General features: G+C 32.3%; 14 protein-coding genes and 1 non-coding gene across 18 annotated transcripts; 11 read left to right on the forward strand and 4 right to left on the reverse strand.

Moving 5' to 3' along the window:
* Positions 1-4,000: 4,000 nt before the first annotated feature.
* LOC114402125 (protein MAIN-LIKE 1-like) lies at positions 4,001-5,997 on the forward strand. Its single transcript, XM_028364648.1, has 4 exons — positions 4,001-4,264; positions 4,378-4,893; positions 5,144-5,731; positions 5,821-5,997. Exons 1-4 carry the CDS (start codon positions 4,001-4,003, stop codon positions 5,995-5,997), a joined length of 1,545 nt encoding a protein of 514 aa, XP_028220449.1.
* Positions 5,998-6,754: 757 nt separating this feature from the next.
* LOC114402241 (primary amine oxidase-like) lies at positions 6,755-10,245 on the forward strand. The gene is made up of 5 exons (XM_028364742.1): positions 6,755-7,588; positions 8,185-8,569; positions 8,684-8,797; positions 9,004-9,542; positions 9,870-10,245. Exons 1-5 carry the CDS (start codon positions 6,804-6,806, stop codon positions 10,072-10,074), a joined length of 2,028 nt encoding a protein of 675 aa, XP_028220543.1. The 5' UTR covers positions 6,755-6,803; the 3' UTR covers positions 10,075-10,245.
* Positions 10,246-12,957: 2,712 nt separating this feature from the next.
* LOC114402291 (primary amine oxidase-like) lies at positions 12,958-17,990 on the forward strand. Of its 2 annotated transcripts, none has more exons than XM_028364805.1 (5): positions 12,958-13,803; positions 15,985-16,369; positions 16,462-16,575; positions 16,871-17,409; positions 17,608-17,990. In XM_028364805.1, the coding sequence occupies exons 1-5, from the start codon at positions 13,019-13,021 to the stop codon at positions 17,810-17,812; spliced, it is 2,028 nt and encodes a 675-aa protein (XP_028220606.1). In that variant the 5' UTR covers positions 12,958-13,018; the 3' UTR covers positions 17,813-17,990. The 2 variants fall into 2 exon arrangements, with proteins under 2 accessions (XP_028220606.1, XP_028220608.1); XM_028364807.1 differs by having other exon boundaries at positions 17,527-17,750.
* Positions 17,991-24,689: 6,699 nt separating this feature from the next.
* On the forward strand, positions 24,690-28,535 carry LOC114402704 (primary amine oxidase-like). The gene is made up of 5 exons (XM_028365359.1): positions 24,690-25,607; positions 25,901-26,285; positions 26,396-26,509; positions 27,349-27,887; positions 28,177-28,535. The coding sequence occupies exons 1-5, from the start codon at positions 24,817-24,819 to the stop codon at positions 28,379-28,381; spliced, it is 2,034 nt and encodes a 677-aa protein (XP_028221160.1). The 5' UTR covers positions 24,690-24,816; the 3' UTR covers positions 28,382-28,535.
* A 1,266-nt stretch (positions 28,536-29,801) lies between these two features.
* On the reverse strand, positions 29,802-32,335 carry LOC114403012 (primary amine oxidase 1-like). Its single transcript, XM_028365722.1, has 4 exons — positions 31,920-32,335; positions 31,716-31,829; positions 30,632-31,170; positions 29,802-30,202 (listed from the first exon to the last, which is right to left on the reverse strand). The coding sequence occupies exons 1-4, from the start codon at positions 32,160-32,162 to the stop codon at positions 30,046-30,048; spliced, it is 1,053 nt and encodes a 350-aa protein (XP_028221523.1). The 5' UTR covers positions 32,163-32,335; the 3' UTR covers positions 29,802-30,045.
* A 3,942-nt stretch (positions 32,336-36,277) lies between these two features.
* Positions 36,278-40,232, reverse strand: LOC114401729. The gene is made up of 7 exons (XM_028364309.1): positions 39,899-40,232; positions 39,630-39,747; positions 39,132-39,220; positions 38,971-39,017; positions 38,804-38,892; positions 38,131-38,264; positions 36,278-37,558 (listed from the first exon to the last, which is right to left on the reverse strand). The coding sequence occupies exons 1-7, from the start codon at positions 39,995-39,997 to the stop codon at positions 36,920-36,922; spliced, it is 1,215 nt and encodes a 404-aa protein (XP_028220110.1). The 5' UTR covers positions 39,998-40,232; the 3' UTR covers positions 36,278-36,919.
* Positions 40,233-62,884: 22,652 nt separating this feature from the next.
* LOC114401159 lies at positions 62,885-67,817 on the forward strand. 2 transcript variants are annotated; one of them, XM_028363579.1, is made up of 9 exons: positions 62,885-62,969; positions 63,589-63,812; positions 63,925-64,396; positions 65,070-65,187; positions 65,830-65,951; positions 66,367-66,452; positions 67,018-67,127; positions 67,200-67,232; positions 67,398-67,817. In XM_028363579.1, exons 2-9 carry the CDS (start codon positions 63,722-63,724, stop codon positions 67,458-67,460), a joined length of 1,095 nt encoding a protein of 364 aa, XP_028219380.1. In that variant the 5' UTR covers positions 62,885-62,969; positions 63,589-63,721; the 3' UTR covers positions 67,461-67,817. The 2 variants fall into 2 exon arrangements, with proteins under 2 accessions (XP_028219380.1, XP_028219381.1); XM_028363580.1 differs by having other exon boundaries at positions 62,922-62,990.
* A 5,824-nt stretch (positions 67,818-73,641) lies between these two features.
* On the forward strand, positions 73,642-77,326 carry LOC114403241 (probable serine/threonine-protein kinase WNK9). The gene is made up of 7 exons (XM_028366066.1): positions 73,642-73,912; positions 74,010-74,047; positions 74,229-74,456; positions 74,604-74,824; positions 74,980-75,137; positions 75,239-75,677; positions 75,798-77,326. The coding sequence occupies exons 1-7, from the start codon at positions 73,838-73,840 to the stop codon at positions 76,829-76,831; spliced, it is 2,193 nt and encodes a 730-aa protein (XP_028221867.1). The 5' UTR covers positions 73,642-73,837; the 3' UTR covers positions 76,832-77,326.
* A 4,539-nt stretch (positions 77,327-81,865) lies between these two features.
* LOC114401454 (imidazoleglycerol-phosphate dehydratase, chloroplastic-like) lies at positions 81,866-85,236 on the forward strand. Of its 2 annotated transcripts, XM_028363967.1 has the most exons (8): positions 81,870-82,209; positions 82,297-82,421; positions 82,963-83,067; positions 83,387-83,479; positions 83,978-84,052; positions 84,222-84,284; positions 84,569-84,678; positions 84,981-85,236. In XM_028363967.1, exons 1-8 carry the CDS (start codon positions 81,972-81,974, stop codon positions 85,006-85,008), a joined length of 837 nt encoding a protein of 278 aa, XP_028219768.1. In that variant the 5' UTR covers positions 81,870-81,971; the 3' UTR covers positions 85,009-85,236. The 2 variants fall into 2 exon arrangements, with proteins under 2 accessions (XP_028219769.1, XP_028219768.1); XM_028363968.1 differs by lacking the exons at positions 84,569-84,678; positions 84,981-85,236 and adding an exon at positions 84,393-84,520 and having other exon boundaries at positions 81,866-82,209.
* A 900-nt stretch (positions 85,237-86,136) lies between these two features.
* Positions 86,137-86,209, reverse strand: TRNAF-GAA. The gene has a single exon. It is a non-coding gene; the product is annotated as a tRNA-Phe (tRNA).
* A 66-nt stretch (positions 86,210-86,275) lies between these two features.
* Positions 86,276-99,959, forward strand: LOC114401713. Its single transcript, XM_028364288.1, has 3 exons — positions 86,276-87,091; positions 90,005-90,312; positions 98,982-99,959. The coding sequence occupies exons 1-3, from the start codon at positions 86,337-86,339 to the stop codon at positions 99,335-99,337; spliced, it is 1,419 nt and encodes a 472-aa protein (XP_028220089.1). The 5' UTR covers positions 86,276-86,336; the 3' UTR covers positions 99,338-99,959.
* Positions 99,960-106,367: 6,408 nt separating this feature from the next.
* On the forward strand, positions 106,368-109,330 carry LOC114403649 (FRIGIDA-like protein 4a). Its single transcript, XM_028366746.1, has 3 exons — positions 106,368-107,368; positions 107,464-107,639; positions 108,373-109,330. Exons 1-3 carry the CDS (start codon positions 106,471-106,473, stop codon positions 108,880-108,882), a joined length of 1,584 nt encoding a protein of 527 aa, XP_028222547.1. The 5' UTR covers positions 106,368-106,470; the 3' UTR covers positions 108,883-109,330.
* Positions 109,331-117,527: 8,197 nt separating this feature from the next.
* Positions 117,528-119,756, forward strand: LOC114402231 (beta-conglycinin beta subunit 1). The gene is made up of 6 exons (XM_028364726.1): positions 117,528-117,857; positions 118,127-118,302; positions 118,433-118,513; positions 118,611-118,895; positions 119,038-119,317; positions 119,417-119,756. Exons 1-6 carry the CDS (start codon positions 117,557-117,559, stop codon positions 119,611-119,613), a joined length of 1,320 nt encoding a protein of 439 aa, XP_028220527.1. The 5' UTR covers positions 117,528-117,556; the 3' UTR covers positions 119,614-119,756.
* Positions 119,757-129,251: 9,495 nt separating this feature from the next.
* Positions 129,252-129,962, forward strand: LOC114401515. The gene is made up of 2 exons (XM_028364035.1): positions 129,252-129,391; positions 129,561-129,962. The coding sequence occupies exons 1-2, from the start codon at positions 129,334-129,336 to the stop codon at positions 129,839-129,841; spliced, it is 339 nt and encodes a 112-aa protein (XP_028219836.1). The 5' UTR covers positions 129,252-129,333; the 3' UTR covers positions 129,842-129,962.
* Positions 129,963-133,018: 3,056 nt separating this feature from the next.
* LOC114402323 lies at positions 133,019-134,630 on the reverse strand. The gene is made up of 2 exons (XM_028364841.1): positions 134,412-134,630; positions 133,019-133,468 (listed from the first exon to the last, which is right to left on the reverse strand). Exons 1-2 carry the CDS (start codon positions 134,590-134,592, stop codon positions 133,293-133,295), a joined length of 357 nt encoding a protein of 118 aa, XP_028220642.1. The 5' UTR covers positions 134,593-134,630; the 3' UTR covers positions 133,019-133,292.
* Positions 134,631-142,532: the final 7,902 nt, after the last annotated feature.

The raw sequence follows: 142,532 nt of genomic DNA on the forward strand, positions 1-142,532 counted from the left end.
CCTTTTTTTAATCGTCCCTGCACTCTCTTGTTACTTTTTACATTGTAAATGAATAATTTATTTATTTAATAATAATTATAACAAAAAGTACAATCAAGATTGCAAAGAATAAATTAACGTGCTTTAATTTATTAGTTTTCTGACTATAGATAATCGTATTTAATTATTTTCTCAGTCTCTAGTTGGTATAAGAAAGGAATGATAGATATTATAAAAATATTATTATATTATATAGAATTTTATATACTTTCATATTAAATTTATACAGTATTATGTTCAAATTTTATAAAATTTAATGTATAGTCTATATTTATATTGTTATAAAGATTTTTTATTTTGACGCCTAGCTTTTTTTAAGTTTATCCTTGTTAATTGCTTACTTAATTCTTTAAAAAATAAAATGAATGAAAATTTTATACGCGCATTATTAATTATTTTAAAATTGAAAAAATATATAAAATATGCTATAACTGTTTTTATTTTTCAATGATTAGTGTTACTTATTAAAAGTTCAGCTCAAATATATAATAAATTATTATATGATAATTTATCTATGTGTCGAAATAAAACACGCTCTCTTAAAAGTTACTCATTCTCTTAGTTTAATTTTTCTTGAAAAAGTAAAATGAGTCGTTTTTTTTTCTCTTTTCTCAGTATTAAATTCAATAATTACAGGTGTTTAAAAAAAAGAATTCGTAAAGATAAGCACAGATGTTTCTAATTTTAAAATATTTTACGTACCCAAAAACTTCAACAAAAATTATTTTAATATTTTCTCAAAATTCTAGAAATAGTAAAATAATTAATGCTCGGGGTTTGGGCTGGCTTTTCGAGACCATGAAGGTAACAACATCCTTGCCTCGGCTACCTCTTGGACACCACAGCTGCTGTTATTTACAGATGTTACTTTCGAGATAGATGGTAAATGAATTCAGTAATAATGTATAAATATTTTGTTATTTTAAATTTTAAATATTTTATTAACGTTTTTACTTTTTATATCGTATTATAAATTTTATTATATTTTTTTATTTTTCTCTCTAAATATAAAATAACATAATAGGTGTTGGTGTAACATTTTTCAAAAAATTTATGATGTGTGGAAAGCTGTTGATAGAGAGATGCTCGTTCTTACCTGCATGGTGTGATTGAAGACTGCAGGAAGGATACTCGCAACCAAGTTCTAATTATGAAGCTTGTGTTCACTAAGTGTGTGGGAAATATGCTAGCTGATTCTTTGGCAAAACTTGTCTTTTATTATCATAATAGGTGTTGGATAGAGGATTTGCCTGTACATAGTACAAGGACTAGCTTTTTTGCATTCTGATGTACATGTCTGATTTTCTTCTTGAACAAAATATTCTCACTTTCCACTCTAAAAAAAAAGAAAAAGAAATAGTACTAGCATCTAAAAAATACTTCATCTTACCTTTCTGATGAAACTAAGAAAATAATCCTAGTAAAACAATTAATGAGATGGAATATCCTAGTAAAACAATTAATGAGATGGAGTACGTGTCCACGTGGGTGTTTATCAGGAGAGGTCATGATTGACTGATCACGGTAGTCTTCCTTCATTATTTTTAATAAAAAAGCTGGCTACCTTTATTTATAAACTTTTTAAAAAAATAACAAAAGAAATGCCGTACACAAATGGTGAATGAATTAAGGGAGTTGTTAGGTGCACCCAGCACTAAACGTGAAAAGGCAGAAATATCCCTGTTATTTTTTTAAAACATTTTTGTGCACCTAGCCTTTTCTTCTTCTGCGCATTCCCTTCCCTTCTTCCGCGAGGCATTTCATCTTTTTTCGCGAGCTGAGCATCAATCCGCGAGGCGTTTCTTCTTCTTCTACGAGCTTCTGGTTCGTCTTTCTTTCGTGAGCTACGTCTTCATTCCCTGCGAGTGGCTCTCCTTCTTCCGTGCATTCCCGTTCTTCCGCAAGCTTTCATTGTTCCGTTCTTCATCGAGGTAAGCCATATTGTCCCTTCTGTTGTTCCTTGTGAATGTCGTTTTGTTTCCATTGTTCGTTTCTTAGGCGCAGTTGGTAGGGATGTAAAGCTTAGGGATTTAGGTTGATCCGCAATAGGATAGTTGAAGTTACGGATGAAGTTGATCAGCAAGAAGCATGCAGATCAACCTATTATGCTTGCGGATCAAGTTGATCCGTGTGAAGCTTGCGGATCAAGTGCGGATCAAGTTGATCCGCATGAAACTTTTTTAATTTTAGAAAGTTGAAATTAGGTTATAATAATGAAAAATGGTTTTTAATAAGGGTTTAGGGTTACTTTTGAAGCTTTTAACCTCAAGTATGCTATTGTATAATGGTTGTTTAAGTTATTGTTTTGAAATTTGGTTTTGAGGTTTTTTGGTTTGTATTAATGTATGAAAGTATAATGTTTGTTTAAGATATTTTGTTTGATGTGAATTTATATTTTGAAGGTTTCAGTAGTTTATTACTTTATTTATATCCTGTATGGTAGTGAATATGCAATTGAAAATAGGAACACAAACTAATGGTTGTGGCTTTACTTTGAACGCAAACTATTAAGTTTTGCTTAAATTTCTCCTACTTATGTGTTTGAAACCCTTAAATTTAGTGACTCATTAGAATCCTAAAAGGATGCTAAAAAAATTAGAACCTTGTAATCCTTTTTAAGGACTTTCTAGAGCATTCCTACTTCCCTTGTTTGAACTTAAAAAATGGACATTGGATTCTATGCAAGAGAACCCAGTGAGTTCTCAAAAGTGTACATGTACACATACCCTAACATACGAAGAGGTTGTTTCCAACATTTAAACCCATGTCCTACAAGGCATAAGGAAGCAACCATACAATTGCATTGCACCAAGGCTTCACTCTCTTGTTTGAACTCGAAATCCTCCAATTTTCCAAAACTTGTCACCCTATTAAAATCTTCACTCTTCTAATTTTTCTTTTCTTTTCAGTATCAGTAAGAAGCATTAACCAGTTAGCAAGTGCTTCACATCTTTCCCAGTGACATGATACTTTCTACCTCTTTGTTCTCAAAAACTTTAGGACCCAAGCATATCATTAAATTTCCATGGGCAAGTTTGGCTTGAATCAATTTAAAAAACAAAAATCATGATTTCAAAAGCTCTATGTGTGTCTGGAATTGGATTACTTTATTTTTCCTTCAAAACAACCTACAATCAAAATCCTAACTGAGAAATTAAAAACAAAAAAAAAATAATTCCCCTCCCCCCAAAAAAAAAAAATCTACAGCAGGCATGCACTCTCATTGAAATTTTGCTTTGAATACCAAAAAGCTTAATCTAAACACTCAAATACTTTATAATCCTCTTCAACTTCACCTTGTTACTGAGCAACTAATGAACAATGCACGTGTATTTCAAAGCAATACTCATTCCAAAATCCAGATCCAACATTGCCCTGAAATCCAAATCATCCTTCAAACCTAAGCACTACCCAACCACATATTGAGCCAAAAAGGTTGCAATCAACGAATGCACCACAAAGCACAAATTAAAATCGAGGGAAAGAACAGATCAAATAATGATGCTTGTCATATGCCTCAAAGCAGTAAACTAATTAGGTCCAAAACTTGTTGAAATTGTTGTATAATAGATCATTAACCATGAAATTGTTGAAACTTGTTGAAAAATATCGACAAAAAGTATGTCGACATTTAGGCAAAAACTATATCCAAATAATGTTTAGAAACACACATTCAACTATATCCATTACCAAGTCTTCTTCAAATTGGTCAATCATTTGAAAGTCCAAACCCAAACACAAAGCACCAAATCTCCCAAACCAAACCATATTTCCAAAACCATACACACACACACACATAAAATTTCTAAATTTCTCCTTGAGAAGGGAAAATGCAAAATACCCTTTGAAATTGTGTGGTTTAGTGATGGAATTTGTGATAAACATTTGCAGATCATGGTTAAGCCTAGAGGATTAGGCCATGTGTTAGGTAGGGTTGTTGCCAGAGGTCTGGGGAGAAGGGATGGTGATGATTCTGAGGGTACCTGTCATTTTTGCCGATGATGTGCCTGTGGTGCCTGCGGTACCACAGGCTGAGCCTGCTGTAGCTGGCGATGAACCCATGGTAGATGTTGACGCACAGGACACTAATGCAGAGACTGACGCACAAGATACCGATGCAGAGGATGCTGCAGATGAGGCTGAGGGATTTCCTAGTGGACTCAGGGACCCATCAGTGCTTACGGAGTATGCTGAGCATGTTGTAGCCAGTGTATGGTCTGGACAGGTATTTATAATATTCAATTTAAGTTATCTGTTAAGTATTATTTTTTATTGAGTTTTTGGTTACTTAAAAATATTATTTTAATAAATTGTGTGTTCCTTTATACTTCAATTCAGGAACAACCTGAGTTGAAGTTATCCTCCAATGGGAGGAAGGTGCATAAATTAGGCAGGCCTCTTCCTGCAATTGAGGAGATGGTTGCTGGGACAAGATTAAGTCCTCTGATCGCATGTTCAGTAGACACCGGCGATCAGAGAAGTATATCCTCGTTTGTCGAGAGGTGGCACCAGGAGACGAGTACTTTCCATCTTCCAGTGGGGGAGGTATCCATCACGCTGGACGACATCGCGTCTCTTCTTCATCTGCCGATCGTTGGCGACTTCCACGCCTTCCAGCCTCTACACATCAACGAGGCGGTGCTGATGTTGGTTGAGTTACTGATGGTCTCACCAGAGGTAGCCATGGCCGAGATAGGACACTGTTGTGGACCATACGTACGCTTACATTGGCTACGAGACGTATACCAGCGCAGATGTCAGACCCAACACTGGACAGCTGCAGCTCGTGCTTATCATCTGCATCTTCTGGGTTGCACTCTTTTTGCTAATAAGAGTGCAACCCGTGTTCATGTTGTACACTTAGACGCCTTGCGTGACCTCACTTAGGCTAGGAGGTATGCATGGGGAGCTGTTGGCCTCGTCCATATGTACTATCACCTTAATGATGTCAGCATCAGCACCAGCTGAAAGGTTGCTGGTTACATCACGTTGTTATAGGTAATTAACATGTTTTTCATAATTTAATTACAAAAATATTTTAATGAGGGTATTTTACTTCTGACGTTCATTTGAAATTCGTATGATTTTCATGTAACCTCTATAGTGTTGGATATATGAACACTTTTCGTCTGTTGCAGAGTGCAATGCTGATCCAGACTACGACGAGGTGTCACCACATGCGTGTCGATGGATTGCCACAAAGAAGGCTGTCAAGAAGATATCTACAGTGACGTACAAGCAGCGCCTGGATCGTCTCAGGATTCCATATGTTTGCTGGATGCCATATGCGGAGCACCGACCGGTCCAGGAGTTTCATCCGATTACATGTTTCTTAGGACAGTTCCGCAGGGGGCCTGTTGTTGTCAGATACAGACCGGAGAGGGTTATGCGCCAGTTCGGATATGTCCAGTGCATTCCTGCACACCCTGTCGATTCATGGGTGTCATTTGACAATGTAGACGATAGGTCGGCGCACTACTCAGACCATCTGGCGCCAGCAGGTGACATATGTGTTGTGCCAGGTCAGTGTGCGCTCGACTACATCGACTGGTTCTTTGTGATATCGCATCCATTCATGACTGCGCCACAGACATCAGATCCTCCTCGAGATGCATCTGCGACACAGCCCAGACATATCCCTCAGGAGCTAGCACCAGCATCGACACATGCGGATGAGCCCAGATATGCAGTGGTAAGTGTTACTATTTGGTTACATGTATGTCATTTACTTGAATTATTTTAATACTAATTTGTATAATTCGTTTGTTTTCAATTTAACAGGAGGCTTACCATGCCATCGCAGAGATGTTGGAGCATCATCTTAGTCTAAATGAAGTCACGCCAGGTACATCGACACATGAGGTCATCCAAAAATGCCTCAGGATTGCCAGCGGTGTCACAAAAGACCGCAATGTGCATGCCGGGTTTCGACGTAGGCGGCGCATGAATCAGTCATAGTTTATTGACACCTTTCATATTATCAGTTTTGGACGATGTATTTGACTGAACATTTTGTATATTTTAAGTTATTTTGGTTAATAATATTAGTTTATAATATTATCAGTTTTGGACGATGTACTTACATGTTATTTTTAAATTATGTTTAAATTACTTGATTCAAAATTCATTTGAAATTCATTGAAATATTATGAATGGAAGTAACTAAATTAGAAATGTTATATTATTATTGCCTTAGTAAATTAGAAATGCCTTTTAAAAATTAAAACATATCTACATTATTTATTACTAATTAATTAATTTGATGAAAATTTGTTTAAATAAAGCTTAAATTTTCAAAAAATACAGTCTGTTGTAGATCAAGTTGATCTGCAAAAGACTTACAGATCAACTTGATTTGCAAATATAAATAAAGTAGGGGCAGTTTTGGAATTTTTAAAACTATGCTGGGTGCAATAATGCTGGATACACAGTCATGGATTAGTTATGAGTAGAGTTAACTTGTGGTTGGTCAGCAATGGGATTTCTTTAATTTTTTTAATTGCACGTGGTCATTACTTTTTCATTTGTTTAACTTAATCAGATGACAAAACTTAGCAAGGGGACTTTAATTTTTTTAATTGAACGTGGTCATTCCTTTTTCATTTGTTTAACTTAATCAGATGACAAAAACAAGTTTTTTAATTAAAGAATCCTACATAGTAGAAAGATGGTGACCAATATATAATCCCCCAATTGTAGTAACACAAGTACTACACAACACATCAATAGTTAGCTATAGCTAGCTTGGTTCAAGTTGATGAACAATGAAGCTAGAAATTTTCACATGTCTCATAACTCTCTTGTTCTTTTCCACTTCAGCATCCACCAACACCACCTTTCACCACCCACTAGACCCTTTAACCCCATCCGAGTTCAAGTTGGTCCGAACCATAGTCCAAAAAAAATACCAAGCCTCACCCCCCACACTAACCTTTCAATACATTGGCTTGGACGAGCCAGACAAAGCCATAGTCTTATCATGGCAATATTCAGACCCCAAAACCAAAGCCACAACACTCCCACCTCGTCGTGCTTTTGTCGTTGCCCGTTTCAAAAAACAATCCCTTGAGATCACCGTTGACTTGTCCAAACGTTCCATTGTCTCCACCAATGTCTACATTGGCCATGGCTTCCCCATGCTCACGTTCGATGAGCAAGACTTTGTGGCCGAGCTTCCTTTTAAGTATAAACCCTTCATTGAATCAGTGAACAAACGAGGCCTTAATATATCTGAAGTTGTGTGTTCTACTGCCTCGGTTGGGTGGTATGGGGAGATAAAGAGCAAAAGGACACTGAAGCTTCAGTGCTTTCACACACAAGGGTCTACTAATTTGTTTGCTATGCCGTTGGAGGGTATTACGGTGGTTGCTGATCTTGATGAGAGAAAGTTAGTTGCATATTTTGACAGGAAGATTGTTCCTGTGCCCAAGGCTGAGGGAACTGAGTACGTAGCTTCAAAGCAAAAGCCTCCATTTGGACCAACGTTCATTGGAGCAGCTTTTGTGCAGCCAAACGGACCAGGATTCAAGATCAATGGCCACTCTATCAGGTAATTAGTTCATATATATGGTGACTTTTTCAGTCTCATCACTTAGTTTTAAAGGGCTTTTATTTGCAATTTTTCTCTTACATATAATATTGATCTATTTTGTATTTGATTGACAGAGTGACAGTAGAGTTTGTAATCTAATATTCTTAGAAGAAATATTATTCTACACTACACCCTGGTTGAGATTCTAGAAATAAGAATGTTGCATTACTATAATATTTGAGAAATAAGGACACAGACAAGTTATAATTTTATTGGTGGACTAAGTTCATATATCTCTAAAATCTACCATATTTTTGAAGCAAATATAAGGAAAGTTAAAAAGCACTGAAACACGCATATATGCATTGTAGAAACTAAGAATAAATCTCAAAAAGTTGAATTTTATGAAATTTTATTTTATAAAAATTGTGTTTATATCTTTTTTTACATAGAGTCTCAATGTCTAATCAATACTTGCAAATATTTATAAAGTGAAAATTAAGTACAAAACGAAGATTTAATATGCATGGTTGGACCAAAACATGGTTGTAAAAGTCTCACAAGACCTTTAAGTATATATGAATGAACTTTGATGTTTTTAAATGTATGAGCAGCTGGGCAAACTGGGAGTTCCACCTGGGATATGATATTCGAGCTGGTCCAGTGATATCGCTAGCATCAATTTATGACATTCAACAGCAAAGGTATCGCCGAGTGTTATACAGAGGATATATATCAGAGTTCTTTGTTCCATACATGGACCCAACATCAAGTTGGTACTTCAAGACCTTTCTTGACAGTGGTGAATTCGGGTTTGGCCAATCCATGGTGTCACTTGAGCCTTTCGCTGATTGCCCATCCAATGCTGCATTTTTGGATGCATATTTTGCAGGAGAAGATGGTGTGCCAGTTAAAATAGCTAATGCATTTTGTGTTTTTGAGAAGTATGCTGGGGATATCATGTGGCGTCACACAGAATCAGAAATCCATGATGAAGAGGTAGTAGTCCCTTCATTCCCCCGAGAGCCACACCATTCATGTGTATTAACATTTTTAAAACTTATATTCTAATTAAATGTATATATGTATTGATAAATAATTGGTTCTCGACAGATAAGGGAGGTTAGGCCTGATGTGAGCCTAGTGGTGAGAACTGTCTCAACTGTGGGCAACTATGACTATATCGTAGATTGGGAGTTTAAGCCAAGTGGTTCCATAAAAATGGGGGTATGTATGATACAAATTAGAGTTTTATTATTATGCATTATAGTAATAATTCATTTTACTCTGTGAACTAATCAGAAATCACATAATGTATATCATAAAAGTTAATAATGCATATACTATTAATTATTCTTCTATAAATTAAATACAATGTGTGGGAATTTAATGTTTTCTACTGCTAACTAGAATTTTGTGTGCGTGCGTGACAGGTTGGTCTGACAGGAATTTTGGGAATCAAAGCAACAGCATACACCCACGTGGATCAGATAAAGGAGGATGCCTTTGGCACATTGCTAACAGACAACACCATTGGTGTGCACCATGATCACTATCTCACATATCACCTCGACCTCGACATTGATGGAGAAGCCAACTCATTCGTCAAGACCAATTTGGAGACCGTGAGAGTAACAGATCACAGTTCACCAAGGAAAAGTTACTGGACCGTGGTGCGTGAAACTGCTAAGACTGAGGCTGATGCTCGAATCAAACTTGGTTTGAAGCCATCCGAGCTAGCAGTGGTAAATCCCAACAAGGAAACAAAGCCTGGAAACAAAATGGGGTACCGTTTGTTCCCATTCACAGTGGCAAACCCACTTTTGGCCCCTGATGATTATCCACAACTGAGAGGTTCCTTCACTAATTATAATGTGTTTGTTACACCATATAACAAGTCTGAGAAATGGGCAGGGGGGTTGTACGCTGATCAGAGCAGAGGAGAAGACACTTTAGCTGTTTGGAGTCTCAGGTACATTATATATTATACATCTAATATGAATAATTCAAATGAATATCTATAACAAAGATTAGTAATCATAGGTGGCTAAGAAATAATATTACGTAAAAAAGATGTAAGTTTGATTTCTATTATATCGATATGAGGATTTTGTTAATTATAATCTGTGAATATTTTTAGAAGTATTTTTAAAGTTTTGAAGCCTATCGATCCTAACTGATCTTGATGAGTCCTTGAGACACAATTTACCTAAACTTTGCACTAAAAAATATAACAAAGATAAATATATTATTGTGACTGTATACTTGTTATTAAATTCGCAATCTTATCATATTGCAGGAATAGGAGCATTGAAAATAAGGACATAGTTCTGTGGCACACGGTGGGGATTCATCATGTGCCTTGTCAGGAAGATTATCCTATTATGCCAACACTGAGCGGTGGATTTGAGCTAAAGCCTACCAATTTCTTTGAGAGTAATCCGGTTCTTAAAGCCAAGGCACCAAAGCCTGTGCATTTGCCCAAGTGCAATTCTAAACCTTAGTTGATTTTTTCTTTAAATTCTACTTTGGGGTGCAGTTAGCGTGAAGGGCGGCCACAAGAGGGTTGTGTTATGCCATCCTTAAGAGATTCACACGTGATGTGCTTTTGCAATAAAATAATTGGAAAAGTTTGCTCTGTTTCAGAATTATACTCCCACTTATGGGGTTAACAAGCATGTGCCATCCATTTTCAAACATAATACAGGTTAAATTAGTTTTTTCTTAATTTATTATTTAGATTTAATTTAATTCTTTAATTTTTTTCCCAATTTAATCCTTTAATTTTTAACACTATTTTAATTTTTTCCTTTTTAAAAATCGATTCATTTTTTAGAAAATATACATTTTGTAATGATTTAAAATCATTTAGTAACAGTTTTGGATCGTCATAAAATATGATTTATTTTTTATTTATTTTATGAGAAAAAAGATTATACACTGATAATAATTTCTTTTTATATATTCATTCAATCACAATTTATTATGTATTGTAAATTTATTAATTTTTAAAATAATTTAAACTGTAATTTGTGATTAATTATGTATGATTTTAATATTCATTATATTTGTTAAATAATGACATGACAAATTAATAAAATGTCATATTATTGGTTAAATAATAGTACGACATAATAGGTAATAAAATATTTTAGGTAATAAAATAAAAAAAATTAAGTAATAAAATCAAAATAGACGATATTATATATATATATATATATATATATAAACATATTTAAGAAAAAAATAATACTTAGTGGTTTTCCAACGCCGTCGCAAGAGGAAGTAAGCACTGTTGTTAGCTCCGTGAGGATCTTCTCTTCCACGGCAAGGTGGTTCATGACTAGCTAGAAGAACCAACTTAGCGCCACTGACGATGTGTCCCTATCGACGAGGAGGAGGTTCGACGCAATCTATCGCAGTGAAACAATACTTAGTGGTTTTCCAACGCCGTTGTGCTCTATATGAAAGAGAGGATGGTAGCGTTGAGGCCGAAGTTGCGGGTTACGAGTCAGGTTCACGAAGCCGAAGTTGTCGGTGGCACAACTAGTGATTTGAAGGAGCATGGTGGTGAGCTTGCCAAAGGGGAGAAGGTGTGGAGGTTGGACTAGGAGAGGAACTGGAGGAGGACATAGTAGCAAAGGACGTTAGCGAGAGCGATAGGGAAGATTTGGTGACAGGAGAGGTGGTTGTCGGTGACAAAGTAGGCGTTAAGGACGACGAGAATTGAGAGGGAGGAGTAGTCTAAGAGATTTGCGACGAGGGACATGACAAAGTCAAGAAGGGAGGTGAATAGGAATTATATTTTTACTTTTGTTAGACACAGGACAAAAAGTTGTAATGAGGTTTAGTGAATTATAAATTTTTGGATAACTATCCCATCCATCATTTTTTATTTTGTATTATCTCTCAATCATTTTTTAAATCAAAGGTTTGGACAAATATTTTTGTGTTATCCAATCCCTCATTTTTTAGCAAATCAAACACACCCTTTAAGTGAAAACATATAAACAAATAAGCAATTTATTAAACCGATAATGTTGCTCTATCACATGCTTTGTAACTACACAACTTTTCTATTTAATAAATAAAAAGATAACACATGAGAATATTGTTGAATTATTATTCAATGAATATAAATATTTAGCGTGTGTTTCATGCAACAATACAATAAAAGAGAATAATACATGAGAAATATTCAAGTAATAAAATAATTTTTTATTGGTTAAAAACAATTTTTTTATCATATACATTATTTGGAAGACAATGAAAAACACAAATGAAATAATATGAAATTTACTGCAATACTCTTATAATTTTAATTATCTTAATATAATTCATATTGCTATTATATATTATAAAATAATATACATTGTTGTATAATTTAATATATATTATAAATATTATATAATATATATCATAAATATTATATTATATATCGATACGTATATATATATATATATATATATATATATATATATATATAATACAAAATAATATAATATAATATAATATAATGTTAATGTTATTATATTGGTAGGAAATCAATTGGCCAGAGCAAATAAAACTTGAGATTAAAACATCAATACAGAGATAGAAAAACAAATTAGAATCAAGATATTGGACGGTTATTCCATGAGAGGCTGTTGGACAGCTATTAGATGACAAATTAGATGGAAATATTAAATTTTGATGAATAATTTTAGCCAAACAAGAAAAAATATTATAATAAATTAAAATTTAAATGTAAATTTCACCTTAGCCACCTTGAGCATCATAATCGAGGTGCAAGAATGTGAATCATCCTAATCATATTTTAAATATATTTTTTTCTTCTCTACGGGCAAATCGTCACAAACTCAAATAATAATACTCCTACGTTTTATTTTAACATTATATATATATATATATATATATATATATATATATATATATATATATATTATTTACTTTTTTTAAGGAATGTTATCAATTAAGCAATTGCATGTGCATCAGATAAGGCAATCGGAACAGCTTGACGAGGTAAATCCTCAATCCAGTTCATATTGAATTATCCGCCAAAGCATTACCAGATATTTTAACACATTATTTCTACAGAAATATTAATAGTTGAAACAACAGCAAGTTAAAGCAGTATCATTGATAGTCTTCAACAATTGCTAGTAGCTATATATATATATATAGCTCCTATCCAATCTCCATTATGTTTCATCTTCCACACACACACACACACGAGACACACGTATATATAATTTGGGCAATCCGTTTCATACGCAACACCTTCCGTTTATAATTTTTTGCAACAGTAAAAATGGGTCTCTTTTATAATTTTTTATTTTTTATTTACTTTAAAGGAGAATATAATATTTCGAAGATGAAGCCAATGTTTTGCTAAATTATTACAATATAAGAACAAGAGCGGGGGGTCTTGAGTTTGATAACAAGAGCATGGATGCAACCACGAAGGTTACACTGTTCTCAATCCTCATGCTCTTTTGGAGCCATGCAGAATGCAACCATCTTCTTCACCCACTAGACCCTCTAACCCCTTCTGAGCTCAACCTTGTTCGAACCATTGTCCAAAACTTTTATCCAACCTCTCAAAACCTCACCTTCCACTACGTAGGCTTGGACGAACCCAACAAGCCCGAAATCCTCAAATGGCTATCCTCAAACAACTCAAAAATCAAACCCAAACCACGACCACCTCGCCGAGCCTTTGCCGTAGTCCGGTTCCAAAAACAGTCCCACGAGATCACAGTGGACCTGTCCACGCATTCCATCGTCTCAACCAAAGACTGCGAAGGAAATGGCAACCCTATGCTCACCTTTGGCGAACAAGCCGTGGCGTCGCAGCTACCATTCAGCTACGAACCGTTTAAAGAGTCTTTGAAGAAAAGGGGTCTCAACACGTCACAGGTTGTTTGTGCTTGTTTCACTATTGGTTGGTTCGGAGAAGGCAAGACCAAAAGGAACGTCAAGGTTAAGTGTTATTACGCAAATGACACTGCCAATTTGTATGCCAGGCCATTGGAAGGTGTGGCTGCGGTGGTTGATTTGGACGACATGAAAATTGTTGGCTACAATGATAGATATGTGGTTCCGGTTCCAAAGGCAGAGGGCACTGAATACAGAGCTTCTAAGCTGAAACCACCGTTTGGTCCAAAGCATAAGGGAATAGCTGTCACGCAAGACGGTGGACCTGGTTTCACCAAAGACGGCCATTCGGTAAGGTACGACTTCCTTCGTTCATATACTTCTTTCAATTATTTCAAAAATAAAATATCATGTCAGGCCATGATTGCAATCCAACTCAATCACGTGCATTTTGTTGAAAGTTGAAAAAAAAATACTTTTTATTTATAAAAATGAATGTGTAGTCCATTTGAATATTTTTTTATTATCATTTTTACTGTTCGTGTTCAATAATAAGACAATATTTTTTAAATGTAATAAAATCACTTTAAATATTTTAACATTAAATCAATGGTATTTTATTTTGAGGTTGATTTTAACATATACAATATTGTGATTATTATTAATTAATAAGATGGCATTTTATTTTTTATTTTAAGGTAATAATTGCAATAATGATTTTCCATCATATATCAATTCAAAATTAATTGACTGCATAACTCATGTTGCAATAAAATCCTTTTATTAGTTTTAACTTAAATGATAGTCAAATTTATAGTGGGTCTCTCGTGCATGCGTCGTTGTCATTTTGTCTTTTTTCTTTTGTTTAGATTTAGTAGATAGAATTTGATTTGAAGAAAACTCAGTTTTTTCTATGAAATGAAAGAACAAGAAAAACTCAATAATAATTTTTCAACCATATCTCTTTGAACTTCTTTTATCTAACCACATGTTTTTAAATCCTAGAGATATTTTTTGTCTTTTAAAATAATATTACTAATTTAATATCTTTTAATTTTATTTTCTATTCAATCAAATAAATAGAGAAAAATTCTTTTTTTTCTTCTCATACCAAATAATAAAAAATTTCATTCATTTTTTTTCTTCTTTCTCATATTTTAATTTCCTTGTCTACTATCACCATTCCCAATAATTAATTTGACAAGATGGACAAGGATGGGAATATATATTACAATTTTAAAATATGAAAATAATAGTTTGTGTTTTGAATCATCACATTAATTTCAAAAGATGAAAAGAATAGCGTCCAATGCCGAATTTTTCGGTGTATAATGATGTAAATGATTATTATATCTTTGTTACTTTTCATGCCGGCATTAGTTTATGATTAAATCACGATCCTAAGGGATCCCATTCAGGAAAAGAAAGCACTTAACCAGAATTAATTTATGATTCCTACAATGCAAGACTTGGTTGTGGCAATCGAGTTTTGTGTCATCATAAACAAAATTGCAGTCTGCATATTTCCTACATATACACACAGTTTTCAAGCGAAGTACAAGGACAATAAACCAAAGAGTAAACATAAGTACAGTAAATTAGTTGTTGAGATCAAGAGAACTAGTTAATTTATTTAATAAAATTAATATACAGTATTCATTTTAATATTTATTATTATAATATTAGAAATTGAAATAATGATTCAATAGTAACATTAAAATAAAAATATTTAATAATTTAAATAGCTGGATAATATTTTTATAATTTTAAGACCACTTTTCTTGATGCTTAGAATTTTAAAAACAACTTGTCCAATTACATTACCCACGTTTCAGATTAAACTAAAAGAACATTTTTTTTAGTTAGAATGACTAACTTAAAACGATTTTCTAAGATTTGTATCTTTTCCCATCCTCACCAGTACGTCTTCTAAATTTCGTTATTGGAAAATTTTTATTTGATAGTAGAAAAAGAAATGATAGGAAAGAAAATAGTGAAAATAAAAAAGAAAAGAAAAAGAACGAATTTTTGTATTGTCTGATATAAGAGGGATAAAAAAGAGAATGAAGTGAAAAATATTAAAGTCTTTCTACTTATTTGACTGAAAAGAATTTGAGAATAGAAAAAAATAGTTTGAAAAACAAATTAAAAAACACCCTTAAAATTTAAAAATACGCCGTCAAATAAAACAAGTTAAAATATATCACTGAAAATTTACAAAATCTGTCTCAAATTTCACGGATGCATTTTCCCCTCTTTTTTTGTTGTTATATTTTTATTCTCAAACAATAGCAAAGATTTTGAAATTATATTATTTTCTCCTTTATTTTTCCTTTTCAAATTCTACTATCCCAATCAAGATAATATGAAAAGAATAGTTTCTCTATAAGAGAATATTCATATTATCCCAATCAAGAAATTATATTATCTTGGTTGTATTCTTTGTTCTGAGCTAAATTAAACTATAAGTTATTTATTTATTTAGTTTACAATAACAACTATATGTAACTTTGATACTGACCTTTTTCTGCAATCAGTTGGGCCAATTGGAACTTTCACGTAGGATTTGACATTAGGGCTGGCCCAATAATTTCTCTTGCTTCAATATATGATCTTCAAAAGCAAAGACATCGTCGGGTACTGTATAAAGGATTCATACCAGAGCTATTTGTACCATACCAAGACCCAACTGAGGAATGGTATTACACAACATACTTTGATTCTGGTGAATATGGTTTTGGACAGTCTATGTCTTCACTGCAGCCTCTCAACGATTGCCCTCCCAATGCTGCATTCATAGATGCATACTATGCTGGATCAGATGGTACCCCGGTAAAAATAGCTAATGCCTTTTGTATATTTGAAAAGTATGCTGGTGATATCATGTGGCGTCACACAGAGATTTCAATTCCAAATGAAGTGGTACATTTTTTATTCTCTATTTTTTCTTTCTTTTGATTCTTGTTTCATTTTGTTTTTATGCTGACGAAAATTCATTGTGTTCTTTTTGGTAGATAACTGAGGCCAGATCTGATGTAAGCCTAGTAGTGAGAATAGTTTCAACTGTGGGAAACTACGACTATGTCATAGATTGGGAATTTAAGCCAAATGGCTGCATCAAAATCGGGGTATGATTGCATGCACTAAATTTAAATGTTTTTTGCCATGACTTAAATTTGAATCCTTCTTTTCTTTATTCAGCCATGTTATAGCAAAATTCGGATAAGCATAAGAAGTAGACTTATTTCTTATGGGACTCTATTCGATGTAGTTCTTAGTGAATGATACATTAAAATGACTTATTCCTGTGTGCTATTTATTGTGGAAACCACTCTCAATCTCTAACCTGTCCTTTCATGTGTCGTTTTTCTATAATTTATGCGTGTTGTTTAGAAGCTAACTGCATGTTATAATTTAAAATAGGTTGGGCTTACTGGGATATTAGGGCTAAAGGCAGGGACATACACCAACACAGACCAAATAAAAGAGGATATTTACGGCACACTAATAGCAGATAATACCATTGGTATATACCATGACCACTTCTTCACCTATTATCTTGACCTTGACATTGATGGTGAAGCCAACTCCTTTGTGAAGTCCAATTTGGAGACAGTGAGAGTGAAAGATGACACCACACCCAGGAAAAGTTATTGGACGGTTGTAAGTGAAACGGCTAAAACTGAAGCTGATGCAAAAATCAACCTAGGGTCCAAGCCTTCAGAGCTACTAGTGGTAAATCCTAATAAAAAGACTAAACAAGGAAATAAAATTGGGTACCGTTTGCTTCCAGGTCCAGTGGCACACCCACTTTTGCTTAATGATGACTATCCACAAATCAGAGCTGCCTTCACCAATTACAATGTATGGGTCACACCATACAACAAATCTGAGAAATGGGTAGGAGGGTCATACGTCGATCGTAGCAGAGGCGATGATACCATTGCTATTTGGAGTCTCAGGTCTGTCATTTACTAAATCACATGTTACATAAAACATTGATTTTGATATAAAAAAAAACACTATTTAACTATGTCTTAGTTTTATCTTAATTTTTATTTCATCCAATTTTTCTCCAGATAATTTAATTTAAATTTTGCGGACATAGTTTGCATATATAACGAGGTGGGAGAAATGGTCCATGTGAATTGAATGTGCAGGGATAGGGAAATTGAGAACAAAGACATAGTATTGTGGTACACAATGGGATTTCATCATGTTCCTTCCCAAGAAGACTATCCAATTATGCCAACGTTGAGTGGTGGGTTTGAGCTGAGGCCAACCAATTTCTTCGAGAGAAACCCGGTTCTTAAAACAAAATCACCCAAGCCTGTGCATTTCCCTAACTGCACTTCTCAACATTAGCTGGTGCGCATTGGACTGAAAAAACTAAATAAAATTTGATGGATTTACATATCCTCATATATGTAATTTCTTAATTTTTTAGGGTTAATTAAATTTTTATTTTTGGTCCTAAACTATTTCTTTAAGAAAATTAATCCTAAATAAATTTATTGTTAATAAAAATAGTCTTTGCCATTAATATCTTTCGTAAAGTAATGAAGTATTATGAAAGAAACAAGACAGGTTAATTGTCATATGTATGTTACATATATATTAAGTAAGTTTTATTATATTTAGGTAAATAATTAGAATATTATATGATTAAAATGTGAAAGAAAAATATATGAGTCATTATTAATTTATAGGCTCCAAACACACAAGTGAAAGAAGAGATATGTGATAATACAGAATAACAATTCATCCTATTCATCTATTAACCACATGATCACTTAAGTAGACAATTCAATCTTAATAGAGATAATTAGTTGTTGTTTAAGGATGAAATGTTTTAAAAAATAGTTTAATTATCAAAAATTTAAAACTCTCATACATTTGAACACTAAAATTTTATTAATCCTATTTTTTACCATTCACCTAAGAATTAAATATGATTTTAGTCATTGGAATTTGAAATAAATTTATATTCAATCTTTTAGATTTAAAATTAGTCTTTTTAGTAAGTGTATTTTTTTTGTGAATTTTGTTTTTGGTATTCTAAAAAAATTTAAATATATATTTTTCAATAATTTAACATTTTTTTATTTTTGTTTATGTATTTTTTATTTTAATTCTTATAAAATTTGTTTTTAATTTTTCTTCTTAGATAAATTATTTTTATTGTTTAAAATATTTTTTTACTGTTTAAAATATTATCTAGAACATTTTAAAGACAAAAAATCAAACATACATATTTTGTAAAAATTAAAAAAATATAGAAACGAAAACATAAAAATACAATACTAGTGGGAGGAAAAATACATTTAAATTAAATAAAAAAGATTCTACAGACATCTGAAAATCGAAGTTGCGTGAATTCTTGTTGAATCTAGCTAGGTGTTTTTATTCTCGATTTGTGTTCGTCCATTTGTTTTCCTGACGTGCTTTTAGATCTGAATCTGTTTGATGCATTCTCATTACAAATGATGAAAGAAGATGGAGTTACTTGTTTCTTTTTTATTTTAATTGATTCCTGCGGTATAAAAATCATAAAAAAATTAACTCAAATTTTAAAATAAATAGTGACAAATTTTTAGTGGTTAGAAACTATATTTTAAAATTTTTCATTGATATGTGATCATTTAACTAAAGATATTTAACACGGAAAAATCAGTTTTTTTTTATTAAATATTCAGAATAAATTTTTGTTCATTTATCAAATACTTAAAATATTCTTTTATAAAGGAACTAAAACATATTTTAACAAATCAAAATAAGAGTATGATATAACCTATAAATATATTTTAAATTTTTGATAAATTAACCAATTTTATTTTGAATATTTAATAAACCAATAAATAATAAAAGTAGGATAAATTTTAATTTTATCATGTGTTTAGTCAACAATAGATAACATTATTATGTTATCCTTGAGTAACAATGATCCCAGCATCAATTGGAAATATAATTGCACCCAATTGAATATATTTAGATGATCAACTTAAATATTTAGATCTCATTGTTATTAGTTCTCATTTTTTTTATTGTAAGAGGTATTGTTGATGGAAACACTGTAAATATGAGAATATTTCACATGAGAAATAACATAGTAACTTTTGATTAAAAAATAAAACTAATGATTAGGATTCTAAAAAATTATGGTTATGTTTGACAAACCTATTTAACTAATTTTTAATTTTTTTTCTACTGAAAAAATCTTTCACCTTATAACAATGTTTAATAAATAAGTTTTTTTTAAATAAATTGTACTAATTTTTTATATGTTATTTCATTTGCAACATTTTTTTTAAATGCTGCCTAAAAACATCTTATATTTTATTCTCCTTTTTACCCTTGAAATGTTTATTAGTTTCCTTCTTAATCTTTTTTAGATAAGGTAGAGTTAATACTCTTTTTTCTTTTCTTCTTTCTCTCATTAACAATATAGTTTATTTCGTTTTTGTTATTAATTATTTTTCAATATTTTTTATATCACAATGTTTATTTAACCATTACAATATCTTTTCTAATTTAATATTATACCTTAGCACATTGATAAAGATCAACGATAGGTTTGTTCTATTTCTTCTATTATATATTTTTTAATTTTTATATTATATCATTTATTTCAATATTGCACGGATCAATGTAATAAAATTATAGTATATACTTAAGACATTGATAATTGTGAAATCTGAGTTAATTTAATAGTCAATTTTGATTAATAATGATAATAATTTTTTTATATTATTACTGTTTTTAATGAAATAATGAAGGAATTAACATATGTGTAATTTTTTATTAATAAGAGTCAAAAGAAGAAGAATTGATATGCTTTAGAGGAAAATTGATAAAAAAAAAAAGAGGAAGAAAAAACATTAAAAAAGAGTTTGAAGGATTGGACAGCTCGCTCAGCGCGCAATCCAGACAGACTCAGCGCATAACTTTCTTTCGCTCAGCACACAGGTCAGACTTAGCGCGAGAAGGTCTACGAGGAAAGCCCAATGTGCATTAATATAATGTTTAGAGGGTAATGCATTAAAAAATAGTTATTTTCTAAAGAATTGAGAAATAGTATCTAAATAAATTTATTACTAGAAATAGATTGACATTTATTTTGTCCAATAAATTTGTTATTTTATCTTTGTAAGAGAAGTTGGGAGGGAGAGGATAAGTAAACTAAGGGGGTGTTTGGTTTGGTTGTTTTCTGTTTTCATTTTCATTGAAAACAAAAAACCATGATGAAAATATGTTTGGTTGGATTTCTGAAAACATTTTCAGTAAAAATGAAAACAGAAAATAACCAGAAAATGAAAACAATAAATTATTGTTTTCAGTGTTTTTAGTTGAGGACAGAAACCTCATTTTGGGTAAAATGAAATTACAGTGACAATGAATGTAATTTTAAGCAAATCTAAAAATACAAAAAGACAAAAAATCAATATATCATAAATTTTCAATATTTTTATTTCATGAAAACAAAAAGTCAAACCAAACATGTTTTCAAAATTCTAATCTTTTGAAAATGAAAACAATTTTCAGAAAATGAAAATAGAAAATAAAAATACAAATCAAACACATCCTAAGTTCTTCATGCGGAAAACTAAAGATAAGATAATTCAATAGATGTATGTGGAAACAACGATTTCATTGATTAGAGAAAATCAAAATTATAAGTATCAAGAATATATTTTGTATAACAATATAATATAAAATATTAAAAATACAGTATTTGGAACTAAAAAGTAATTAAAATAATTGATCTATAAATAAAAAATTAAATAAGTTTTAAATTAATTAAAAATATATAAATACTAAAAATATAATTTTAACAGTAAAATAATTTTAAAATTTATCTGAAATATATAAATATATATATTTTTTATTTTATATTTATCAATTACTTTAATAATAAATAATTTTATCAAACGTACTTATAATTCAATCAATTACCTTAATAGTTTTTCAAACATCAACTAACCTTTCAACTATTTTTTTTTCAAATATAACACTAGATTAAATCATATGCCTTGGTTAATTAGTTGTTAACTTCCCCTTCTTGTTCAACGTCAAATTCAAAATCATTCTAAAATTCTACAATTTTAAAATGAAGATGATATAAGAACGAACCAACGTAAATTGAAAACTAATTAACAATGGTCCCAACATTAATTGGAAGATAAATTCTTCTAATTGAGAGTAATATATGAACACAATTTTCAAGGGCTCTATATTGCTACAATGTCAATTTCCCCCCATAGGTAAGTAGAGGCATGTGTTTTCATTTAAGTATTTTTAATCTCATCTACAGTACTATCTTAATTTATGTTGTGATCCTAGAGCTATCATTATTATTAGTTCTTATTTCTTGTTAGGATTTGCCTAACCAATGCAGTATTAATACCACTCCTTAAGAAATTAAAGAGAAAAGACAAATGCTAAGGAATTAAAATAAGCACAATTTTCAAGGGCTCTATATTGTTACAAAGTCAATAATAGGTAAGTAGAGGTATGCGTTTTCATTTAAGTGTTTTTAACCTCACGTACTATATTAATTTATGTTGTGATCCTAAAGATATCATTATTATTAGTTATTATTTGTTGTTAGGATCTGCCTAACCAGTATTAATAACACACTTTAAGAAATTAAAGAAAAAAGACAAGTGCTAACTGCTAAGGAATTAAAATAGGAATGTAAAAAATTAGTCTATTTATAATTTTTTACATTCTTATGTTTTTTATCATACGTATTTTTTGATATTCAAGACATTAGTTAACATAACAAAAAAGTATTTATTGTATAAATTATAAAAAATAAAAAAATTACAAATAACATAATTTTATGTATTTTAATAAAAATATGTTTGCTTTTAATTTTTTTAAGGATAACACCAATTAACATTTGACTTCAAAGAAGAATTCTTATTTGAAACATGCTATTTGTGTTGGGTTTCAAATGAGAATTTTCTTATAATGAAAATTGAGAATCAACAATAATAACTAATGAATCATATTATTTTAAAAAATAAAAATTAGAATTAAAAAACACTTAAATGAAATGAGGTGCCTATTCTATCCTGCACTTCTCATTTAGTTTCTGTGTAGTTTTCTTTTCCCGGGCTTTTTAGCCCCGTTGAATATCCAAAATAAAAACAATCTAAGTGTCCAACTCATAAAATAAAATCTAAAATAGTGCTTATTCTCTATTTTCTTTTTTAAGATTTAGAAAAAATATTTTAAGAAAAAAAACTCTGATATTCATTTGTTGTTTTTAGTTTTTGGTCTATTTTTTAAAATATTTTTAGAGGAAATATTTTCTAAATTTTAAACAAACGTATTTCTACTCTTATTTTCTATTTTTGTTAAAAATAAAAATAAAAAACACTCAAACCAAGTGTCTGTATAATTTAAAATCACTTTCAAATTCTACAATTTTAAACAGAGATGCCATAAGGGCGACCAACATGAATTGAGAACTAACATTGGTTCGATAAAGATATTTTAATATTTGGAAGATGACTTAAATATGGTTTACTTAGAACATTTCCAAGGCTTATTGGTTAACACATGATGAGTTGTTTATTTTTAGATACGATTGATTATTTTTTTATCATTAGAGGTGATTTATATGTTATATTAAGTTGTTTAAAATTAAGGTTTGATTGATTATATAAGAAACAATTGCTTATAAGTAAAAAAAAAATCTTATTATTTAAGAATCATTTAAATGTAATTTAAAACTATCCCATTAAAGCAAAATATGTGTAAGTTGTTTAAAATCATATTGCATTGTAAGAACCAATTAATATAAGATAAATAATTTAAAATGAATTATTTAAATTTCAGTCATTGAATATACTCTTAATAATATGTATCTATAACTATAAATAAAGACAATAGTGTTCTTGTTGTCTTTCTTCTTTGCCTTTTTGTTCCCTTTGTAAAACTAAAATAAAAAAATAAAGGCTTGATTTTGTCTCCACGTTTGTTTTGATTTTTTACCCTTCAACTAATTTTACAAACTAACTCATTATATTTAGTTTTTGACCTTTCACATCATTTATTTCTTTTTAACTCCTGGTCTCTTCTTTCTCTATTATTTTTTTTCTTATTGGGTTGTCTAATTGAACCCAAGAGAAAATAGAATTAAACAACTTCATATTTAATGATCAATAAAATAAAATATAGAAAATTATCCTATATTTTGAATTCTATTATTAATTTCTATGACTATCATATTTAGCGCATCATATTTAATTTCTCTTTCCTACCATTTTTTTCATATCATTTATGTATAAAATTAAAATTTAATAATTAATATTATACTAAAATACATAAATATATGTAATAAAAATATAAAATATTAAAATTTGAATAATTATTATTTTTTAATTAACTATAAAAATCTATATTCTTTATTTACTCTAGGTAAATATTTATCATAAGAAAAAATTTAGATTAAATAGTTTCATTTATTTTCACTTTTGAAAAAATTAATTTTTTTTAATTTATTGGAATATATAAAACTTAACTTTAGATAAATAGTTCTCATTTTACATTTGAATTTACAATCCAATTTTTGTTATTATCTATATGTAAAATGAGAGCTATTTAGCTAAAGTTAATGTTTATATATTTCAATCAATTAAAAAAACTAATTTTTTAAAATTAAAATAAATGAAAAATATTTACCCAAAGCGAATATAGAATATGAATTTTTATAATTTATTAAAAAATAATTACTAAGAATTTAATATTTTATAATTTATATATATATATATATATATATATATATTAGTATAATTTTAATTATTAACTTTTAATTAAGGATTATAAAGTTTTAATTTTGTATATAAATGATATGAAAAAAAATTATATGAATGAGAAATAAAAGATGATGCATTAAATGTAATAGTTAAAGTATTAATGATAAATTTAAAATATAAGACAATTATCTGTATTATATTGATGGATGAAGTTAGTTAATCTCATTTTTATTTGAGTCAGTTAGACAAATCCTTTCTTATTTTAAAATTGTAGAGTGTCTCTCTTTCATGTACTTAATAATAGTGACAAGAAGCTAATAATCTCATTTGATTGTTAGATTATATTTTACTTATTTTACCCTTAATACTAACTATATATCTACTAAATATGGAACTACTTTTGCATATTTGTCACATATTTACCCATTAATGGCTTTAAACCATCTATAACCCTCTCAAGTATTTTTTATTTGTCAAATACAAACAATAAATACCTTTTATTCACTGTTTATTACTATTATAAAAAAATAAGTAATAGTATGTATTTTATACCATCACTTAATTATTTCTTATAATAAGTACCGGAGTTTGATCACGAGAGCAATGGATACAACCATGAAGGTGATGCTGTCATTTATCCTCATGCTCTTATGGAGCTGTGTAGAATGCAAGAACCATCCTCACCCACAAGACCCTCTAACCCCGTCTGAGTTCAACGATGTACGAACCATTGTCCAAAACGCATACCCAACCTCCCATAATCTCACCTTCCACTACGTAGCCTTGGACGAACCCAACAAGCCCGAACTCCTCTCATGGCTATCCTCAAACCCTAAAACCAAACCTACACCATCTTCTCCGCCACCACCTCGCCGGGCCTTCGCCATAGTCCGGTCCCAAAAACAGTCCCACGAGATCACAGTGGACCTTTCCACTCGTTCCATCGTATCAACCAAAGTCTACGAAGGAAATGGATACCCTATGCTGACCTTGGGCGAAATAGCAGTGGCGACACGGTTGCCATTCAGCTACGAACCGTTTAAGGAGTCCGTGACGAAGAGGGGTCTCAATATCTCTCTGGTGCGGTGTAATGCCTACAGTTTTGGTTGGTTTGGAGAAGCCAAGACCGTACGGAGCGTCAAGATTAAGTGCCATTACAGAAATGGGACTACTAATTTCTATGCCAGGCCTTTGGAAGGGGTGGCAGTGTTGGTTGACTTTGATAATATGAAAATTGTTGGTTACAATGATAGATATGTGGTTCCTGTGCCAAAGGCAGAGGGCACTGAGTATAGAGCATCTAAGCTAGAACCACCCTTTGGTCCAAAGCTTAAGGGAATAGCTTTCAAGCAAGACGGTGGACCTGGATTCACCATCGATGGTCATTCCGTAAGGTATTCACTATGAAAAAACTTTATAGTAACAAAACAGTTTGCATGTAATTTTAAAAAAATTGACAATAAAACTTTAGTGTGAGACAATTAATTATCAGTGACAAATTTTGTTAGTAATACTTTAATTTCTTGTAGTGATTATTTGTAATTTGTATTCCTTCTTTTTTGTATCTTGCACTTTTTTAAGAGGCAATTCTGTTAGTGTGGGATATGATTACGTTTATATATATACTTTTTTGTTAACACCAACGGCTGTATGTATAGCTTTGATACTAACCATTTTCTTTAATCAGTTGGGCCAATTGGGTATTTCATGTAGGATTTGACATTCGGGCTGGCCTAGTAATTTCTCAGGCATCAATTTATGATCTCCAAAAGCAGAAATATCGTCCGGTACTATACAAAGGATTCGTATCAGAGTTGTTTGTGCCATACCAAGACCCAAGTGAGGAATGGTATTACGCAACATTCTTTGACTCTGGTGAATATGGTTTGGGACAGTATATGTCTTCATTGCAACCTTTGACCGATTGTCCTCCCAATGCTGAATTCATAGATGCATACTATGCTAGTTCAGATGGTACCCCTGTAAAGATATCTAATGCCTTCTGTATATTTGAAAAGTATGCTGGTGATATCATGTGGCGTCATACAGAAGTTGGAATCCCAGATGAAGTGGTACTTTTTTTTTAACTCCGATTTTTCAATTATAGTTTTTTGTTCTGGTTCCATTTTTCACTTTGTTTTAATTTTCAGTTGATAAATATTCACTGTGTTCTTTTTGGTAGATTACTGAGGTTAGATCTGATGTAAGCCTAGTGGTGAGAATGGTTTCAACTGTGGCCAACTACGACTATGTCATAGATTGGGAATTTAAGCCAAGTGGCAGCATCAAATCTGTGGTATGATTGCATGCACCAATCTTTAAATGTTTTATGCCATAACTGAAATTATAATCCATCATTTCTTTATTCAATCTTTTAGTAGAAAAATTTGAAGAGACGTATGTCAGCATTAGACTCTATTTCTTATGGGACTTTATTCAATTTTGTTCATGGTGAATGGCAAGCCACCTTCAACAGCTTTTAAAAGGACCTATTCATATATATGTGCTATTTATTGTGGAAATGACTCAGTCTTTAAGTGTCCCTTTAAGTACAAAGCAATCAAAACTGAAATAAATGAAACAGAGTTATTCCTTTCTGTAATCCAAAATTGAGCGTAAATTGTTACATGTGCGTGATCAATTGATGTAGAATAGTCGTTTATAATATTCTTACATGCCTCAAATTTCCCATGAAAAATACCTATGATTTGGTAAAACAAAAAAAATGAGAGTGAATAACCAAGTTAATTAGCACTTCACTAAATTATATCTATATATGCAAATAAATAATTTATACTCCTTTTAGACCTAAATATATGCAACATAAAAATAATTTTAGACTTAAATATAAGTAAATATTAACTGGTTTTTATCTTATTTAATGATAATATTTTTATTATATCGAATAAAATCTTATTTTTTGTTAATCATTTATTCTTATTTTACTATGAAAGATATTTTATGAAGATTTTTTTAATTAAATATTATTAATTGAATTTTTTAATCCACATATTTTGTAGTTAAATTTATTTATATATAGGTCCAGATTTACTTATAAGTAGGTCCAGATAGTAAGTAATTTACAATTACTTATTATTTAGAAGCTAATTGCATGTTATATATTTTTTAAATTAGGTTGGACTTACTGGGATATTAGGGCTTAAGGCAGGGACTTACACCAACACAGACCAAATAAAAGAGGATATTTACGGCACACTAATAGCAGATAATACCATTGGTATCTACCATGACCACTTCTTCACCTATTATCTTGACCTTGACATTGATGGTGAAGCCAACTCCTTTGTGAAGTCCAATTTGGAGACAGTGAGAGTGAAAGATGACACCACACCCAGGAAAAGTTATTGGACGGTTGTAAGTGAAACGGCTAAAACTGAAGCTGATGCAAAAATCAACCTAGGGTCCAAGCCTTCACAGCTACTAGTGGTAAATCCTAATAAAAAGTCAAAACAAGGAAATAAAATTGGGTATCGTTTGCTTCCAGGCCCAGCAGCGCGCCCACTTTTGCTTAATGATGATTATCCACAAATCAGAGCTGCTTTCACCAATTACGATGTATGGGTCACACCTTATAACAAATCCGAGAAATGGGTGGGGGGCTTATATGTTGATCGTAGCAGAGGCGATGATACTTTGGCGGTTTGGAGTCGCAGGTGTGTCATTTACTTTACTAAATTACATGTTACACTTTCTCACTTCTTATTTACTCTTTCCTTAAACTGACCTAATTCATTAAGTGTGTTTTTTAAGTTCTGGTTCTATAATCAAAATTGGAATATCATTATTCTGCATAATAGAGGTTTAAATTAAAAACACTAAAGTGTTACTCAAGTTTTGTCTAAATCTTTACTTCAAATGCTAAATTTATAAATAATTTAGTTTAAAATTTTGAAGAGGTCTGAGAAATGGTCCATGCTTCGGTGTTGTGAATTGAATATGCAGGAATAGGAAGATTGAGAACAAGGACATAGTATTGTGGTACACAATGGGATTTCATCATGTCCCTTGCCAGGAAGATTTTCCAGTTATGCCAACATTGAGTGGCGGGTTTGAGCTGAGGCCAACCAATTTCTTCGAGAGCAACCCTGTCCTTAAAACACTATCACCCAAGCTTGTTGGCTGGCCTAACTGCACTTCTCAACATTAGCTGCTATTTATTATACCGAAACAACTAAATAAAATTTGAAGGATTCATGTATTCTCATATATGCATGCTATTTCTTCGTCATGTACCCAAAAATAATTGTTCATTTTCAACAATCCAGCTAATAAAGAAAAAACAAATACTAATTATTGAGGATATAAAATAAAATATACTTGATGAAATTGAAAATATTTATTATGTTAAAAATATAAAACTTATCTAACATTCTTTAATTGATTAATTATTTTAACATAACTCTAACTTTTTTTTATCATGTATCATAAGATTTACGATATCATCTATGCATCATATTCAACCAATTAGATTAAATCTTTTTAGTCAACTCTCATTTATTTATTTTCTAAGGTGTAGTTTGATTAATTTTATTTAAGGATTTATATGAGATAGGTTGAAGAGGTTTATTTTTGTTCTTACTCGACTTAATATTTTGATAGGATCAGTTTATTTAAACTTGAATCCGAATTGAACAAAATCAGACAATATATATGAAATAAGATTGAGTAAACTCGATCTATTAATGCACTATATTAATCTCAACATTCTGTGGTGAAATTGTAGAATAATAAGAAGTATAACACTTAAGTTACTACTTAAAAATAAATACTTTCATTATAAATATAATATCATATTATAAAATATTTTATCATCTATTAAATTAAATATTGGGGAAAAAAGGTTAGATCTTTATAAGTTATAAGTTATCTAATTAAATTTTTAACTTTCAATTAGTTTTGGCAAAATATAGCCTAATTTGAATGAGTATATCACTACTAATTTTGGCCCAAGTGGTATGTGTCGTTAAGTATCACTGTACCCTTACTGATAATATACAGTAATATATTGCACTTATGATTTTGTTCTAATGCTTCTTTTTACGAAAAAAAAAAAAGAAGAAGCGATAGTTGTAAATGATCAAGAATAAAAGAAAAAAGCAAAATTACTCATGAAAATTTATATCAGTTTAATAGGTTTATATTGTCGTGTAAAATATTTTATACTTAACTAATTGAAAATTATTATTAGTATAACTTTCAAAATAATTAATATACAAAACAATAAAATTATCCATTATTATATATCACAAATTGTGTTTGAATGAGAACATAAAAAAAAAATCTTACATGGTTAATTTATGTTTACTTTGATCCAAGAAAAAAATGAGTTTTAACATTTTTATCCTTGCGTGTAATATATTTTTGAAGTATTGAATGTTAATTTTTTTTTTGTTTTAATTCTCAACAATTATTTTCGTTAAGGAAAAACTTGAATAATACAATAATGTTAAATTGTTTGTTATATTTATATTATCATGGAAATACAAAATATTTGAGAATCTATACGTCAAATTAAAGCAATCATTTGAAAACCAAAGATCTTAACGTAATCACGTTTTTTTTAATTTAATTCTCATAGAATTCCAAGTATTCAGAATATTACTTAACATAATATGGGGAAATGACGGTAAAATTGTGTCCCTTAGTTTGACCTAAATTTTATTCAATAACATGCCTGCCCTTTACAATATTAAAAGAACAATAAATATTTAATTTTTACATAACATTTCTTCTTATTTTTCTTCATGTATAATGTATGGCAGCATGTCGGTTTGGTTAATTAGCTGAGCATTCTGGTATTAATTTATAATTTTATTCAAGCAATGGACTACTTTCGAAAAAGTTAGCTGGCCTTAGCTCAAAACCACCATGAATTGCTGGCATTGCTGCAAAATCTTCTTGATAAGGAACGTGATGGATCCCAATTGTGTGCCATAGCACTATGTCTGTATTTTCAATCTCTCTATTCCTGTATGAACCATGATCCACTAGGTCAAATTAGAATTTGATAACGTAGTTTGATCAATTAGTAGTCTTTTTCTTTTAAATGTGAACTTTAAAACTAAAAAAATTGTGACCAATCAAGAAGTTTCTTTCATATATAATAGCATATATAAATATAGAAGTTTAAATCAAAACAAATATAAATTTCAAATAACATTTCACTAATGATATATTTTGTTGGGGAAAAGAAAATAAAACACGGATATTAATGATTTATCTTACTTAATTAGAGAAAAAAAAGTTGATTCTAAAAAATAATTGTTTTCCTACATTTCTTTTAATTTAAATTTTAAAATTTTGTCTCCTTTGTTGTTTTCATCCACCCAACCAAAGTGACCCTAAAAGTATCATTTTTTTTTTTCATTTGAGACTAGGATAAAAAAAATCCCGTTACCTCTGGCTCCAAACGGCTAAGCCATCATCACCACGGCTCCTATCAGCATAGAACCCTCCAGCCCATCTCTCCGATCGGTTATAGGCAGTGACCCACAACTGATACTTTGTGTAAGATGCTCTTCTTTGAGGGTAATCATCATCAGATAGCAGAGAAGTAATTGGGTGTGCACTGATCAGCCGGTAACCCACTTCATTCCCTAGCTTTGTCCTTTTGTTGGGGTTGACTATTAACAGCTCAGCTGGCTCCAAGCCGAGCCGTATTCTCCCCTCGGCTTCCCTCTTTGCAATTTCTCTGACTACTGTCCAGTAACTCTTCCTTGGTGTTCGAAACCCAGTTGCTCTTGCCCTTTGCAACTTAGCATTGATGAAGGAGTTGCTACTATCATCAATGTCAAGGTCAAGATAGTAGGTTAAGTGGTGATCATGATAGTTGGCTATAGTGTTTTCAGCCACTAATGTTCCAAACACCCTTTCTTTTATCTCACTTTTCTGTCTATAGGGTACTGCTTTCATCTCCATGATACCTGTCAGATCCACCTATCCATATAATACAATAAATTAATTTAGGATAAATGCCCTTTTGTTTCACTTGAACTTATGCATCATGTTATAGTCATATTCTTCTGTAATTTAATAGTTTCAATTTATAACAGATCAGTCCGGTTAGAACTAAAATAATATAACTTTTATTTAAATAAAACATCTATCATAGTTATAATATTCACCACGAGTTACGAGTAGTGATAAATTTCCAATTTTCCAATTGTATGCGCTTCAAGTGGAGATGACTTAAGAAAATGTATTAGTTGAATTTGTTTAAACTTAAAAAGAAGTAATTTTAAAATAAATATTTTTTATTTAAGCATTTTTTTAATAAGCAGATAACATTTATTTTTTGAATAAAAATACAAATCTATTTATTTGAAGTATAAACAGTTTAGAAAAACATAATAGAAAATTGTTTATTTTGTTTAAAAAAATAAACGCTTATTATAAGACTGACCAAGCCACAATCACACCAAAATTCAGCTCTTTCAATCATATTATGAATCTACTCCAAAAAGTTGGCAGAAAAATCTTACCCCAACTTTTATACTACCACTTCTTAGGAATTCCCAATCAAGAACATAATCATAGTTACCTACAGTAGCAACCATTCTGACCACCAAAGTAATTTCAGGTTCTCCATTCCTTATCTGCACAAAAACAAAGTGTGTTCATAACAAAACAGCAGAGATTACAAACAATTTCAACCAAAACTGCTATGATAAAGTATAACACCTTACCAAGTTTTGGGGGTTGTTGATTTCCATGTGCCTCCAAGCCAAACTGCCAGAATTCCTCTCAAAAATGCAAATAGCCCTGGGAACCTGTTGCACCTCTCCATTAGGCCCTGCCATGTAACCGTCCATATACACTGCATTGCTCGGGCAATCAACCTTCGGTTGCAAGGTATCAGCTGCACGTCCAAAGCCAAATTCACCAGCATCCATGAAAGTCCTGAAATACCATTCCTCTGTAGGATCCATGTAAGGAACAAATGTCTCAGCAATACCCGTATAAGTTCTTTCCTTGCGTTTACAGTAAGAATAATTGATTAATTTGATTGCTTTACTTCTACAATGAAACAAAAGAGTATGAGATAATTTGCGTGCTTATCTTTGACGACATATGTTGTTCTTTCTGAATGAACCACGTGAAGTTTGAGTTTTAACTTTTTAAGAATGATTGATAACTCTGTTTTGATTTCATTTTCTCGTTATCTAATGCATTTTGTTGTATAAAGTTACTATCAATTTATCATATACTACTATTTACTTGCTCTCTCTTTTATCTTTATTTTCAGCTCTTTTTTTTTTTTTTTATCAGATCATGTATCACCTTTTCTCTTTTCATTTATTTGTTTTTTCTTTCTATCTCTTTTCCTTAAATTCATACACCCAAAAAAATAACGATACCTTTCACCATTTTCTTGGACAAGCATTTGACTTTTTATTTTATTTTTGGGGGTGGGGGTGTCGGTGGTAAATTACTTGCATTCTATGGTAAGAATGGAGGAAGCTGCATTATGCTTCATTGCTTTAATTATTTTTTTTTTATCATTCATTGCTTTAAAATAGAATTAATAATTTGGAACGTTATATATAATTATTTTAAGCTATGTTTGGTAGAGGTGAGAAAAAAACCAGTTCGAATTGAACCAAATTATAACTGAATCATTTTTCTCGAAATAGTTCAAGATAATAGGAGTACCCTGTTTTATAAAATTAAATTATTTTACAAAATCAATTTGATTAATTAAACTGGTTTTCACTTAAATATTTTTTTATTTGAAAAAAAGAGTTTGAAAATAAATTCAAAACTGGTTTGGTTTTGAATCGATTTTTATATCGTTTAACTATTTGGATATAATATCAAATTGGTTAAAGCAGTTTGAAACCAGTTCAATTTGATTTTTTTAATGGAACAACTTTTTGTACACTCTTAATGTTTGACAAGACATTTTCCTTATCTTCTAGTTTTTTTACTTAGCTGAAAAACTTGTTTGACAAACTTGCTGAAAAACTTGTTTGACAAACTTATTTAACTGCTTGCTAAACATGTTTTTTTAGGAGCTTATAATGTATTTTAAAACACTAGTTTCTAGCTTATAACGTTTTATATTTTCTTTTATTTTTATCTTCAATATATTTATCAAATTTTTTGATTATTTCTTTTAAATAAATCATAATTTTATTATTTTTTTATAATTTTATATTTATAATTATTTTAACGTTTTCTAATTTTATATTTAAATATTTAGCTTTTAATAATCAACTAACTTTTCCTCTTTATGAGTTTTTCAAATAATTTTTCGGAACATAACTTAATCCCCGTATCATTCTTAGAAATTTTAGTTGAATTGATATCTTACTGACTCTGTTTATTTAAGAGTAAATATTTAATTAACTTTACAAAGATATATAACATATTTCAAGTTGTTTCTTTGAAAATTTTAAAATAAATTATATTAAATATAAAATATATTTTCTCTACATCTCTCTATCACGTTATTTGCTTTCTCTCTCTCTACTTTTACATAAATTACTATACAAAATTAAATAAAAACACAACTATCATTTTTTTTGTGAAATTAATTTAGTCTTTCGCACTATTATATATAGATCAAAGCTGAGAATGTCCAAAGATAATTTAATGATCTATATATCTATCTGTTTCACACCCTGAGAGAACATATGGATGTCTTACAATTTTTATAAGATTAATTAATTGTTTTGGATATAGTTAGACAACCAATTTAAGTTTCAAATTTTTATTTAATTCTATACAAGAAATCTAACCCAAATCATTGACATGAAATAAAAAAATTGAATAGAAATTCCCGCAAAAATGCTCTCTACATCATTATAAAATCAAACTTGTAGAATTCTGACATACGGTTACAGGTGGATATCACATCATGACAGAGTGCCCGAGTCCAACATCTGAGTTGTAGTCAAGCCGGCTTAGATAAACCTAACTTTAAAGTTGAAACTATGACTTCCAACTTGCCAAAGATTATTAAATACAAATTCCAATTAGAAGTTGCTCTAAAAATATTTCTTTCTGGCTTCTCAACTTGTCCATACTCCGTTCAATGAATGGTGACGGTTTTTTTAACATTGTAAACCTGTTTTTTTATTCAATATTATAAACATGTTTTTGTTATTTAATGTAATTTTAAGTTGTATTAATATTATTTAGTAATTGATTGGTTTCGAAGCCACCATAATGACCCCTAATAAGAAATAACTAACAAAGAGTTAACAAATAGGTTGTTCATAGTTTATTTATATTATCAGATATGCTTTTTAATTTATTTATTAACATTCATTAGTGTTTCTTTAAAGCAAGACATACTAAAATAAACATATAAGATAAAGTAGACCATATTCAAAGATAATCAAGAGCAATTTGTACGTCTGACATCGTTTTGTACATACACAACACAGGATTGACCTTAAAGCAAATGAAAGAGGAAAATGACCAAATCAAACAAAAAAGAAAGAGTAAAAATGAACTGAAACGGTTGTTTTTGTTTTGACTTGGTAAATATGTTTTCCGTCAGACTATGGTAAAATAAGACGGGTTGTTGCAAATTTTGGAATGCAAATTTACATTAAGCACTTCTTTTTTGGCTTCCAAATAATCATTCTGAAAAATTAAAAAACATTCCAAAGTGCAGAAAGCAACATGGAAGTGGAGAGCAATAGCCAATAAGAAGATGAGGTAACACAGGGCAAGTAAGCCAGTCCAACCCAAATCTGCAATATACCTGTTTGATGGGTTGGGCTTATAATAAGAATTGCGACACACGAGATGAGACGATGCTATATCATTCTTACATTTGTATACATATTTTTAATGGTTATTATTAAAGTTAACAATTTTATCATAGTAATTTCTAACTAGATCACAATATTATAACAATACTTAACACTATCAATAAATATCTTATTTTTTTAATATAACTTTTCTGTTTATTTTTCTTATCATATTATTTATCTTATTTCAGTCTTCTCCTTCTTAATGGTAAAAGAAATTGTAGAAAAGCATTATACAAATAGAATTTGTCTAATCTAAAATGCTGGCAGTAGCACTACGGAAGAACAGACAGAGTTTTGTCCACATTGATGCAGAATCTCGGGCTAAACTACAAACCCCAGATTAGGGAGATGTGAAAGCTGAAACACTTGTGAGCAAAAACACCACAATTTGCTAACATCATCTCACTTCGAGTAACAGAAACCTTGATACCTAAACGACACATACTATACGACAAGCAACTCCAATCCCCAATATACGACATCGTATCTATTCATTTTTTCTTCCACTTCTCCCTTCTCAGATCCCATTTCCCAATATATGACTATTTTAATCGTTTTTCAAATACAATTATATTATTTTTATAACACATTTTCCCTGATAAATAATACGACCCTTTTTCAAAATAGTTTTTCTAAATATGCTATAAAATGAGTACTTAAATATAAATAAATATATTTATATATTTCACTTAGTGATTAAAAGATTTGTAAGAATGTAAGAAAATTTAAATGATTTTTTTTATTATTGTCCTAAGGTGACAAAGAAAGTCACAATAAAACTAGATTAACAATCTTTATACCCCGTATTAAAGTCATTTGACAAAGAAAAAAATCATTTAGTGAGAAACCAAAACTTAGAAGCAGCTGGCATTTATGATGACCATGTGGGCAAGCAAAGAACACAACAGTGCCTCTCCGCCATGCCAACGCAGAAAGCTCCAAACTCATGAGCACTCAATTCACTCACACCACATAGGCCCCATCACTTGTTTCTTTGCTCAGATCCTACTACACTACACTCCCTAGCTAGGTTGTAGCCCTTCCCGGCCCCAAACATCTGGATATACATTAAATGGTGAATGAGGATTCTGTTTCTTAATGCATCACTCATCACTCCTTGTTGTTGTTGTGAACCAGCTGCTACATCATATGGTGGAGAGAACTTGTAAGCTAGTAGTACCTCACTCACTCCAAGCAAGTTTTGACTTCTCACTCGTACAACCAAACCCGACACATATTCCTACCAACTCTCATCGTACAACCCAACTCAACACATGTATATTTAAAAACTATTATTGCAAACCGCCAACAAATTACAAAGCACTGCGCATCACACTACCGTACGTACACTATCAATGTTTTCAAACTCCCTTCCTCCTTTTCTTAATTATAAACCAACAAAGTCCAACCCAAGTTTGTACAAAAAAAGATTCCACTCAAAATCAAAACACCCCAAAACTTTAGTAGTATTAAAATAAAGGAAAATTACAAAGATCAACGTTGTCTTTTCATTTTCAACGCTTTCCCAATCTTGGTCTACTTGTATTCATTCCATTACTACTGCTATTACTATTTCCCACCAATGTGCACTTCTAGTGCTCGTCGTTTCGACCACGCTACCTTCTTCCCATGCAATTACTTCCAATATTGCCTCTTCCAAACACCAAAAATAAATTAACATACTGCACGCTGTTTCATACCCCACCTTGCACGCACGAGGGAACTTGAAAATTGAAATTGAGGATCAAAAAACGAATTAATGTCTACTTAACAGTAGTAATAATAATAGTACACATTCAAATATACTAATACTATGTACTGAGCAAGAAGGGGGGGAAATGGCAATGGTAAGGTAATTGGAGGCGTTGATTGCGGTGTAGTAGTATTTAGATTAAGGATTTTTGGAATTAAATAAAATATTAGAAACGCTGAGAAACGGAAACATGGCGTCTTGTGATATGAGGGGAAACAATGGAGATTAGGCCGCCGAGTGGGGGCCGCATCTTTGACCTATACACCATTTCGTCGTATGGTCTTCGGTAGAACTTCACATACGGCAAGAACGATTCCCGGCACCTCTCTCCCTTGGCGGCAACGTGGCTATCTCGCCTGAAGAACGTCGCCGGCGACTGGAGGAACGAGGTCCGCGGCGGCGCCGTCACGCGCTGCGGCAGCGGCGTTGAGGGGAAGAGGCCCTTCCTGGTGGCCGGGGGGCCTCGGGGGGTTCTCGCGACGGGCGACGCGAACGAGAGCGAGCGCGCGTTCAGCGGCGAGATGAGTGCGGCCGAAGGACTCGTGGGTCCCACTTTGGATGCTGACGTGTCGGCCAGGCTCAGGTACCAGGGCTTCAACGAGTCAAGGTGGTGAGATACGGTGAAGGAGAACCGTGACGAGGAGCACGAGCCTATCTTCGCCGTTGATTTCACGCTCGCGCTGTCGAATCGGAGGGACGAGGCTCGCGGGTACGCCGCGAAGTCGTTGAAGTCCAACGATTCTTCGAAATCCAACGATGATACCACCGTCGTCCATGATGATAATTCCACGAACGGCCTCACACCCTGCAGTCCAGTGCACCCACAATCAGCACAACACACACTATAGTAATCACTCTATTCTTTAATTAAAATACAAAAAAGTGTATACGTCTTTTTCAATACTTGCCAAAACAATATATAGTGTACCGTCGTACCCTATGAATCTAACCGAGACAAATAAAATAGGCTTTTTATTTTTTATTTTTCAATTTCAATACCATAGGACACTTAAGCAAATATGGTGTATGGTTACATTTGAATTTATAATAATAATGTTGAACAGTAACGGGAAATGGGGTACTTTTTGTGCATGGGGTACAAGTTATATGGAACTGGTTTGGATATGGTATGGCAAGGAGGAGGGTGGACCACCAAAAAATCAGGGGAAGTGGTCCAGTTATTGGCAGTGGTCAAACAAAGTAGAACATGCATGATCTGATGATATGATGATGCCAGAAAGGGCGCATATTATATTACCCAACAACAACACACACAGAGGACCAAACTAAAATGTGGTGGAGTTTAACTGGCACTTAGTAAACAGTACATGGTAGACTACCAAAATTAGGTACTTAAGGATTTTGAATTGTGGTTACCTTCCACAAGTAAGCGAAAAGCGAGGGAGGGTCTATGACAAACGCTTTGCATAGCCTTCCTGGGTAGTACTCCGCCACAATTTTCAGTGCTGGTAGTAATAGGTTCATGAATGCAGATGCTGATCTGTAAAAGCCTGCAACAACCAACCAACTAGTTAATTTAATTTACATACTTCCCAAATGTGTTCAACCTTTAAATTATAGCTTATGGTTAAATTGAGTTTAACAATGTGATGATAATTTATAAAATTTGTTGGGGGTGAGTAAAAAAGGTAAAGGGGTACTGGCAAAAAGCTAAAAAGGAGAATCATGGGTTGTTCCTCTGATGCTTTGTGCTGCTGCGAATGCATAATTTAAGGAAGCATTAAAGATTGAAATGGACCAATTCGGGTAAAGAATATCAATAATGCCTCCAATTCCCAATAATACCCTTTCTAACATGGCCATTAATTGGAGACACCCCAGGGGCACTCCGGACACTTTCTGTGTGCCCCTCAGGCCCAGCCGGTGATCCCAACAGAGTTCCATATTATCCCTGCCCTCTCATTTATTGTTCTGATCCCTCAATCTTTTTCTGTTTCATTCTGATTTCGTTTCTCCCTTTTACTTGTTTTGTTTGTTTATCAATAATTGCTTCAAAATGGCATTATCGAAATTTGACTATTGCACTTACTTGCGTCAAAAAGCATCACGAATTGTTCTACGTTTTTTGGCATGGTCGAAATGGCCACCTCTATTGTAAAGGCCAGCAAACGAGTGAACCTTCAGTATTGAAAAAAAATTCAATAAATAAATATAGCAGAAAGGGTCAAAATTTTTCTCTAGTGTTTGGTAACTTACATCTTCTGGGAATGCAACTTTTGATAATCTTGCTTCAAACGAAAAATCTGTGACCACCCCAATTCAAATCACAAATTTTATTTAAAGTCACTTGATAAAATAATACTATTAAACAATAAGGCTCAAACCCAAAGTCATGAAGAGAAGGATAATGAAATTACCATAACAGGTCTGGATTCGTCATCATGACCAGCCAAATAGGCCAACCCATCAGCCAGTTCAGCTGAGAAATCGTCTGCTATCAAGTGATCTGTTTTAAAAAAAACCATCTATGAAAATCAGTATTTTTGCATTCCACGGTTTCAATAAAAACAAGAAAACTTAACAGAAATTTTAATAAAATACAAGTACTAGTTGTACTCATTTTTTGAGTGTTATTTTGGGGGTATGGGCAGCTAAAGAAGAGAAAGAAAAAAAAGAAAAAAGAAGAGGGGCCTAATGATTACTGGTGGGGTGTGCGTTTCACTTTAACGCTTGTTCCGCTCAAAGGGAAGGGAAAAGCAAGATTCTTTGGCGAGAGAAAACAAAAAGAGAAGTCGGCTTGTTTTCGCAACGGGAAAAACTTTTGCAAGAAAAAGGAACAAAGGGTGGGGATGAAGTGGAGAAGGAGAAGAAGAAGAAACAAGAAACAAGAAACAAGAACAAGTAGTGGAATATACCAGCGATAACACTCTCTCTCCAAGCAAGACAAGCCTTGAGTTGCTTCGAAGCTTTTTTCACACTATCCCCTTTTGCTTTCAGAAACCGTTTCACACAAGCATAGTTGCAAAACTTCTCCTACACACAACAAAAACAACAACAAAAATTAACCACAATTTTTAAGTTATCCTCCAAATATAGTAACTTTGAACACTTGACATGTTAAGCAACAGAACCTGTGAGTGACCACTCAAACAAGATAAAGTAGAGGGGGAATTAAAATAAAAACCTGTTTCACAGTGAGAGGGGTTTGTTTCCTGAGAAGCTCAAGAACAGTTTCAACTTTGGCTATCTCCTTGTGATCTTTCAGCTCTGTTTTCTTCCCCATTTCGAGAAACACAAACTTAGAAACGTGATGTGTTTGCAATAATTACCAAATCTCCAAGAAGGTAGCTAGCTAGAGAGTAGAGAACACCACACAACGACTATTATTCCAAACTTCTGCTTCACGCAACCACTAAAATAAAGCTAAGGGCAGGATTCATGTCGCTGGCTGATCTCAGAGGTGAGAGAGAGAGAGAGAGAGAGAGAGAGAGAACGTTGAGATGAATGAATGTAATGTGATGGAGGAACTTGGAAGCTTTATTTATAGCGAAACGGCGGCAAATAACGCCGTTACGCACCAAGGGGGGGAAAAACATTAAACACTTATGGGAGAGAGGCCTTTTGAAAACGTCAACACTTGGTTTTGTTATGTTAACCTTGAGAGTCCACAGTTGTTTTTTGAGTCTATGTCCCAAAATGGGTCCCCACAACAACACCGCAATGATGCCCCCGACAAGGATTCGTAACGGAAAACGCCGACTTTGAGTTCTTAAACAAGTTTCACTTTTGCTAAGTGTTGAGTTTCCTTTTGGTCTTTTTAATTTTTGCGAAGGATGTGCCGAAAAGTTGCAATTGTAATTACACACATGAAAAAAAAAAAGGAAGCAAAGAAGTGTCTAGTAGAGAGAAAGGTAGAATAAAATTGGCTTAAGTTCAGATGAAATGATTTTGGACGAGATACGAGACAAATTAAGAATTTAAAAAAAATTATAGTTGTTATACCATTAAATTAAATAAGATACTAGTACAAAAAAAAAGGGATATCATTAACAGAAATCAAATATACGACTTCTAAGTTTCAGTAATCCAGCAGTTAAAAAAAACAAGTTTGTACTTCAATGTCACCAATTGACTTACGTGTCACCAGTTGACCCAATTTTCGTATATTTTTTGTTTGGTCTTTTAAAAAAAAATGTTTTTTCTGTAATTTTTTTCTTTAAAAAATTGTTTTAAAGTTTACCTTTTTCTTCTTAAAAGTAATTAGTGAGTAAGAAAATTGTTCCTCCAAAAATTATTTGAATGGTAATTTAACAGTTAATGTCTATTTACTTTTCATGAACTATATATGATAATATTTTCCATAGAATTTAAAGAACGACAATATAATCATCATTTAAATATTTATCATAAACAATAAAAAATGCTTCAAGTAAATTCTAATAATAGTTAAAAAATAATCATTAGATAATCTTCTACTACAACTACTAATGCTGACAAGACGATTTTTACATAATTATTAAATACTCTTTCCATTACATTATAATTATCTTTCTAAACTATTTTATACGGATCATGAAAAATAGTAAATAAATAAATAAAAATATAAGAATTTTAAAAAGTTAACTTGATGATCATCATTAATATTATAAGAGATATAAATATAAAAAATAATTAGTGTTGCATTAAAAAGATAGAATGACAGTTATATTTTTTTTAGAGGGGAGAGAATCTTAAATAACGATTAATATGAGACAGAGGAAGTATAATGTAAGAAAATAACAAATATAATAACATATGAATTATAACTAAAATTAAATATAGTTTAATAATTAACTATGTGCATTATTCTCCATGATATAAGTTCGACTCTCACCTAGAATTTGAAAATAATTTATATATTAACTAATTATGCTATTAAAATAATAAAATGGGTGTTATGCTAGATGTAAAATGTTATAATGATAACGCAAAAAATTCTTTAACATTTATATTTTAAGTAATTAATTTCACTAAAAAAACATATTAAAAATTTCATAGCTAATGTTTTTGGTCGCTAAGCGAACAAAATTTGTACCCTTTACTGTATAAACATTAAAATACTTTTCTGAATCATCAATTGCATGGGTCAACTTGAATTCTAGTTATATATTTGAGTTAAAAAGTTTTGTGGTTATATATATAAAAAAAGCCTCCCTAGCATTGTCTTTTATATTTTTAATTATTGTGTTTTACTATTTCAAATCTAATATATAAAAATAAATATGTAATTCATCGACATCAATAATAAAAGTAAATAATATTTCTATGAACTATAAGTATCTTCTATTAGATCAAAATTATCTTGTTTCGAGTAGAATCATTATAAATAGTAAAATTCTTCTTCCAAATATAAACACAATAACATAAATAAGACTTAAACTTAATATAATTACAATAAAATAATTTCTTTTAATTAATAATATCAAAAGTTTAAATTTTATTTTAAATATATATATATATATAATAAAATTATTTAATTGGTGATTATATATAATGATACTACTCTTAATTTAAATTAATTTTTTAGTAAAAAAAAGTTTCTGTTAACTTTTAATAACTACCACTGTTACATACCACCTTATAAGAAATGTACTTTAATCCAAACATACATATAGGTTACAAGAAAAAGTTATATCAACAAAAAAAAACATTAACACTTAGTTTTTCTTTGTGAAGCAAAAAAAGATGTAACATTAATTGCAACCATTTTTGTCCCTCTTTTTTATCGTCTTCCTTGTACCCTGCTTGGGCTTGGGAAATTATTACTACCACAAGCAGACGCATATATTCCTTTACTCATGTAGCAGTGGCAAACTGGCATTGAATTTTCACAGCGACAGTTCAATAATGATCTGTGAGACCGGAAGTGTGCTGCGTGTAGTGCAGGTATGAAGGGAAAGGCTGCAGTGATGGATTAGGCTGAATAGGAGTGTGACTGTGCGGGAGAGTAATTACACCAACAAGTACATTATCATTTTTTTCGGAAAATGGGATGATAAGAAATAAGTGTAACTACTGAGTAATGAGGCCAAAACAATAGCCGGGCACGTGAACGGATATTGCGGGATAAGTAGACGTGTATGATTAGCATGTATATGTTACAGAGAGATGAGTGGATGATTTTGTTTGTAGTAACTCATTACTCATTGAAATAATGCAGATACAATGATGTTTCTGTTTTCACTTATCTACCTATGTATCTACCTATGAGATATAGGGTATGTAGCTTCCTTTGTGATTTTGTGAACTGTGGCTTTGGTTTCCTTTGCGTGTGTAGAAGAGTAGTAGTAGCATGCATAGTGTTATTGGTTGCTTAGAAGTGGAAAATGGTGAATCCCACTTTTTCTGGTCTCAGATTGTTCTTATTGCATGGGGGGTTAAAGGGAATATTCATTTACTGGCTATCACCACTCTCTGTTTAGATTTGATGGGAGATTCTCCTCTTCTTTTAACTTCTTCGTACTACGTTGGTAACTCTTTTCAGCTCCCACCTTTTTTTTTCTTCTCTCTGCGTGCTCTCAATTCTGGATTCTTGTATGAATCATTTGGATATATGCTACATATGTCCATTGTTTGTTCAACGATTATTCTCGAATATAAGAATCTAAGTTTGTTTCCTTCAATTCGTTACTGATTGAGGCATCATGCATGCATCAGCAATGGACTATAAAACATCAAATCAAGATTTTACTAGTTTCTAGTATATATAAAAAATCCAGCACTCGTGATTTATTTAATTAATTTCCACTACCACCCACATGTTTTATTTAAACCAATTCTCTTTTGATCGGTATGCAAAGGAATCATTATTTATTTATTTACTAATTGATATCAATTTGCACTTTCAAACAAGATTATGACAAGCTACTTTTTTTAAAACCCTAATATATTTTCGTCATGATTTGAAGCAGATGTGTAATAATTAACAAATGTTGTATGCTCGTATGATAAGCAAATAAGGAGTTATTTGCTTCTCCTCAAAACACATTATATATGAATGGCACTCGTAGGTATTTAAATTTACTTTTCGCAGCATGAGTGACAATGAACCACTAACAAGGGAAATTCGTACATATGGATGCAAAATAATGCATGAAATAACTAGCTAGGCACAGTAAATCGCTCGTCATCATGCATTCCTTATATTTATCTTTATTGAACACACACTGTGCTTGGACGACAAATGCTTGTGAAAAACAGTGTTGGCAGACTCACACGGAGAAAATTGTTCAACACAAAAATAACTTTGTTCCATAAGTCAAAACCTTGATACTTGTTCTTCCTTGTTATTTAAAAAAGACACTTACATAGTAAATGATTCACTAAATAAGTCCCATGCTCATAGAAGTTCAAGCCCCGTTGTCCTTACGGCGGTGACCCACCAAAGAGGAAAAAAAATTAAGAGAGAGAAATGGATGCCCAGGACATTCTCTACACGTCAAAAATTTTAAAATGAACATTTACTATTGGTAAATCTTTTTTTTCTCTATTTTAAATAAGCGGGTTTTTAATTTATGAATTTTTTATGCAGCTATCAACCTTTGCATTTTTTAATTAATTGCATGTCTAGAAGTACGTAGCCCAATTTCGAAAGCCAAAGTCAATATATATTGAAATATAATACACAGAAATAATAAAAAAAAGGATTAAAGAAAACCAATAAAAGCATATACTCGTCTGTTAACTGAAACAAAACAATGCGTCTTGTGGGGTAGAGGGAAAGTAATTAACCAAGCTAAAGCGCTATTTAGGCTGCTAAGTTGGGCTTTCCAAGATGAAGTTGTAAGCTTTATCGTTTTAGTTAAATTAATATTGATAAAGGTAGAATTTAGTGTGACATATGTTTCACTTGTCCTCATTCAAATATTACAGAGATTCTGTTCTCTCTCTTCTTCTTTTTTTCAACTCTCTTTTTATTTTAAAATAAACCATAGCAAATAACAAACTTATACTTGGATTCTAGAAGTAAACTAATATTTGAAGTTTTGGCTTAGGATATAATTATAATATAATATAAGTTTGGGGTCAGGTTGGCTTAGTTGAGCTAACTGGTGACTCTTTGGGAAGAGATATTATACGTATGATTCTCTACTACTTGCTTGAAATAAATCTCTCCCACGTGGCCAAGGTTTACTAAAGTGGCTTCTCTTGTTCTCATTCTCACTCACCCACCTACCCGTGTAAGAAAAAGCTTTGGTTCACTTTCTCTAATTTCAAAATTTGAAACACTACCTCTCTCTCCCTCCCTGTTGCCCTTGTGAACATAATGACCCATGCATATTGCACAGCGCACACACCACTTTCTTTTTTTTTATTTTTATAACTAAAACCACATCATGATTGAATCATTACCCCTTTAAATTCAAAGTGCACATTCCTTTTATCTCTCTCTTTCTCTCTAAACAGTAGTCTTCACTGTGTGTAAAATTAGAGATCACAGCGATTTTGCTAAAATAATAGAAGCAACTATGTAATTTGACTAGAATTTGAGTGAGTGGGGCATGGGTCACTGGGTGTCTGCTTTTATGGCCTGAAACGGACAGAACTTATGAGGGTTCACATTACCTCATAGGACTATATGGATATGTAAAAGGATTCATTCTGGGACACATCAATACCACATTCATAAATGGCATGTTCCCCACCTCTTCCAAAGCAATTATGCCACCCAGAAAAATTATAAACACAAAAAGAAAATTTTAAAAACATAATTATAAATTGAATATTAATTAATGGAAATGTGTCTGTACTATGTGTGATAATTATTATAGAAATAATTAGCATCATAAGTTTTTTAAACTATTTTAATACTATTATTTTAATACAAATTTTTTAGGTAAATAAAATTTGAAGAGGAAGGAATGATACCTTAGTTGAAGGCAAGAAAATCTTTCAAAAAAATAAGGGTGAGCATGTAAGCTGCAGGAACCTATCTTGATCTATTCCATCAATTCTCCTTGGGGTTTAGTAGCTTTACAAAATGATAGTATAAAATAATTAAACAAGAATGACAAAAAAATGCAATTGTTTTGCATAATAAAGGAATGCAAAATTATAATCTTTCTCCATTTTGATGGAGCACATTGTAAACAAATATATATTATATAGACTCCAATTAAAGATTTTTTTTCTTCTTTTATGTAAGTGGCCGTGGCCGATAGGCCCGGAACTCAATTTAACAGTTTTTTTTTAAGAAAAAAACAATGAAGCGGCAAATACATAGGTCAAAAGGGGAATAAATAACTTAGTGTTAATAAATTGAGCTTAGTAATCGTTAGCTTCATATATAAGGTACTATATATATATATAAAAAAAAGTACTTGTATAGTAAAAACCTTAAATAGAGATACATGGATTCATTGTCAGCTCAAAAAGAAAGTTTAAACTTTAAAGTTTAAGCCCTAAGTAATAACCGTAAAGGCACCGAATAATTGATCAAACGGTAACTACATTATTATTAAAACTTAAAAGGTTTACCACGTCTAGTCAAACTTTTCTGATCTTAAAGACTTCAACCAAATAATTTCCTTCCACTTTGAACCTAAACCACCATATCTTTTGAGATATTTTATTTTCCCAAAATAAAAAACATTTGACTTATTTAACTATGTTGGCTTCTTAATCTTTATGAAACTAGCTGTTAATTAAGGGGAAGAAACAAGGTACTGTATACACTAGCATAAAGTAGGGTGATATTTTCTTTTCCCGAAATGAAAAACATTTGACTAATTTAACTGTGCTGGCTTGTTAATCTTTAAGAAACTAGCTGTAAAATAAGGGGGGGAAACAAGATGCACTAAAAAAAAGTAGGATGATATGGGCTGATATCGTTGCAGAAAGTGAAACAGTGGATTATGACGTGGACATTGAACTTTGGTGGGGCTTGTAACGGATGAACTGAAATTGACATCAAAATTCTACTTTTTTTTCTTTTCTTTTTTTAAGTTGAGTTTTTTTTTTGTGAACATATTGTCATGCGTGGTTCTTAACCAACCGTTGCAAAAGCGAAAGAAAAGAAAGGGGGTAAGGTAATTAGTATTGAGAACCCACCTAGCACTTGTTGGACTGAACCTTTTTATCATTTTAATTTAGAGGTAATGTAGTTGGAGCAGGCCATTATTTTGCTTTGTGTCCTCAGAGCTCAATCGATGATGCACTGTGAATAACTGTTGAAACACTCGATGCATCAACACATGCAGGAAGAAGAAGATTCTCTGCGAAGGTGATCAATCCGTATATGGATCCATGCCTTTTCCTACTGCATCTGCAATTGATCTGCAACTTGGCCCCGCTTTGAATATCAATGTTTAAATTTATCTCTCTTTTGCTTTTTTCTTTAATTATTACTTTCATATTTAGTTAAATTTTTCATGTAGATGCAAAAGCTAATTAATCAGATTCACGTTTGGAAAATAAAATAAAATTATGACATGCGGTTGGTTCATTTACTTTATATATTGGTCGTATATATACTTAACTCTATGCTGCATAGTATTATTTTTTGAAGGGTCAATTATATATTTATGCTAGTTTTCTTAGAATTAACTGTAATTATAGTTAAATTATTCTATTTGATTTAAGGTTATACTTATCTCCGTTATTCCTTTTTTGTATTATTATTTTTAAATGAGTTTAATTTGAATATATCATCAATGAATGATTTTTACAGTGTCAATTAATTAAATAAAAAAGGAAAATATAAAATTATAAGATATTTCACTTATTCAGATAAGCAAATAAAAGAGGAATTGAGGAGTGAATTTTTAAGTGTGGAACCCACTTAAAGAAAAGTTCTCTTTCTAAATGATGAGAATTTTGTACAACAATTTGTTAACAATTTTACCTTTTTGCTTTGCACAACTCTCACCGTATATCTGCTTTTTGGTTGAAATCAACCTTCCATGCTCATAGAGAAGTTTCTGAATATCCTGTAAATATTTTTTTATGAAAAATAATATAAAATTATTCTAAATAATATATAAATTATATTACATATTTAAAATGTTATAAAAATATAATATAATAGTAATCAAATGAACAAATAATAAAAACATTAAAAAATAATAAATTATATTTTAATCAAATAAACTCATAGTAATCAAATGACCAATATTGAATAAAGATAAGCTCTGGAAGCTTAAAAGAATAAAAATTATTCAATTTATTTGTATAATTCTTTAAAAAGTTTTTTAAGTTCTGTTACAATGTCAAAATATTTAGTATCAATCATAGTTGTAATATTTTTAGAATCCATATATAATAAATAAAGAAAAAAAAACACTTCATAGAATGTAGGGATAAAAATGTCTTTATATATTATTTTCTTTGTTTTATTTTTTCATTCATTCAAATAAATGTGATTGCTTTAAAAAAAAATTATTTTTATATGTCAAATAATACATATTTAATATTTTAATTTTAATTTTTTTCTCTCATTTAACTTTTCTTCCATTCAGACTAAAAATATAATGTTGTGTTTTCATAATTTGTTGTTCAAGTGATTTAATTAAATTGTAAGAGTAATTAAATTCATATTTGAGTGCCTATAATTAATTAATGATTGATGTGATGGTGATTTGTATGTGTTTAATAAGTTTTTGGTGAGTTTAGGTATGGAGAAAGATGGACTTGTGATGGTTAGTGAAAAAAGTGTGAGTTTAGCAAATACTTAGGTGTAAGAAGAAAAAATATATTTTTTTAGTCTTATATCTCCCTAAAACGTTCATTTATTCTAAATTCTCTCTCTCAACATACTTCTCTTCACAATTCTCTCTTCTCCAAAAATATCATCATTAGAGAACTTTGGGGTGTTGTGCAGAAAAAGAACTTCTTTCTCCTCCCTTTAGTGGTTGTTGATTGGTCTTGAGTGAGATAATCTTCCCTTATTTCTCTGTTTGAGTTCATTTTCATTTTCCCTAGAACAACCATGAACTCTCATGGAAAAGCTTGATTTTAAGGGACTTTGCTTCTGTTTTTGGTTGGCTTTAGAGTTGAGTTGATGTTAGTTAAGTGTGGTTGTTGTGAGATTGAAGGAAAGTTTCTTACTTGGACCCAAAGCTCACTCTTTTTTTCTTTCTTCATTAAAGAGTCATCCCCTTGGGTTTGATAAGTAAAGGAAGCTTTATACTTTGCTATTTTTAGGTTGCTGTAAATTGGTTTTAAGGTTGTTGGAAAACGAATCATGTTATTAAAAATGGAAGTTTGAGTATTTGAGGTTTTGAAATCTAGGTTGTTATTTATTTGATGAATATTGATTATAAGTTCCTATTTGTAAAGTGTTTTGATGTTGTTTATGTATTTAAAATTTATGGGAAAGAGTTTGAATTTGTTTTGGGATGATTTGAAAGTCATGAGAGACAATTTTGTAGAATTCAAATGCAGGGTTGCGTCTAGCGACCATTTTTGCGTTCAGTGATAATTTTTGCATCCAGTGTCGCATCTAGTGACCCTTTTCACGTCGAGCGTCCAATGACCATTTTGAGTCTAATGATCAATTTTGAGTCCGTTGATCAGTTTTGAGTCTAGTGATCAATTTTGAATCAAATGACCATTTTGAGTTCAATGATCAGTTTTGAATCTAATAATCGTTTTGAGTCTTGTGATTTATTAAGTCCAATGACCATTTTTAATGTGAATGTGATTAATGATTGTTTTCCTTGCATAAATTAACTATTTTTAGATCTTAATGGTTTTATGATGATATGAGATGTGGTTGAGATGATGTTATTTTATTATTAAAGGTGACTTTATGTTGAGATCATAAGATTCACATTCATATAAGTTTTTGGTGAGTTGTTTACAAGAACTCAAGGTCTTGGAATGTTTTGCTATGCTTATTGAATTGTAGGTGGGTTCATGAGTGTGATGAATATATGAATGGTGAATCTATGATGTTACAACCTCTAATGATATTCGGGATTGGTGAATGAATTTGTGATGACATATGATATTGATTTGAATGATCATAATATACATGCATTAATGAATGACATGGAATGTGAGTAGACATGTAAGTTGGGGGTGCTAAGAAAACCCTCAACCTAGTGCTAGAGGTTGTCATGGTGGCTAACACTAAATGAGCCATTAGAATGGATAGATGAATGAATCCCTAGATAGGTTGAGGTCTTTGTAAAGCTTACTGAGGTAAGTCATTACCCACACTCATCCATTTTTGATAAAATCACACTTCTTTTGCAGGATTAGTTAAGTCTTCTCGAATGGTCAGATCATAGAATGCGATTATGTTAAGGAATGCACTTAGGTTAATCACTCAAAAGGTGAAGTCTTTTGGGAATAAAGAGTCAACATGACATAACATCATAGTTAGATATGTGCATTGATAATTGTGACTTGAGAATGATGTGTTACTTAAGGAGTTGTATTAGTACATGACTGTTAAAAAAATGGAGGATTTTTGTATTTCTTTTTAACATCTTGATCTAACATTTCTTTTATATGTTATTTTCTTTTTAAAATAAGTTTACCCTTAGGTTTTTTTGTTAAATGTAATGATCATGTCATTTGATATGAGAGTAGATTATGATGTAACCTCTGAGGAGCATGTCACTCGCGATTGATGTGGACTTGGTGGTGGACTTAGGGGCGAGATCCAATCCTTTGTCATTTATTTATATTTTGTCTTGGTAGGGACCAACTTGGAATTTATATATCTTCATGGATCTAGGATGCATCTATTCCCTTGACGGGACCCTTGAGTTTTGTTTGAAAATTTATTCATGATGTAGTGCCTTGGAGCATATGCACCTATATGTTTTATGACTTGAAGATCTTTCTTTTGGGTGATGTTTATATGACATGCTTGTATTTATGGAAAAAAAAGTTACATGTATTTTCATTAATTAAACTTATTCAAGAGTTTTAAAGGGGCTAAAAATGAATCTTTTCACATTAAAATCATAATATTTCATGTAATTACATTTAAGGCCGTTATAAAATATAAATGGATTCCCCAACATTCATATTACCTCTTTACTTTTTTGTGGTCTTTATCCACTTGTTTGTTTGATTTATGCAATGAATCATATATGAATATGTATGTAAGTAGTATTTTATTTTGTTTAATATAGAGGATATATGTTTATTTTTATATAATGAAAATTAAAATAAATATTTTTAAATATATAAATTATATTATAATTAAAGTTTGCCATAAAATAAATAGTTCTGACATATAAATCACAAAAAATTTACATATTGACATACTAATCTAGAATAATATGTCTCTATAAGAGTGTGTTTGATTCACATATTAAACACATGTATTTTTACGAATACACACATGAAAATGCAATATTCTCATGTTTGTTATAAATTTTTAAAAAGTATTTCAAGGTATTATTCATTTCTAGAAATGTTAGAATTTCCTCTTTTAACATTTTTTTTCCCTCCATTTCTATTCTTATAAAGAAGGATAGATATTTGATATTTTTATGAGAATATGGGGAAATTATTGTCTAGTATACATGTAACTTCTATTTTTATTTAAATTATTTAAATTAAAAAAAACTATTCCCATAAATACTAAAATACAAGAATGCTATTATCATATTATATTCATAGGAATAATATTTTAAAAAATAAAAAAATATTTTGTAAACCAAAAACATCCAAACATTCATTTTTAGGGATCTATAAATTTTTTAGAGGTATCACATAGTGAGTATTAATACAAATAGCAGTGGGTATTACTTAAGATGATCATTTAATCTTTAGTTAACCGTTAACACAAACAAGTAACGAGTGTCATATGTTAACAAGGTCTAAGAACAATAATTTTATATTTTTTAGGAACCGGCAATTTTTTTTTACAACAAACAAAATAAAAAAGAAATCATTCATTTTACAAGATTAATAATATATTTAAAGTTTTTTTTAGAATATTTAGGTAAGTTTATGAATATATATATATATATATATATATATATATATATATATATATAATTTTTTCTCCTATTTCATAAAAAAGCCTCCCATTTTCTCCTATATTAAATAACTAAAAGAATATCTTCATTTTCTTTCATTTTTTTTTTTCATTTATTAAACATACAGTGTTTTTCCTCCAATTGTCAAAAAAGTAGCCCGAATGACTGACGATGGGCTTTCTCGAGGATAATGTTTTGTCCATAAAATAATTTTTTTTTTAAAAAAAAGGAAGCAGAGACAAAACGCCTATATAAGTCCTACAATATTACATTATTGTTTCTTTTACTGATTTTTTTTTCTTATTTAGAAACTACAAAATTTTCTAATAGGTAATTATCATGATTGAAGATAGAACTAGATGACAATTTTTTTCCGAACATTTAATACTCTTACCTACATATTTAAACTAAAATAATTCTATTTTTGTTTATCTATCTGTTCAATAATAAATAATTTAATTACATATTTATTTAGCAACTTTTTATCATATACAAATTTAGGTGAAAAATTTGATAATAACTTATTGAAATATGATAGAAAGAACTTATCTTAAAGTCATGCCAAGATGTTTATTGAAATAAATAAATTTAAATAAGTTTATCTTTCTCCTTCAGAAATAAGTTTCTCTTTCGAACACTCCCTAAATGCTAATTATTATTAACTTTAGGTACTTTTGTAAAAAAAAAAAAAAAAAAAAGCTAAAGGCACTACTACCAGATAAATACGAATATTACATAAACATGATATAACAGATCATTTTGATGGAGTACCAAAGTGATGTATACGAAAATTATCCTTCTCTCCTCTCTATATTTCTATCTTTTCTATTTGTTTCTCCTTTCTATTTCTTTCAGCAATCTAAACAGAGTGTATGTTCTTCTAAAGCGTTAAATCTGTGTATTGGCCGCCTTTATCCTTATTACAGATGAAAAAGAAAGACATGCCTATTTTAATTTTTCTGATTACGCATGAATTTGACAACAAGGTACGCATCTTATTTAGTGGACCAGAAGACAAATTGCAAAATCCTAGTGATCTAGTTTGTGAATTTTGAAATCCAATGTACGTGCTTTGAAATGCATGTTTGTAGTGTTTTTTTCAGTTTTAGATGGAGTGCTTCTTTCTGCGGTGACTTTCTTCAATTTTTGTCCAACAACGAGTGTTAGGTGAGAAATGAATAGCTTGAGCATTTATATAAATTTTGGTTTTTCTACTAATATTATTATAGTAAAGGGATTGTGACATGTTTTAAATTTTTAATTGGTCATGTGTAAGGCATGAAGCCTTGTGACATGTTTTAATTTCCCAATTGAATCCCCCCAATCCCTACTCTGAATTCTTCAAAAAAATGGGAGCATGGATCAGAGTGATACTCATAATTTATCTCTAGTTATTCATCATCCTAAGGTTTAAGTATATTAAATAACAGTTTCTTATGCATCATAAGGAAGTAACTCCATTTTTCAAACTGTTTCAAAGAGAAATAATTTGTGTTGTCAAAAACTATATGAGTCAGCAAGACATTTCAGAAATTTTCACTCTTACAAGGCACCCTAGTGGAACAGGTGGACTGGTGTGAAACAAAGCCTTGTGGAAGACTCTAACGAAGGAGGCATGTACTTGCTTGAAATGCAAGAGGGCTACCTATATGTCAAAATATGAAACCTTCCTAATGTGTTCCTTTTACCACCAAGTTATGTGCTAAATGATGGCGAAAAAATTGAAATAAATCTTGAGGAATAAGCCATTGGGAAAGGTAAAATAGGAACCAAGCCATTATGTGGTGATCATAGTGTGAGATGCACAGCTGATTGGTGGAGTGGCGTCTTCTTGTGCAAGGGAGAAAAAAGGTTTGAAAAGGACAATGCACCAGAAACAAATGTTAATTCATGACTTGGCCTGTTATGGAATTTAAAACGTCCCAAAGATATAAAACAATGACCTTGCAGAGTCTTCACCCTTGTCTAAGAAAAGCCTAGATGTTTCCTCTTTATCTCTCTTGTCCCTCTTGTTATCTCCTCCACTTTACTTCTTCTGCATGAGCCACACCCACTTCTTCACCAAATGGGGTGGCTGCAATCCCTCCTCTCTCCACTGAAGAAGTTCTGGCTCCGCCTGAATTCAACTCAAAAGAAGAGTATGTTCCAATTTCCATGATCATGATGCTGTCTGCATTCTCATTGTTTCCTCTTTTGTGTGCATTCTAGTTTTAATCCTACAATGCTTGTGTCCTGTTTTTTACTTTGTTTAAGTACTTTGCACAAAGATTCTACTCCTGAACCAATAAATCAAATACACCATTGTTCTCTTTCACTTCCATTTCCTTGCTATTTGAAATCAAATAGATTAAAAACAATCCAATTTCATGTGTTTTCTTTCTACACTCCCATCTGAATTCTGGAAACGTGTTTTTTACGCAAACATACTATACTTTTTTTCCCCCATGCTAAGGGCACTGCATGATTTGATTCCTTCCTTCCCACTCCAACGTGAATTTATTTCATATTTGTTTCCAACATTTCAGGAAGAGGGATTTACATTCTGTATGAAGATGTCAAGTCTTGCCCCTATGAAGACGTACACGTCCTCTGGTCAATACTAGTGGAATCACATTCACCTTCTTTGCCATCCAAAAAATGAAGAAGGCCTTGGGCACAATACAGAATTAAGCAGTGGCTCCTAATAATGTACATAAAAATATATATTTATAATGTCCATACCATAGAGTGTTTTATCTTACTTTTACTTTTCTTTTCTTTTTTAACTTTTGTAGCACCAGCAGCATAGAGTGACTCTCAGTTTTTGCTTTTGAAGCACCTACTAAGTTCATATATAATAATCCATTTATCTTTATTCTTGAATGCTTTTGGTTTATGCACAAGTTATTAGCCATCTATGAAACATGTCTTTTATAATACTTTTCGTCTTGGTAAGGTTTTTTAATTTTTATTGTTAAGCTGTCTATTTGAAGCTGTTGAGATGGTAGTTTGTTCCTTTTGTTTCCCTTGTTGAAGTTGACCTGTGAAAGCACAGGCTTAAGCTTAGTCAATCTAAAAATGAGTGACACGATGTTAGGTTACAGAAAAATAGGCCCTCTCATTCACTAAATATAACAAGCTCAATGTGAAAATCTTTTATTTTATACTTCTTGACAATAATGTAACAGTTGACACTGACATGCATTTAGTAGCAACCAAAACCTCTTGGCATCTAAATAATTTCTTTAGCTGCTTATTGAGTTGAAATCACTTTCAACAAACTAGAGTAATCGACGGAGGAAAGGCATTCACATATTATAACTCGGAAGAGAAAAAGAGGGGAGGAAGAATTGATGTGATATTATAATTAAGTATATGATATGACTTTTTTATTTATTATGTTATTGTTAGAGAGTATTATTTTGATGATAAATAATTTTTGTTAAAAAAGTGGACCGAATACCTTGTAAGATTCTCCCTTTTCATTTTTTATTTATTTACAAGGATTAAACCTAAAATTTTGCATAAGGGCACTAAATAAAATATCACTCGGAGGAATGCAAGGATGATAAAATAACCTGTGACAATTATATTGTCAAACCGAGGAGCAAAAATCAGAAGCATACTAAGCAGAATGTAAAGTAGTAGAGTGTTTAGCCAAAATGCAATTAGTATTTGAACACTTTTGATGAACATCTGAAGCCAACCCCCACCCCTCTAATCTTAAAGCCCCCCGGAGAATAAAAGGAATAATAATTTAGAGAATTTGTTTATTTTTTCTGAAATGAAAACTAAATCTCCTTTTTAATTGACGGCCAAAATAGCCACTTTTGGTGTTTTGTAGCAGAATGGCAAACTGAAGCATTGTGGTATACGACCGTCCAAATTAAATTAAAGAACCATACGTGTTACAGTAATTATTATTAATTAGTGGTTTCCGAAGGACTTCAAAAATTAAAATAAAATAAATGGCTTCAAAAGGTCTTTCAGTCATTCACGTATGCCCATTCATATTTGGAGTTCAAATCATGTGCTTTTATTTATTGATTTTGTAACAAAATACAGTGTAGGTATTTGTAAATTTCACATTAAGGAGGAGGATTATGAACATTCTTTACTATGAAATAATCAGATAGAAAAGGCTATAGAAGAGAAAAATATGAATATGATCAAACGTATGATGTGATATAAATGAACTGTTTACACTCATAGTGTGTCTAAATTTTTTTCCACCAAGAAGTACTTTGGAGAATGAATACGCACCTCAAGTGAAAATTCATAATCCATTAGAGGTAATTTTTAATGGAACCCACTAATTCACGGGTTGCCAAGAGGAGCATTTGGTGCTCTTTCTTTCATGTGGGACTAGATTGATGAAATAATAATAATAATATAATAATATAAGTGGGAGCTTTGCAAAGTTAAATTCAGGCTGGAGCAAAAAGGCTCTACTAATGCAAAGTTAAGAATTTCAAAATTTCAGAAAATTTAAAATGTATAAAATTTGAATTACTTTGATTTTAAGTTTCTTTATTTCTTAAATGTTTTGTTTAGATAAATCAATTTAAATTTCTTTCATTTTAAATACTTTGTTTGGATATGGTAATTCAATTTTCTCCATATGTAAAATTTCAATTTTATATTTTAAATAGATGAAATTTTAATATTAAATTTTATAGAAAATAAATACAATCTAATTTTGAAATATTAATTAAAAAAATATTTTTCAATTTTTAATAATTTATAAATATAAAATATTGATAATTTTAACTAGGGTTATTTTGCCTGACGACAACCAGTAATGTTTTTAAATCGACATCAACCAATATTTTTCGACTAGCATTTATTGAGTCTATTTTTCAATCCTGCCTAGGGTAGCTTTGCTATTCTTAGCCGGTCCCAAGCCCGGATAAAAGGAGAGGGTTGTGTTAGGCTTTCGACAGCCAACGTTAAACTTTGTCGAATCTCTATGACATGGATCAATTACGTAATAATGTGAATGCTAGGTCGTTGCCCGGAAGCAACGCGCTGTATGGCTCGAGTACAGTGTCAAAAGAGCAAGGGCCGCTGCATCGCCGCCCGGATGTAGTGAAAAGTAAGCAAGGGTTCCCACATTTTCGTGAACGGGTGTGGGTAAAGAAGCTAGTTCATGACAGGAGGATTCGCTTTGGTACATGGAATATAGGCACACTTACTGGAAAATCTATGGAAATAGTGGATGTTATGGTGAGGAGGAAGATCAATTTTATGTGCCTACAAGAAACTAAGTGGACAGGTGAAAAAGCGAAAGAATTAGACAGCTCGGGATTTAAGCTATGGTATACGGGAAAAATCAGATCAAGAAATGGGGTAGGGATTATTGTGGACAAGGAGTGGAAGAAGGATGTCGTGGATGTAAGAAGAGTAGGAGATCGTATCATAGTCTTAAAATTGGTAGTGGGACAGGACACCTTTAATGTTATTAGTGGGTACGCACCTCAGGTTGGGTTAGCAGAACACTTTAAGGTAAAATTTTGGGAGGATCTAGAAGGGGTACTTCAGGATATACCCCAAGGAGAGAAAGTTTTCCTAGGAGGGGATCTCAATGGACATGTAGGTAGCGTGGTTAGAGGTTTTGAGGGGGTGCATGGGGGTTTTGGCCTAGGGGAGATGAATGGGGAGGGTAAATCCATCTTGGAGTTTTCGGAGGCTTTGGATCTTTCTATAGCCAATACATGGTTTAAGAAAAGAGAGGAACATCTTATCACTTACAAAAGTGGAGGGACATGTTCTCAGATAGATTTCTTCCTTATCAGGAAGTCTGATAGGAAGTATTGCTTGAACTGTAAAGTTATCCCGGGAGAGAGCTTGACTACCCAACATAGAGTTTTGGTTATGGATGTAAGAATTAGAAATAGGGCAAAGAGAAGAAGTCCTCTGGTAGCACCAAGGATCAAATGGTGGCACTTGAAGGGTGAGAAACAAGGAATCTTCCAACAAAAGATATGGGAGGGTTGGTGTGGACAATCACAAGGAAGTGCAAATGATATGTGGAACAAGATGTCCCAAGAGATTATTAAAGTGGCTAAAGAGACGTTGGGTGAATCTAGAGGTTTTGGACCTAGGGGTAAAGAATCGTGGTGGTGGAATGAAAATGTTCAGAGCAAAGTTAGAGTAAAAAAGGAGTGTTTCAAGGAGTGGTCTAGGTGTAGAAATTCTGAAACTTGGGATAAGTATAAGATAGCTAGAAATGAAACCAAAAAGGCGGTGAGTGAGGCAAGAGCCCAAGCTTTTGATGGACTATACCAAGCTCTAGGAACCAGGGACGGAGAAAGATCTATATATAGGCTTGCTAAGGGTAGAGAGAGGAAGACTAGAGATTTGGATCAAGTAAAGTGTGTTAAGGATGAAGAAGGCAAAGTCTTAGTGCATGAAAAAGATATCAAGGAAAGGTGGAAGGCGTATTTCCACAACTTATTTAATGATGGATATGGATATGACTCTAGCAGTCTAGACACAAGAGAAGAGGACCGGAACTATAAGTACTATCGTCGGATTCAGAAACAGGAAGTAAAGGAAGCGTTGAAAAGAATGAGTAATGGTAAAGCGGTGGGGCCAGACAACATACCTATTGAAGTGTGGAAAACTCTTGGAGATAGAGGTCTTGAGTGGCTCACCGAACTCTTTAATGAAATTATGAGGTCAAAACGCATGCCGGAGGAATGGAGGAGAAGCACGTTAGTGCCAATCTATAAGAACAAGGGGGATATACAAAATTGTGCAAATTATAGGGGAATCAAGCTCATGAGTCATACCATGAAATTATGGGAAAGAGTGATCGAACGGAGATTAAGAAAGGAGACTCAAGTTACTGAGAATCAATTTGGTTTCATCCCGGGAAGGTCGACCATGGAAGCGATTTATTTATTACGGCGGGTGATGGAGCAATATCGCATGGCCCAACAAGACTTGCACTTGATTTTTATTGACTTGGAGAAAGCGTATGATAGAGTGCCTAGAGAGATTTTGTGGAAAGCTCTAGAGAAGAAAGGGGTTAGGGTTGCATATATTCGAGCTATCCAAGATATGTATGATAGGGTATCGACTAGTGTTAGGACACAGGATGGAGAGTCAGACGATTTTCCCATCACAATTGGTTTACATCAAGGGTCAACCCTTAGCCCCTACCTTTTTACCTTAATTCTGGATGTCCTCACGGAACAAATCCAAGAGATAGCGCCGAGATGCATGCTTTTTGCAGATGACATAGTCCTCCTTGGAGAGTCGAGGGAGGAGTTGAATGAGAGGTTGGAAACTTGGAGACGAGCTCTAGAAACACATGGCTTTCGCCTAAGCAGAAGCAAATCGGAGTATATGGAATGTAAGTTCAACAAAAGAAGGAGGGTTTCTAACTCAGAGGTGAAAATAGGAGACCATATTATCCCTCAAGTCACACGGTTTAAATATCTTGGGTCTGTAATACAGGATGATGGGGAAATTGAAGGGGATGTGAATCATCGCATTCAAGCAGGATGGATGAAATGGAGAAAAGCATCGGGGGTGTTATGTGATGCAAAGGTACCGATCAAGCTAAAGGGAAAGTTTTATCGGACTGCGGTAAGACCGGCGATTTTGTACGGAACAGAGTGTTGGGCGGTCAAGAGCCAACATGAGAATAAAGTAGGTGTAGCGGAGATGAGGATGTTGCGGTGGATGTGTGGTAAGACTCGACAGGATAAAATTAGAAACGAAGCTATTAGAGAGAGGGTTGGAGTAGCGCCTATTGTAGAGAAGATGGTGGAAAATAGACTTAGGTGGTTTGGGCATGTAGAGAGAAGATCGGTAGACTCTGTAGTGAGGAGAGTAGACCAGATGGAGAGAAGACAAACTATTCGAGGCAGAGGAAGACCCAAAAAGACTATAAGAGAGGTTATAAAAAAGGATCTCGAAATTAATGGTTTGGATAGAAGTATGGTACTTGATAGAACATTATGGCGGAAGTTGATCCATGTAGCCGACCCCACCTAGTGGGATAAGGCGTTGTTGTTGTTGTTGTTGTTGTATTTATTGAGTCTATTTTTCAGTTGATGTTGGCTAGGTTTTCTTACCAACATCGGCTAGGGTTTGTTTGGTTGACACCGACTAGGGTCTTTTCGAATGACATTGACCAAGGTTATTTTTAGCCAACGCCAGCCTAAAAAATCCTAGCAGGCGTTGACAAAAAAATCTATCAAATATCGGTTAAAAAATAGCTTGGTTGATGTCGATCAATAAAACCTACCCGACGTCCGTCAAAAAACATCATTGGTCAATGTTGACAGAAAAATCCCTAGTCGAAGTTGGCTAAAAAATAGCCCTGACCAATGTCGGACAAAAAATCCTATCCAACATCGACTATAAAATATCCTTGGTTGATGTTGGCTAAAAAATAGCTTTAACCGATGTCAATCGAAAAAACTCTAGTGGATGTCGACTGTAAGAACCTAGTCGATGTCAACTAAAAATAGTCATGCCTGATGTCAGTCAAAAATACCTAGCTGGTGTTAGCAGAAAAAATCCTAGCCGACATCAATCAAAAAACCTAGCAAATGTGGTTAAGAAATAGCTCTGGATGATGTCAACCAGAAAACCCTAGTCGATGTTAGCAAAAAAATCATAACCAACGTCAGTTAAGAAAATCTAGTTGACATCAGGCAAAACAACCCTAGCCAATATTGGCTAAAAATAGTTTTGGCTGATGTTGGCTGGAAAAACCTAGCTGACGTCGACTGAAAAACCCTAGCAGGTGTCTACTCAAAAGTTAGTCATGACCAATATCACTAGAAAAAATTTAGTCAACGTCGACCAAAAAAATCATTGGTTAACGTCAATTGAAAAAACCTGGATGACAACAACAACAAAAATCTTTGGCCGACGTTAGCAAAAATTTTCCATGACTGACGTCGATAAGAAAATAACCCTAACAAACATCATCTACAAAAAATCTTAGCCGATATCGACAAAAAATAGCTTTATTTGACATCATACAAAAAAATTATGATTGAAAAAACTTCGGCCAACGTCAGTGAAAAATAACTTATGTCAATGTCAGCCATAAAAACTTTGGTCACTCGTAGTTGTGAGTGTTAAGCAAGAAAAAGTCACGAGCAAGAACGTAAGTTAGAGTGAACATTTCCGAAAAAAGAATTTCAAATTTTATATTTTTTGAGAGAATTTGAAATCCCACTATTTTAGTCAATAAAAATGATTCATAAAAATACTAAAAATTAAATATCCTTTCAAATACTCTATCTAAACAAGCTATTTTATCATGAATCATTTTAATTTCTTTGAAAAAATGAATTCACTCCATCCAAACACACTATTAGAGCAAGAACAATGCATTTTAACATTATAGAACAATGCATTTTATTTTTATGTAAAAAGAAACATTGCATTTTATTTTTTATTTGTATTTCCTTTCTTTTTACACACATAAATAAATCCCAATCAATATAATCTCAATTTTAATCTTCATTACTTTTTTATACATTTTAAATTTTAAAGTGAAATTTTTATTAATTAAAATATAGTATATATTTATGCTATTTAATAATTGACATAGAAATAAATTAATTGAGATTAATTAAGACAAATAATAAAATAAAAAAGAGTGAGATACATATTGTGAGATCCATTAAAAAACTCTGGTAAGTTTTTAATTGGAAGAAAAAATTGATTAAATTACTTAAAATAAGAAAGCTGATATAATATTATAGAAAAAAAATATTATTAAAAATATGTTTAACAACTCAGTTGAATATTTTTATTGGAGATGCTTTTTTTTTTTCTTTCAAGTGATTGGATAGGCTATAAGTTCCTATTATAATAAACAGTTCGGACACCCAAAATTTGCTTGACTGGGTACATGTTTTTGGGCCTTGACAACAAGGTACCAGAGTTCCAGATCCAAGATATTGGTACTAAGTTAAGCCACAAACCAAGTTCGGTACAAACCCCAGAAAAATTAAAAAAAGAAAAACGTTAATATCTATTCTAATTATTTTATACACTCCTCCCATATATGTAGATTTCTGATTTCCATAATTTTTACACTTGCATGCATACTTTATGTGTAAAAATTTAACCGTTACGCTAAAATAAATAATTACTATAATATATTATTTATAATCTACTTCTATATTATAATTTAGAATAAAAATGAGATCTCCACTTTTTTAAATTAGACATTTTAAATATTTTTTAATGTGTATTTTTTTTTGGGGGGGGGGGGGGTGAATATACGTATTTCATACATTTATCTTGCAACTAACTAACTAGAAAATTTCTCCTTCAATTATTTCAAAATTTTTATTTGTATATGTATACTTATTATTTGAATTGTTTATTCTCTACTACAATTTTTCTGTCTGTTAATTCATCTAATTTAATCTTTAATTATAATTAAATTTCAGTCTTTTTTCAAAGTTATTTTATATTATTATATAAATGATTTATTACAAATGTACCACTTAACATGTGAATTATCTTATATGGAGTTGTTTCATCTTAATTATTGGAATCAAGTTGAAAGTTTAAAATAAAGTTACATTGAATGCTGCTTATAATAAAATTTGATCACTTACAATAATTTTATTGGATTCGAGTGAAACTCCTTTCCATTATGATCACACATCTACTAAAATTAGTCACTCAAATATAAAATATAATTTATATATTTAAAAATATTTATTTATTATGATATATTATCTATGATCTATTTCAATACTATAAATTAGAAGATACAATATAGAAAGTGAAAATCCTATTTTTAATTAGAGATTCTTAATATTTTTTTAGATATACATTTCATATAATTTTTTGTTACTAATTAAAATATTTTCTCTTTATCATTTCAAACTATTTTCATTTATATTTTTTTTAAATTTAATTATTTTAAGTATATATTCCTTTAATTTTTCTTAATTTATAAATTATATTTTAATAATTTTTAAAATAAATTATTAATAATTAAAAATAATCTTCTACTGTGATCTGAATTATTTATTGTACATCTAAAATATATATTTTTCTGGTACATACATCTAAATATATTCATTTACTATGATTTTTAATTATAATATAATTTATATATTTTTAAAAAATATTTTTATAAATTTAATTATATAAAAGTAAATATTTATATAATCTAATTTACATGGTAAAATACTAGTTATTCATAATCAATAGTTGTCAGAAGAAAATAAAATAATGAAAGAGTAAATAAACCCCAAAGCGGCGGCGGGGCTTGTTTCTGCTGTGTGCGCTTTGCGTCTGGTAACCTTCATCTCTTTCTGGGTTTGTTTTTCTGTAACCTGCGCTTTCCTGTTATTGTTTAATGATGCGGTTGGATCATATGCTTTCAGATGTTAATGTTGGAATTAGTTTTCCTTTCCTTAACAACACCAAAAAAGAAAGAAAAACAGTTTCTTGCTGAAATTGCTGTCACTACCTAGCTAAGTTCTAATGTCTACCCAAAATCTGTTTTTTTTTTGTAAAATAATTCTCATCTTTTTCCTTCCGCACTTGAATGTTGATCGTGGCTTCATACCTTTTCCATTGTGTTTTTTTTTTCTTCCTGAAAAGTTGTGATGTGGATTCATACCTGATACAGAGGTAAAAGTAGGATGGGAAATAATTACTCAGTTTATGAACTTGTGGATGATATATCTATAAATTAATGTGATTTTTTTTCTTTCTTTCTTATAAATTTTAGTAGGGCATAACTATGTCATTTATCAGGGTCCAGGTTTCACTCCTTGTCTTTCTGCACTGCTAAAACAACAATATTCATATGGTGTAGCTGCTTTGTCTTTTGAATTTGCTGCATCTGGCATTAGAACTTGTATCTCATCCTGATACCGCTATACACTTGACATTTGACAACTTTTTGCAGTGCAAATGAATTTTTGTTGCCCTTTTGAAGATAGTTAGACAAACTATTTTTTGGGGGGAAGGTTCAAGAGCAGTTTCATCCTTTGGACAGCTATTTGGTTTGAATTCTCCTCTCGTTGCCTGAAAGTTAAACAATGTCAGGTACAAGGTTTCTCTTCAGTAATGACATCCTTTTACGTGCCTCAGATGCCCCTCCAGTCAAAGGCCTCCTTGAAACTCATCCGGGTACTTTCAAAATGAGTAACAATTTAGTTAAATAAGTAAATGAACTCTCGAAAGATTTTTTTATACCTTTCCTTGTTTATTTTAAAACTTATTTAGCTAACTTCTGGTCTAGGTGCATACACAACATCACGCACTCACAACAATGCTTCATGGTTGTTATTTTGGGAGAGACACATGAAAAGACTTTCACAATCTATACAAATTCTATCGAATTTGGCGCCAGAGCTTCTATTTAAATCTAATAATTCTGCAATTCTGTTACCGTCATCAGCAACCTTGCCAATATGGCAACCCACCGTTCAGATGCTTGTTAATGATTCGGTGTGCAAAGTCTTGCCGATTGCATTGAAAGAGAGGAATGATTGTGAGGAATTGGCCATTACAACTCTTGTTAGTGGTAATTTGGAGGAATTAAATGCATGTGACACCTTCAGTGAGGAAAGAATGAGTAAAATTCTTGATGTGCATGTGCATGTTGAGACTTATGTTCCTCCTACATTTGGTATTTGGGGAAATGGTGTACATTTGGCTGTAGTGGGCTATGGGAGGAATGTTGCAGCTGCTAAATATTCAGATTGGGTAAGGTCAGTTTATGCAATTTGATTGGAAGTATTATTAAACTCTTCTATTCTTTTGCCTTAAATCCTATATAAGAAAAATAACAGAATATTAATGAATAAAGATACAGACACTAGAAAGTATGATTATTTTTTATCTATTATGGTTTGCTTAAATTGCTTTAATCAGTTGTCTAGACACTAGGTTTCAAGAAGTGACACATCTACGGATCGAGGACATGAACTTACACAAACAAATAATTAAAGAACTGTTAAAAATTATTTATATGATATTGTCTTAGCTCTTTCTGTTCTACCTCCAGCCAGCATGTGTTGCGTGATGACTTGGCTTCTCAGAGTTGATCTGATTTGATTTTTTTTAAGAGACACTGGTGATTTAATTGTTTGACTTCACAGAAATTATTTAGCATGTCTGTCACATGATTATGAATTTAATTATATATTAATGCACGGTTGATACCAAGCCAAGTTTTTTACTGAAACTTTATTTTTAGTGACTATAACTCCTGTAATGAATTGAGGATGATCTACTTTTCTTTTAAATTTCATTATTAATATTTATATCTGCAAGTTGTGGTCTCTGACAATGTAAAATTACATTAGATTAGTCATTTTCTTGCTGCTTGTTGTGCTGATGTTCCTTCCATTTTAATAGTTGGAAATTTTGTCTACAATGCAGGATTAGGAAATCTCTGGAAAAGCTCAGGCCTCCCTCAGTGACAGAACTGTTGCTGTCTAATGATGGGGATCAGATCCTCGAAGGTTGTGTGACAAATTTTTTTGTTGTTTGCTGCAAGGTGAGCTTAATTGATCTCTCAATTTAAATTCTAACTATATTCATGCTTATTTTATGCTAGAATTCCTTATGCCTTTTTTTTTATTATTAGTAACCATACTTTTGCATCACCCTCAACAATTTGAACCTAAAGCTGTTGTTACATAATGTAGTTGGATTGATCAAACTTTAATATACTAAAACTAATGCAATGAGCTTGCTTTAAATAGCATTGATTGTTGACTAGGACTATTCTTTGATATGATAGAGATTGACAAGCATACCTATTTATTAAAAACCTCTAAGTTCATCTGCTATTCATTTTGCAGCATGGAAAATTTCAGAATGAATTCCTATTTTTCGTCATATTGATGAATACACAGTACTCAACTACTCGCTGAGTTTCATGCCTTTATATGTTTGTGTTGTATTCTAAAATTTTAAGATTGTTTTCATGATAATTTGATGCTCACTGCACTATTGTGACTGCAAAAGTACCATGTTTTGAGTTTCTCCTGCTCTTTTGTTGTGTGTGTGCATGTGTGCATATTGAAATATTTTATGAAATAAGCTTATGTTACGCATCATGGATTTTACTTTCTAGTTCTCCTTGTGGTAGACAGGCATGTGCAACTTTTAGTGTTCATTTCCTATTTCATTTTAGGAAAGGAATTCAAATGATGAGAAGGCCCTGTGTGATTATGGAAATAAATACTCTTTTGAAGTACAAACAGCTCCGATCAGCGATGGTGTTCTTCCAGGAACAATACGCCAACTAGTGCTTGAGTATGATTTGATTATAAATCTAATTTTTCGCTGCTATACTTTCTTTGACTATAAAGAAACTGTGCCCTTGTGTACAAAATTTAGTAGAATTTATGTTATTTACTATGGTCTATAGTTTAACAATTGGCTTGATATTAGTATAAAATTTGTGTATCATAGTTATAAACTTAATTCTTAAATTCAGTTTGGTAAGAGGGGGGAGTCTTGTTTTCTCTAATATTGGGATTTTGTCTTGGCCACAGAGAAATGTTTGTGGGGTAAAAATGAAACTAGGTTATTATTTGGTCAGGAAGATGTCACGCAGGAAGTGCAAAAAAATGGGGCCAGTGTCTTATTTTATAGGATAGATAGACTACTTAGAAGCACTAACAAGTTGCATCTTATATTATCGAGCAGTTACTTGCATTATGTGCAGGATATGCAGGAGTGAAGGAATTCCATTTCGAGAAGTTGCTCCATCATGGTCAGAATGTGAAATCTGGGAGGAGGCATTCATCACAAGTATTATTTTGGTTTTTCAATGCTTTTCATTTATTTTGTGTTCAAATGCTTAAGAATAGTATTATACAATAGTTCTTTTAGAAATTTCAATATCTATGTTGACTGAGTAGCTAATGAAGCCATATGAAAGCTGTAATGCTGTATAACTTCTAAAATTGATCCTTCCTGGATCTGAATCAACAGCTGATAATTGTTTCCAATACCTTTAAACTGGATCAGACTAGTTGTTGGACTCAAGAAATGAACACACTGAATTCTAAATAAAGACAAAATTCTGTTTTTGGGCCAGGTTTGAGCACAAAGACAGGTTTTCCCCCTAACAAAGAGCTTCCTCTTTCAAAACACAGGGAATAACAATCTGACACCTTAATTTCCTTTTACAAGTCTACAACACAACTTATGTATCACTAAACTGTCGCATCATCACTTATAAATATAACTTCCTAATCCGAAATTAATATAAAAATAAATGTCCACTGACTTTATAATACAAATTTATAACTGCCTAAATCAAATGCTGGGCTATCATATTCTAACATTCACTTGGGACTAAATGTCGTTGCAGATAGCTTGAGGCTTTTACAACATGTGGATAGTATTCAGGTTCCAACAGAATGGCAATCAGCCCATTCTAAAACGTGGAAGGATATATCATGGACAAAAAAGCAATTTCAGGTGGTATATTTCTACTGGTGCTGCAATTAATTCACTTTTTTTTTTTAATGATTTTCTCAACTCGAGTTGCAGGGTGGACCTGGGATGATCACAACTATTATCCAGGTAATTTATTTATTATTTCCCCATTAATGAAAAAGGTGGAAAAAGTAAGCAAAAGAAAACTTTGATTCTGAATCAAGCTTTGCTTGCCTTTCTATGTTTCTTGTTTCTAAATTATATTCCATAACATTGCAATCAGAAAATCAAAATGTCCTTTCTTTTAACCAGGAAAAGATTATGGAGAAAGCAATTCTGGAAGGGTACCCAATAAGTAACATATATGCAGGTTGAAGATCCCACTGAGTTGCTAATATGCTGGGATGAAACGGACAATAGTTGAGCATCTAGTTCTCCCCTTCTCTGGGCTTATACATTGGCAATTCCATATTTTCTTAGCTCATCAAATAGATGACAACAGTGTGATCTCTTGGAAGATGGCCGTTTTCTTGAATCTGAAGTCTGAACAACTTCATGAATAAGCCAGAGACCAAATAGAGAGAATTGGAACAAAAATAGAGAAATCAAGTTCTTATACTGATGTCTAGCAGGATTTATTTACTCCTTCATACACCACTTGTGTGAACATTAATATCAGCTTATATCTGTTTATATGGAAAATGTCTTCCAAAATCTTTTGCTGAAAAAAAAGAGGAAGCAAATGAAACTAAAGCTAATTTCCCATGAACTGGACTCCGTCACATATCAGAGAGCATGTTATTGTGAATATCTAAGGGACAAGAGTGCCAGACCAAATTAAAATCATTAAATCTTGAGTCATGCTTAGCCAAACAATCCATGCAAGTGTTTGCTTCAAAGTATGCTCAAGTTTTACCTCCCAGTCCTTGGATGAGATTTTCCTTCTGTTATTCACAATACAAGCATTCATGTGATGGCCATTGATTCCCTGCTCCACTGTTGATTACCATTTGAGAAATAGAATGACTTAAGTTTCCTTATACCATGATTCTAAGCTTAGTGTAAAACTAGAACTGTCAAATGGCTTAAGGCCTTCATCCCACTTTAACCACTGAATTTCTAGTCCCCCACTGGGTTATTTTCAGTTCAAATTCACATTTAATAATTTTAGGGGGTTGGAACTAGCTAGGGTTTTTGTGGGTCTGAGTCAGCTCGCTGTTGGTGCTAGCCACTCTAAATGTCATAAATCCATCGTCTCAACCACAAAAAGACTGCCGGATCCCCACTGTCGCATGCACACCACCGTCAGTGACATATCTGAGCACACTACACAGACCATTTTATTCAATAATTACAAATAACATAACAAATTTCATTAATTTTTGGGATTATAAGTGTATTTTTTTTATATATATCCGAACACCCCTTTATCGAGTTTCAAGTTATTAATTTGTTATGTTATTTTTAAAATGGTACATGGATGGCACCCTCTAAGATTCAAGAGATACCCCCTTCCTAATAAAAATGTAACTTCGCATTCTGTAAACTTCATGTCTCCCTTTGTACTTTTTAGTAAAATAAAAGCATGTATAGGCCATATAAAATGTAGAAATTCTTGGAATTAAGGTATTTTTGGTTTGTTTTTTTTTTCCTCAACGTAAATGTTTTAAATCATAACTACAAAAAAAAAAGTTTTCACTTTCAATTACAAAGATGCTATCAAATTTTCACTTTGTTCTCTTTTATCCCAAAGTTTGTATAGGAAACAGTTAAAAAAAGAGAAAAAAACAATAAAAAGCTGTTCTCATTATTTCTTATACATTTTTTTAAAAGTAAGAAACAAAATAAAAAGAAGTGTAATAGAAAATGAATAAAAAATGAAAAATGTTTTCTTGAACAAACGATCCGTTGTTTTTTTCTTTTTCCATACAACTTTTTGAAGGCACGACATAAAATAATAATAAAAAATATGTAAAGATTACTAACTGTGCTGGGCTTCCGAGCTAAGCAAAAGAAATTCAAGATAAGTCAACGAAAATCTGGCTGCGTGACAAAAGAATTTTGGCCGTTAACAGATGAGACATGTTTCAAGTTCTTCAGAAAAAAAATAAAATGAAATGTCACATGCGAATATGGCAGCAGTATTGAATTTTGTCTTTAAGCCGATCGACAAAATAAGATTGCTATTATTATATGCAAATAAATGTGAACTGTGCTATTTGAAGAAATCAGATATATAAATTATGATTTTATTCGTTTGGTTTTATCTCTTGTTCTGGACATAGTGGCATCTGGAGAAATCGTACTTGATCACTCTATAACTCTGTAACATAAATAAATACATAATCCAAGTCCAAAAGATTAGTGAGTGCATAGAGAGACAAATACTTTTTTTCTTCTTCTTAAATCACACGCATTTTGTTGTCTTTTGTTCTAACCTTTAGAAATGTAAATCTTCTATGATAAATGACTCACCTCATACAAAAAGTGTTAGTTCCATAAGATCGGATTAGATAACTTTGTATGAGGATTCTTTGGCCCATTACTGAATAATAAAGTATAACAAACAAATCTTTAGAGCTAAAACATTTACAGCATGCATAAAGGAAAGAAGAGGCACAGTCTTGCTTAGTTGAGAGGCAAACAGCAGTAAACAACTTTTTGAGTTTTCTATACATATAAATTTATATTATTGAGAGTTTAACGGACCATGACATACTGGATTAAGCAAGCTTAAAAAACAAAAACGTAGAGATGGTGATTGTTAATTTTGTATCACTACTGTATATTCTATTGTTTTCATAAAGTACAATTCAACAGTTTATTTAAATAAATTTGGTTTAGAGTTTGCCAAAGTTGATTTTGATAGAATCATTTTTAAATTACAGTATTTAATATAATTGAAATGTGTGTCCAAATTAATCTACGCGCGTGTTTGGATCGCATCCGGCACCAAAAACAAACGTAAGGGACGTGAAAATGTAAAGCAACTATTTCATATTTGATAGACGTGGAGAGAGAAAATATCGATTCACGTTTTTTTTAAAATTTTTTTTTCCAAACACACGGTAAAATCATATTTCATATTTGAACGTGTATTTTAATTGATTTTATTTATTTAGGAGAAACAAAAAGTACATGATAACGTGAAGTTTATTTGAAAATATTTTCTAGGTTTTATCGTATAATGTTAAAAATACTTCATAAGACTTTATGAAGTCACAACAACATACGCAAAAACAAAAGGGCACAAATGCTTGTTAGTTGTCACAAATTTAATGTTGGAAGTTCTTGTGAGCTGCTATATGTCTTAGTCTTAAGGCAGCATCCCTTTTGCCTTATCTGGCACCGGCCTCTAAAGCCTGTTGGGGGCACCATGCATGTGCATAGCCATAGCCTTGCTTGAAAGCACTTCAAATTAATCTTTGGGTCGCTTTGGTGGGTACGTATCGTGATGTAAGCTTATATATCAGTGGGGATTGAGTTTGGTTGTGGAGTGGACTAATTTTTCATAACGTGATAAATTAATATTTAAGAGATGTTTTTTTTTCCTACATGTATTATGTATGTGACTTATATTGTTAATAGGCTAATGGATGTATTCACTCGCATGGGAAACGAGTGTCTCATAATAAATTAATTATATAAATAAAATTAATAATCAACATATTTAAAAGTTAATCTATTAGTTCTATATTTTTTTTATATAATTACAACTAAAAATATATACTATTTTTTTTCTTATACAAAGGACTTGATGGAGTATTAAACAAATCAAATCTATCAAGTTTTATACAATTCATAAACTAACATTTTCTTTCTTGCTCCACTTTGTTATGAAATATAATATACATTATTTAAAATATAAGTAATTTTTTTACTATTAAACAATATGTCTATAAATATATAAAATTTGATACATATGTTGATTGATTGCCAAGTGCACCAATGCATCTCAAGTAGTACAGTTAAAACTGAAGTTCGAGTATCATATTCATATGGACTTTGTTTGTACTTAGGCAGATGAATATTTAATTAAGAAAAAGATTTGGAAAAGGTAGTAGAAAATAGTAAATTAAATTGCTGAAAATTAAATCAACAAGAAAAAGAATTAAACATGAATTTAAATTAATTAATTAAAGATGAGAAAATCCAATAATATTGTAGAAGGCAATCTAGCATAGTAGATGTAATGTTAATGATTTTTCTCTATTTATAATTATTCCAATTTACTCTAACTTTGATTCCCCGCATGGAAGAGTCTAATTTATCTATTTTCTCTTCCAAATCCCTTTGTAAAACTAAAATAATAAATTTCATTAAGAATAAAGATGTATAACAAGCTAAACAAATATCAACTTATCCCTAATGATGACTTTATTTAGATACCATTTTTCAGTTCTATTAGAAAATAATGTTTTTCAATGTTACCCCTAAAACTTACCATGCAAATGGGTGATCAAGTCACAGGTAATAATATTAAGCACAAGAAAGGATAATGCAAAAGTAATATTCATAAATAGATAGAAAGAGAAATTACATAAGAGTAATTGGCTGCTAAGTTTCCAACACAAGGTTTTAGCCTCTCATTATCATCTTATCATGGAGACTTTGCAATTGCAAGACGAGAATATTTAGTAAGAGGGGGGAAGATAAGAAAGGGAATAGAGAGAAAGAATGACTCATATTGCTTGCTTCTACCCCTTCTCGCCTTTGCCTGTGTTCTGTTGGAATTTCTGTATATCTTCTCCTTCTTTTCTTTTCTTCTTTCATAGGTACAGATTATCAGACTTCTGAATTAGTCTGATTTCCTTAATTAGTTGTGTTTTCCTCAATTAGTCTTTTTTCCTTAATTAGTCATTCTTTCTTTGGTTAGTCTTTTTTTCTTAATTAGTCATTATTTCCTCAATTAATTGGCTTTCTTTAATTATTTCCGCATTTCTAGGCTTTATTTTACTCATTAGGCTTCATAAATCCATCAATTTTAATATTCTCTGCATAAAAATTTAAATGATGTTAATTTAACAATTATTTGCTCAAAAAAGAAAAATTAAAAAAAAATTACAAATTCTTATATAATTTAACCTCAGAATATACTCATAATTAACCGTTATCAACATATCATCATTAAGATAATATTACATAATTAAATTGTTGAAATGGTAAAAATAACTTTTGCAAAGTGTTATTAAGTGCATTCTTTTACTAAATTTGTCATAATGTTTTTAGAAACACAACTATTTGTTGTTCAATCACTAATGGATGCTCTTCCATTCATATGTTTCTTTGAGGACATCCCATAAAATTGGAACCAAATTTGACAAATAATTATCAAATTTTGTTTTTGGAAAATAGAAATACACTACTCTTAACAAAAATCTGGGAAAAATAATACAAATTAAAATTGATAACTAAGTTATAAAAAAAAGTTAGAGGTTCAAAACTAATTCTCACTAAATATATTAAATCTGAAAAAAAAATTATATTTTCTCGTTTCACATCATTTTATCATATAATATATTATCAAAATATAAACAACCTTTTGTTATTGAATTACACATATATAATTATTCAAATTACTTCAAATTTTATATATGACTTCAAGATAATAATATTACACAATTCAATAGTTAAAATGATAATAATTTAACCATTTTGGCATTCAGTATCAATTAATCCTACATCCACTCCTATTTTGGAAAGAAAAAAAATACTGGAAAAGAAGTTAGAATCCAGGACAACTAAATTAAAAATTACACAAAAAAACCAAAAAACAAAATTTGAGGCTGAAAAGCAATTCCCTACCAAAAATCCACATGCACAGTCAACTTGAAGGGTAGGCATAGCTAGAATTCAATAGCATCGGTCCCCTTTTCTTTATCAAAAGCCAGGTAACCATGGGGCCACCACCACTGATCCACCTGACTTCTTGACCAATTATCTCTACTCTCTTCATCACCACTGCTCCTAATAACTCTTTCTATTTTAAGTCCTAATGCTAACACCAAATTTTAAAGTCCACCTGTGTCCTCCACAGTGGAGAAGAACTAAAATAAGAAAGCACCCTTAGAGAAGTAACACTGAGGGCATGGCCAAATCAGAAGAACAAGTTAATCAAATTTACTAAATTAGTAATAATAACTAACAACATCCAAATTCCCAACTAGAGAGGTTTTTATAAATTTCAATGATGAAAAGTCTAACCTTCTCATAAATGCAACAGAACCCAAATTCCCCTCCCGTGCTTAGAGCACCACATAAAATGTTTGTTTAATAAGAAAGCCTATAAAATTAAAAAACATTGGTTGGTCCATGCAGTGCAAGCTGTTACATTTAGAGAGTGATAATGATTTTACAGCTCGTGATGAGATGTAAAAAGTTAGAGGAGGCTAGAAAGAGAGAGTGTTTGTCAGTTATTGTCAGAGAAGCGTGGTGGTAGATTAGAGGTATCACTCTCCTACCTTGAAAAAATTTGCCTTGCTGTATAGGTTAGTTGGCATTTGGCAATAACTTTGTCCTTTTAATGGACCTTCCTAGGCTCTTTCTCCCTCTCTCTATATCCACAGAAAACCAAATAATTAGTTATTACAGTTTCTATATTCCTTGTATATGCATTGACAAAACTACTCACTTTTTTTCTTCTCTTTTCTCGTGTTCTTTATCTCTCTCGCTAGCTCACAGAAGAAGAAGAAGTAAAAGGCCTTTATTTATAAATAAAAGAAAAGGAGAGAACAGATAATAAGAAACAAAGCATGAATGGTGCTGCATGTGTTGAGGCAGAGTGCTGTGAGTTTGTGGAAGTTGATCCCACGGGAAGATATGGAAGAGTATATACTTTCTCTTTTACTACTCATCAATTTTTCTTAGTTCTTTATATTCCAAGTTCTGTGTCTGATTATAGGATTTGGATTTCGTGTTTAACAGTACAATGAAATTCTTGGCAAAGGAGCTTCTAAGACAGTGTATGCATCAGATCCTTAATCTCTTGGTTTTCAGCACACCCTCCTCTGAATTTTCTAAACAAAATCTTTAACTGCTTTGATATGTTTTCCTTTTTGTTGTTTAAGTGAAACAGTTAACGGGGTTTCAATGAGTTTTTTTTTTCTTCTTTTCTTATAATGAGACCATATTCATTTGTTGCAGCTATAGAGCATTTGATGAGTATGAAGGGATAGAAGTAGCATGGAATCAAGTAAAGTTTTATGACTTTTTGCAGAATCCTGAAGATCTTGAGAGGTTATACAGTGAAATTCATCTTCTCAAGACATTGAAACACAAGAACATCATGAAGTTTTATACTTCCTGGGTTGATACTGCCAACAGACACATTAACTTTGTCACTGAGATGTTTACCTCTGGGACTCTGAGACAGTACGCTCTTTCCTTATTTTTTTAATTAGTGTGCGTATATATGTATGTATGTGTTCCATTCAATGCTATATTCAGGTAATTCTAGCTTCTGCTTCTTGTTTTTGGCTTATAATATGAGTGTGCTTATTATATTCATTGCGTGAGCAGGTACAGACTTAAACACAGACGGGTGAATATCAGAGCTGTTAAGCATTGGTGCAGGCAGATTTTGGAAGGGCTTCTCTATCTGCACAGCCATGATCCTCCTGTGATCCATAGAGATCTCAAGTGTGATAACATTTTCATCAATGGCAACCAAGGGGAAGTCAAAATTGGTGATCTGGGCCTTGCTGCAATTCTCCGCAAATCTAATGCTGCTCGCTGTGTTGGTGTGGAGAACAGCATCATGAAAGTCTTTGATTATATTCCAAAATATGAATATGAAAATGTTACTTATCTCTTTGATAATTAGTTCTCCATCTCTGCACAGTTTACCAGTTTAAGACTCTTGATTTGCTTATTCTTCTTCTTTGTTTTACTCCAGGCACACCTGAGTTTATGGCTCCAGAAGTGTATGAAGAGGATTACAATGAGTTGGTTGACATATACTCTTTTGGAATGTGCATCTTAGAGATGGTCACTTTTGAATATCCTTATAGTGAATGCAACCATCCTGCTCAAATTTACAAGAAAGTTGTATCTGTAAGAACCCAAATTTGTTGTTGGTTTATTTATTTTACCTTGATTCATTTTTCTATTCGGTTTTTCTTCTTGCTCCACTTATTTGCATGCATATTTTACAGGGGAAGAAGCCAGAAGCTCTTTACAAAGTAGACAATCCCGAGGTTAGGCAGTTTGTAGAGAAATGCTTAGCAACTGTGTCCCTCAGACTTTCAGCTAGGGAACTCTTGGAGGACCCTTTTCTCCAAATTGATGATTATGGATTTGACTCAAAAGTTTTGCAGTATCAAAGAGATTGTTATGAAGTAACGCCATTAATTAGACAACCTGTGAATGGAATTTGTATCATTAACAACAACTTAATGAGTGGGGACACTGATAATATTGGTGGTTATGGGCCTGTATCTGAATTGGGTTATCATCAAGACGATTTTGAAGCGACTGAAATTGGTCTCTTTGATTGTGAAGAGGACGACAATTTGGCTGAAGTTGACACCACAATCAAAGGTAGAAGAGAAGACGATGGCATCTTTTTGAGACTCAGAATAGCAGATAAGGAAGGTTAGCAGTTCACTTTCTTATTTTCTTTTTAGTCTTGATAATTTCATATTCTGTTTTTTTTTTTCTCATACTTTCTACATAAGAAAAAAAACCAAACTAACAATCCATTCCTCTAAATAGGTCGAATTAGAAATATCTACTTCCCATTTGACATTGAGACTGATACCGCATTGAGTGTTGCAAATGAAATGGTAGCTGAGCTCGACATAAATGACCAAGATGTAACAAATTTAGCAAGTATGATAGACAATGAAATTGCAAGATTGGTCCCAGAGTGGAAAACAGGACCCAGAATAGAGGAAAAATCAGAATGTTCAAGTGCAAGTGTCTGCCTCAATTGTGCTGCAAACGGTTCCTTGTTTGATTATGTATCATCAAATAATCCATGTGGCAAGAACCTTCAATTTCTTCATTGTTCTAAAACTGGATGTGCTGCAGTTCATGGCCGATTTGAAGAGATAACATACCAAGTTGAAGGGTCTGAAAATAGTGCTAGAGAAGGTGCACTGGATGAATCAAGCCAATCCAATGGCATTCAATATACAGATATCTGGGCTCAGAGAGATGAACCGGATTTATGCCATGAAGAGTTAAAAGAGATGCACTGTGACCAAGCTCATGAGGCATCAAACTCATCAAACATCAAGGAGGATAGAAAAACTGTTAATGTGGATGAACAAAGTGATCTCAATACCAAAAAGTCTTCTTCAAACCCTGCACCAAATTGTGTTTTCTTGGACTATGAAAATGAAATAAGGCAAGAACTAAGATGGCTCAAAGCAAAGTACCAAATGCAGTTAAGGGAGCTTAGAGACCAACAACTAGGGCGTAAACCAAAATTTACTAGCATATCTCCTGACCCCGAAAAATTGGAGCATTTGAAAGATGGAATTCTGAGGCTATCAGATACACCCAATTTGAAGATACAAAACAATAAACCACTATTGAGAACTATAGTTTCTGGGAAGCATTTTCATGTTGAATCTGAGAAATGCAACACTTTGGCTGATCAAATGGTTCAAAATGTTGATGAGATTTGTCAGTCTAACAGTCCTGAGCAAATGATCACAGCCAGGGATTTCTTTACAGGAGTATTGCTTCCACACTCACTTCAGAGGGCAACCTCACTTCCTGTTGATGCAGTAGATGTCTAGAAACTAGAAACCACCAAAGTTCATAATTTTCTCATCATAAGTGGGCACCAATGTATCTACATTAACTGGTTGCCAGTTTACTTAAATTTAGGGAAAGAAAATCAGAGCCAGAGAGTGATAGGAGTTACTCAAACGACCCTAGATGTAATTAGCTTGTGGGCACCCTTTTCTAGTAAGGTCACTTGACCTAGTATGAAAAATGCCATATGCAAATCATGCACAGGCTAACGCAATCACATTAATGTAAGCAAAGTTTTCCCTTGAGATGCTGAATTTCAGCTCCATCTCCTAGAGGATTATATATTACAGATCATATGAGATGCTATATTAGAAAAACCTGTGAGACTTCTCTATGATAGAAGTTTTTATCCATTTATCTTTTGTTAACCTTTCTCACTAGCATAATGTAATGGGTAATGAGGCAACTATGTAATGCTAGAAATGGGAGAAATCATTGTATAATTTAGATCATCAAATATTTATGATCAATCTTTACATGGCACGTTTTTCAATTTACAAAAAATAACTAATAAAATTTGACTACATGTTACATGAAGATTGATAAGACCATAGACATGTAGTAGTCTAAATCATACAATAACTTTTCTATTGGTGCAACAAGTATCAGTTTGACTTGGGGGATGATAATTTAGTAGCCTTGGGCCGTAAAGTTGCCTTGTTACCTATTCTGTTAGGAACTATGGATTCCAGAAATGGAGGTAAATGTAACAAGATACTTGTACAATTGGGAGTCTCTAATTTTAGTTCCTTCTTCCTTGGCAATAATGTAATTAAGTGATATGAAATATTCGTAATTTCTAGTTTGAGCCCTATGCCTTTGCCAAATAATAGAAAGAATTTTTTGAGATATATATTACTTAAAAGATCGCTTGAACACTACACTTTATTCTCCATTTTGATGGATAACGCCAAAGAGGAACCGTCTGAGACCATTGTGGGGCGGTTTCTGAAGAGCAAGGAAGAAATGGTCCATCATTTTGTGTGATGTTTAATGCTCTCTGCTAATACGAACACTTCAACATAACAGCGACGCCACATGCTTTTGTTGATGTATATAGATATTTCAAAGGCACAGATAAGATGTTGGCTCTGACAAAATATTATTTCCTTGTAAATATGCATACCCTTGGCTGGAAATTTTGTTGGCCAAATATTGAACATACCCATTAAAATCTACCAAAAAGTTTGAAGGAATTTTCGAGATTAAGATTTACTATAAACTGGATAGGTCCATTTCCATTAAAGTCACTTGTGTTAAAAAAAAAAGAATGATGTAAAGGGCTCTAATGACTATCTCGTGTCTATCTCGATTCAGTTTCAATGTTTATTGGCTAACCTACACTATGCTATAAATAATGTTATGATGCTCTACTTTTATTATCATGTCTGGTTATGTGTTATCACAACTCAAGTTGGGGGTTTGGTAACTCAATATCAAATTGTCAATTTTTTATGATGTATAGGTGTTATTTTGACGTGGCTTTGCGTCTCAAAATCTCATTTAAGTGGGTGTTTGGCCCCACTTGGAAGGGCAAAAAACGCGTATGTAGTAAACGCCATAAGCCCATAATACGTAGCTTTCGGGTTAACGTGAGTTGTCGCGATTCTAAACACACCATAAGTGAAAGAAAAAAAATGTTTTTGCTTTCTTTAATGTTTCAAAATTTAGTGATTTTAAAAATCATAATCAATTTTACGAGTTTAAATATAGCAAAAATGGAAAAATTATATATATATATATATATATATATATATATACCTTTTACTATTCTTTTCACAAATATAAAGGAAGGAAAGAGTATACATTTTGTGTATTTAAGAGTAAAAGATTTTATATTATTAATTAAAAAATAAGAATAAATGATTATTTTGATATGTGTAAATTGATGATAATTTAGTATATGTCTTGCTGTTAAATTTTTGTGGGATCATCATTAAGTTAGAATAATTTAATATTAATGTACAAAATTTACTAATCAATTTATAATTAAATTATATGATAAAAAGTAATTTTTGTTCTTTTTAGACACTCAAAGATTAAATTAGATTTTTTTATTTATTTTTTCAATGACTAATTACATATTTAGTTTAACATTCTACACCATCGTTGCTCTCCAAGTCATATCAGTTTTGAGGCAAAATTAAAAAGTTACTTTCAATGATTCACTTCCTGTCATGTAACCACATATCCAAACACAATAGATTATAATGTTTAGATATTCAAATATCAGAACAATCGTCTTTTTTGAGATGATGATCCTTTTGGTTTCATTTATGCTTTCATTCTTTTGTATTCGGATGCATAAAAAATATCAATATAGTCATTTATCCTAAAAAAAATTATTATCGGTGTGACTTTTAAAGTAATTTTTATAAAAGTAAATAAATTTATTATATATGGTGATTTGGAATTGAATAATAGTAAAAATATCCTAATTACTCAAAAAGAAATAAAGAGAGAAGTATAAAATAGAATGAACAATGGAATGAAGAATAAAGAATAAAGAACAAATAAATTATAAAATATGTTTATAAGAATTTATATCTTTAAAGAATGTAGATATTGGCAGCCTTGTTGGTTATCTCTCTTCATTCGTACATATGCTATTGATGGGGTTGGTTGGTATTGCCACTTTATACTAACAACAGACTGCTACATGGCATCCTACGAAAATAAAACATGGTAATGTGTAGGCCATACAAATGCAATGAATGTCATCATAAACACACGTAGACGGATTCCTTCATTGTGGCACTTTACTAGTAAACATTAAATTATGAAACCAGAAAAGCACTACTACAAACAGCCGTGCATCATCTCTGTTCAAAAATTAAATTATTGCCAAGCTTCCGTCGCTATAACCCCAACTCCATTCTTTTTTTTTTTTTTTCATTTTGGGGTGGACGTGGAATAGGTTAAAAATCAATAATAGGAGAAGAGAAGGTTATGGTATTCCAAAGCGATGGCGTCTGAGACAGAACCAACTGCATAATTTGGGTGCGCAAAAAAAATTGAATTTTGATGGATATCATCAGATTATGTTCAAATTCTGGGGGCAGAGCAGTTGTAAAGTATGATAACTTTATTGGCATTTGGCAGATAAGAGAATATACATCAACAGAGTTGAATTTAAAGAAGTGTCGGTTAAATCCACGTAACAATGATCACAGGCAAGGTCTATTGCTACATAATGAGTGTTCGTCCTCTTCTTGACAATTGGATAGCAAAGTGATGACTATAAGATGTAACTTGCAAGGAATAAAGGCTACCATCATCTCAATAGAGGCTCCTTATCCAACGTGCTTAGCTCTTCTATTAAAAGCCTACCAATCCACTAATGCATATAAAAGCATAGGTGTCTAAGGGAACTATAATTTTTTTTAGTGGATTGACTGTTTTTAATCAATGTTTTAAAAGACGGTTTAGGATCGCGATTTAGAGTTACCACGACAGCAATTAACAATTGTGATTGTGTCGGTTGTATTTATCTGTAATTTTCCACTGCATAAAATATAACAATAAAATTGTAATCACAACTATAATTTAAAAATTAAAATCTTGTTTTTTTTTAATTAATGTTGTTTTATTGAGATCGAACTCAGTCTGTATGATTAAATTGTAAGACAGCTTGTTAATTTGTTTTTTAACCAAGTAATTTTTTATTTTTTTTTATCAAAATGCTCTTAGGTTCCTTATGGAGTAACTTTCTCGCAGGCCAACAGAACAGAAAGAATAAATTGCCTACTCAACTAAAGTAGAATACTGTTACCACTTTCAGACTAAGTAAGCATCAATCAATAAGAATTTATCACTTATATAAACACCTAGAAGTTATGGATTAACCTAAGAGGGTTCACTAAATCATCTAACTGATAGATTCAAAACTAACTTTGTTGAACATGTTCAATTTGATAATACGAGACTTAGCCTGCAAGCTTGATCTCATGTTATCAAATTAGAGTCAACAACGTTTAAAAAACTTGCAGATGAAGTCTCATTATCCAATTAAACATGTCTTACCAGATCATACAATACGGAATTGGTGTTGGAATTAAAGCCATTTTCTTGATCTCTTTCCATATTTTTAAAATCGTACGGTAGATTGCATCTCTTTGTGGGTGAAGTGCATCCTCAACCCCAAAAATATGGACTTAATTTATCCTGCATTGAACCCAACTAAATCCTTATTCTTTCTTTACAGCCCTATCGTTCACCGACTTCCTAATCTTAACAGCATCCTCTCATTTACCCATGTTGAAAGTGTAATGTCTATATGTGTATGCTATTTTAATCGTTACATTGATTAACATAATGAAAAGTATAATGTCTATATGTTATTTTTACTTTATTTTAAATTTGGTTGAAATATTTTAAGATATAATATATAACTGCATAATATTATTAGAACACACAATCTAATAAAAATATAGCATTTGATACTAAAACATGTAATTAAAATAATTAATCTATAAATTAAAAATTACAATAATTTAATATTCATTAAAACTAAAGGTTATTTTCTTATTTTTGTTTTAAATTTAATTACATATTTAACAAATAATTAATTTTGATTATTATTATACATCAAAAATATATTTATACGAAAAGAAAGAAGGACCATGCATAAATATTATAAAATAGTTTTACTCCATCATTCAGCTATAATCATATCATATATAATAATAAGACTGTTGATACTTATACATGCATAATAATTTGTTATACATATTCACTTTTCATCTCATTATTTTTGTTTGTGATCTCAACATTTTTTTGTTATAAAAACATATCCCACTAGTTACGCTCCTTAACCTTCTATAATTTTTCTTTTTTTAAAAAAAAGGGAGAAATGGAATCCTTGTCCCTCTTTTTCCTTATGATTATTCTATTAGTGCCAGTGTATGTGTATCATTATTTTTCTTTTGGTTTTGAAATAGATCCGACCCAATTGCAGCCCTGGTCATTTTTTTCATGGGTTGGGTAAGCGTACAATTTAACTGGGCTTGTTGACTTCCTTTTCAATCCAAATTCACGCCAATTTTTTTTCCGTGGACCAAAAACAGCCTTGGAGAAAGATCGGCGTTGTGCTGTTGCTGTTGCTGTTTTGCTACATTGTGAATGGAGCTTTCTGCACCTTCTTCACCCTCTCTTCTAAGATGTCCTTCATCCCTGCTTCTGAATTCTAGGGTTAGGGTTTTCCATACAATACCCAGCCCCACACGCCCACCTTTCCAAGCTTCAATCTTTTCACTCAACCAACGCAATCTCACTCCAATGGATCTTCCCAGAAACGTCTCCTCCGCTGCCTTGGTGGGAGACAACGCTTCGGCCACGACCACTTTGCCAATTGACTCAGGTCGATACAATCCTCAGTTTCTAATCTTCATTTTTCTCAGATTTTAGATTTTCCAATGCGTTTGAATCCCTTTTCGATCATTTTCAGATGCTAGAATCGGAGAGGTTAAAAGGGTCACCAAGGAGACCAATGTATCAGTCAAAATAAACTTGGATGGTTCTGGGGTGGCTGATAGTAGTACTGGAATTCCCTTCCTCGATCATATGCTTGATGTCAGTAATTTCAACTCAATTTTAGTGCCTTTTTGTTGCTTCATTTACTTTTTATATCCCATTGTTGCTATCTGCCTTAAAGTGTAATATAAGATTTCAATCATTGTTCATATACATATATGTTCACGTATGATCCAGAAAATAAATGTTGTGAGAGCCAAAAAAATTAGTTAATTAATTTTAGTATTATACACTGAATAATCCTCTGTACATTTGATGTTAGCTTAGTAAAATACATCCAAAATGAAAATGCATATTATTCCATCGAAGTTCTTGCTATGATAGAATAATGAGCATGGTCATGTGGAATGAAAGAGATGAAAGGCTAGGCGGATGTGAGATGAATTTTGAATTTGTCTAGAAAAGAATGTATCTCCTTGGAAAGATTTGCATTGTTTGAACCTGGTCATAAATGAGGAGTCTTTTGTTTTCTGCTTTGTATCTTGACAACTAAACATTAAAGGCTACTAAGGATGTAAAATTATTCACTTGAGATTTGAGATAATGGTTGAGGAAACTGAACTTGGTTATGATTTTTCAGCAACTTGCTTCACATGGGCTGTTAGATGTACATGTAAAGGCTACAGGTGACATACATATTGATGATCATCACACAAATGAAGACGTTGCCCTTGCTATTGGAACAGTATGCAAACCATTACGTTAGCTTATTCTTTCTTTTTGATTTTCTATATTACAATTGTTCCTTGAAACTTAAATGTGCTTTATTATCTTGCATTGAAGATTCACATGCAAGTTATATCTTTATATTTCGCCTTTTCCTTTCTATGCACTATGGCATCTAAATAATTGCTGACGATTCTAACAACTATAATGTCAATTCTAATCTTATACAAACAAGGTTTTTTTTTTTTTAATTACACTAGTCTTTATTTTTTTTTAATAAATTTGCATTTATCTATCATCTTGTTAGAACTAAGAGGTTTCTATTACTACATCTTCAGGCTTTGCTGCATGCCCTTGGCGATAGGAAGGGTATTAACCGGTTTGGTAACTTCTCTGCTCCTCTTGATGAAGCATTGATACATGTTTCACTGGTAATTTTCATACTGTTTGTAGAAATAATCATCAATTATTAGTTAATGTTAACATGTAGGTTGCAGGAAAGTGAGATTTGTCCTTGCTTATAAACATGGTGAATGGATAAACACACTTCGAAAAATGTTTTGACTTTTTATGTGTAACCTTGATATTGGTAATATGCATCAAGAAATTCAAATTACTCCTAAAGTTTGGTTGCTTCAGACAAAGGGACACCACACATATGAGCTTGTGATGAGGCTCATTTGTTTGCGCACAATACTTCTGAATGGAAATTAGAAAGTTCTAGTGTCCAATCTGATCACTTTTATAAGCTTATTTTTTCCTCTATAAATTCGTTATATATTTAATTTCTTTAGGATATCTTTCCTCCATTACTGTTCAGATTCCCAGATATCAACAGTTAGTCACAAGTTAGTTTTAGTCAAGCAATAAAATTTCTCTTATTTTCTCTCTACTTCCTTCATGGGTTCCTCGCACACTTACTTTTTCAGGATTTGTCTGGCCGACCACATCTAAGTTATAATTTGGACATACCCACTCAGAGGGTTGGGACATATGATACTCAGGTAGTGTATGCTGTTTAATTACTTCATTAAAGTTTAGAATTTTGCCTATTGAGCTTCTGATGTTTCCAAATATTTTTTTAATGTGAATCATCTTTCATGCTTGTTCCTTTTGTCTTTCCCTTTATTCTTATTATTTACTAATGAACCTGCTGGATATCCTCATTTATAGTTGGTGGAGCATTTCTTCCAATCCCTGGTGAACACGTCTGGTATGACACTTCACATTCAGCAGGTATTAATACATAGAACTTCATAATCAGTTATAGTCATTAAATTTGTAAATATATTCATGCATATCATTATGAAAGAAACATACTGAATGCTGTAGATGTTTTACCAGGGTTCTATGATGTATCCCAAAGCCACATAGGTTAGAAATTGAGATATTGTTTCTATTTTCTCTATGCATTGACAGATGATTGACTACATCATCCAACTTGAGGCTTATGCTTTTTTCTAGTTAATGTTTTATATTCCAATTTTGAAAACCTTTTTATGCATTCCCTCTGAGCACAGCTTGCTGGGAAAAATTCTCATCATATTATTGAGGCAACCTTCAAAGCTTTTGCTCGGGCTCTTCGACAAGCAACAGAGTATGATCCACGTCGCCGTGGAACTATACCAAGGTATGGTATCTTTGAAATTTCCTTTTGATTTTGTGGGTAGACGAGAATTAGATTTTATTCACTTTATTATTTGCTGCTAGTATTACTTGAAAACCATTTTAATATTTCTCTCTCCTCGTTCTTTGATAACAAAGACGATATCTCTGCTCTATAGGATCAAACCAGCTCAATCATTTTTTATTCTCTTCTCTACATGCTTTGCATTCACATCTGCTATATGTCTATGAAAACTATGAATTTCCTTGAAAATCTGCTTTTCATGTAAAAAGCTACTAATACTATCCATCAATTTCTATGTGCAGTTCGAAAGGGGTTCTGTCCCGTAGCTAATATTTTTCTGGCGGTGGACCTTCATGGCTCCACAATCACAGTCCTTAGATGCTGTGTGATGGATAAATGCTTGTGCGGGGGCAGTATTTGTGATAGAACACTGACCTCTGTAAACAATATTGTTGTACGTATACTTATTTCTAGAAATAAAAATAGTTTTTCTAGTGTTTTTTGGTGTACATTTTTTAAATATAATAAGTGGAATTACATTTTTGGTTTTTTTGTCGAGACCGGTCCAGTTGTTATGTCCTCAAAGGAATTTTGTTAGTGCTCCAGAAACATGTGCTCTGTCCCCCCACTCGTTTCCACTTTTTCTACTCACCAAATATTACTTTCATATCATATAAAATTATAATATAAATACATTTATATCATCTAATTTTGTTTAATTATTTAAAAAGAGGATCAAAATTAAAAATATTATGTTAGTTTTAAGATGGTAATTTATTTAAAATGAATTCAAATATGAAATGATGATTATTTTAAAGTATATAATTATCAAATTCTGAGCCAAGTAATTAAATGCTTTTTTTTTTATGTCATGTTCCTTATTAGCAGCATTGAGTATGACTAATGTTATACTGTTTTGCGGAGGTATAGAAGAAGAGCACATGGAATAAGTGTAAAAAATGAAGAGTTATTTGTATAAAATTTATACTTGGTCAAACAATAAAAAATATGATGCATATGACTTTTAAGGTAATTAAAATTTATTATATATAATGATTTATGAATTGATGACGATGTAATTTTTTTTCATCCTATTTACTTGTAAATAAAAGAAAGTAAAACAGATAAAATGGTATCTTGTTCTTTTTCTTGGGGTAGACTGAGATAAAGAATACATAAAGTACAAAGAGACTCAATTTTCCGACAGTACTCTCTAGTTTTGGTTTGGGAAGAGAGGGGGTGGGATAACCATCAGCCAAAACCAGCAAGTAAAATTAACATGAAAAAGGCAAAAAAAAAAGTTTGATCAATTTTTTGGTATAAAATTTAATTTGAATGAAGAATAAATTTGATTAATGACGGCATCCAAGGAGTTAGAAATGGTGCTATTTAACACATTGATGCTCTACAAAAATACTTTAGCTGAATAAAGAGAGAGTGAAGTAAAATAAAAACTCTTGCGGTGAACGTGGATCGAACACGTGACCTTCAGATCTTCAGTCTGACGCTCTCCCAACTGAGCTATCGCCGCACATTTACTATCTACACAAATTTTATAAAAAAACAAAGATCCAGAAACTCTGAAAGTAACTTACAAAGGGAAGGAGTAGTAGAGCAAAAGGCCGCGGTGAAATCAAGCAAAGATCCCACACCGCAGGATGGTCGGCGGCAACCATCCCAAGTCTTCCCATCACAAGAAACCTCCCCCCTCCGCCTCCCACCGCAAATCCCGCTGGGAACCCAACTCCTCCTCCTCCGCCAAATCCCCAGCCGATCCCAAGTCATCCACCGCCCCTTCCCCCAAACCCAACCCCAACTCCAACCCTAACCCTAGCCCCAAACACCTCCCCTTCCCCTTCCCGGACCCCGCCCCTGCCCCTCTGGGTACTCCCCCTCCTCCCGCCTATGGCTTCCACATGCTCGAACGCCGCACCATCGTCCTCGCCGACGGCAGTGTCCGCTCCTACTTCGCCCTCCCTTCCGATTACCAAGACTTCGCCCCTCGCCCTCTCGACCTCCCTCCCCGCTTCCCCCCGCCCCTCAGCCCCGGTCGCTTCCGCCTCCCCGACTACTCACACGCCGCCGCCGCCGCCGCCAAGCGAAAGTACGGCGACGATAACGGCGGTCCCAGGGATGACCTCGCCAGGCAGAGGGAGCAGCTTCTCCGTAACGCCAATGGCCTTTCCAGGGAGCAATTCTCCGCGGGCCCCAGTGAGTTGAGGCCCTCGAAGCACTCCAGGCTCGATGGGTCGAATTCTACTAGGCACTCGCAGGTGGATCAGGACGCGTTGAAGAAAGCCTTTTGTAACTTTGCGAAGCTCATTAGTGAGAATGCCTCGCAGAAGAGGACTTACTTGGAAGATGGGAAGCAGGGACGCCTTCATTGTCTTGTTTGCGGCACTGGCACTGGCAGGTTTGCTGCAATTCAGATGATTACCATTGTTTCTTCCAAGTTTGTTTGCTTTCAGTTTATTTATCGATAACTTTAAAAGCAAGGTAATAGTTGAATGGTTCGAGGGTGATGTGCGGTTTTGGTAGCTTCAGGCAAGATGCACCAAAAAATTAGATGAACAAGAACAAGAAGGATAGTAAAATATGAATATTTCGCGATATTTTTCCTTATAGGTTAACTATTCGAGAATAGCGTAACAATCATAGTCAAAATGAGTAGCAAAATTTAGGTAACTCAGCTTCTCGCTGCTAACATACCGAAGACCGACTGACTACTAGTCATGTTGTAACATTTTGGAGGCATTAAAGGTGTGCCTTGCCTGAGCCAAAGTGTCTGGACTCTTGGCCAGCTAGACCTCTTGTTAGAAAATATCATTTCTCAGTCTGGCTGGAATTAGTATGACAGCTGTTCATTTCTTGTAATATAGCTAGCTGATTGTAAATCAGTGACAGTTGTAACTGTCAGATTAGATTCTAGATAGGCTCTACATCTCCTGTCCTGTACTATAAACATCTGTTGCAAGCTTAATCTTTGTACGTTCATTCATTTTCTCATTTTCAATACACAGTAGGTTTTCCAAATTCTTTCCATTGTAGCATATCACTTCTGTTTTGTTAACTACGCTTGCCGACCCTCACAAAATCTAACAGTGATAGCATGTGTTCAGTTATTCACAAACCTAGCAAACTTGGTACTTGAAACAGGCTGTCAAATTCAGTTCTATGCTTATAATTGGCTGCATATAATCTAGTCATCAAGCTTCTGTCATGCTTGTGCATATTAAGAGTTATCACTCTAGTCCATAAAACTCTCAACTGGTTTGTTGGTCACCTATGAAATTTATACTTTACAGTACTGGAAACTAGTTTTGTAAAAAAGTTTTACGTTTGCATGTGATTTCATTTGGTCTGGTCAGGAAATGCCATAGAAAGATTTTCTATTGAGGTATAATTGGAAGATAGTGAGTAGTGATGTACTAAGCCCTTGAAGTTTCTCTACCGGTAGTTATGTTGTTTATATGTATCCATATTGAACTGGCTAGTTTATCTGTTGAACTTGTATATTTCTGCAGTTGCTCTAGTTTGTTAGAAATAGTGGGAAATGGTATTGGTGGACCCATTGCAGTAATTATGAAGTGAGTTGATGATTCTTTAGGATTTGATGGATTGAGAAACTTAATTCTTTCATCAGATATACTTATGATGCCATGGTTGCTTATCTCACAATTTCTATGTAGCTGTGATGATCTTTCTGTTTTGTTGACTGGCTAGTGGCTTGTTCTCATCTTGTTGCCATATAACATGGCTAGTGTTTTCTAATATGGCAGTGCCGCATTGACAATACTTCTGCTTTATTTTGGACTTTTGGTTTATATTTGTAACAAGTTTATAGCCCTTTATGCCTTTTAATATGGAAAAACTTGTGCTTTCATTTTTCTTATATTATAGTGTTACTTGATTTAGACGGTGGGCCTTTGAGCAAAGATAAGGTTGCTACTTTTACCAAGTCTGGATATGTGTCAGTTGGGGTTGGACGCACGTCCTCTGGATGTGCCAAGAACTAGCTTCTGCGTTAATTTTAATATTTGACGTGAATTTGTGGGTAAATGTGGGATATAAATGCAGAAGCGAACACACACTTTATGACCTAGGGTTTAGAGGTCACAGGTTCAAATTGTGGGTATGGCCACTCTGCTTTCCTGGGGATGGGGGTGGGGGTGGGGTAAGGCTGTTTATATCTACCCTCCCTAGATCCACTTGATGGGAGCCTCGTGTTGGTTTCCCTTTTTTTCTAATGTTGCTTGATTTATGAAATGGATGACATTGCCATCAATTTCTTAGTAATTATTCTAATCTGTGAAGGCAATATAGCCTTCCCTGTTCTGTAGTCTTTTGAACATGAGGTGCAGTGATTGTTCAAGTATGGTTATGTTGGTTATCATTTATAACAACCAAGGCTATTTTGCTGTTTGTTGCAAAAGAAATTTAGGATCATGGCATTCTCTGAGGGTCATAGAGCTGCTCTTGATGGAGTAGGTTGTTCTTATTATCTTAAATAGATAAGCGAGCTTCATCCATCCCTGGCCTTTTCTAGAACCTTAGAACCATGTTTATTCCTTATACACTTTTTCCCTTGCTTCTCTAAAATAGATTTTATACTTTTTTCTTGTTTGAGTTTTAGTGCTTATCTGTACCTTTTCTACTAGAACTTAGCTTTATGAGTCCCAGGTTATGCTCTGTCAGTTCCCTATAGTGCATTGCTTCTGAAGTTGAGTTTTGGCATCATGTGTAGCTTGTAATCTGATATCTTTGCAAATAATTGAAATCTTTTGTGAACGGAAACTTTGGTTTGGTGAGAACAATTTTGTACCGATAAGTTGTCCTTCTGTATCTCTTTAGAGAGAGCTTTATTTGTTTCAATGGAGGATTAGTATATGGTTGCCTGTTTAATACAAGATATAGTTGTTGATATATGTTATGCCCATGCAACTCATGATTTGGGACTGACAGCATACATGGAAAAATTGTTCCATTTGCAGTCATGCAATTTAAAGGTACATGTGTACTTTGGTCAATTTGTCTTTGAAAATTTTGGCATCTGCAACTGTTTAGTACCAAACTATGTCACAGTGCTGATTATAACTTTTCAGAGGTGGTGCTTCTCCACGTTTTCAGGTTTTCTTAAGTAGTTCCTTGGTGCTTTGATGTACCTTAGGATGTTGGTTCTCTTTGTGACTTGGTTTAAAAGAACATCTTTGGTTTTAAATGTAAATGAAAGGAAGTAAATATGTGCTTTTAATTTTCCTTTTCTGTGTACTTACAGGATGAAAACCTAAAATATATTCTTCAATGTCCTTGATATGCCAACTTTCAGGTCTGCAAAAGATTTTCCAGATATGCATGCTCTCATTATGCACACATACAACCCAGATAATGCCGATTCACGTATTGATCATTTGGGATTACACAAAGCTCTGTGTGTTTTAATGCGTTGGAACTACTCAAAGCCTCCTGATAACTCAAAGGCATATCAGTTTTTACCTGCTGATGAAGCAGCAGCAAATCAGGATGATCTGATCATGTGGCCACCTTTGGTGATCATTCATAACACAAATACCGGAAAAAATAGAGATGGTCGTATGGAGGGTTTGGGAAACAAAATGATGGATAATAAAATTAGAGGTATAATGTGACCCTCCATTCTTTATCATCTTCTCTATGATGTCTATCTTTATGGTCTTAATGAGCTAAGGAAAATCTTTCTTGCATGCTTGCTGAGTCGGCCTTTTAGAGCAGTTTCAGTGGAAAACACCTAGTAGTCAGTTACCTTTCTGGCTTTCCCAATATTTCTTAGTTAGCCAACCTCCCTCTGCTTTAGGCTGCTGTATAATGGAATACTCTTATGGCATTATCTCTTCAAAGATAATGAGATGAAAAGTCATTTTGATTTTATAGGATTTCCCATTAACACCAAATTAGAAACTGGGACATTAGAGACCCATCCGTAATTTGAAATACAATTTTTTATTTTATCGTACTTTCCATTAACATCAAAGAGTTTTTGGAGTTGATTCTTCTGTCAAGGTTGCTCTTTGCATTCTTTTTAATCTTGAAAAGAAATAAGTCCTGTCTTATATATTTCATGGTAGGTTCTTGCTCTGGTTTGGCTATTGAATTACAAAATTTATATTTATCAAAAGCTTTGTCACTTCTAATTTGTTTGACCTTTTCATTTCATTAGTCGTTACTTCCCAGTCTTCCCTTTTATGTCGTGATTTGACATATGTAGTTGATATAGAATATAATAATATAAAACAGTTTTGTTGAAGCTGTTAACTTATATTCTCTATTTTTTATTTCTTTACATCTTCAAAATACCAACTGAGTGTTGCTGTAACTTTCTTGTATTATGATTTGGTATGTAAAAAATAGCTTTTGATGTGTAGTTATTAGCTCTCAATGACTGAGCTTAATTCTCTCTAAACCTCTAGATGCATTTGCATTATAGCTTTGACAAGATTATGACAAATCATTGGTCTCTTCTATTTTAAGTTTCTTTCTACTTTGCCCTTCTGGATTTACTTGTATAAAGTTTCCAGAGTTTTTTTGTCACAATACATCAATACTTGAGTCGAATAGATGGGTTAGGATTGTTGGATGGTTTTCATTCAATTTACATATTGTTTAAATTTCCTTGTAGTGAATCTGCATGCTATTTATTTATTTATTTATTTTTTTGCATTTTTATTCCCTAAGGATTCAGCTTCTCAATAATCAATACAGATCACTCTTGATTTAGAGTGAAACTAGAGTGCATTGGACAGATGCTTGATACTCATAAGCAGGAGTCACATCTCAATTGCTTAGGTGTTAGAAGCAAAGTTCATGCACGCAAAAGTATGTGCAACTAACTGTAATCAGATGGTGAAAACTATGTCATTCCTCCACGTGGTGCTTAGATATATAATAGACATTATCTTGTTTTTGGGACAGTTAAATCAAAAATTTATATAAAAGTTTTTTCCTTCTTTTCCCCAAGAATTACCATTCCATTGATTCAATACTAATAGTGACCATTGTACTCCTTTCCATTGCACTTGATGGTGACTGTTGCACTCCTTTTCTTTACACTTATCTTCTTCCTATCGAATGAACTGCTAAACATTGGCCTAGATTCATTATTAGTGTGGTCAGTTACCTGTTCTGGGCAACTAAAACTTCCCTTCCACTCCACCCCATGATTGTTGATCTTTTAAGAATGTTATAATTATGTGTATCTATTGAGAGATTTTCTGTTGTTTAGCTTTCTTAGTTTTCCTGCTTAGCTTGTTGTAGAAGACAGCAGTATGGCTTGTCTTGTCAAGCTGTCCCTTTCTTCCTTGATGTATATATATGTTATTTTGAATGAAATAAAGTAAGCAAGTGAGAGAATAGTTCTTCCTCACTCTAGTCACAGCTTCAACTTGGCATCAGAGCTAAGTTCGTCCGCTGCCGTCGTCCGCCGCGCCGCCGCCGTCGTCGCCATTTTTTTTTCCGACGACAAGCAGGGTTTGGTGCGCCTCGAAAAGCGCAACCCAACCCCACAAGTCGCGTGACCATCAGGTCACTCACGCGCCGTCACGCGCCCTCGCCGTTCGTTGCCCACACCGGCGCGTGGCCGCCACGCGCCGTCTTCCCGGCGCCGGAATCCGGCCAGACCAGTGCCAAACGCCTCGTCGGCGCGTCCTGAGGCCATTCCAGCCCACAGTTTTTGGTTTCGACACTCGGAACGTGTCGAACTTTGCTCATCTCTCCGTTTTCTCTTAGGGTTTTGTGCTCTTGAGTAGAAATGGCTTCGTCTGGTCCAGTTCTCTCCTTCTCCGGAACTCCAACCATCACAACAGCTAAACTCAATTGGAAAAATTATCTATCTTGGTCCGCTTCAGTGGAGCTGTGGTTTCTCGGCCAAGGTCACCATGACCACTTGGAGAAAGCTGCTGAGGAGGTTCCAATCGATAAAAGACCTGAATGGGAGAAGCTGGATTATCAGCTTTGTGCAGTTTTATGGCAATCAGGTGAGCCAGACGTTTTGGAGATCCTTAGATCATTCAAAACATGTTGTTCTTTTTGGAAGAAGGCTCGAGAAATCTTTGCCAATGATATTCAGAGTCTGTTTGATGCAACCATGAAGGTTACAACTCTCAAGCAAACCAACCACGATATGATTGCACACATAGGTAAAGCTCGGGCTGCAGTGGAAGAGTTGAAGAGGTTCCTTGTGGCTGACTCGCTGGAGGAAGTGAACAGAAAGCTGGATAAGTACTATATGGTTCTTATCTTGAGGAGTCTACATTCAAACTTTGATCATGTGCGTGATCAAGTCCTAGCTGGAGACCAAGTTCCATCGATGGACTCTCTCATCACTAGGCTGCTTCGTGTGCCTCATGCACTGAAAGAAGAAAATCCAGCTGAGGTAATGGAAACATCAGCCATGGTTGCATCTCGGGGGAGAGGGGGAGGTCGGAACAGTAGAGGAGGTCGCAGTGGAAGAGGTGGACGTCCTCAATGCACATATTGCAAGAGGATGGGTCACACTCAAGAGAATTATTACTCCCTGCATGGCTTCCCTGACAAAGTAGCTCAGGTAACTCAGACAGAAAAATCAGAGTCTAAGTTCTCTGATAAAGAGTATCAGGAGTATCTGAAGCTGAAATCCGAGAAATCCAGCAGCCATGATCCATCTTCCTCTGTACCATGTTATTCAACAGCATGTATTTCTCAATCTGTTGACAGTCCCAGTCCTTGGATACTTGATTCAGGTGCCTCTGATCATATTTCTGGTAACAGGTCCTCCTTTACATCCATTTCTTTTCCAAAAATTTCTCATCTTGTTACTGTTGCTAATGGCTCCAAAGTTGCAGCTCAAGGGAGTGGTCAAGTATCTTTATCTTCCTCACTGAAGCTGGATTCTGTTTTGTTTATTCCACAGTGTCCCTATAATTTAATTTCATTGAGTCAGTTAACTCGTTCATTAAATTGTACAGTAACCTTTACCGCTAATTCTTTTGTTATCCAGGAACATGGCACGGGTCGACTGATTGGAGAAGGACGTGAATCACGAGGACTTTACTACTTGAAGTCCAACTTTTCTGTCTCCTGTTCAGCAACTTCAAATCCCAAGCTTTTGCATGATCGTCTAGGACACCCAAGTCTACCAAAACTAAAATTGATGGTCCCTAGTTTGAAGAATCTTCGAGTCTTAGAATGTGAATCTTGTCAATTAGGAAAACATGTTAGGTCATCTTTTCCACAAACTGTTCAAAGATGTAATTCAGCTTTCTCCACCATTCATTCTGATATTTGGGGACCAAGCCGTGTTACATCTTTTGGTTTTTGATATTTTGTAACTTTCATTGATGAATTTTCTAGATGTACTTGGGTCTATTTAATGAAAGACAGATCTGAACTTTTGCCTATCTTCATGTCCTTCCTCAATGAAATTGAAAACCAATTTGGAAAAACAATTAAGATTTTCAGAAGTGATAATGCCAAAGAGTATTTCTCTCATGATTTCTCTTCTTTTTTATCTTCAAAAGGCATTCTACATCAATCTACATGTCCCCATACACCACAACAAAATGGTATAGCAGAAAGGAAAAATCGTCATCTCCTTGACACCGCACGATCACTCATGTTAGCTTCTCATGTTCCTACACACCATTGGGGGGATGCGGTGCTTACTGCTTGTTTCTTAATTAACAGAATGCCTTCCTCCTTCCTTGATAATCAAATTCCTCACTCAATCATTTTTCCTCATGACCATTTATTCCATGTTCCACCTAAAGTGTTTGGCTGTACTTGTTTTGTCCATGATCTCTCCCCTGGTTTAGATAAACTTTCTGCCCGAGCAATCAAGTGTGTATTTTTAGGTTATTCACGTCTTCAAAAGGGTTACAAATGCTACTCTCCATCTACCAGGAGATACTATATGTCTGCAGATGTAACCTTCTTTGAAGACACACCCTTCTTTCCATCATCTACGAACCATTCTTCTTCCATCCAGGATGTTCTTCCGATTCCCTCTCCATGTCCTCTAGGTACCTCACACCAAGATGTCAATGAAGTTCCATCCTCTCCAGCACATCCACCTGAAGTTGCTCCTCCACCACTTCTTACATATCAACGCAGGATACAGCTAGTTGGTTCTATAGTATCTGAAGATCCTCCTGATTCTCATCCTTCCTCAATCAATCCTCAGGCCATGGATCCTGCTACTTCTCATCCGTTTGATTCAGACTGGCCCATTGCCATCCGCAAAGGTACTAGATCCTCTCGTAATCCTCATCCTATCTATAACTTTCTAAGCTATCATCGTTTGTCTCCTTCATATTCTTCCTTTGTTTTCTCTCTATCTTCACATTCTGTTCCTTCTAATATTCATGAGGCACTGAGTCATCCTGGATGGCGACAGGCTATGATTGATGAAATGCAAGCACTTGAACATAGTGGTACTTGGGAACTTGTTCCCCTTCCTCCTGACAAGAAGGCTGTGGGTTGCAGATGGGTTTATACAGTTAAAGTTGGGCCTAATGGTGAGATTGATCGACTTAAGGCTCGCTTAGTGGCTAAAGGTTATACTCAGGTATATGGCCTTGATTATTGTGACACTTTCTCTCCAGTCGCTAAGATCACTACTGTCCGTTTGTTTCTTGCTATGGCTGCCATGCGTCATTGGCCCCTCCATCAGCTTGATATTAAAAATGCATTCCTTCATGGTGACCTTGAGGAAGAGATCTATATGGAGCAACCTCCTGGGTTTGTTGCTCAGGGGGAGTATGGTCTTGTGTGTAAGCTGCGTCGATCTCTCTATGGGTTGAAGCAATCCCCTCGGGCTTGGTTTGGTAAATTCAGTCATATTGTTCAACTCTTTGGGTTGAAACGAAGTGAAGCTGATCATTCTGTTTTTTATTGTTATTCATCCCCTGGGAAATGTGTTTATTTGATAGTATATGTTGATGATATAGTGATTACAGGGAATGATGCTATTAAGATTGTTCAGCTAAAGGAGCACTTATTCAGTCATTTCCAAACCAAAGACCTAGGGTATTTGAAGTACTTCCTTGGTATTGAGGTAGCTCAATCAGGAGATGGTGTTGTGATCTCACAGAGAAAGTATGCTCTTGACATTTTGGAGGAGACAGGCATGCAGAATTGTAGACCTGTTGATAGTCCTATGGATCCGAATCTGAAGCTCATGGCAGATCAAAGTGAAATCTATCATGATCCCGAAAGATATAGGAGACTTGTGGGAAAACTAATTTATCTCACCATTACAAGACCTGATATTTCCTTTGCTGTTGGAGTGGTGAGTCAATTTATGCAAAATCCTCGTGCTGATCATTGGAATGCTGTTACACGTATTCTTAGATACATAAAGAGAGCTCCTGGACAAGGATTGCTTTATGAAGACAAAGGTAACACACAAATATCTGGATATTGTGATGCGGACTGGGCTGGATGTCCCATGGATAGGAGATCCACATCAGGATACTGTGTCTCCATTGGGGGAAATATTATCTCTTGGAAAAGTAAGAAGCAAGCTGTTGTTGCTCGATCTAGTGCAGAAGCTGAGTACAGATCTATGGCTATGGTTACATGTGAACTTATGTGGGTCAAACAAATTCTTGAAGAGTTGAAATTCTGCAAAGTGATGCAAATGAAGTTATATTGTGATAATCAGGCTGCTCTTCACATTGCTTCAAACCCAGTCTTCCATGAGAGGACCAAGCACATAGAGATTGACTGTCACTTTATTCGGGAGAAGCTATTGTCCAAAGAGATTGCCACTGAGTTCATTAACTCTAATGATCAGCCAGCTGATATTTTGACTAAGTCCTTAAGGGGGCCTAGGATTCAGTTTATATGTTCCAAGCTTGGTGCATATGATTTATATGCTCCAGCTTGAGGGGGAGTGTTATAATTATGTGTATCTATTGAGAGATTTTCTGTTGTTTAGCTTTCTTAGTTTTCCTGCTTAGCTTGTTGTAGAAGACAGCAGTATGGCTTGTCTTGTCAAGCTGTCCCTTTCTTCCTTGATGTATATATATGTTATTTTGAATGAAATAAAGTAAGCAAGTGAGAGAATAGTTCTTCCTCACTCTAGTCACAGCTTCAACTAAGAAGAATTGTGAGCACTGTAGTAAGAGTTGGTAATGAGATGAGTGTTTCTTTGCTTACCTCTTGTAATTACATACTGAATTATGAGAACTGGAAAACAATAGTGAGTAGCTCAAAACGGGGTTTTGATACCATCATTGACAAAACATTATGGGATCCTTCAAAGCAGTACCTGGTACAAGGATATAAGCCAAAAAATAGAGAATAAAAGAGATTGATATTTGGATTTGAGGATTTCTTTGATTTTATTTCGCCGGTAGAAGGTTTATTAATTTGGGTTAGTTGAATAAGCTTACTTTCTGGAAGCCTAGCATGTTGACCCTTCCTAAATGTGTCCATTGTGTGGAAAGTGGAACATTACTTAGACCGGTATATGTGATCTGAATGGAATCACGTCCTTACAGCCCCCCCTCATAATTTGATTTATTGGATGATTTTTCTGTTTATTTTCAATTTCCTTTGACTAGCTTTATAGTTGTTTTCCTGGTAGATAGATGGAGATGTTCATGAATAGATCTTTCTACCTAGATTGCATAGTTTCTAGGGGATATTTATTTGTTACCTGTGCGTTTATGCATTCCTACTTGTGTTCATATCTCAATAGCAGTTGATTGTACAACCAAGAAAGTAGGATGTGAATGTTATTATGGTACGTCTCTTCAATTTGTGCCTATCTTTTCCTGATTTTATTCTAGTTGTTGCTTAACTATGTTCTTCTTCATCTGATTTGACACCTAGCACTACGGGTATTTGCTTAACTATGTTGTTTTGCGATGAATTGTGTTTGTGAACATATGAACCTGTCCATTTATACTGTAACTATGCACACTTTTAGCTGTGCATTTATGCTCATGCATGTATTTATATTTAATGATTGTAGGTTGGAGATCAAGAAAGTAGTTTTGGTGAATGTTATTATGGGATGGCTCTTCATTTTTTGTATAATTTCTGGACATTATTCTTGTTTATGCTTAACTATGTTGCTTTTGCATCAAGCACCGAGGGTGTTTATTTTGAGATGAAGAATATTAAGTTGTGTAAGTGCATATCTTTCTTACTTGTCCATTTATGCATAGCCACTTGTAGCAGATCATTTATGCAGACGCGTGTGTTATTTTATTAATATTTGATGGAACAATCAAGAAAGTGATTAACATTATTGTGAGGATTGTTAGTTTTGTGAAAATAATTACCATACATTACTAGTTGATGCTTAACTGTATTGTTTCAGCACGTAGTGGTGATGATATATATATTTTGAGACCACGAGTTTTGAAAGGAAATTGGTAGCTTATTAGCATTTTTAACTAGTCAAGGTATTGCTACTGCCTTGATCTTGAACAAGATAAAAAGGAGTTGTTTTCATCTATAGGTTTCCTGACCTGGATTCTGTTTTTAATTTGTATGAATTATGTTGTGCTTGTCAAGTGTTTCGATACCTAATGTTATGCAAATTGAATTTTCTGCCAGGCCTGGCTTTATTAGATAATATTCTACCTTTCTCAAATCTCAATGACTGGTGTGGAATATTGTTTTTTTCTGCTTGCATTCTTTTTCTTTTGTGGAGGCTTCCATTTTTTCTCATCTTCTCTCACTTTCTCCATATAATTGCATCTGGCATCTTCTAAAACTCATTTTATTACCTGCTAGCTTGTGAGTTCGCTTAATCTTTCTTCATGAATCGTGATTGTTGTCTTACTGCAAGTGCTTAGCTGGTTACTTTGTTATTAAATAGTCTATAAGCTAATTCAGTTTAGACCTGTTTTTTGGTTTTAATCATATTATATCAGATTATAAATTGACCTGTTTTGTCCTAATCAAATAAACCATCTATACTGTTGGATAGAAATTTAGACGACACAGAAAAATCTATCTCCAATATTTCCAATTTTTAAGCACCTTCCTTATCCATTTTGCTTGCTCATGCTGTCTTGTCTCTTGATTTAGATAGTTTGGTTACCATTCTGCCCTTTGTTTTTTTCTCCTCTTCTACTTCCACCGGATTGCACTCCTTATAGTTTTCCTTGACAAACAGCATTTGTTGGGCTCAAAATCTCCTTGTTGGGCCAATGTACATTTTACGGAAGCATTTATGCAAACAACTTCTTGTTAGGAAGCACTACCAAAATCCTAAGTTATTTTCAATTATCCACTCATCTTTTTTTTCCATCTGATATTCATGCTTGGTTTTCCAGAGCTTGGATTTGTGGGTGGCAAATCAAAGTCATTATACGGAAGAGATGGTCATTTGGGCATAACACTGGTTAAATTTGCTGGGGACCAATCAGGCTTTAAGGAGGCCATTCGACTTGCTGAACACTTTGAGAAGGAAAACCATGGACGCAAGGATTGGGACCGTGTGCAGTCACAAACATTAGGAAAGGATGATGAGAATAATGCAAACCTTGTGAAGGTGGATGAGAAAAAAGTAGATAAAAGGAGGGTTTTGTATGGCTATCTTGGGACTGCTTTTGATCTTGACAAAGTTGATTTTGACACAAGGAAGAAGGCTTTCATAGAGAGCAGGAGAGAATACAAACCACCCATGTAGTTTTTGGACTATACATGGGAATGGCTATGTAAAATGGAATACATGGAAAGTTTTTCCAGTTGCATTATAATCCCGATTCCTGAAGATGATAAAAAGCTTTTATGTATTGTGCTGACCATTTCATGTACAATAGGAGGCAGCATTGCCATCATTTTTATTTTATTCCACATAATTTATGCTGAATTTTCCTGCCATAGTAATATTTAGGCACATTAAGAAGATTTGTTTGTCTTTCCACCATCTGACAACCTGGAACGCACTACTCACTTAAAGTCAATGACTGGAATCTAAAGTCTTGGTCTTGTCCTCGCTTTTCTCCATGTTGTCTGGGAACTGTTTGTTTACAGTTTAGATTTTTTCAATTACAATGGTGGGGCATGGAAATTTGTACGCATGATTTCCTGCCAACTCTGTAAATCCCTCATTAGTAGCCCTCCTAGTAGTTGATTGTTTGCAGTTCAGTTTAATTGATTGATGAAACCCTCTTCCCACTGCAAATTCCTAGTTGATTATTTGTTTAATCTATTTTTTTTTTCTTTCTTTCGTTCTTTTAATTTTTGGACAAGGCAGTGAGTAGAAGGCTTGGTGATGATATAAAATTATAAATGATACTTGTACTGTAGTCTTGCGTTCTAAACTTGTGCTGATGTTTAAATGAAGTTTTTTATGGAGTTAATGGATTCATAGCAACTATCACTGCTTAGTGATCGTATTCCTGCTTACTTAAGTTATAGGCACCAATGTATGTTTTTTGTATATTTCTCTGCACATTAAGTGGTGTGCAGAATTTTTTGATCGTAGAAATAAGTGGATTCTAGATCTTGCTGTCTGTACAACAGCGTGAGTAGTGTTTATAAGTAACTGCAGATTATATACTCTGGCTAGTTACAAGATTTGCTGGCAGAGGTAGTTGTTTTTTGTTGGCGCAGGTAGTAAGGATTGTGTTCCTTTTAACTGATATCGTTTCTAAAATGGGTAATATGTATTTATCTTTGATTTAATTTAGTGTATTGTTTATGTTATTTAAATTTAATGGTAAATACATCTTCACTCAATAGTCAATAGACGAGTTCGCATTAGAGAACTTTTTTTAATAGATATTAAACGATAATATTATTGGTTTAGGTATTAGTGACTTGTATGGGATGTTGTCAAAGGACAAGGTTTGATTACTTTTAAGGAATTCATACTCTTGGGAGGTTATTCAACAATCAGCATCCGGACACACAAATGTGTGTGGAGTGGATGATTTATTGTGCTCAATTTTTATCTCGCTAATAGTGCTTAGTTGTGGGGAAATATTTGGGTAATTTAAGATAAATTATTCGATCGTGTTTTTGTAATGAGTTTTTATATAAGAATATTATATAGGTATGATTTTTAAGGTGTGTTATTGTTGAAGTCATTAAAATTTGCGATTAGATGAGGACATAGTGTATGTCATCTAATTTTGCAAATGTTTTGTAACGAGTTTTTATGTAATAATATTATATATGTGAAAATTTTGCCATTAGATTACATACACAATAAGGGCATATACTATTTGCTTTAATTCTATCTTAGCTTGTCATGTGACTGTATTCAAATAATACAAGTCAGTAGTCACTGTTCAAACAAATTTGATATCTGAATACGTTTGCCATGGAAAGTGGTGGAAGCATCTCTGGTTAAGCAGTTATGGATTGGTGAATAGTGGTTAAGTGTGCTTAAATTTCCTGGATGCTGTATGTTGTATGCTTATTTGTGTTCTTGTGAAAGTCTCACATTTTCCTTCATTTTAAGAATAAAAATACCATTCCATTTTCTTTAAATTCCAATTCCTGAACTTGTTATTATATTATTTTACTTGATATATTTATTTTCCTTTAATAAAAACCGTCCTCCTCATTGGGGAGTTTTTCTTCTTAGCTCGCGTTTCACTTCTTATTTTCCTTACCTTGTATGCCTTTTTTTTAGGCAATTGTTACCTTGTATATCTATCCATTATCAATTGAAATAAATAATAAAAAAATGGTATTTCCTTATCTTCTTTTTTCTTACTTTGTTTCTTATTTACACTCATTTAAGTATAGGCAAAAAATTTCTAATTTAAAGGAAAATAATATGTTGTCTTATTTTTCATGTAAGATAAAATACAAGAGTTTAATATGCATGATGGTGTAAAATATTTTATATTTTTAATCCATTAAAAATATTTTAATATAATTTTAACATAATAAAAATAAACAAATTTATCCTATTTTAAGCATAAATAGCTACTCTGTTAAAAAAAGAGTACAAATAGCCTCCATTCCAGTTGGTGTATTGATTATCCAGATGTGCCTTTTTTAATTTGGTTGCCCATTATAACTTTTAATGGTACACTGGTCCGTTGTCGTCAGTCACTATTAAAATTCTCGTCGAAATCAGTTCAACATATTATTTTCTCTATTTTTAAACCGTTAAATTTGAGTGGCACACTAAAGATTTTAGCCTTTCGTCGTTTCAATAAATGTTTTCCCACTCTCTAGTCAATAAACCTAATTAGGCCTAGTAATGCCTGAAAACTCATCTATGCTCTATTTTTTTTATTCGTTGTGGTTAATGAAATCAAATGTATGTTTATATTTATATGTTTGAATTGTCACGTTTACTATAAAATAAGTTGTTTTATCTACAAAATAAACAAGACATTCGCATGAAATTTGTATTTAGCTGCAGGTATATATGAAATAAACCTTGCAAAATTTCTCTCTTATACTTGTAGTTTCTGCGTTAGCCCTATTTTTTTAAAAAATATTTTTGGGAGGTAAATTAAGTCTAAACCTAGAAATTAAACTGACCTTTTAAGTTCCTAGATGTATATCAAAGAAATTGTCCATACTTTAATACTGACTCAACTTTTTTATATATATAAATAAATATTTTAAACATATGATCCAATGCCCATCAATTCATTATTATCTATATTTATTTATATCTTTCGTGAATGATCAAATCACGTTAACATAAAAGAATTTATAAAAAAAGAAAGAAAAATTACACTCTTGTTTGTGATATGATAGGTAATAAAATAATATACTTGTTGGAATTTAAAATTGACATAGATGTGATGATAGATCAAAGTTGAAGTTGAAGAATATCTTTGATGAATTATACCTTATCCTAACACGCATTTGTACGCATGCATGTGTCTTTCTGCGATGGCAGTACTGATACCCTCCACTCCACCCAAAGGCAAAGGCAAAGACCGACGCAATGTTTTTTTGTTTTTAACCGTTTGAATTTACATTTAGATTACCTCCTTCCTTCATTCTCTTTTATTTACTTTTTCTGACTCTTCCCATGTGGAGCTCAGCACTCTTGTCCCACCCCACACATTCTCTCTCTGTCTTCGATTTCAGGGAAAGTTCCTTCTCTCATTCTCTGTACCAATTATACAACCCATATTCTATCTATTTAACATTCTTGCATACGCAACAAAACATACTCTAATCTTATAGTATTTTTTCATCTTACTAGGTTAGTAATAATGTTTCCTAGGACACTGCCACACATATAGCATATGTACATTTTTTTAGAAGAAAAATAAATTATAAAAATGTTTAAGAACTCATCATATGTTTTATAATATTATTACTTGTAAAAAAAGTTATCGTTTAGTTATGATAAATTTTACCTTATTTCTATGTTTTTATAGCCTAATTTTATCACATGTATTCATAATAACAATGTAACTAACACATTTAATTTATTTAGTTAGATAATCTCTCTCAAGATTTCTGGGTATGAAACTAACTTTTCTTAATTTATAATGTTGTATTTATCTATGTTATATTCTTATTTACGCTGATAATAAAATGATAGGTAAAGTAAGTATAATAGTTTTGGATAAAACAATGAAGGTATGAGAGAGAAACTTTAATTACATCAATCCTTATATTTATGCATATTAATTGCTATCCGTCGGATTGAATTAATTACGCAATTTTAAAAAATTTAAACTGAATTAGTTAAGATGTTTTAGTTTAATTCACTTTGTGTTCATCTTCGAGTTGAGTAAAAACTAATAAAACCTGATTACTTTGTGTTTAGATATAATTTCATAATTTGAAATTTGATTACCATTACCTGAGCCGAGCAACCTAAAGCCTTCTCTTTCTGTTTGTACTGTACGTGTACGAGGAATATAATGTCATTTCAATTAAAATAAATACATCATGTTTGAATCAATCAACTCGACCCGTTTCTTTTCTTTTCTTTAATTTATTATTATTATCATTTTGTTGCGTGTATAATAAAAATTATTTTTAGCTAAAAAGAATGATTATGTAAATCATAAAGTTCAATTTAACTTTCTAATTTAATAAATAAATAAATAAAATATATGCTGATTTTGATGAACCAAATAAATTACCCCGTTTGATTCATTTAGGTAAAATAAATAACTTCAAAACACATTTACCAATTAATTTTGATTGGTCTAAATTTTCCTTTAAATGAACTAAATCAATTCATGGACACCTTTAATTATTGTGTTTGATTTTAGTGTTAATTACAAGAAATATATTAAATACATTGGTTTACAATGCTTATTATGTGAGTTATTATTATTATTATTTACTTTAATTATAAAATTTATTTTAATCATCCAAAAATAATTTTATTACATTTGATCTCTCAAATTTTCTTTTTAAGTCCTATTTTTAACTCCATTAGTATTTTTTATTAAATATAAACTACCTCCTCCTCATTTAAATAATGTGGCTAGGACTTAAACTGTGTTACTGTTAATTTACTTATTGTTGTTTTTTTTCTTTCTCAAAATCAAATTCTACTAACATAGATAATATACGAATTTAATTGTATGGATTATTTGGAAATAATAGAGTTATATATGATTTTTTTTTTCTAATCTTACAGTTCGCACTAAATGTTAATACTAAAAATGAAAATGTTAATATTAGAATAATTATTATTGTAAACTTTTAACTGAAAAATTAACTGAGTTAAGTAAAGAACTTAAAAGGAAAAAAAATCAAGGACCAAAAGCAATAAAACTATATTTAGAAAACTAAAATTATATTTAATCCTATAACATGAGAAATTGAGAATAATCATAGATGGTGAAAAATGATAAGAGTTGTCCTACAAACAAAACTATAAGAGTTTTGACGTTGGTACACAAAAACGTTAGGTAGGAGTTGATGTAGTTAATATGACGCAGACTTGGATAACGTTTGACTTGATTCATTTTTTAGTTTTCCAGTGTTTTTACAAAGGAAAAATAGACTAAACAGAATATTCAAAAATTCATAAATTTTTTTTGCTAATGAACAAAAACCTTTAAAATAGATTTATAAAATTTAATTAGAAAAGCTCTCACTTTTGTAAAACAAAAAGTAAGGATAAATATTCTGTTTAACAGGGCAATGTCAGAAAACTATCATAGTTATTGTATAATCGTAGTTTTTTATTGAAAAAATAATAATAAAGGTTCGCTAGGCAAATAATAATAAATTAATGATGAGAAAAATAAATATAAATAATTATTTTAAATGAATTAATTTTATTGCCGAACTATTTTAGTTGAAGGTTTGTTATTTTTTTAATAAAAGTATTTATATCAGAACAATATATTCTCGCACAGGAAGAAAACATTAAAACTGAACATATGCTTGAGTAGGTCAATACAAGTCATGTTGGGTTGGTAGTTGGCACTGTATTGTACATTGCTATGATTATAATTGATATATATTTATTATAATTAATACTACACATAATTAAATAGCAAATTCGATTGGAGTTTCGAGATTTAAAAAAATGGATAGTTCAAATTAGAGATAATGACATAAGAGTCGTATGTGGAAGTCGATAAAGGGTTTAGGGTTATTACACTAGTTTTACAAATAACTGAGGTTGTTTTAAACATTTGAAAGGAGAATTTGTTATTTATAGTAATTGTATTCAACTTAAATATTTTTTTTTATAGAAAATACTTGTGATCTCATGTAAAAAGATAAAATAAATCATATATAAATCAGGGAAAATTTTGTTTGTTAAAAAAATGCTTGAATTTATTTTAAAAGTTATGTATGAAAAATCAACACTTGCCAACTGTAAGAGATAAAATAAATGCTTATATTACTATAAGAATATACTTCGGCACTTGAAGATAACAGTACAAAAACTATTCTAAACCATTTCTGCTTTTATTTATTTTTAAAGATACCATTTTAAATTTAATTTTCATAGTCTTTAAAAGCAAAATCAGAGAACAATTGTTTGATTATTTTTTAAAAATTGTTTGATAATTATACATGGTAGTATAAGGTTAAAAGTGTACTATATTTTTTATTCAAGACAAAAACCATGAAAACTCTGTTATAAACATTTTTTATTTGATTTTAGGGCTAAATTCTTGAAGCTTATTTTTTAAAATAAGTATTTTTTATGATAAAATAAATGTTTTTATGATTTTCAGATGTGTTTGTTTAATTTTTTTTTTTGTAAATTTAAACTACCTTACTTATTTTCATGCAAGATGTAAGAAATATTTATATGATTAGCCAATAAAAAAATCTTAAATATAATTTTTAAATTATTTATCATAAAAATTAATAAATCTATCATATATAATAATTTATAATTACATTACAGTATTTTTTTTAGTGTTAGTGCATAATGTGCATTTTAATTTTCTTTTTTCTTCTTGTTTTAAAACTATAACTTTACTATTTTTGAAACAGTTATACGGATTACAGAAAGCAAGTACAGTATACGTAGAAAAATGTTTCTGTTCTGTATTTAAAAAAAAATAAAATTAATGGAAACTGGCCTAGTTGGTTGCAAGTAGTCTGGTTCGCTCTTACAATCTTATCTTGTTGGCAATGGTCACGAAGTCTACTACTATTCGTACGCACTCCCGGCGCATTCTAGCATCGCCCCTCAACCACCTTTTTCAGACCGCCATAACACGTGTCTCCACCTAAGCCATCCACGTCATCACTCCTCTTTCCCTCTCTCTTGATTTCATTTTACTCCCCTTCTGTCTCGTTCTTTCTTTCTTTCACATTGATTGATTGAAGCCAGCGAGTGAGTGAGCGAGCCAGGTAGGGTTTTCGGTGTTCCCCTCTTTGTGTTCGTTCGCGACGATGGGGTCCATCCCCGATCCAGGCGAGTTGAGCGAGTTGACTCAGCCGAGCTTCGACGAGTTCCAGCGCCAAACCTCTCTCATGACCAGCTGCACCCTCCTCTGGAAGGAGCTCTCCGACCACTTCTCCTCCCTCGAGCAAGACCTCAACCACAAATCCGAAGCCCTCAAGCGCAAGATTCACACCCTCGACAACTCCACCTCGGACTCCCTCCGCCTCCTCGACCACCGCGAAACCTCTCTCGACGCCACTCTCCAGATCGCCCTCCGCACGCTCGACACGCGCCGCACCGCTGCTCTCTCCGCCCTCCTCCACGACGCTGACGACACCTCCCCCGACGGCGAGGTCGATGACACCGCCGGCCTCGTCCTCAAGCTCAAGTCCTTCTGCCTCCGCATGGACGCGTTCGGCTTCTTCGCCTTCGTCAGCGCCAAGAAGAAGGAGCTGGACGGCCTACGCGCCGAGATGCCGGTGGCGCTGGCGGAGTGCGTCGATCCGGCGAAATTCGTGCTGGAGGCGATCTCGGAGGTGTTTCCGGTCGACAAGAGAGGGGAGAAGGCCGGCCACGACTTGGGCTGGGCCTGCGTCCTTGTCCTGGAGTCGTTAATTCCGGTCGTCGTCGACCCCGTCATCGGAAAATCGAGGTTGTTGGTTACCCCTACCGTGAAGGAGCATGCCACGGAGATCGCGGAGACTTGGAAGAGCAGCCTGGAGGATCGTGGCGGCGTGGAAAACCTGAAGACACCTGACGTCCACACTTTCTTGCAGCACGTTGTTACCTTCGGGATTGTCAAGAACGATGACTCCGATTTGTACCGGAAGCTTGTTATTGCTTCCGCTTGGAGGAAACAGATGCCGAAGCTCGCGCTTTCGCTTGGTCTCGCTCAGCAAATGCCTGGTATAGTGACAATTAATTACAATTCTCTTAACTTGGTTTTGTGGATTTGTTTTTTGTTCAGCTGAAAATTTTGTGTTTGTGTGAATTGCTTGTAGATATGATTGAAGAGTTGATCAGCAAAGGGCAGCAGCTTGATGCGGTTCACTTTACCTATGAAGTGGGTCTGGTGGAAAAGTTCCCTCCTGTTCCCTTGTTGAAGTCTTTTCTCAAGGATGCTAAGAAAGTTGCGGCTTCTATTTTGGAAGATCCTAATAATGCAGGCCGAGCTGCGGTACTTTTCTCTCTTTTTAATATCTATTTCTATGATTTTCTGTGGTTTTTGGTTTAGTTCGTGAATGGATAAACTTTTTCATAAGCATTTGTAGCAGAATGAAATAAGTAAAAATAAGATGGGAAAATGAATTGAGCTTATCTTAATCTAAGTTCAACTTACACATCTCAACTTTTGGAGAAGTTAAACATGAGAACTATTATAATAGTTAAATTTTCGTTTATGGAGTAGTTGGATTCATTTTACCTTTTATTTTCTACTATAATGGAGAAGATTATCCAAATAGACTATTAATATTACTAGTTCAATGTTGTGAAAGCTGAACTGTCTTTTCTTTTATGCTGGATGAGAGGTAGGTAGCAAGTCTGTTATCTTGTGAATGTTTAGTTGATACTCGATACAAGTTTTCTATTTTTGGTTTATTTTGTATAGACAGAGGATGCAGCTTATTAGAAATCAATGTACCTAGGATTCTGTTTTTAAGATGGGGGAAGGCCGAAGTGAGTGGTGAGATCTTTCTGGGTGTTAGTGTTAGTGTTAGTAGTTGGTTAGATTCTGATTTGATTTCTGATTCTTCTCATCTATTTGTGTTGCTTCTTTGATTAGTTGGAAGGAAAAAAAAAAGGCTGGAAATGGTAAAAGCGCTCTATTTGTGTAGTATTTTCTTGAGTTAGTAGAAGTGGGTTTAATATATTAACAGATTTTTTTTCCTATGGTGAATGAAATTTGGCAGTACCTAGCTGCAAGGAAAGAGCAGTCTGCACTCAGGGCTGTGATTAAATGCATTGAAGAATACAAACTTGAGGATGAGTTCCCTCCAGAAAATCTGAAGAAGCGACTTGACCAGTTAGAGAAGGTGAAGATGGTGAAGACCGAGAAAAGGAAACCAGTGGCAGTTCCTGCCAATAAGAGAACTAGAGCAAGCAACGGCAATGGAGGTCCAATGCCACCAGCCAAAGCTGGGCGTTTGACTAATGCGTATGTATCATCTTTCCCTGCTGCTCCTACATTTGTCAGGTCTCCATCACACGGGCAATACCCAGCTGCTCTTCCACCATACCCTTCCCCACCCCACATGTACGGCAGCAGAAGTCCCCCAGCAAATCCTTATGCTGCTTATTCACCCGAGCCGGCACCAGCTATTGCAGGGTCTTACCCGGCAGCTCCCATGAACTATCCTCATGCATATGGCGGCTATGGAAATGTTTTGGCTCCCACTTATCAGCAGGCTTACTACCGATAGAAATGACAACCTTTGAAGATGGTAACCACTGATATGACGACCTTGATCCAATTTACTTTTGCAATGTTGTTTGTAATCACTAACCGTTTAACGGTAGCAGTTCTGTGTGTTAATTATAACTACTGTCCCACTTCCTGCTCGGCATGGGGAGAAGTTGTATTTCTAATGTTGATCCCATAGTACTAGGTGATTGTGGAAAGTAACTAGGACGGCCAAGAAACATCAGAAACTCAACTACCACTGTTCGGTTTAGTTGTAGAAAGACTTACTGTGTTTACATTATATGCTTATCTTGGGATCGAATTGAAGGAAAACAAAAAGAGAAAAAAAGGTAATCTGTTTCTTGGCAGCTGTTGACTATGGTATAAAGACCATAAAGGAAATAATTTTGTCTGAGATAAATGTTTTTCTGCATTTTTAATGCCGGACTATGGTATTTGTTAGTACTGCATTCAACCGTAGTATGTTGTTACATTTCCGTTGTAGCATTCTTACAAAGAATAGTTTTAAATCTTGTTACATTATATTCTTTTGGATCTCTTTATTTACTAAAGGCATGAAGTGTTAATGAAGGAAACAAATGGCAATTATGTATCCCTGAATATTAGGATAAAGTATTCACATTACTTAACGAACTGAGCGCAACAACCCATAAAAAGAACGAAGAAAGCATTCGGAACATAAGGTGGTTGTAAAGACCACTACGGAGGCAGGGAATCTTTGATGCGTACCCATAAAAAGAAGGAAGAAAACACTCAGAAATAGGGTTGTCGCAAAGACCACTATGGAGGCAGGGAATCGTTGATGGGTTGTTCTGCATTCGCAATACCGAGCAATGGTTTTTGTTCAGCATTCAACCGTAATATCTTGTTTCATTCCTTTTGTGCCATTCTTCTAAAGAATAATCTTATTTACTAAATGTATAAAGTATTAATGTTTTTCTTATGTTTTTGACATAAATATTTCATTTTTTTAACAAAATGTTTGAAAGATTATTGCGAAGATAATGTAGGAAGACTAGCATTAACTTCTCTTTTGGCCCAAAATATAAGATGATGAGAGAAAATCTTGTTTTCTACATAATAGTAATACCCTTTTTCTCATTCTTTTCATTGAATCAACATGTAAATATATACAAGGCATAAGGCTAGTCAGAGGATAAGGACAAAGGTCCATTTCCTATACAGCAGGTAAAACAATAAAGCAAAATATAAAAAAGAAATAATAGCCAATAAGAATAGAACAACTAACATCTATATGACAACTATCTATAACAGATGAATATTTTAGAATAGGAGCAAAGGAAATATGTTCATATTCCCCCTCAAGTTGGAGCCATTATGTTGAGAAGGCCTAACTTGTGAATGTTTGTGTGAAAAGAACTTGAATGAAGAGCTTTAGTAAATATGTCTGCTGGTTGTTTTGAAGAAGGAATTGGCAGCAGATGTATCAATCCAGATTGTAATTTTTCCCACAGAACATGGCAATCATTTGCTATATGCTTGGTTCTTTCATGAAAAATAGGATTGTGAGCTATGTGGATTGCAAATCTATTGTCACAATATACTAGAGCACGTGTTGTAATGGCTGCTTGAAGGTTCTTAAATAGAAAATACAGCCACTGTAATTCACAGGTAAGAGCAGCCAAAGCCCTATACTCTGCCTCTGAGGAAGAACGAGAAACAGTGGATTGCTTCTTCGATTTCCAAGAAATTAGAGATGACACAATTAGAACACAATACCCAGATACTGATCGCCTAGTATCAAGGCAGGATGCCCAATCAGAGTTAGAAAAGGCTGATATTTTAAGTGTGGAAGTAGCGGAAAAGAATAACCCTTTTGCAGGAGCAGACTTCAAATATTTTAGGACCTTTTGAGCCGCATTCATGTGAGAATCCATTGGTTGTGACATAAATTGAGAAAGTTGTTGCATGACAAAGGCTATGTCAGGTCTAGTGGAAGTTAAATATATCAATTTCCCAATTAGGCGCCTATAACCGGGTTCATCATGGTAAGGTTTTCCATCGTATCCAGGTAGTTTAATTGAAGGGTCCATAGGAATGGAAACCCCTTTTGCTGCAAGAAGGCCACAATCTGCCAATAGCTCCGGAGTATATTTCCTTTGGTTTACAACAATGCCTTTCTTACTTCTTGCGATTTCAAGGCCTAAAAAATATCTCAAGTTTCCAAGATCCTTAATTCTAAATTGTGAATCTAGAAAAGCCGTCACTAACTGAATACCATTCAAATCATTTCTAGCCAACACTATATCATCAACATAGATCGAGATTGCAGTAAAAGAATTATTAAGTTTCTTGACAAAGAGAATAATCTGCTGTAGATTGAGAAAAACCGAGAGAAGTAAGAGCTTTGAGATAGCTTGAAGTACCATTCTAGCCTGCTTTAAACCGTACAAAGACTTGTTGAGTTTGCAAATCTTATTTGAGGAGTAAGTTGCAATGCCTGGAGGGAGACACATGTACCCTTCTTCATTCAAGTCTCCATGGAGGAAAGCATTGCTCACGTCCAATTGCTCCAAGTGCCAATCATTGATAGCTGCAAGTGCCAAAACAGTTCTAACAGTAGTCATCTTAGCAACTGGTGAGTAAGTCTGAAAATAGTCCTTCCCTTCTATTTGAGTATAACCTTTAGCCACTAATCTGGCTTTATACCTTTCAACCTTACCATTGGCATGATATTTGATTTTATATACCCATTTACATCCAATAGGGTGTTTTCCCGGAGGAAGGTCAACAATAGTCCAAGTGTTATTCATTTCTAAAGCTCCTAACTCAGCTTTCATGGCACTTATCCAACAATCTTAAGCACATGCTTCTTCATAGTTCTTTGGTTCGCATAGGGAACTAACAGAAAGGAAAAAATTTCTAAAAGAAATAGAACAATTATTGTAAGAAATTACGAATGAAAGAGGGTAACTTACACTATTTTCTTGATCAGAATTCTTACCAGAAGATGTTTGGTTCTGCCTTTTAAAAATAGGTTGTGATGATAATCCTTGAGATATTCTGGTTGACGCAGTATTCTGGTAGAGCATCTTAAACCATTTTGTTGCATGATTTCAGTATGTGAATGCTCTGTTTCATTTGTTTGAGTGATTGTTTCATTTAGGTCAGGCTCAGTGGTAGGTGTTTCAATGACAGTGTTTTCAGGTTCTTCCATTGGAAAGTTGCATTATCATGTTCTGTCTCAATGGCATCTAGATTTGGATGTGAGTTGCTAGCAACACAACGTGGTAATGTTTTTTTGATAGTGTTAACACTATTGTTGAAAGGAAAAACAGTTTCATAGAACATTTCTAGAAATAAAAATTTCCTTTGAGTGTAAATCATGAAGTATATAACCCTTAGTCCCTTCCTTATATCCTATGAAGACAGATTTTCTAGCTCTTGAATTGAATTTAGTCCTATTTGTTTCTAAGTGGAAGCATAGGCTAAACAACCAAAGACCTTTATAAGATTTGCTATATAATAACTCATATGGTGTTTTATTTCCAAGTAAGGGAGTTGGCAATCTATTTATAAGATGCACTGCATGTTGAATTGCAAAAATCCAAAAATTCTTTGGTAAATTAGCTTGAAAATACAAGGCTCTTGCAATATTTAAGATGTGCTGGTGTTTCCTTTCAACCATTCCATTTTGTTGGGGTGTCTCAACACAACTTGTTTGATGAAGGATCCCTTTACTTGAAAAATACTCATTCATAGCAAACTCAACACCATTGTCACTTCTTGAAATCTTAAGTTTTGTTTGAAATTGAGTTTCAATATAGCAAATGAATCGCTTAATATGATCCCTAGTTTCACTTTAGATTTCATTAAAATAACCCAAGTATGTCCAGAAAAGTCATCAACTAAGATAAAAAAATATTTGTGACCATATAAAGAAGGGATAACATAAGGGCCCCATATATCTGCATGAAGTAGATAAAATTTTGTATTTGAATGTGATTCACTCAACTTGAAAGATAGCTTTCTTTGTTTAGCACTATGACAAATATCACATGGTGATAAATCATTGTATTTAATGTAAGGAAATTGCAAAGACAAGAGTTTAAATTGATATTTAGACACAATCCAATAATCTTCTTCGTAGGTTTCTGTATAATGGAACAATTTGTGTCAGTGAAAGTCAAACTGCATGAAATGGTTTTTAACAATTTTGTTACTGATATAAGGTTAACCTTGGAATCAGGAAAATATAGAACATCAAACAATGTCAAGGTAGGATAAAGAACAATTGTTCCAGCAAATGAGGTAAAACAAAACTTCCATTTGGTAACATAATAGACATAGGATTAATTTTGTGGTATTCTGTAAAAGAAAAAGGACAGAATGTAATATGGTCAGCGGCTCCAGTGTCAAGAAGCCACTGAGAAACAAGTTACCTGAAGGCATCATATGGGAATTTTCAAGAACATAATTACTAGTTGAAGATTGAACCATGTTGGATGCATGAACAACTGAAGAAGAAGGCTTATGATTTTGTTGGATAAGTGCCAACAAGCTTTGATATTGGTCAGGAGTAAATAATTCACTTGCACTTTTGTGACCAAGATCGGTAGACACGTCCACTGAAGATGCAACTGAGTTTATGCTACTATCATTATTCTTTGAGTTTCTGGAGTGGAGCGATGCCTAGGAGGAAATCCTATTTTAAAGTAACACTCCTCAACTGTATGGTTATTGAAACCACAGTGAGTGCAAAGTTTGGAGTCTTGTTGACCCCTTTTACCTCGGCCTTTACCTTTGCCAGCAAAGGTTCCTTTCCATAATTTTCCTTTTGAAATTGATTTGCAACAGCATTTAATGCCAAATTCAAATTAGAAATGGAATCTGGAATGACTGTTGTATTCATTTGGCGTTCTTGTTGCACAACCATGGAGAAAACCTTTGTTAATGGTGGCAATGGTTCAAGCATCAAAACTTGAGATTTCACATGCGAGTATTGTTCATTAAGGCTTTTAAGAAAACGAATTACATAGTCTTCATCCCTGTATTTTTTAATCATGCTAACTGCTCCACAACTACAAGCAATGACACATTTGCAAAAAGGAAGAGGTCTAAAATTTTCTAGTTCATCCCATATAGTCTTAAGTTTGGTAAAGTAATCTGTTACCGTGAGGTCACCTTGGTGAGAACCTATCACGTAAATCCTTCCACCCAACAGCTGCTTGGTCTATCCACAAAATGGACTGTAGGATTGGTTCTGTCATGTAGTGGTGTAACCATCCCAAGACCATAGTATTACACCTCTCCCATGCTCCATAGAATAGGTCCAAAAGACTTGGTTGGCTTAGAGAACAGTCAACAAATTTCAGCTTGTTCTTTGAAATGAGAGATAATTTCATGCTTCTGGCCCATGAATGGTAGTTTTTCCCGTCCAGAGGAGGTGATACTAAAACCAGTGATGGGTTGTCATTTGGGTGGAGGTAATAGGGATTAGAGAGGTCCGGGTTTGAGCTGTAGCAACCCATTTTTTTTCATATATAAAATTTTAGAAAATAACGATGTTTTATAATTAAATAAATAAAGAAAAATAGTTATAATAAAATAATGGTTTGAGAGAACATAAGAAGGGTATTTTATTATTAAGTTGATGGAGAATAAAATAGAGTTTCTTTTTTTATAAAATAATAAAAATAAATAAATAAAGTAAATAATAGGTCGTGAATATCCCTATTCCTCTTCCAAAATCTTCTCTTTTTTCCGCAGGCCATCAAACCTGTTTTAGAAAAATGAAGATCTCGGACTCATTCACCGTTGGATCGTCGTGAAATTTAAACACCATGTTCGTAACACATTTCCGAGCATTCTCACCGTTGGTAATTTTGATATCACGTCTGAGGTAAGAGAAATACCCCTCTCATTGTAGCATTTTTCTTTCCAGCAGAAACCCAGAGCTGTCTTGGTAAAACTATGATCCCGGTTTCGTTAACCGTTGGATTGTCGTAAAATTTGGATATGTTGTTCGAAATTCAGTTTTGCATGCTTTGACTGGTCCGATTTGTGAATTATTGTTTGTGGAGGGAGAAAAAGGAATCGCATAAAGATAGTACAAATGGAGGCTTTAATTCTTTCTCCGTTTCTCTCACGTTTGGGAACTCTATCGGAGCAGTGGAGGAAAAACTGGAGGAATCTTAGAGAACCGTTAGAGATGACGCTATCGCTGTGGGAAGACACGTGAGTCCGCTTAGAGGTAAGGGATGAGTTATTCACAGTTGAGGATTAGTGAGAACATGTGTAGGGATCCTTAGAGGATAAAATTGGGGTTTTATTTTGGGATGTTTGTTAAATTACAATTTTTCCTTTATGATTATAAATAAAATATTGATGTCCTAATGAAAATTGCTTGATAAATTGTGCTCTTGATATTTGTATATTTCGACCTATGATTTGATATAATTGTGTAATATTATTTGAGGAGTTTTAGTCCTCATGTTGTGAGTCTTTTATATAAATTATTATATTGAGGATATGAAATGATGATTCAAATTGTGAGTATGTGATGAATTGTAGAATAACATGTTGCTTCGAGATTATAATATTGTTATTGAGATTGAGTATAAGTGTAAAGTTGAACATGTGTTAATTTGTGAGATACGTGTAAACATGTGATGGTGGATTGTGACACTATGAGATGTGAAATTGTGAATGAGTTCTAGTTGTGGATAAGTGTGTAGTTAACACTTGATGTGAAATTACTTGTGTTGTAAGCTATGAATTGTACAATAACCCGACCAGCATTATCTTGACAAAAACGTTGATGCGCAGTGTTAAAGAGAAAATATAGGTTTCCTATTTAGGAACCAGTGTTAAATCGTAGCGCAATTGTGTTGAATGTGTTTAAAACACGAGTGTAAGGTCGTGGGTATTGTATAATTCATGAGCAGTGTCTGCATGCAAAAATTATTTTAGGAGTTGGACCTGAATCAGGAGGGAGAGGCCCTGACGGACTCTTCGGAGTGTAGGCCTTGGGGGTCACCGGGTTTGAGTGCTCCTTTAAGCCTATGCTGATCCCATATGGTTGGAGCATTCTCGCAAAACATCGTGACCCTGACTGGTCTCCCTATGATCTTACTTAGTGAGAGTGACCTGACAAACCCATGGTGTGGTGTGTCTTGTTATGTACCCCTAAGCGCCTCAGGGTGGTTTTTCACTGACATGGTACCACATTGCATATAGGATTGAGTCTTATCATAACTGTTGCATATGCTTGCTAATTGATGTGTTATTATATCTTGATCGAAGTGTGGAATTCTTGTGTAATGTGATTGATGATTGAAAAGTAAATTTTGAATGACGAAGTGGTGAAGTTACGTGAGCTATGTTTAAGCAAGTGGTATCTCATTTATATAATATGTATATTTAATTGTCTTATTTCTCTATTAGCTAGGAATGTGATAACTCACTCCCTATGTGTTGTTGTGTTTGGATCCTGTGATGATCTTGAACTTGTGTTCGGGGGAGTAGATGAATAGGTGGATGACTATGAAGAACCTCATGCTAGAGGACACGGGAACACAACGCTCTGATAGGATGTGACATTAGGATATAGGTTCTATATTAATTGTAAGAAGCTTAGACGACCTTGTTTGAGTCGAGAATACTTTATTATTTATTTGGACAAGTTTGAATATGATGTAGAAGAAAATGAATGTAAGCCTTTTTCCCCCTTTGAAAGACTTGTAAAAAAATGTTTTAAAAATATATTTAATTAATAATTGAATTTTTTTTCCTTATTAATATATATGTGAGGGTAGAGGGTATCACATGAGCTCTGGATTTCCATAATGAAAAGGAATCAGAAAAAAGAAAAGGGTTTGCAACTAAAAACTTGGGAAAGAACAAAGGTTTAATCTTGGGATCGGTAACCAAACCTCTTTTTGATACCATCTTCCATTTAATCTAGAATATGAAAATAAGTGGATAATAAAAAAGAAAAATGATATTTAAACTAAGTTCAAACAACTCAATATGTCCTTTCCTCAGTTATACAAAAGAAAACAAAACAAGGTACAAATCAATCAGATTTCAATTTGCTTATTTTGTTTCAACTCAATATTTAGTTTTTAATAATTAACTAAGGTTTTTATATTATGTTTAGAATTTTTTTTCTCCTTTTATTTTATTTGCATGTATATTAGGAGTTGTCCAATGATAATTATTCTTTAATAATGAATCATTAGTCTTACATCATTAATTTGATACACATGTATCAGATGTCCACTCCATGTGTTCTTGTTAATTTGATGGGCATCCATTACTTATCAACCATCCGCCATAGTTATCTGGTTGTGTATTTTGTTATCTGTTGGTACTCTGGAGTAGCATGCATAACGCTATATTTTTATTTCTAGGATCATGCATATACGCGCAAACCAAAGAACAGAGACCGATGTAAAGACAAAACATAGAGTATCCTTTCCAAAACAACGTCCAAGTTCATAAAATTGAGACGAAATGCAAGCACAGCACACATAAGTGGATGATCAAGATGGGCTCGTCCATGCCACGCACACCAACAGACGTCAAGCAGCAAGCCCTCCCGTGGCCAAATGTGCATGCATACATGTTAACAAGAGCTAGCTTCTCTTGCATAACTATAAATAGCCCTAATCTCACTCCATGTTTCATCGTCCAATAATATATATACTATGATGAGAGTGCGGTTTCCTTTGTTGGTGTTGCTGGGAACTGTTTTCCTGGCATCAGTTTGTGTCTCATTAAAGGTGAGAGAGGATGAGAATAACCCTTTCTACTTGAGAAGCTCTAACAGCTTCCAAACTCTCTTTGAGAACCAAAACGGTCGCATTCGTCTCCTCCAGAGATTCAACAAACGCTCCCCACAACTTGAGAACCTTCGAGACTACCGGATTGTCCAGTTTCAGTCAAAACCCAACACAATCCTTCTCCCCCACCATGCTGACGCCGATTTCCTCCTCTTTGTCCTTAGCGGTTTGTATTTACTCAAATGTTGATCAGTAGTGTTTTTAGGACATTGATTAAGAAACCCAAAAAATAATTATTTTTATTGAAACGCATAAATTTATACTAGCCGTGACTGTTTTTATGTCCTTATATGATCTTCGCAATATATATTTTCTATTATAAGTTTCTTAACCAATGCACTAAGTTACTGTTAACAAGACCTTATTATTAAACATCATCTATCACTTGCTTAATTGTATTCATTTGATGCATGGTAATGAATTACATATATACAGGGAGAGCCATACTTACCTTGGTGAACAACGACGACAGAGACTCCTACAACCTTCACCCTGGCGATGCCCAGAGAATCCCAGCTGGAACCACTTACTATTTGGTTAACCCTCACGACCACCAGAATCTCAAAATAATCAAACTTGCCATACCCGTCAACAAACCTGGCAGATATGATGTATGCACTTCTCTTTCTCTCTTTATATATAACACATTCTTCCATTCTTCTTCTTCTAATTATTTATTTATTTATTTCCAAAATGTACGTGATGACCATCAATTTTAATTTGTCCTTTCTCTCTCTGTAGGATTTCTTCTTATCTAGCACTCAAGCCCAACAGTCCTACTTGCAAGGCTTCAGCCATAATATTCTAGAGACCTCCTTCCATGTAATAAGCAACCAACAGTACTCTATCTAACTATTTGCATTCCCATTTAGAGATTAGTCTAAATTCATGTCACACTAATTAAATATTAAAATGATAGAGCGAATTCGAGGAGATAAACAGGGTTTTGTTTGGAGAGGAAGAGGAGCAGAGGCAGCAAGAGGGAGTGATCGTGGAACTCTCAAAGGAACAAATTCGGCAACTGAGCAGACGTGCCAAATCTAGTTCAAGGAAAACCATTTCCTCCGAAGATGAACCATTCAACTTGAGAAGCCGCAACCCCATCTATTCCAACAACTTTGGAAAGTTCTTTGAGATCACCCCTGAGAAAAACCCACAGCTTCGGGACTTGGATATCTTCCTCAGTTCTGTGGATATCAACGAAGTAAGCATTAAATTAAGAAAAACCATATACTCAAACTCATGAACTGGACAATTCAGTTCTATTCACTCTCTCCTTAGTTAGCGAACCTAATTATTCAGTTCTATCAACAAATAATGATTTCTTCTTTTGTTCACAAATATAGGGAGCCCTTCTTCTACCACACTTCAATTCAAAGGCCATAGTGATACTAGTGATTAATGAAGGAGATGCAAACATTGAACTTGTTGGCATTAAAGAACAACAACAGAAGCAGAAACAGGAAGAGGAACCTTTGGAAGTGCAAAGGTACAGAGCTGAATTGTCTGAAGACGATGTATTTGTAATTCCAGCAGCTTATCCATTTGTCGTCAACGCTACCTCAAACCTCAATTTCCTTGCTTTTGGTATCAATGCTGAGAACAACCAGAGGAACTTCCTTGCAGGTACTATACATACACTGTTACTGCTTTTTTTGCATGTGAAACATTAGCTGATTTGGTTATTTATTTCCAATTCTTTGGTGCCTGATTGAAAATTTGAAGGCGAGAAAGACAATGTGGTAAGGCAGATAGAAAGACAAGTGCAGGAGCTTGCGTTCCCTGGGTCTGCACAAGATGTTGAGAGGCTATTAAAGAAGCAGAGGGAATCCTACTTTGTTGATGCTCAGCCTCAGCAGAAGGAGGAGGGGAGTAAGGGAAGAAAGGGTCCTTTTCCTTCAATCTTAGGTGCTCTCTACTGAATAACTACGTAAATGTATGCTGTAAGAGCTCATCGTGAGCGTGGAATGTATCTGCCCATGTAACTATAAAAACTTGAGCTCCACCTATCTTCTATCTACTACGAATAAATAAATCCAGCATATGATGCTTGTGTTTTGTAGCCTTCAACTGTTCAACTGTCTTCATATATATGCATGGTTGGCACGTACTCATATATATGCTAAAGTAATTTACACGCTCAAGCTAAATTATGTGAGGAGTGTATTAAACGAAAAAAAAAAAGACATAAATTAGAGACATCTTCAGCAAAGTGTTACGGTCTACCAGAAAAGAAATTGACTTTGTTTTCAAGTCTTCCAGACTAAGAAGATCTTGAGTCTAAATACTTCTAAGAGGTATCACGTTGTTATGTTTTATTGATGTATCATGTAGTTTGTGTTTTCTGGCCTGCTGCTTTAATTTATTTTCTTATATCATGGCTGATGTGGCTGGCTGTCGGGAATATTTGGCTACTAGATACATGTTTAATGGCAGAGTTTTGTATGTAAATGGCCACTGTAGGTGTAAAGGTTGATGTAGGAATTTACCAAGGGTAGAAGGCAGGATACTATGTATATGGGTTGGGATATCCTTGTACCTATTTATAAAATATATTTTAATATGTGCTGATGAAAATAAAAACCATATGGAATTATTTCATGCAGAGTGAATGAGAAGAAAGATCAATTGAGCATTGCAAAGTGATTGTTTAACTATCTATCGACACCTGTTTCATTTATAACATGAATTAGTAAAAAAGTATAACATGAATTAAGATATATTCTCAAGACATCAAATTAAGCAAGATATTTTAAATAAGTGATAAATTTGTCTAAAAATTGTTTTAAAAAAATAGTTCTTAAGATTAAAAATATGTGAATATATTATATATTGAGGTGATAAAAAAGTTTACATAAAAATTATGTAATTAAAATTTTGCTTAATCAAATTTTGGACCTATAAAATGTATTGATTACATGTCAAAGACCAAAATGAAACAAATTGGACAGACCATTTCGAAAAAGATTACAAGGACTATGTAACAAAATTATCATATGAAGCACACTTTACACATACCACTACTTTACCATCATTATAGTGACGGGTTCCTCCTCCCATATACTCAAAAGAGATTCCTTCTTAGCTCCAAGCTTCAAATATCTTTTCACAAATTAAAGAATGTACGAGTTAGAGACAATGGTAAACACGAAGTTTCTTACAACGACTTTTTTTAAGCAAGATGCAAGAAGGGATAAGCGTGTCTCAACACTTATAAGTGGAAGTTGAAAAGATATTTGAACCATAATTTTTTTAAAAAAAAAGATACTGTAAATTTATGAGTAAATTTTAGATAAATGCTTGCTAGCTTTTAATAATTAACTAAGAATTTTAATATCTATTTATTGGATTGGACTCCTCTAAAAAATAATTTATTTTTTTTATTTTCTATTTTAATTTAATAATTTTTATTTTGTTAAAAAAAGCTGATGTGATGATATTAATTTAAGAGTGTCAATCTAAATCATTTATTAATATAAATGATTATGATCTGTCCACTTTATCCTCTAAAATAAGTACATGTTGCCTTTTAGAGGAGTTCAATCCCTATTTATCTTACTTTTTTTTTTTATCTATTTCTTAAATTTTTGAAGTTAATCAATTGTTTACTTCTTTTGCTCAACTTGAAACAAAGCATCTTTAACTTGGTCTGTAATCTTGGCTCGACCTCAGTAAGGAAATCTTTAATAATCAATAATTATTCTTACGTCGAACACATGTACGCAGTATATCAATTGTATGATATCCGTTCCATGTGTTCTTGTTTTGACATGCGTGACAGCCCCCATAACTCTATTATTTGCAATTTATTGATTAGCTTGACGGTACTAGTCCGTACTGATCAATAACGCAACTTTCCTCGTTAACTCTCTATAGTCTCTTCAGTCTTGGATCATGCGGGAGAAAAAGCCAAAGAACAGATACCATTGAAAAGACGAAACATATAGTATCCTTTCAAAAACAATAATGTCCAAGTTCATGAAATAGATACAATAATTAACCATATCTTAATATAGGAATTTTATTATCTCCTAAAAAGTCAATATTAATATCTATTCATTTAAATTCATATTAATATAACAAACTTATTTAATTTGATGGCATAAAAATAAAATTAACTAATATGATTATTTTATAATATAAACCACACTAATTATTGAAATATAAAAGTTCAAGATAGCCTCATCTGCGAATATATATCTATCCTAAACTAAAAGGACACCAAATACCATGCACAGCAACACGCATTCACCAAGGTATCCACCTTGCCGCGCGCATAATCTCAACCCACGAGTCCAATGCGAGCCATCCCTAAGCTCGTACGTATTCTTTTAATTTCTGCCACCACAATTTTGTTTAATTCAACACACGTCACTCTGCATGCCATTCCGTGGCCAAATTTGCATATAAGTTAACCAAAGCCGTGCTTCTCTTCTATAACTATATAAATAGCCGTAATATCTCACTTTCCTCTTTTCATCATCGAGAGCTAGTACTGCAATTACATTAATATTCGAGTGTAGCGTACAAACAATATTTTAAGTTAAGCGATTGCTAGCTGCTTCGTACAGCACGGTTTCATTTGTTGCTGTTGCCGGGAATTGTTTTTGTTGAAGATATATTTTGTAATCGCATAATATTTTATTCTTTAATTTTTAAAATAAAATTTAGTAAATAAGTTGGTTTTTTATATTTTAGGAGTAAGTCAGTTTTAATGAATTAGCTAATCAATAAGTGGTTTTTATCTTTAAAGTAAGTTAATTTTAATATTTTATTTTACTAATATTTTTTATCTAATTAGTTTATCTTTTGTTATTTATTGTATCACTGCTAAGAATAATTTGATTTAGAATAAAATAATTTTATTTCCTCCACATACTATTATCTCTCTTCTCTCCTCTGTTTTTTATAATTTTCTCCACAAAACTAACAATTAGTATCATAGAATCTTATTTTTACAGGACCTATACCATGGAAGGTAAAGCAAGTTTTTCTCACATAACTCTTCCAATCTTTGATGGAGAGAATTATGATCTTTGGGAAGTGAAAATGCAATTCTACATGGAGTCTTTGGATTTGTGGGATGCTGTGGAAGAGGATTATGAAATATATCCGCTGCTTGAAAATCCCACCATGGCCCAAATTAAAAATCACAAGGAAAGAAAGATGAAGAAGGCAAAGGCAAGGTCGTGTTTGTTCACTGGTGTTTCACAAATGATATTCACCAAAATCATGACTCTTAAATCAACCAAAGCAATTTGGGATTATCTGAAAGATGGATACGCTGGAGATGATAGAATACGAAGCATGCAAGTGCTGAATTTAAGGAGGGAATTTGAGCTTCAAAGGATGGAAGAGTCAAAGACAATCAAAGAATACTCAAACAAATTATTGGGTATTACCAACAAGATAAAGTTGTTGGGAAGTGATTTTGCTGATTCGAGAATTGTAGAGAAAATTTTGGTAACGATGTCGAAGAGGTATGAAGCATCTATAGCTTCATTGGAGAACACAAAGGATCTTTCAAAAATCACATTGGCAGAAGTGCTACATGCCCTGCAAGCTCAAGAGCAACGAAGGTTGATGAGGCAAGATTGTATTGTCGAAGGTGCTTTGCCCACCAAACATCATGAAGTGAATGAAAGCAAAAAGAATTTTTTTAAGAAGAATCAGCCAGTAAGTAGCGAAAATAATGCAAACAACCAAAACAAAGGTAAGGATAAAAAGAAAAATTATCCACCTTGTCAGCATTGCGAAAAATTGGGTCACCCACCATACAAATGTTGGAAACGGCTAGGCGTAAAATGCAGCAAGTGCAATCAACTTGGACACGAAGCTATAATTTGTAAAAGCAAATTTCAGCAGCAAGAAGCCGATGCACAAGTTGTTGAGCAGGAGGAAGAAGATTATATTTTTGCTACAACATGCTATTCGATGAGGAGTAGTTCTAAATGTTGGTTGATTGATAGTGGTTGTACGAACCACATGACATATGATAAGACTCTATTCAATGATTTGAAGCCAACTAATGTCTCAAAGGTCAGAATTGGGAATGGTGGCTATATTTCTGTAAAAGGAAAAGGAACTGTTGCAATTTCAACGTGTTCAGGTACCAAATTAATATCAGATGTTCTTTATGTACCTAACATTGACCAAAACTTGCTAAGTGTAGGTCAATTGATTAAAAAAGGATTTAAAGTGTCTTTTGAACATCAACATTGCTTTATCTATGACATTGCTGGCCAGAAAGTTCTAAGGGTTAAAATGAAAGGTAAAAGCTTCTCATTTGATCCAGTAGAGGAGGAGCATACAACCTATTTCACTCAAGTCACACCCACGGAACTCTGGCACAAGAGACTTGGTCATTGTCATCTTGAAAGAATGTTAAACATGAAAAAAAGGAAATATGCAAAAGAAAATTTGAAGAAGTTTCAAATTGAGGAATGCAAATCTGTTAGCACACCAATGAATCAAAAGGAGAAGTTCAGCAAAAAAGAAGGTGTTGATAACATTGATGAAGAATATTATAGGAGTTTGATTGGATGTCTAATGTATCTCATTACAACAAGACCAAACATTCTATTTGCTCAAAAAAAACAAAATTGGAATTTTTGTTGACAATCAAGTAGCCATTGCTATTGCAAACAATCCCGTGTGTCATGGGAAGACTAAACATTTCAACATCAAGTTCTATTATTTGGTAAATATGCAACAAAGTGAAGAAATGAATTTAATTTACTACTAGTCTAAAGATCATCTGGCTGACATGTTTACAAAGTCATTACCTATCAGCAAACTTGAATTCTTAAAACAAAGAATTAGAGTTTGCAGTTCCAAAAGTAAGGAGGAGTGTTGAAGATATACTTTTGTAACTGCATAATATTTTATTTTTCAGTTTTTAAAATAGGATTTAGTAAATAAGTTTGATTTCTTATATTTTAGGAATAAGTCAGTTTAATGGATTAACCTAGTTAATAAGTGATTCCTATCTTTAAGAAGCAAGTTAGTTTTAATATTCTGTTTAATTAATATCTTATTATCTAATTAGTTTATCTTTTATTATTTATTGTATCGCTGCTAAAAATAAATTGATTTAGAATAAAATAATTTTATTTTCGTATTATCTCTCTTCTCTCCTTTATTGTTTATAATTTCGTCCATAAAATCTAACTGTTTTCGTAGCATCAGGTTCTGTCTAATTACAAGAAAAGACAAGTCGACACATGAAGTGACTGCAAAGTTGCGATAGTGAGAAAGATCCACACAAGAGGAAAGCATGCAAGCTTAGTTGCAAGTTCGTTCCCGAGCACGGGGAGCAACAAGAATAAGAAAGAGAAAAAGAGAACAACCACAACCACACCCACCACACGAGGAGGAAAGAGGACGCCACGAGGGTGAGAAGGAGGAAAAGGAACAAGACGAACGTGGATTACAGCCACGCACGTCCATTTCCACGACCACAGGAGCATGAAGGAGAACAGTGGAAAGGAAAGCATCGTCATGAAGACGCCGAAGAGAGAGCGAGAGTGAGACAGAGGGAAGAGGAAAGAATAGAGAGGGAAAAGGAAGAACAGAGGGTGAGGGAGGAGGAAGAGAAACTCCGGAGAAAGAAGAAGAAGGTCAAGGTTGGGAAGACTCACACTCACGAAGACAGAACACCCTCTTTCTCCCCCACCACGCTGACGCTGATTTTCTTCTCATTACCTTTCATAAGTCAAAGACTTCTTTCATGAGTATCAATAGATAGTTTAGAAAAATTGAAAATAACACGAGTTAATTATATTAACTAATTTCAAAGGAAGTACTAATTAAACATCAACACTTTGCTACTGCTTCGTACTAACTATGGTGATCAAATTTCACTAATTACAGGGAGAGCCTTAATTAACTTGGTAAAACCTGACGATAGAGACCCCTACTACCTTGACCGTGGTAATTATGCCCAAAGAACCCTTGCAGGAACCACTGTCTATTTGGTTAACCCAGACAAGAAGAACGATCTCAGAATAATAACACTCGCCATACCTGTTAACAAACCTGGCAATTGAGGTACTGCCTTTTTCTTTATAACAGATTAGTTAATTAATTCTTCTAATTAATTTGTTTCCAAAGTCCTTTCTCTTTTCTCTTTCTCTAGAATTTCTTCCTGTCTAGCACTCAAGACCAGCAATCCTACTTGCAACGCTTCAGCGAGAATATTCTGGAGGCCTCCTTCAATGTAAGCAAGCAACACATGCACCATCTAATTTGCATTTCCATTTAGTGGTTTCTCTGAATAAAACACTAATCAAATATTATTATTATCATTATATTTGCTTGTGTGCATGCTTGATTTTATAGAGCGAATTTGAGGAGATAAACAGGGTTCTATTTGGTGGAGAGGAGAGGCAGCAGCAATGCGAGCAAAGGCAGCAGCAAGAGGGAGTGATTGTGGAAATATCAAAGGAACAGATTTGGCAACTGAGCAGACGTGCCAAATCCAGTTCAAGAAAAACCATTTCATCCGAAGATGAACCATTCAACTTGAGAAGCCACAACCCCATCTATTTCAACAACTTTGGAAAGTTCTTTGAGATCACCCCTGAGAAAAACCCACAGCTCGGGACTTGGATATCTTCCTCAGTTCTGTGGATATCAACGAAGCAAGCATAAAATTAAGAAAAACCATACACTCAAACTCATGAACTGGAAAATTCAGTTCTATTCACTCTCTTCTTAGTTAGATAACCAAATTATTGAGACTTTTAAATAATGATTTACTTTTTCTTTGTTCACAAATATTGGGAGCTCTTCTTCTACCACACTTCAATTCCAAGGCCATAGTGATACTAGTGATTGATGAAGGAGAAGCTAGCATTGAATTTGTTGGCATAAGAGAACAACAACAGGAAGAGGAAATTAGGGAAGTGCGAAAGTACAGAGCTGAGTGTCTGAAGACGATATATTTGTAATCCCGGCAGCTTATCCATTTGTCGTCAACGCTACCTCAAACCTCAATTTCCTTGCTTTTGGTGTCAATGCTGAGAACAACCAGAGGAACTTCCTTGCAGGTACTATACATATGATATTGAATACACTGTTACTACTTTTTTCGTGTGAAACATTAGCTAATTGGGTTATTTATTTCCAATTCTTTGGTGCCTGATTGAAAATTTGAAGGTGATAAAGACAATGTGGTAAGTAAAATACAAAGACAGGTGAAGGAACTTGCGTTCCCAGCTGGGTCTGCACGAGATGTTGAGAAGCTAATAAAGAACAAGAAGGAATCCTACTTTGCTGATGCTCAGCCTCAGCAAAAGAAGGGAGGGAGGAAAGGAAGAAAGGGTCCTTTGTCTACTGAATAAATATGTACTAATATATATGCTGTAGGAGTTGATAGTGAGCGATGAAACTATAGGGCTATATGTAACTAATTATAATAACTTGAGATCCACCTTTCTACTACTAGTAAATAAAATAAACAAATCGAGCATGATGGTTTTGTTTACCATCTGCTAACCAATTTTGATATGGTTGGAACGTACATATTACAGATTCCAAATTATCTTAATTATGAGATTAACTCAAATTTTTGAGTACCTGACATTAAAAAATAAAAATAAATCTTTTAGAAGATAAAAGATCAAAACAAATATTAGAAAAATTTAAAGAATATAAAAGAACCAAATTAAAATATATTTTTGCATTTTTTTTCCTGAACATTTTAAATAACCAATAATAAACATTAATGTTTCACATATATTCGTGCAAAATTCGTATTATTTTTTTTAGGAAATAAATATCAATATATATAAGTTTTAGGCCATGGAAAGGTAGCATGATGCTTTGGATCTTTTTCCAAGTATAGTAAATAAATTTTTAAAAATATTAAACAAAGGATAAAGTTTTTCTCTTGTGGTGATAATACTCAATTATTTTCAATTATATTGTTTTATTTTTCTGTAGTTACCTGTTGAAATCTAAATTAGTGCTGATAATGAAAAAATTTAGATAAGAAAATGAATTAGAGGTGAAGGTTTGGATTGTCCTTACCGATATTGACTTTCAATTGAAAAGTCAAGTTAATGAATTACAATATTGAATAGGTCAATAGAAATAGTTTATTCGTTGTAAAATTATTTGGTAGTTGTTTATGACTATTGAATTACTGAATTAACAAATGTAATTTACGTTAATTAGTTAGTTGGCATACCATTGAGTTTGATTATACTGATATGCGTCTTTTCACTTCGTGCACTTTAAATTTTGCAAATAATAGTTAATTTTCAAATCAATATTTTCTCTATATATTATGCTCATGATGTTAAGAAATATTGTAGCAATATTGATTTTGAGATATTTTTTAAAGAGTTAAACAGGTGCCAGTATATTTTTTAATTACACAATGCAATGCTATAAAAAAAATTGCTCAATCCAATTACTTAACCTAAATGATCTCAATTAAGATTATATTGGGTTGGATTGTTAAAAATATCATTAACTCAATCCAATTAAAAAAAAAGTATTAGATTAAAAATTACATCAAATTCAACTCAACATGAGTCACTTAAATCTATCAATTTTAAAGGAATAAATTTCTAAATTCATATTATATAAGAATAAATTATTTCTAATATTCTATCATCTTTATGATTAAATTAATTGTTATTGTAAAATTTATTAGATATACTCATTGACTGATTAAATTAATATAAACTATTTCATTATTAAATAATTAAATTATTATAAATTGAAAATTTTAAGACCAAATTGTTAAGAAATTAATAAACTCGTTGACTGATTAAATATAAAAATACTATTTAACATGAAATTAAAAATTATTATAAAGACTAAATTATTCCTTCAAAAAGAATAAAGACCGAAATGTTATGACGTTAATAAATTCATTGACTAAATTAATATAGAAGAATTAATTAAACATGAAATTGGAATATTAAAAAATTAAAACATATCCATGTAAGGTTTTTGAGAATAAAATTAAGAGTTTAATTTCAATGCGTTAATGATGTAAAACAATTTTATATTTTATTTAATTATAAATTATTATTTAAATTATTTTAAGATAATTATTTTAAAAATTAAAAAATTCATTAATAGGTTGTTATTGAATCATGTATAAAAAATTTTACATTATCAATATCTAATCATTATCAATATCTAATCATTATCATGTATAAAAAAATTTACATTATCAATATATAATCATTTTTTTCTTAAAGTAATCCATACTTCACTTTTAATTATCAAGTTGTTGGTTCAAGTAATCTTGAATTTGATTTCAAATCAATACTTCACTTCAATATTATAATGACAAAAAAAATACTATCACTATTAAAAATTATATATTTAATCTTATTTTAATTATCATATTTAGTCATTTAATCTTAAATTGAAAAACTGTATATTTAATTATCACATTTATTAAACATTAAAAACCATATTAATTTCTATATAAGTTTTCTTTTAAAATTAGTCTAACACCCAATGAATTAAACAACATGGTAATCTCTGACGGAAAAAAGAAAGTAACCGTCAACATTGCTACATGCACTAAGGTTTTCTGGGCCTATAAATTCTCACTGAAACTAATCTTCATTCCACTCCATCACTCTCGCCTTCCAATCTCATTTGCGAAGGAACAAATGGCCCACCTAACATCAACTACTTGTCTGATTTTTGGCCTTGTTATATTCACTTCAGGTACTTTTCTATAATTATTTTTATACAACATGGTGCCCAGTCAATTTGGACGTCTCCCTAGTGTTCCAAAAAATATTTATATTTCTACACACAGCACCATTATTAAAAAAGAAAAACCAATAAATATCTCTAAATTACTACATTAGAAATTTGACTCTCTTCTTTTCAGTGATATCGAAGGGGAACAGCTGTGAGCTATCCGTAATTGGAGGTGGTTGCCCTGATTTAAAAGAATGCACAGAAACGTGTCGTCCTTGTTATCGTGGCATAGGCGAAGTCCACGCGTACTGTGTACCTGCAAGTGGAGGAATTCCATATGATCAATGTGTTTGTAGAATGATGAATGGAGCACCCTGTAACCCTGCTGGACCACCGATTTGCCCCCGACCATGGCCACCTACTGCTACCATTGCCACCAATCACTCTCAAACTCACAATGCAACTCCTTAATTACTCAATGTTAACACCTACATATATAATGCATGGATATATTATTACTTTATACACCAAGACTCCAAGAGTCATATCAACACCAATAAATGAATGAGAAATTTTCCAGTTCCATTATAAATTTTTGGGGTTTTGGTGGAACACTTACCTTTTAGACTACTATTAAGTATCTTATTTTATCATTCTACATCTTTCTTCTAGTTTTCACAATCTTTCTTAAAATGAGCATGAAATTCAAAATGTCCTGCATGTGATGCAGTAGGCCGAAAAGGGCAATAATTTTTTCCACGACTCTGCAAAAATTTTCCAACTCCAACATATGTTATGCGTACATCCTTGAACTGTGGATCATTGCTTAATTCATCAACACGTTCGAGCAAAATGCCCAGAAGACTGAAGTCTCTGTTTTTGTAACTCTCTCTCTCTTTCTTTGTATGAACAAAAATTGGAATGAAATAGATGACCAAATATGTAAGACATTAATATTTGTTTTTTATTTACTTTTTATCTTTTTAATCCATGATAACAAACAATAAGTAATATTTTGATTATCAAATTAAATTCTAATCATATTAGTTTATACTCAAAGTCAAAAGTCAAAACATTAACACAAATTATAAATTTTATACAAATAATACAACAATATTAAACACTAATCAATATTAACATATTTACATTTTAATTAACATATACAGTACAAAAATTAATATTAAAATAGAACAATTATTTCAAATGCGTATTTTGATAATATATTATCACATATAATTTTTTCTTCAAATTATAAGATATAAATTATCTTTTTTCATCATAAAAATATTAGGATTCACAATTTGCAGACTTTTCAATCATTTTAAACACTGTTATATTAATGGAATCAAAATTAAATTTAGCATCAAGTATAAATTTACCATTTAATACTACTTTTATGCTAATTATATTTGATTTCAAATTAATTGTTATGTTGAATATTTAATTTTTCTAATTAATTTATTTGATTAAGTTAATGGTGTTTAATTGATAATTAATTGATGTAATGCATATATTTAATTTCAAATTTCATTTAATAAAAGACATTATTGACTATCACTTCATCATTTTATTCAATCAAATATTTTTTTTATAATGAATATCATGATTGAGCTGTGTACTTGGTGAAAATCTTTGTTGAGATACTCATTTGACGGTAAACAGTTTGCCTTTTTTTTTATAGTAATTTCTAGAATTTTTTAAAATGTTTTTAATGCTAATTTTTAATTTTTTATATTTTCTTTTCTTTTTAATATATTTATTAAATTTCCTAATTATCTCTTTTAAACAAATTATAATTTAATAAATTATTTTTTCAGTCTCTAACTAATCTTTTAATTAGTTTTCCACACATAGCCTGAGAGAAAAGGAAATTTTGTTTGTGATGTGAGGACAAATCAACATATGTGGCCCTTGATTTTGAACATGAGAAATAAAGACTACTGAGGATAAGATTAGATAATTTCTATAAAAATCAAGTGAACAAATTAATTTTACCATATGAGGTAGGCTTCTTCTTTTTCTGTTATAAGTTCTTTTATAGAGAATTTCGACTAACACGATCACATTCTTAGTTCTAATTAGCTCATGAAAATGCCTTCGGACGTATTTGGTAAAATTAACAAATATGCTCACGATCATATAAGTTGCACAGTAAGACAAATGCGTGGGAGTACGATGACGAAAAGGTATTGAGATAAACTAAAAAGAATATACTAATAAATTTTATATTATTATATTTGTGTTCTACTGATTCATCAAACAACATATAAAATAAAAAAGTTGTTCAGTATTTTGATAATTGTCATGTCCTATTTTTCTTATCGTGTACCGTCCCGCACATCAAACGGAGCCTGAACATTGATAATTTGTCTTAAAAAAGTCCGTTAAAATTAACCGTTAATATAATTGACAAACACATATTTTTGTCACTGTGATAATCGAATGGATTATTCACTAATTTTGTATATGACTTAATTTTTGTCCAAAAATATGACTACAACTTTTAGTGAAATTTCTAAACTTAATTCTCAATCACATTCTTATTATCATTCGAACCATCAATTTATTTGTGTAAAAAATAATAATAATCATCTTCATCAGAATCTTGTATAAATAAAGGCTCAGTTTGATGCACATCGTGGCACCGGACAGAAGGGACAGCACAACACAACCTAGCCAGTCACAGAACAACATTTTAGGCTCTGCCCCGTTTGCGGAATAATGCACAACACAAAAGTAAAAATGAAGAATTTACCAATATATCTTCTTCTTTTTTTAATTTACCAGAACAAATGCATAGAACAACTTTTCACTGTCACCGGATTCAACATAGGCGGTGAGCATCACCTGCCAAACTACCGTTTCGACACCACTGTTCAGGGCTGCGGCTCCGGCGCCGATGACAATATCTGTCCCGTCGTCCTGGAATCCCTCGTTGTCGACGATCCCGACGGCAACACCGAAGAGGACATGCGTGACATGTCTCTTCATCTGGTTCGTAATCATGCATAGTAATTGGTTGCTGCAATCAAGTGGGATTTTTAATTGAAACAAATTCTCAAATATATGGTGGGCAGGTGGAGTTCTGTATGTAGAGGATGGAGTTTGCGATGTTGTTAAAAGAATCAAGTTAAAAACAGTACTCAGATAGCAATATGATTTCACTTTTTCGGATAAAGTTTTGAGTTACAAAGGTCTTCAATATTGGAGGGTGCATGAGCGTCTTTATCAGGAATGAGGTGGAAGCATAGTGTTACACTCTTTCAAAGGTGCTGGAATATTTTTATTAGCAATGTTGAGGGTCAAAAGGCACATTTTGTTTCTATCTTTGCTCTTGGTATTGTCCTTGGGTGGGTATAATGTTCTTATAGTTGGCATGTTAATTCCAAGAGCTAGGTTGAATAGAGAGGAAACCACAAATACGAAATTTTGGAGAAAAGAAGAAGCATCGAGTAAATAGGAGAAGAGCCAAGGTTGTTACTGTGAACATGAAAATAGATGATCAAGAGACAAGGGTGATGACAAGAGACGTGCGGAAAGTTTAAGGAGATCTTTGTCCCCTGTTTCAGCGAATAACAAATTTCGATGCTTTGCTCTGTCTCGCGTTACGTGTTTTGTCCAATCGCATGGCAAAGTTACAAATCAAACAAAGAAGAACAATTATTGTTATATTTATTTTCCTGTCTATCAAATTTTAACAATGAAACGTATTCTAAATGTTACATTAAGTAACTTTATGAACACACTGAAAACGACTAATATGAGTTTCTTTAGTAAATACATGTATTTTGATAAGACGAGCATTTTAATTAAGCTACATCTAACTAGAAAACCTTGACAAACACACTCCATATATATAGACACAATTGCATTCTACTAAAATGATACTTGGGCTCGTGCTCTGTTTCCATTTCAGTCTATCTTACATCTCATTCTTCGTATTTGATGGGGATGGGACATTGTTGTCTTTTTCTGTTGATGATGGGGCCGAGCGATAGGCCTTGTAGTCTTTTTCTGTTGGTACAGGATACTTCTTTTTTGATGCGTCATCATCTAAGCTATTTGTGCCTATTTTTCCGTTATATTCGTCAGCTGTCTCTGCAACATATATAGGTAGATAATAATTCAAATTAAATTACGGAGTCTAGAGTTGATAAGTTTTGATAATAATAAAAAAAATACATAGTCACAAGGAGCATAATTAGTGATAAATATTAAACAAAATAGAATAACAATGTCGATGAGTCGATCAATACTACTACTACTGCTATATTATCTGTTATTTTGTTTAAAATTTATCCTGTCAAATAATTTTAAACAATGCCAATTGAAGAACACAAATATATATATATATATATATATATATATATATATATATATATAAAGATATTTGTTGATTAAACAAAATATAGCCTACGTACACCTAGGTTAGATTGGTTTATATATGTAATGGACAGAAACATTCAATGCTAGCTACACAATTACGACTGTGTTTTGGAGTTTCGACACCATCACGACGCATTTGCACAATCATAACTGTCTTTTGAGGTTTTGAAAGAAAGAGAAAAAAGAAAAGATTTAACATATTGGTTGAGGTTTGATTTTGTGATGTTAAAAAATTTATTTAACAAATAATATTTTAATTAAATAGGGACAAAATTGAAATATTTAATAAATTTATTACTAAAGATCAAAATAATAACATCAGAATATAACTTAATAACTATTGGTTAAAAATTAACTTAATAACTTTATAAATAAAAAATTAACAGTATCAAAATCCTTCAAATTAATGGAGTATCATAGAAATTCTCTAATTAAGATTAAAATATTTTTGTATCGAAATCAAACTCATTATGTACGATCAAATTATAAGACAATTATCATGCTGATGGAGGATTCTGATCCATGAACATATGTGCCTTTTTAAAATCACCATACGACGTTGACATTCAAATGATTTTATTTTTAACAATATATAATATATAATAAGAGAGAGATAAGAATCACAATTCACATGGAAAGTAACAAGTTAACTTACCCCAAAGTATTGGGTTTTTGCACCGGCCACCACAAAACCATTTGCAGAATACCGCGGGGTATATGCAAGCATTGTAGCAATACTCGTAGCAGTCTTTTCGTCTTTCCTCGAGGGTTATTGCCTCAACACCTATAGCCACAACAAGGCACACCAACAACAATGCAACGTATTTGTTTGCCATCTCACCTTAATATTCCTTAATTTGTTTTCTTTTACTTTGTTGGTAATAATTAATGATGTGTATATATAACTGGATGAATGACACCTGAACCTGAACCACAAAAAATGTTATGGTTCCTTGCTAAAATTTGTTACAAGTGGAACACTTCTCATCGGCTTCCCTAATTGTTCTCGTGCTTGTTTATTACTATTTTTTTATAATATCTATAATTAACATGCTAGCAAATTGTCTTCTACACAAAGAAAATGGATCAGAACTCCATAAATAGGAGCCATTGTTTATATATAAGAAAAACTATTTTAAATCTTTTACAAAATTTCTCAAAGTTCTGGGCACATTTTGCTCTTTCAATCATATCCATGGGTAATACATGTGAAGTAGCTATAAGATAGGAGGTGGATGTCCTGGTATGAAATGCATAACGTGTTATCCCTAATTATCGGGGTATAGGCGAAGTCCATGCATCTGTATATAATCCAGTTGAACCACCATATATGCATGCATGCATGCCCCAAACTATGGCCACCTACACGAACTATTTGTTTCTAGCCACAACGAAACTCGTATATGAAACTCTAAGGAATGCTGATATATCATGCTTATTATTTAAGCTATATAACTGATTGGGAGCCCAGAGCACTAGCTATAGCTAGTAATACACTAATATATGCTGATTATATTCTTTGTAACAATTTATTTTATTGATTAAAATTTATCAAAAGTTATAAAACCATTAGTGAGACTTGTTAAATAACTAGTAACCTGGTTAATCTTGTCTTGTCCATTTTCTTTATAAAAAAAACAAGTAAGAATAAATATAAAAAAACAGAGGTAATTTAGACTTGCGTCTTGTTAATACTATTTTTAAGGATACCTCATTTGTGATAACTTGATTTAATTAAGCTTGCATCTTGTTAATTTAGATACAATTTTTTTAAAATGATTTAGATACGATTTCTTAATCCATTTTTTTAGAATATTTGAATTTTAATAACTTAACAGTGTTGCTATTTGGTGCGAAAGAAAATATGCACTAAACATACGAACTGTTAATTAGACGGTTATCTTTTTTTCTAAGTAAATATAAATTCAAAAAATAAAAATATATAAAACATGTTATCCGATATCTAGAATAAGAGGTTCGTGAAAATTCCACTAATTTTTTTTTTCATGCAAATTAGCATTTCTCATAACTTAATAACCTTAAATTTCCGTGCTATATTTATGAATTTTTAAAACAATTATAATTTATAATTTAACAGCTAATTAATTTTAAATGATTTTTTTCAATGTGATGTGTTTTTAATATAATATTTTAGGATATATAACTGAATTGTGACAACTTAGTAATGTTAAACTTTCAAACCATATTTTATGGAATTTTCTAAAATATTTGAAATAAAATTTATATTTCATATAAAATTCAATTAATTTATATGTATTAAATCAAATAATTTAGGATTCATAAATGGTAACAAATTAATAATCTTAAATTGTTTCCACTATATGTTTTACAAAAAAATTGGACATTCTTTAGGTAAAACTTAATATTTTGGTTTTAAATAAAATGATCAATTTAAATGTGATCTTGTTAATATAATAGTTTAGGATTAATAAATTGTCACAACTCACTTATTTTTTTAGAAGATTTTTTGTATTTTTCATTGCACTTAGAGATACATATATATGCAGACATATCATCCTATCAAGTCAATATTTATTTTTCTTAATTTAGTTTCTTTTGCAAAGTTAATAATCATTTGTTTTCTAAATCATTATGTTTTCTTTTCTTTTATACTCTATTTTGAGTTAAAATAAATATTTTTAAAACATACCAATAATTTTCACAAATAACTAAAGGCAATCTTTTTTATTTTATAAAAAATAGATATATTATTAGAAGTGTTGTAGAATTACGAATTCATCTTTTCTTGTGCAGAAATCAACTCTTCAAATCAAACTTGGTTTTAATAGACTAATTCTTGGGTTTTCCTAGTTTAAAAAATTTTGGTTATGATTTCATTTTTTTTTATTTGTTGTTTTCATTGTCGTCGCAATTACGTTACTATTTAAACTAATATAAAAGCGTTCCTGTCAAATATTACGGAAGAAAATTAAATGATCAAAATAACTTTGTGTGTTATTGAGATAAACTCAATTGGTTAAACTACTGGATATAAACTGTATGTAAGCACACGAATTAATTTGATCAGTCCGAATATATATTAATGTGTTCCTTCCTCCTGTTTCCCATTTGTTTACCTAGCTTCTCTCTCTCTTTTCCCTTTAATTATAAGGCCCATTATGAGCCAGAGCCTGCTCTTTTCTTTTTTTGAAAGGAGCCAGCGAGAGCCTTTATTAGAAAAAAAAAAAAAGACATGATTTTATGCATTATTTAGTTTTATGATAAAAAAATGATAACTTTAATTAACAGCAATATCATATGTTCTTCTTTTTTTAAAATGAATCTGCAAGAAATTTGTTGCAGCTGCCAAGTGAAAAATCCTTCATTGTCACGCATGCCAAGCCAAGTCTTATGCCATTATCTCTCACTGAAACCGGTTTAAGCTTAAAAGAAGCTTTGATCGAGTAAAATAATACGTTGATTTTGAGCTAGGAAACATTTTTGTGTAAAAAATACTTGGGTCGTTACTTGAAACAAGTCACAAAGAATTTGTGTTGAGCCCGAAGATACTTGGTGTTAAAGATGGTAACAGTCTTACCTATTATTATAGAGAAAATCTTAGGGTGTATGTAGTGGTGTGAAAGAGAAAAAAAAAAGAAAGAATTGAGAATAAATATTTAAATTAAATTAAAAAAATGTGAAATTCATATTTTTCTAAAGAAATTTACTCCAGAATAGCAATTCCTTTCCCACAACTAAACAAACACTTAGTGATGAACTAATGATTGGATATAATCTTGAGTTAAGAAAGGTCAGGATAAAAATTGTTTTTCTGTTTATATAAAAAAAAACACTTTGTAGGTCAGGATAAAAATTGTTTTTCTGTTTATAAAAAAAAACACTTTATAAAAAAAATTGTTGAGTTAACAAACACTTTGTATTTTATCTACTTCAAAAAAAAAAAAACTTGCTTCTAACTCTAATATAAAAGTGAAGATCCTTCTTCAGTTTTCATTTTTTTTATTTTAGCTTTCTTTACTACTATATATCAGTCGTTAAACTCCCTATTATTGAGATTAAATGTAGGTAAACTGACGTACTTGCTTTGATTCATCATCCATTTTTATGCTACTATGTTAGTGTTTAACTTCTATGCCTAATGCTACAGTAAAAAATAATTCTATGCCTAATGCCTTTTAATTTGTTGTTTTATCACCCGTAAATTGTTGTTTGATATGATTTGCGGTTGGAAAATTCTTATTGAATCTAGAACTGAAGTTAATCACCTAGTAGACCTTGTATCTAGGAAGAGATTTTGGGTTATTAGCTTGTATCTTATCAATTAATCTATTTAAGAAATATGTCAGGGTTTAATTAGTGGATTTAGGCCCTTGTTATCTAAGGAATTAAGGCTTAATTTTGTGGGTTGATTTTAAAATTGAAATTTGAAAGTATAAATTAGATAAATGTTCTTGGTAATGCTTGAGATTGAAGTTTAGTGAAATTTAATCCCACATCTTTCATCTAATTGGAAACCTCCCACCCTTTTGCATTTTAAGTGTTTTGATAAAATTAAAAAAGAGCTTAAGTGTTTTTTTTTTATTTCTCATGTTGTTTTTTTGCTTAATTATACAATTGGTTGCCTCAATTATTTATAAAAGTTTAATTAGATTTTTCAATTCTTAAATAGTTTAATCAGGTTATTTAATTATTAAAATACTATAATTATATATCATTTTCGTACAATTGTAACTGACGTCCTCAAGTTGCAATTTCTGGTGGTTTAAATTTTTTAATAGTGTTGGTTTTTAATTATTGCTATATTTATTATGATTCTGCAACGTAGAAATATGGCTGTATGTGTTGTATAGTTTAATTGTAATTTTTATCTCTAATTTTTAAGAAATTTGTAACTTTTATCCTCCGTCATGCCATTAATAAGCATAAGTTGGGATAAAATTTGAAAATAAATGATGGAGGATAAAATCTGTAAATTTATGAAAAATTAAAAATAAAATGCGCCCAAATTAATTTATTTGAGATAAAATTTCCCAAAAATGAAAAAATGCACTAAGCCTATTATTAAACAAATCATTTTTTTGTTGTAATATTTTCAAAATATTTGATTAAAAGGATAACTTGTGTCATAATTACTTTGATTACAATTAATATAATTTTAATTAATTCAAGAATAATTAAAAAGATAACTTGTTTCATAATTAATTACTTTGATTACAATTAAGGAATTAATTATATAATTAAGAAATTCTAGTTTTTTTTAAGTAACCATTAAGTTTCCTTATTTCCAAATATTAACTCGTTTAGATTGTCTAGATAGGGGGGGGGGGGGGGTGTTTGATTTTCCGCTAAAACTGTGTTTAACAGAATTTTTCTACTTTCGAAGACAAGAAAGTAAAAGCAAGTTCCTTATTAATTAGAATGAAAGCTAGTTACATGCGTTATCCAAATAAGTTCATGGTAGATGGTTTTTTACACGCTAGTAATTGTTGCAAATCGTCGTTGGGTTAATATCTTACTTACGCCTTTAAATACTTGTCATTGATGGCCTTCTTATGCACGTAGAAGACTATTTCAACCATTGTTGGAAGGTGACTGTGACTCTGGTTTTAAATTTTAATAACGATGGTTAAGCTTCAAAATTCAGAGTTGAAGAAGAATGTAACTAGGACTATTTTGTGTTAATAATCGTAACATATAGAGTAAAACTTGCATGTTTTTCACACAAAGACTAAATTGTGAAGTAATACAACTTATTCTCAAATACTATCAACTATACAAATTAAATGATTAATTTTCAACTATGTCATTATCATATATCATCCATGTTTTCCACGTCAACCACATATATAAGCCACTTCATCAACAAACTTAAATCTTGGACCAATCCTTAACTAAAATGTAGATGTAGGGACTACAAAATTTTCAATATAAGAATTAACATTTAAAGTTGTGCCAATGTAAATTAAATGATAGTTAAACCTTACAAAAATGTGTTCATTGATTAGTCATCAAAAACTATTTATCGCCGATGATTTTTCACTATTATCAACGACCATCAGAGACAGAATTTTTTTTTAGAAAATATTTGGATTTTGATAAAATTTAAATTTTGTAATTTTTTTTAACCGAAATATACTTATATCATTTCGGTAATAATCAACTGCTCAATGTAGGAAGTAACATGGTCAAAAGTATAGACTAAGTAAAGATGGAGTACCCTAACAAGCAGTGACATCCAAGGGAGGCAAACAAATTAAAATTAAAAAAAAAAACTAAAATTAAAATTTATAAAAAAATATATATTTTTGAGTTGATACATGCTTAATTGTTTTTCTAGTAATAGATCATATATCTAGTTTTAAACCCACAATTAATAATTTTAAATTTATTTATTTATTAAATAATTATTTGTTAAAAGTTAAATGTTTAAATAATTATGTAAAAAAAATTGATCTCCCCTCTAATACACTCTTAGATTCATCCCTGCTATCAAACATATGAGTAACATCATTGATTTGTTTCCTAACAAAATAAATATCATAGGATTAATTGACTCCTTGAGTTTTTAAGGCCATCATAAATGGTAATTTTCTTGTGTTTTTAAGGACATACTTTTTCAGTTTTATTAGAAATCTACTTGAAAATTCTAAAATATTTTAGGAGGTGTTTGATTTGACTGTTTTCAGTTTTCATTTTCACTGAAAATAGAAAATGGTGATGAAAATACGTTTGGTTGAATTTTTTAAAACATTTTCAGAAAATATTTTTTCAAACGAACAAAAAATTGTAAACAATAAAATTTCATTTTCAGTGTTTTCAGTTAATACTAAGAACCTCATTTTGGGTAAAATGAAAATGTGGTGGCAAAAAATGTAATTTTAAACAAATCTAAAATATTTTCTTTTGAAAACACATTTTCAATATTTTTATTTCTTGAAAGTAAAAAATAAGAAGTCAAATCAAATATATTTTTAAAATTCTAATATTTTAAAAATAAAAACAGTTTTCAGACAATAAAAACAAGAAATAAAAATAAAAAATGAAAAATGCAAACTAAACACACTCTTAGAGATTTATTAATTAGTTTAACCAATAAAATTACTTACGAGTAAGAATGCTTGATTATTATAAAAAGTAAGAACAATAAATATATATTGCTATATTTTATTTGAATGATTAAGATTAAAAAGTAAACGCGCATAATTTTTTTAAGTAATTATATAATTAATTTTTTATTTTATATATATATATATATATATATATATATATATATATATATATATATGGTAAAAAATTTACAATGGAACTTAACATTAATAACATAAAGACTATATGAAGATTAAGCAAGATATAAAAACGAGAAAGAAAGAAATAAAGGGCAATTAGTCTGAAATAATAGAAGAGAACCAGAATAACATTGATAATATTTTAATGGTATTACTGTCAAGCTGGTTAATGACAGGAAGAGGGAAGGAAGCCGAGGATGTGCTATATACAATGCACAAGTGTCCTCTTTCATAAGAAAGCCTTTCTACTGAATATATATATATAATCGATTGGTAAGCGTTATGATCTAGACCCCCTGTATCATAGAGAGACATTTCAAAATCACAGTCTAAAATAATAAATTTTTATAAAGTCTTACATAGATGCAAGAAACATAACTGACGATAAATATTAAAATAAATAGAACAAATTATCTATCTCAACAATACTATTATAATATTATTTGTTACTAGCTATTTTTGTTTAAAATTTATTGTGCCGAATTTTCGAATGACGGCAATTGAGGTAAACGATAAAAAAAATGCGTTATATAGAATAATGCTTTTTTCTTTCTTTAAATACTTAATTTTTTTTTCCTACATACTTACAGTTTAAAATAGGCTTATTTACAAAATCAGTCTCCCTATTTTTATATTACATTAAATTAATCATTTTATTTTTTAATTCACTATTTAAATCTTCTTATATTTTAAAATATATTATCTTACTTCTCATAATAGTTAATTTTAACATTTGACTAATCATTGTCCATAAGGAATGATCACAACTATGATCTTTAAATTAAAAAATATAATCTTTTATCATTACACTCAAATATTTATTTGAATATTTGATGTAAAATATAAAATTAATATAAATTTTATATGAAAATAATTTAAAATTCAAATTTTATTTTTTTTAAATTTATAATATTTTTATAATCTTATATATTATCTTTTAAAATATAATATATAAGATTAAATTTTATTTTCATATAAACTAAAATATGTATATTTATGTAAGTTTTATTTTTTATCTTATATATTATATTTTTATAATCTTATGTTTTTATCACACTATTTAAAACTTATTTTATAAAATAAATATAAAATTATTCTTTAATGTATATTTTTTATATAAATTATAATTTCATAAAATGATATTGTTTTATTATTTTTTTAATATTTATATATGTGATTTAATGATAATATTTTTTACCTATATTAAGATATTTTTGTTATTCATTATAATAGTATTTTTATTTATATTTAATCTTATTTAATTAGGTACAATTTTTTTAAAGAATTAAATTATATAGTAAAGATACATAATTAAATAAAATGATAATATTTTTTATTTTTCGAAATATTTATGTATGTAATTTATTGATATTATTTTTTTTATCTATGTCATAATAAATAACATGAATATCTTAATATAAATAAATAAAATTATCACTAAATTACAAGCTTTATTTTAAAAGATAAATATAATATATAAAATAAAAATAAAATTTATATAAATGTAC

Source organism: Glycine soja, chromosome 20, assembly GCF_004193775.1.
Source record: "Glycine soja cultivar W05 chromosome 20, ASM419377v2, whole genome shotgun sequence".
Taxonomy (NCBI): Eukaryota; Viridiplantae; Streptophyta; class Magnoliopsida; order Fabales; family Fabaceae; genus Glycine; species Glycine soja.

What these genes read in the sequence shown, in the direction of transcription:
- LOC114402125 (XM_028364648.1), top strand. Translation starts at nt 4,001, where the DNA reads ATGGTGATGATTCTGAGGGTACCTGTCATTTTTGCCGATGATGTGCCT. An exon ending in CCAGTGTATGGTCTGGACAG is followed by an intron (nt 4,265 to 4,377) that starts GTATTTATAATA and finishes ACTTCAATTCAG; the next exon opens with GAACAACCTGAGTTGAAGTT. An exon ending in GTGCAACCCGTGTTCATGTT is followed by an intron (nt 4,894 to 5,143) that starts GTACACTTAGAC and finishes TAACCTCTATAG; the next exon opens with TGTTGGATATATGAACACTT.
- LOC114402241 (XM_028364742.1), top strand. Translation starts at nt 6,804, where the DNA reads ATGAAGCTAGAAATTTTCACATGTCTCATAACTCTCTTGTTCTTTTCC. An exon ending in CAGAAATCCATGATGAAGAG is followed by an intron (nt 8,570 to 8,683) that starts GTAGTAGTCCCT and finishes GGTTCTCGACAG; the next exon opens with ATAAGGGAGGTTAGGCCTGA. An exon ending in GTGGTTCCATAAAAATGGGG is followed by an intron (nt 8,798 to 9,003) that starts GTATGTATGATA and finishes CGTGCGTGACAG; the next exon opens with GTTGGTCTGACAGGAATTTT.
- LOC114402291 (XM_028364805.1), top strand. Translation starts at nt 13,019, where the DNA reads ATGGATGCAACCACGAAGGTTACACTGTTCTCAATCCTCATGCTCTTT. An exon ending in ATGGCTGCATCAAAATCGGG is followed by an intron (nt 16,576 to 16,870) that starts GTATGATTGCAT and finishes AATTTAAAATAG; the next exon opens with GTTGGGCTTACTGGGATATT. An exon ending in ATTGCTATTTGGAGTCTCAG is followed by an intron (nt 17,410 to 17,607) that starts GTCTGTCATTTA and finishes TTGAATGTGCAG; the next exon opens with GGATAGGGAAATTGAGAACA.
- LOC114402704 (XM_028365359.1), top strand. Translation starts at nt 24,817, where the DNA reads ATGGATACAACCATGAAGGTGATGCTGTCATTTATCCTCATGCTCTTA. An exon ending in ATCGATGGTCATTCCGTAAG is followed by an intron (nt 25,608 to 25,900) that starts GTATTCACTATG and finishes TTCTTTAATCAG; the next exon opens with TTGGGCCAATTGGGTATTTC. An exon ending in TTGGAATCCCAGATGAAGTG is followed by an intron (nt 26,286 to 26,395) that starts GTACTTTTTTTT and finishes TCTTTTTGGTAG; the next exon opens with ATTACTGAGGTTAGATCTGA.
- LOC114403012 (XM_028365722.1), bottom strand. Translation starts at nt 32,162, where the DNA reads ATGGATCCTACAGAGGAATGGTATTTCAGGACTTTCATGGATGCTGGT. An exon ending in TCAACAACCCCCAAAACTTG is followed by an intron (nt 31,830 to 31,919) that starts GTAAGGTGTTAT and finishes GTTTTTGTGCAG; the next exon opens with ATAAGGAATGGAGAACCTGA. An exon ending in TTAGCCGTTTGGAGCCAGAG is followed by an intron (nt 30,203 to 30,631) that starts GTAACGGGATTT and finishes TGGTTCATACAG; the next exon opens with GAATAGAGAGATTGAAAATA.
- LOC114401729 (XM_028364309.1), bottom strand. Translation starts at nt 39,997, where the DNA reads ATGGGGAAGAAAACAGAGCTGAAAGATCACAAGGAGATAGCCAAAGTT. An exon ending in CGTGATGCTTTTTGACGCAA is followed by an intron (nt 38,265 to 38,803) that starts GTAAGTGCAATA and finishes TGGTTGTTGCAG; the next exon opens with GCTTTTACAGATCAGCATCT. An exon ending in TTTTCGCTTACTTGTGGAAG is followed by an intron (nt 37,559 to 38,130) that starts GTAACCACAATT and finishes ACTGGACTGCAG; the next exon opens with GGTGTGAGGCCGTTCGTGGA.
- LOC114401159 (XM_028363579.1), top strand. Translation starts at nt 63,722, where the DNA reads ATGTCAGGTACAAGGTTTCTCTTCAGTAATGACATCCTTTTACGTGCC. An exon ending in TTTTTGTTGTTTGCTGCAAG is followed by an intron (nt 65,188 to 65,829) that starts GTGAGCTTAATT and finishes ATTTCATTTTAG; the next exon opens with GAAAGGAATTCAAATGATGA. An exon ending in GGACAAAAAAGCAATTTCAG is followed by an intron (nt 67,128 to 67,199) that starts GTGGTATATTTC and finishes CTCGAGTTGCAG; the next exon opens with GGTGGACCTGGGATGATCAC.
- LOC114403241 (XM_028366066.1), top strand. Translation starts at nt 73,838, where the DNA reads ATGAATGGTGCTGCATGTGTTGAGGCAGAGTGCTGTGAGTTTGTGGAA. An exon ending in TAATGCTGCTCGCTGTGTTG is followed by an intron (nt 74,825 to 74,979) that starts GTGTGGAGAACA and finishes GTTTTACTCCAG; the next exon opens with GCACACCTGAGTTTATGGCT. An exon ending in TTTACAAGAAAGTTGTATCT is followed by an intron (nt 75,138 to 75,238) that starts GTAAGAACCCAA and finishes CATATTTTACAG; the next exon opens with GGGAAGAAGCCAGAAGCTCT.
- LOC114401454 (XM_028363967.1), top strand. Translation starts at nt 81,972, where the DNA reads ATGGAGCTTTCTGCACCTTCTTCACCCTCTCTTCTAAGATGTCCTTCA. An exon ending in CACTTTGCCAATTGACTCAG is followed by an intron (nt 82,210 to 82,296) that starts GTCGATACAATC and finishes GATCATTTTCAG; the next exon opens with ATGCTAGAATCGGAGAGGTT. An exon ending in TCCTCGATCATATGCTTGAT is followed by an intron (nt 82,422 to 82,962) that starts GTCAGTAATTTC and finishes ATGATTTTTCAG; the next exon opens with CAACTTGCTTCACATGGGCT.
- LOC114401713 (XM_028364288.1), top strand. Translation starts at nt 86,337, where the DNA reads ATGGTCGGCGGCAACCATCCCAAGTCTTCCCATCACAAGAAACCTCCC. An exon ending in TGCGGCACTGGCACTGGCAG is followed by an intron (nt 87,092 to 90,004) that starts GTTTGCTGCAAT and finishes GCCAACTTTCAG; the next exon opens with GTCTGCAAAAGATTTTCCAG. An exon ending in GATGGATAATAAAATTAGAG is followed by an intron (nt 90,313 to 98,981) that starts GTATAATGTGAC and finishes TTGGTTTTCCAG; the next exon opens with AGCTTGGATTTGTGGGTGGC.
- LOC114403649 (XM_028366746.1), top strand. Translation starts at nt 106,471, where the DNA reads ATGGGGTCCATCCCCGATCCAGGCGAGTTGAGCGAGTTGACTCAGCCG. An exon ending in TCTCGCTCAGCAAATGCCTG is followed by an intron (nt 107,369 to 107,463) that starts GTATAGTGACAA and finishes AATTGCTTGTAG; the next exon opens with ATATGATTGAAGAGTTGATC. An exon ending in ATAATGCAGGCCGAGCTGCG is followed by an intron (nt 107,640 to 108,372) that starts GTACTTTTCTCT and finishes GAAATTTGGCAG; the next exon opens with TACCTAGCTGCAAGGAAAGA.
- LOC114402231 (XM_028364726.1), top strand. Translation starts at nt 117,557, where the DNA reads ATGATGAGAGTGCGGTTTCCTTTGTTGGTGTTGCTGGGAACTGTTTTC. An exon ending in GTTCTGTGGATATCAACGAA is followed by an intron (nt 118,896 to 119,037) that starts GTAAGCATTAAA and finishes TCACAAATATAG; the next exon opens with GGAGCCCTTCTTCTACCACA. An exon ending in CCAGAGGAACTTCCTTGCAG is followed by an intron (nt 119,318 to 119,416) that starts GTACTATACATA and finishes GAAAATTTGAAG; the next exon opens with GCGAGAAAGACAATGTGGTA.
- LOC114401515 (XM_028364035.1), top strand. Translation starts at nt 129,334, where the DNA reads ATGGCCCACCTAACATCAACTACTTGTCTGATTTTTGGCCTTGTTATA. An exon ending in CCTTGTTATATTCACTTCAG is followed by an intron (nt 129,392 to 129,560) that starts GTACTTTTCTAT and finishes TCTTCTTTTCAG; the next exon opens with TGATATCGAAGGGGAACAGC.
- LOC114402323 (XM_028364841.1), bottom strand. Translation starts at nt 134,592, where the DNA reads ATGGCAAACAAATACGTTGCATTGTTGTTGGTGTGCCTTGTTGTGGCT. An exon ending in CAAAAACCCAATACTTTGGG is followed by an intron (nt 133,469 to 134,411) that starts GTAAGTTAACTT and finishes TATATGTTGCAG; the next exon opens with AGACAGCTGACGAATATAAC.